General features: G+C 36.9%; 6 protein-coding genes and 1 long non-coding RNA gene across 14 annotated transcripts; 6 read left to right on the plus strand and 1 right to left on the minus strand.

The window, feature by feature from the left end:
• Window positions 1-6397: 6397 nt before the first annotated feature.
• On the plus strand, window positions 6398-31300 carry LOC123532373 (heat shock 70 kDa protein 12A-like). The gene is made up of 5 exons (XM_045313797.2): window positions 6398-6546; window positions 25932-26135; window positions 26608-26825; window positions 27076-27235; window positions 27795-31300. Exons 3-5 carry the CDS (start codon window positions 26805-26807, stop codon window positions 28559-28561), a joined length of 948 nt encoding a protein of 315 aa, XP_045169732.2. The 5' UTR covers window positions 6398-6546; window positions 25932-26135; window positions 26608-26804; the 3' UTR covers window positions 28562-31300.
• A 10187-nt stretch (window positions 31301-41487) lies between these two features.
• On the plus strand, window positions 41488-49919 carry LOC123532441 (calmodulin-4-like). 4 transcript variants are annotated; one of them, XM_045313874.2, is made up of 4 exons: window positions 41488-41638; window positions 46345-46502; window positions 48153-48241; window positions 48935-49919. In XM_045313874.2, the coding sequence occupies exons 2-4, from the start codon at window positions 46368-46370 to the stop codon at window positions 49131-49133; spliced, it is 423 nt and encodes a 140-aa protein (XP_045169809.2). In that variant the 5' UTR covers window positions 41488-41638; window positions 46345-46367; the 3' UTR covers window positions 49134-49919. The 4 variants fall into 4 exon arrangements, with proteins under 4 accessions (XP_045169809.2, XP_053374674.1, XP_045169806.2 ...); XM_053518699.1 differs by lacking the exon at window positions 41488-41638 and adding an exon at window positions 41756-41779; XM_045313871.2 differs by lacking the exon at window positions 41488-41638 and adding an exon at window positions 44764-44981.
• A 6321-nt stretch (window positions 49920-56240) lies between these two features.
• Window positions 56241-69978, plus strand: LOC123532873 (calmodulin-like protein 5). Its single transcript, XM_045314469.2, has 4 exons — window positions 56241-56401; window positions 61254-61403; window positions 66716-66804; window positions 69293-69978. Exons 2-4 carry the CDS (start codon window positions 61269-61271, stop codon window positions 69489-69491), a joined length of 423 nt encoding a protein of 140 aa, XP_045170404.2. The 5' UTR covers window positions 56241-56401; window positions 61254-61268; the 3' UTR covers window positions 69492-69978.
• Window positions 69979-77904: 7926 nt separating this feature from the next.
• On the plus strand, window positions 77905-82498 carry LOC123532464 (calcium-binding protein SPEC 2A-like). 2 transcript variants are annotated; one of them, XM_045313908.2, is made up of 4 exons: window positions 77905-78039; window positions 80625-80784; window positions 81106-81194; window positions 81664-82498. In XM_045313908.2, the coding sequence occupies exons 2-4, from the start codon at window positions 80650-80652 to the stop codon at window positions 81857-81859; spliced, it is 420 nt and encodes a 139-aa protein (XP_045169843.1). In that variant the 5' UTR covers window positions 77905-78039; window positions 80625-80649; the 3' UTR covers window positions 81860-82498. The 2 variants fall into 2 exon arrangements, with proteins under 2 accessions (XP_045169843.1, XP_045169844.1); XM_045313909.2 differs by having other exon boundaries at window positions 78028-78167.
• Window positions 82499-85537: 3039 nt separating this feature from the next.
• LOC123531567 (uncharacterized) lies at window positions 85538-92668 on the plus strand. Of its 2 annotated transcripts, none has more exons than XM_045312643.2 (4): window positions 85538-85689; window positions 89858-90012; window positions 90628-90710; window positions 92026-92668. In XM_045312643.2, exons 2-4 carry the CDS (start codon window positions 89878-89880, stop codon window positions 92225-92227), a joined length of 420 nt encoding a protein of 139 aa, XP_045168578.1. In that variant the 5' UTR covers window positions 85538-85689; window positions 89858-89877; the 3' UTR covers window positions 92228-92668. The 2 variants fall into 2 exon arrangements, with proteins under 2 accessions (XP_045168578.1, XP_045168580.1); XM_045312645.2 differs by lacking the exon at window positions 85538-85689 and adding an exon at window positions 85731-85856.
• A 24578-nt stretch (window positions 92669-117246) lies between these two features.
• Window positions 117247-132931, plus strand: LOC123531325 (acidic mammalian chitinase-like). Of its 2 annotated transcripts, XM_045312172.2 has the most exons (10): window positions 121622-121829; window positions 125423-125532; window positions 126510-126611; window positions 127078-127276; window positions 127720-127846; window positions 129155-129273; window positions 129595-129727; window positions 130130-130300; window positions 130941-131060; window positions 132022-132931. In XM_045312172.2, exons 2-10 carry the CDS (start codon window positions 125439-125441, stop codon window positions 132172-132174), a joined length of 1218 nt encoding a protein of 405 aa, XP_045168107.2. In that variant the 5' UTR covers window positions 121622-121829; window positions 125423-125438; the 3' UTR covers window positions 132175-132931. The 2 variants fall into 2 exon arrangements, 1 of the variants encoding a protein (XP_045168107.2); XR_008366294.1 differs by lacking the exons at window positions 121622-121829; window positions 126510-126611; window positions 127078-127276; ... (4 more) ...; window positions 130941-131060; window positions 132022-132931 and adding an exon at window positions 117247-119262 and having other exon boundaries at window positions 125423-125523.
• A 1350-nt stretch (window positions 132932-134281) lies between these two features.
• Window positions 134282-136867, minus strand: LOC123532406 (uncharacterized). Of its 2 annotated transcripts, none has more exons than XR_006682633.2 (3): window positions 136709-136862; window positions 136341-136476; window positions 134282-134648 (listed from the first exon to the last, which is right to left on the minus strand). It is a non-coding gene; the product is annotated as an uncharacterized LOC123532406 (long non-coding RNA). The 2 variants fall into 2 exon arrangements; XR_006682632.2 differs by having other exon boundaries at window positions 134283-134648; window positions 136713-136867.
• Between the last annotated feature and the right edge of the window lie 7312 nt (window positions 136868-144179).

The following is a 144179-nucleotide window of genomic DNA, read 5'->3' on the forward strand; positions in this document are numbered from 1 at the left end:
CCCGATTTTGTTATAGAAATGTTCTAGCTGATTTTTACCGTTAAAGAGCGTTTCTGTTATACAGCACCGACCAAAAGTTTCCGTTCAAGGGTTTGATAAAGTAGTACAAGGAAAACATTTATTTACAACAAAGCGCAATGCTTTTATTTTCAGTAAAATTATTCACATGCTCTATTAACTTGAAATGAAACAAAATCAAAAACAAACGTATACAAGAGATCAAAACACAAATAACAGTAAGATGTAAGTCATTCTTAAGATATTAGACAGGCAATGTTTAGTAGACTACAAATTATTCATTCCTTTAGACATTCTGAAGGTTGACGTTCAGCTTGTAAAACATTATGTGAGGCGCATACTGCGAAAACCGGGCTTATGGTCAATTTTAAACATGTTGGTATTTTATGACATTCTGAAAATATAATCTTATCTGAGATATATGATATACATTCCAATGCAAAATTCTGTAGATTTATGTTTTTGTCTTCAATTATAAAAACCTTTAAGGTTTCGATGGAGGCCTTGAGAAACAAAAATCAAACAACACCAAATCATAGAAAGAAAGAGTTGTTTGACATGAAAATTGAACAGCATGTAAAACATGTATATTACTTTACGAAACAAGTGTCAGTATACTGATATAAACATTGAATTCCGGAAAAGGGATGCCTAAAGGGGCTCCACTTCCGGACAGTTAAACGCCTTTAAAAACTCACCATTTTCAAAGAACAGTTACACATGTTCGTTTTGATGCATTTGCAATAGCGTGCGAGTGGTGAAATTTCGCATAACAAGGTGGAACACAGTTTTCAGCAATTGTTTATCATTATTTCTTTACATATGGCATTCATTTTCAAAGGGAGACAACTGTTCCTGATTATTTTAAGTACAAATGGCATTCATTTTCAAAGGGAAACAACTTTTTCCGATTATTTTAAGTAATATTTGAGAAAAAGTTGTCTCCCTTTGAAAATGAATGCCATTTGTAAAGAAAAAAAGATAAACAATTGCTGAAAACTATGTTCCACCTTGTTATGTGAAATTTCACCACTCGCACGCTATTGCAAATGCATCAAAACAAACATGTGTAACAGTTCTTTGAAAATGGTGAGTTTTTAAAGGTGTTTAACTGTCCGGAAATGGAGCCCCTTTAGGCAGCCCTTTTCCGGAATTCAATGTTTATATCAGTATACTGACACTTGTTTCGTAAAGTAATATACATGTTTTACATGCTGTTCAATTTTCATGTCAAACAACTCTTTCTTTCTATGATTTGGTGTTGTTTGATTTTTGTTTCTCAAGGCCTCCATCGAAACCTTAAGATGTTCAATTTTTAGGCTAACAGTTAAGAATAAGTATGGAAAGAAAATAACTCTGTGTTATATTTCTATCCATTTGATCAATTTATGTACACTGAAAATACAATCTTTCTCAATATGTTCATACAAGTTGCACAACGCAGAGCTGAATACTTCTGTTCTTTTTTTTTCGTTTTGAAATTGACTACGTTTATGAAGTTAAAGACGTCACTTTAATTAATGCTCAGTTTTGACGTAACGTCATTTATGTCAGAAACCCGGTTTTCGCAGATTTGGCAAAGTTGTCGAGCTGGCTACACACTTGCCACTGTGAAAGACATGCAACATTGATCCATATTTGGCTCGCAATAATATCCATCTCAGGATGAAACTTGCAGTACCCCGCCTGTCTATATGAAAAAGAAGTTTGTGACTTGCAGTTCATGATTAACGCCGACCAATTCAGCGCGTGACTAGTGACTTACAACTTGTGACTAGTGACTTACAACTTGTGACCAATGACTTACAGCTTGCGACTAGTGACTTACAGCTTGTGACCTACAACTTGTGACTTGTGACTTACAACTTGTGACTTACGACTTGTGACTAGTGACTTACAACTAATTAAAGTAATATACAGACACTGTGCGAGTGGATATGGTAAAACAAAATCTAAACATGTGACATGTAAGTATATAATTGAAGTCAAGAGTACAATAGATCCTAAGTCGCTCACCTGAAAAAATTAGAAAAACATAAAATAATTCTTTAAAATCCATGCTAGAGTTATGGGTCTTGGTCTGTGATGTACAATTATGACCCCGAAGACACGTATGAAGTTTCAAGTCAATACATTCAGTTGTTGTGCAGATCGAACTTGCACACAAAACCTTAACTAGGAATTTTCTAAGTTCCAGAAGGGGAATTATTCAGTAAAAATCCATGCTAGAGTTATGGGTCTTAGTCAGTGACCTACAATTATGACTCCGAAGACACATATGAAGTTTCAAGTCAATACCTTCAGTAGTTGTGGACACCGAACTTGCACGCAAAACCTTAACTAGGAATTTTCTAAGTTCCAGAAGGGAAATTATTCAGTAAAAATCAATGCTTGAGTTATGGGTCTTAGTCAGTGACCTACAATCATGACCTCGAAGACATGTGTGAAGTTTCAATTGTGGAGATCAAACTTGCACGCAAAACTTTATATTTATTTGAAGATTGAATACTGCTTAAGCCGGTGCTGGGGGGCGTGGGCAGTGTTGCATTTTCCATTACTGCTGATGAACAGACTCAATCAAACCGAGTCTGCAATTTCCACTGTTTGTCTTGTTCTCGGTGCTTCCGAGGGATCTACTTTCCAGATTTTATTTAACCTGGATATTTGCACGCAAAATCTGAACCAAGTGTTATGCCGATGCCAGGGTGAGTAGGATAGCTCCCCTTATCCTTCAAATATTCGAGCTAAAACTCTATGGCTCCGTGACCTAACTATGCAAGCATCCAACCAATTTGATAGAAGACCACCCAAGAATCATCCCTGAGAAATTTTCATAAAATCCATGAAACGGTGTATGAAAGATGTCATTTAGAGAAATTGTTAGCGACGAGGCACGAAAACGACGGACAACGGACAGAGAGCGACCACAATAACTTCCCTTAAACATGTTGTGCTCAAATGAGCTAAAACCATAAGTGTGTCTGAATTCAGTACTTCACAACAGAATGAGCCTGTGGCAGCACTGTCAAAGTTAAGCTGTTTTGATTTAGTCTTATAACAGTTAGTCTGTTCTGTAATTACATTGTCTTACAGAAACTGTAACTAATTCAAATTGGCAACCAGGACATTTTAATTTCTAATTTTATGAAAGTACGCTGCTAATCTTTAATGCTATGGACCGCATTGACATTTCGTACTGAAAACCTCCCTTGATAAGTCATTTGATATCATGTGGCACGTCTTGCTCTGTATCCAAATGAACTAAGCCTTGTGAAATTTCTTTCATCTTCATAAAGTCAGTTAAGAATTTCACTGAATCATCTCCCTCATTTGCAATGGCACTGTATGCAGCTTTCAGGTAACTGGTTCCAGACTGTTCTACTCTCTGTATACAGTTCAACATACGTACAGCATATAGTTAGCAAGTTTACACATACCTCAGGAACCTGAGAAGCTGTGGTTTCTGGTTGCATATCGTTCTTCATTAATATTGTAGAGTGCATGGTATTCATTTCTTTCTTTTTTGATAACAGACCTTTGCAATTTCATAGCTTCTGGAAATCAGGACAGTCTCAGGCTTGATATCCCTGTGTATAAAGATGGAGTTTCAGATTATGCAAATATGCAACTGCCTGGCATACTTGTTATGCAATAGAATGGTTCTGTGGTAATGCAAGTTTATGACTAACGATACGCCATCCAAAGTTTGACCTTGTTTCAGTTCTGTCAGGTAGTGAGCTTCTATTGCTTAACCCATCGGAAGAACTATGTTTGGGTGGCTACTACAATTTACAGCAGTGTCAACATGAGGAATACAACGCACCTTTCCATTTCGACTGTCTGCCGATAATTTATCTATAAAAGATTCAGACTTTAAATAATATTTTTCACCAGGGAATGTTACTTGCACGTGGAAGTACTGCAAAGGTCATACAGACATGTGAAGTATCAGAACATAGCATACTACAATGAGATTAAATGGGGAGTAAGCACCAGCATTATCTCATCTACTGACGAAGAACATAAATCTGCACATGCCAAAAATAATTACATATATGTGGAAATTAAGTTGACTTTAAATACCAGAAATAATTTTCATTAATTAGCCAACATTATACACATTGCATTTGATGGTATACCAAACATCTGTCAATGCATTTCTTACGAATTATGCCAAAATAGTTCCATGTAAACTCGAACATTAATCATTAACAATGCTCTTCCAATTTTGCAAAATGGACATGACTACTAACCTTTTAGAGATCTTTGTCATTGTTGCCAACGTCAGCCATCTTCTACGCACGTTCTCGAAATGCGCGCCAATATTACACCGAAGATACAAGTCATAACTCAGAAGTCACAAGTCATAAATTTTAAGTCAAAAGTTTTAAGTCATTAGTCGCAAGTCAAAACTGTCCTCCGGGGCATAGTATGATGAGCTGAATACACGTTGTTCTGAAGATTTTGTTATACTTTAAATAATTGAAAATAGTAGGATTTAAAAGTCCCGCTAATATACACATGACAGCTTCGTGTTGATAATGTATACCACGTTTTTAATAAGATGGAGGCTGTAGAAGTTCAGCACTCAAAAAAAGTGTGACGGTTGGAAGACGGACAAGAACCCACGGGAAAAAAAATCACCCAGGAATAAAGTAGTGAGTAGCGTGCCAGCTATTTTTGTTGTATTATTATTATTCCTATAAAGGCTGATGATCATAAAATGGGATGAAATTATCCAATTAAAGATATTTTTGACGGACATACTGTCGGACTGACTGACACTGCATGCCTTACGGACCTTTGAGCGTGAATCAATTAATTAATTTCGTGGAGGATATTTGGTTGTTTCACTGTGATCAAAATATATTTCACTGAGCAAACTACATGCAATATTTCACAAAAATGTAAAGTATATTTTGATATTACTTACTACTAAGCTGTAGGACTTTTGATGAAATACACAGCGGGTATCCACTTTCGACTTAGTGTTCCAAGTCACCATTTCGCACTTGTTCATTTATTAATCAATTTAATAGACAAAGCATTTAAAGCATTTTTAAGTTGTAATAAAACATTTGTTTTTGACCTCGACCTATGCTCAGTTTATAAGATATAGGCTGACAGTTGGCAGGTGCAAAGACGTAGGTGGAGCCTGACCGCAATTGGTGAAAAGGGCTGGTACTGATGTTGTTATGCGCACTACTCCAAGCTATACTTTCACATATCATCTTGTTTTGGATAGAGCAAAGATTGTGAAAATGCATTTTGGAAAATATGCTGAGATTATGACAAAACATGTTTTATAAAAGCTGTCTAAGTTAAATTAGTTTTAAAGTGCTAAACGATATTGGCTCACAATTGGCAGAGGAGGAAGAGTGGATGGAGTCCTGGGCCCAAGTCTGTTAAGTTACGGGGAAAGACTGGAACTTCACTTTACCATCAGCTTATCCGGTTTTCAATGTACAATGGTGTAAACCACTGCGCCTCGGTTCTAGCTCCAAAATTGTCCATAGCTGACAGTTTTCTATACCAGTCAGAAAATAAAAACAAGAAAACTGTTATTCACAGAACGAGCGGAAAACATGATAAAAACAAAATGTTCTGATTCCTGGATACGCACGTTTGTTTACAAATTAGGATGTTTATTGGCTTGGCGAGCTTAATCTAAGTCATTAAAATAAAATAAAAAGAACGTAGGTATAAATTTGAATATACTCTAGTACGTCTAACTTGTTGGACCTCAGGAGTTAAACATGTTATTGTGCATATCGTTGCCATGTTTCGGTTGCTTAATGCTAATGGAGCTATGATTAAAAAGGAACTTGAATAAATGCGTATCCTAATCAAAATTTTAATATATCACGATATTAAATTAATTTTATACAAACCTTTTCATTGATTTACTGATTTATTATATCATTCTCTATGACCATGGAAAACGTAATTCGGTTAACGACACTATATATTTCTTCATGAACATAAAACAAAGTAACTTAGTAGACAGGACTGTTAATTAGTTGACAGTTACCCCGTTTCATAGACCCAGTTTATTATAAAAAAAAATCAAATCAAATCAAATCATATGAGATCAAACTTACAAAATTTGAATTAAATTGCAACCAATTTTTTTTTAATTTTCCTTTGATGGATCTAAATCAATCTGAATAAATCAGCATATGATTGTATTATGTGTATTTACATTAGAAAGATGTCATGTAATATTCAATCTGTACAATGATTTGCATTCAGATGCATTTTAAAAGAAATGTGTGATGAAACAGCGAAACCGGACAAAAAGTCATAACTAATCTTATAATATCAGTGACAATATCTTTCAGGTTTTGTCGCGCAAACAGGAAATTTAAAGGCAATATCGTTTTACTTTACACCTGGGTTCGTGTTTATTAACAACGAAGTGAATTCGGAGATGGCCACACCAATGGCTCTTCCGCCGTTCACTGGTTCTATCGTAACAGCAGCTATTGACATTGGAACATTCTCGTCTGGATACGCGTTTGCTTTCAGGTATTTTTTTATTTTTATTTAAAGTTGCTTATAAAGTTTAGTTCTATTTTTGCATTTGTTCAAAATAATATTCGTTTAGCGCATGTACTTGGATAATCTACCGTCAATTGGGTCTTAATGCAAATGCATATTTATTATAATTTTTATTACATTGTCCATTTTATACAAAATGTGCAAGTGTAAAATTTGTGTAGTTTAAAACGTGTTCAACTTTAATTTCCGCATTCTCTTCCCCTAATGCACACAGACGCACGTGACTATGGCCGCTAAATATTTCTGCAAATGGAATATTTGTCCAGATATTGAAACTTAATTTAATTACTCCAGCAATAATCTGTGTTTTATTAGGAAGCATATTTGTTCTAACCTTCTCTGTGTTAATACAAACTCAGTTGTAAAGAAAATTTGCGCTATCAAACCAGCTGCTTTGACTGGGACGACCATGTGATGCAGTGCATCGATGCCTATCAGGATCCCCGGATTGGGCTACCTACCCCTTAACCTCTGGTACGCCGCTGCCCTTAATACAAAAACTAAAAACTGCATGAATTCTGTGAAACTACATACTTTTCTAGTTTCATGACCATGGATGTAAAAAATAATATCCCTTTTAAGTTTTTATTCACGGACGTTTCAAATTCTTTAACGTGTCGATGCTTCTAGTAAATAGTCAAGATACTTTACGAGAAAATTTTCATGCAAGGAATCAAAGACGCCGCATCGTTTTAATGTTATGCAAATTAATGATGCCTTTAGAGTATTTTTTCTAAAGATATATGAAATATACTGGGCGTCATTGAAAAGTTACCACTTAATATATACCTCTTTATTTTTTATACAATATCGACGTCACTTTTTCATGGCCTGTGCGCGGTCTATTACTCATAGATCCTGTCTGATCATGTTTCCTAACCCATTTTATGACTGTCAGGTGAGAACAGCCCATACGACGCGCTATTTCACGACATGAAAGTTCGGCGACAACCATGCCAACGGCCTGATGGCGTTGATCGTTCCTTCAACGTGGCATTCGTAGCAAAGATATTCTGCTTTTTAACGTATTCCTTTTAGTCTGTCGATTAACTTTCAAGTGCGATGAATGATTTGCGATAATTTTCGTACATGTCGACATTGCTCGAAAAAGTAATTTTGCACGTGCAGTCCGTGCCTCAAATGGAGTTCATCGAATTTGAAAAAATCTTTAACGAGTGACGTCTCTGCTGCGTTAAAAATGTAGTCGTGTTATGCTTTTAACACAGTCCAATGCGATTTTTTTAAATATAAGGGCCATTAGGATGGTAACTTTTCAGTGACGCTGAGTATACCTGTTTTTGCTCATGAAGTCCTGATATGCAGTACTTCAAAAATAATTATAGTTTAGCCAGCAGTCATGCTCACAGCAATCAGATTTTAAAGTGTCTAGATAAAAGTCGGATATGCCTGTCAGCTATATTCATTATACATTTAGTAAAAATGATATCAAGCAAATCATAGTGCGAAATGTAACTGATTTTCTCGATCGACGTGACGTTGCGCGAGTACAAAAAAAACGTTCTTTAATAGGTTTATATATACATAATTAACATTACAATATTTAAACTGCAAAATTGAAAAGGAATGACAATACAGCAACAAAAGCCATTGTACATTGTACAGTAGTATAGTATTGAACAGAGGGCAAAAACAATTTACATATATGCATTTGTGATTCTCGTGTTCACAAGCTTCCTTCTGACATCCCATTTTACATCATTTGTGCATCTTATGTTTGCGTGTTTCTTTCTGACATTCATGCATGCTTAATTGTTTCATTTTAATAACATGGTTACTTCTTCATTAGTCTATGACATTGTTTTTCTGCAATGTGTCATGCATCACTCGTAGTATGAGCTTGTGGTTAAACTAGACAGTCCTTCCCCATGTGTTTATGTTATCTATGTGCTGATGATGACAAAAGTGGCTACTGGACGGGTTGAATGTGCTTACAAATTATGTCCACATGTACTCGGGAGTTGAATTAATTGTCTCCAGCAAAGATCGGACGAGCGTAAAATATATTTCTGATAGCCTTAAACTAAGATGTAACTTTAAAGCAAAAATCCAGGAACCGCCCCTGGTTACCACATACAGATACAACATGTATATCAGTAGGAATAAGATTTAATCACTAGCTCATTTATCTAAATTTGACCTTGACATATTTTGGTAAATTATTCAAATTTAATTATTGTAAAATCTTTTAATTTTGTGCATAAAAAATCATGGTTTTGCTCAAAACGACTATTTTGTTGGGAAATTTAATTTCGTTGATTATTGTAAAGGTCATTTCACACATACACCGAACCGTTTTTTTTTACGTTTTGGAATCGGCTAGATTTTCACTGCTTGGATATTATTAATAAAAAGACGCCGAAGTAGACGACGGGGAATGAAATTGGTATTGTGATCCATAAAGGGAGAATACTGCCATCTCGTATAGGAATTGTACGATGATCCTGGAACATTTAGAGATGTTTTGCATTAGAAGAGGAAAAAATAGATAATAACGGTAAAACCGATGGATGTTCCCCAAAGTATGATTATTGCATATTAAAAGTACAAAAGAGGAATTCACCGACTTAGCACATACCTTGTTTCAGTAGCGAAGCTTTCAAAGAAATTTCTTGAAACTCCAGTAAACATTTGTTGAGTGAAACTTCCCATGAAGTTTCGCTAAATATCAGCATGGGGTTGGTGAGGAAATCTTCGGACAAGGATGGCGCTATAGTTTACTAATGTTGGAGAATCAAAAGGCAATAACTCTTTGTAAAATCATCCGACCGGTACATGAAGACAATACGCATTTCTCCCCTTAAAAGTGTAGCTTCCAATGAAGGTTCATTGAAATCCAGCCAGTGGTTGCTGACGAATACTCCGGATAAGAAATGGTAGTATATAGCATACTAATGTTGAATAATCAAAGGGCAATAACTCAGTGAAAAGATCATCCCACCAGAACATGAAGAAAAAGTGCGCATTTCCTCTTTGAAGTGAAGCGTCCTATGAAGATTCGCTGAATTCCAGCCAGTGGTTGCTGAGAAATGTCCCGAACAAGAATTGCAGGACAGACGGACAGACGAAGTGGTGGCTATATGCTTTCCCATTCGGGAAGCATAATAAACTAACTTGTGGAAAAAACATAACTTTTATACATTTTCGGCCCGACTTTGGTAATAGAGCTAGACTTTAAATTCGTGCATGTTTTCGGTTCAGTTTCGGTTTACCATTTGTATCTGTTTCGGCGTATATGTGAAATGGCCCATTTATAATAATGTATTCTAATTTCCGGTTCCGGTTCGAAGTATATGTGAAATGGTCCTCAAGAATGTTTATGATCTGAGTCTGAGTCTTTTTAAAAACATGACCAAATGTGTGCTTGTGCGTGTTTTGGGGTGGGCTGAAGAATTACCATTAAACGAGTAATTTCAGTCCGCTAAATTAAATACATAGCCCATTAATCATCAAGATACATCAGTTTCGAAAATCAGCAAATCGAGGCCATGTAAAATATATTTACATGTTAACGTACATGTTTATATACCTTATAATGCGATCTAAACTCACAAACCTGTTGCTGCTGTTTTTAACATTTTTCGTCTAAAACCATCTGACAAGAATAGCATTAAAATTGCTTGATGAAATTGTAGTAGGAAATATGTTTAGGCTGCGTAGAACCCATTAACGTAAAAATCAAAAGGTCACTTGGTCATTATCAGATGTTTCATCTTTATGATCCTTTTCCGTACAGCTGAATAAAATAACATTTAATACAATTTTTATCAGCAAACCAACAGAAATCATGTTTTAAAACTAAAAAGAAACCGAAAGCAAAACAAACAAAAAAGTTTTAAAAAGTGTGCCGCTGGGTTTGAACGTACGACTAAATGACTACCCGACCAACGCTGTAGTGTATCACCAGCAGCACCGAAAGTTTTTAGGTCCAATACTCTTATTCAACATAATTAACAATTAAAAGGGAGATTTTCATTTGGATAGTAAACGTAGCTGCCTGTCAAAAAGTCGACGAATGTTATAGCGTTTTAATATTACTTTTAGAAACTTGACTGAATGCAATAAATAACAAGCATACTGTTTGATTGCACAGGCCTTTTCGAACTTGATTACCGGACGCCTAGACAAATCAAACAGGTAAGGTCCGGTCACCGGACACATAGACAAAACGCAGTGTGGTATTTTTTTCCGTGACTTAGCGGAAGCTTCCGAGCACGAAGATAAAAGAGCCCTCTGGTATCATAATGAGAGATGTACGTTATGGTAACCTCATTATGCTTAGTGCTATGCTGCATTCTGCATAGTGACAAGTGAGATTGTGTGTGCTCGCATGTCTTAAACTTATGAATATCTGCAGACTACACAATATTTAAGGTGGTAGTGTTTCGAAAAAAAAGCTAATTTCACTCGGATTCAGATGATAAGAATATATGTTGTTTGTCCGATTACCAGACGTGTAGCATTAACACTCTCGGTTCAATTCGTGTGTTTCCGTATTTTAGTACAAGGGGGTTATCTCAACTTGAACAAGAATTTGAGAATATATCAATATATGTTGTCAAAATGCATCATAACCCACATCTAAATTAGCTAAATTTAAATGTAAGAATCAAAACTCCTTGCATTTAAACATTTAAGGAACCACTTATGTTCTTTTAATCAATAAGTATACACCATTGACGCTGCCTTTAGCACGCCAGTTGTTTAATTATTACGAGAACCCTAGTTCACGGTCGAAAAACTAGGATTAACGTTCGATAAAACAGGTTTTTCGAACGTAAAACCAGGTTTTTCGAATAATAACCTATATTTTCGAGCAAAAATACAGGATAACGCCGTGAACCATAGTTCACGCTCGTAAATGTAGGTTCACGATTGTAAACCCAAGTTCACGGTCGTAAACATAGGTTCACGTTGGTAAACTATGGTTTACGAGCGTGAACCGGGGTTTACGAGCGTAAACATAGGATAACGATCGTAAACATAGGATAACGACCGAAACTCATAGTTCAATCGAGAAACCTAGTTTATCAAACGTAAACCATGGTTTACGGTCGATATATTAGGATTATAGAATCAACAATAAATTTCGGGCGTGAACATGGGTTTTCGGCAATAAACCTATGTTTACGGACGTGAACCGAGGTTTACGACCGTGAACCATAGTTTACGGACGTGAACCTATATTTTCGAACGTGAACCTATGTTTACGAATGTGAACTTGGGTATACGAGCGTGAACTTAGGTTTACGCTCGATAAACCAGGTTTTTCGAACGTAAAACCAGGTTTTTCGAATACTAACCTATTTTTTCGAGCGAAAACATAGGATAACGTCGTAAACCATAGTTCACGCTCGTAAACGTAGGTTCACGTTCGTAAACCCAAGTTTACGGTCGTAAACATAGGATAACGACCGAAATTCATAGTTCAACCGAGAAACCTAGTTTATCGAACGTAAACCATGGTTTACGATTGATATACTAGGATTATCAAATCAACTATCAATTTCGGCCGTAAACCTATGTTTACGGTCGTGAACCTATGTTTACGAGCGTCAAGATAGGTTTACGAGCGTGAACCTAGGTTTACGGCCGTGACCGTAAACCATAGTTTACGGACATGAGCCTATATTTACGTGCGTGAACGTAGGTTTACGGGCGTGAACTTATGTTTACGAGCGTGAAACTAGATTTCTCGAACAAAACTATGATTTTCGGTCGTAAACCTAGGTTCACGTCCGTAAAATATTGTACACGCTCGTGAACCCATGTTCACGCCCGTAAACCTAGATTCACGCTCGTAAACTTAGGATAACGACCAAAATTTATTGTTCAATCGAGAAACCTAGTTTATCGAACGTAAATATGGGTTCAAGAACGTAAACTATGGTTTACGACCATTACCCTGTGTTTTCGCTCGTAAATATAGGTTAATATTTGATAATCCTAGTTTTTCGACCAAGAACGTAATTATTGGATAATTGGCTTGCTGTGAACCATAGTTTACGGACGTGAACCTATGTTTACGAGCGAGAACCTATGTTTACGACCGTGAACTTGGGTTTACGAGCGTGAACCATAGTTTACGAACGTGAAGCCAGGTTTTCGATTGAACTAAGAATTTCGGTCGTTATCCTATGTTCACGAGCGTGAATCCATATTTACGGTCGTAAATCCATGTTCACGGTCATAAACCCAAGTTTACGGTCGTTAACATAGGTTCACGTTCGTAAATCATGGTACACGCACGTGAACCCAGGTTTACGCTCGTAAATATAGGTTCACACTCGTAAACTTAGGATAACGACCGAAATTCATAGTTCAATCGAGAAAGCTAGTTTATCGAACGTAAACCTGGGTTCACGAGTGTAAACTAGGGTTTACGCCCGGTATATATACTGTGCATTGGATAAATATATTACGTTAGAACATCATTAACACCCTTTGTAAATAATTAAATTAGCTAAAAAGTATCTTAACACAGCTCAAGAAACACCTTTCGCAGTAATAAAAGTTATCATAAGAACTCCGTGACATCTTCAGAGTTATCACCTGAATTCCGTAACATTTGAAAAGTCGGGCATAAAATTGTTAGAAAGTGGTTTATGTTTGCAACTTTGCACTAAAATTATTCTATTGCTTGTGGTGAGGATGAAGAACGTGAATAAGAAGAATAATATGTAATATATCTGAATATGTATTCAGGAACTCCGTAACAGTTATCAGAAGAAAACATGACAGGTTATCAGAAGAACTCCATCCTTCGTGTGACACTTCCTCCCCCGTGTATATGCTGGGTGAAGTTATAAGTTTCGTTGAATGCATGGACCGAAATCAAATCTATAGTAAAACTGTTTACCGATAAACGTTATCGGGTCCGCGATCCGTGTATATTCAAGGGAGACTACTTTTGCCGAAACTACTGGTCAATGTATTGGAATGTTGGCCATGATTGAGTACGGACACGCAGTTGGAGTACGGATGAGTACGAACGTAGTGTCAAGTTTCCAAGCTGTTTATATAAATTCTTCGAGAAATTAGATAAAAACATACTGACTGATACTAACCAAAATCATAAATATGATACCTAAAAACAAAGAATCGCACAGGTAAACACGCGATTCTTTAACATTCACTGTTGTCTGCAAAATCTGAATTGACGCAGAGTTCTAAAAGGGGAGTAAACAAGGAAAGAAACGAGTACGAATAATGTTGGGGGCAGCGCATTTGGCGTTCGTTACTGATACTGTAAAACATTCTATGGTTTAGATTGCATCTTTAATGCTTCAAGAAGAGGTTTTTATGAAAGAAAAAAGACGCAGATACCAGATGTCAATCTGCGCAGAATTACATATACGTCCCTGGGAAAGCATTTCAAAAATAAAAATCGGGTATTAACAGCACGTGAACTGCCTTGTTTGCACACGATTTTTCTCCCGTTAATACATGGGCGGTTCCAGTGAAAAAAGTAGTTTTTATGCAAGAATCCTAGTTTTCCGACCGTGAACCGGGGTTCACGTAATTATTGGACAATTGGCTTGCCATAGCTACCAAGAAGGCACGATGCAAGTAACCACTAGTAAATAAGATGAATAATGAATGTAGTATGTCAAATTACAGCATCTCCGAAAGCAACACGAATATCTTAGAAAAATGAAGCAAGCACAGATCATTTCTCAGAATTAAGCATGTACGAATGTCAGAAAGAAACACGCAAACGTAAGATGGACAAATGCCATGTAACAATGCAAAATGAGATGTCAGAAGGCAGCATGTGAACATAAGAATCACAAGTGCATATATGTAAATCGCAAGATTGGATGTACGAAAACACAATGCAGTGTTTGCCCTAATTCTGTTCCACATAGTATAGGGGAAACTTCCCCTACGGGAAACAATCTATGATTTTTCCCTACTTCCCGAACAGGAATCTGGAGACAAAATACAAAAATTGGCTTCCCAAAACGGGAAGCTAAATCGCTATTTTTTTCGTTGTTACTTTCTGAAGACCCGGTGCATAAACATATACATGGTGTTATTAAACGAAAAACACATTGTGAGCCGGAGATATTTTTTCTAAATTTCTACTTTTCAATTTTTTTAAATGTCCTAATAAAATTTTTATTCAACTTTAAAATTTCTAAATTTCAAAGTTTGCCGAATTAGAAATTTAACTTCCTGATTGGAAAACTGAGATGATATAATTTACATTAAATTGCATGTTAAGGAGGTATTATACCTTGTTACCAGGGTAATTTGAAATTAGTTGAAACGTAGCAATTTATTGTATTTCGTGTAATTTAATGCTTTAGCTGCTACAACTTCAAGTTAGATTATCTCTGTCCCATCAAATACAATTTTTATCCAGGTTTAAAGTATATGACCCACGAAAGGTATTTTATATCAAAAGGAGAAGGAAAATGCGGACACTTTTCAATGTACAGACACACCAACCCAAGGCTTGCAAAAACAACGCAACTGCGCAATCCATCGAACTTCGAATTGTGAATCCAACCCAGCCCGGGTGTCACCGGGATGCGGTCAAATGCACAACCCTAGCCAATGTAAAGCGAGGCAATATAACACAACGGACCACAAGGCAAAGCAATGCAAGACACTTTGTACTCTGTAACAGGTATCACTCAAACAACGCAAAGTAACGCAAGACACTTTGTACTTTGTAACAGGTGTCACTCAAAGGCAAAGCAACACAAGACACTTTGCACTTTATAACAGGTATCACTCAAATGCAAACACACAACAATTTCAATTGAACGTCGAGCTACCATTCCACCCATTTCGGGTTTCACCGAGAATGAGCGAAACCGCAACACGAGTCAATGAAAGGCAAGGCAAGGCAAGGCAAAGTGACACCACTGAGAGCAACGCAACATACGCAACATACGCAACACACGCAACACTAGGAATTGCCAAGTACTAGGGCAAAACCTTTTACTATCCAGTTAACACAAACTGGTAAACATATGATACCCCAAAGTACGCAACTTGAATGCAAACATACAAACACCGTATCCGCTCACCTCACGGCCGACAGAATTTTACCGCCAACATATTATGAGCGACAATATCCCTCAAGCCAGTATTATAAATAAACACCTTTTACTTATAGTATTATGACAAGATGAAGAAAAACTAATATTAAGGTCTATCAAATGTCACAGTTAAAAAGCCAGTGTCCTACATAATAATTGTTACCACAAATAATAGTAGAATTTTCTTAGTGATATCCAACTGTGATCACAAAGTTTTTAAGTTCACATGAAATAATATTTACGACAGTCAATACTTCCTATAATTATTTTCCTGTCCTTGAATTTCATGTCAATACGACACATTTAACTTAAAAAGTGAAACTTATTCTAATAATTTTATTACTTTACTATTGTCTTCTTGTACATTTAGTTTATATATTTTAATACTAGAAATACGTATATTAATATCAATCAACTATCCCGTGCCTTTTTAAAGAAGTATAAAAACTTTCAAATTATACTGGAGAGTCTTATACAAATATAGTCACGCCCATGCTAAACCGTTTTCTTAAATAACAAAATTTATATACACTGCATCAAAATGTCACAGTTTTTTTCTTCATAACACGGTATGAACATCTCACATTTGGAAGTCCTTGGTCACGTAACAAGATGACATCTAGCCCCGTCATACATTTTGATGGCTGGATGTGTTATCTCCTGCAGTGTTATTGCTCTCCGGTATGTCACCCTCATCAATTTACTTTGGCACGGTTTAACCCTGCAATTGTAAGTAAAAAGACGGCAGCACCTAACAACTCAGTCGTCAAGACCGGGTGGACAATAACAATTAACTTGAACTAGAACATCAACGTTAGCTATTGTTAAATAGATGGACTTTATGCCAATTTCCTTTACAACTTTGAACCAGTTTCATAAAACATTCCACAGATGATGTAAGATCAACATAAATAGATCAGTAAAGTGTATATAAAAATACTGACAAAGTATTCTAGCAAGTTGTTAAAACTACAATACTAGCCCGAAATTAAAGATGCAAAACTCTATGTTTCGAAAGTTTCCTATAAATACAGGGTGTGGCGGGCGGGTAGTTTTGACGTTACCGACGGTGTAGCTAGCAAAATGTGAGAGAACTGCACGAGATTATTGGTATTTATATTATATCGACTGGGTACCAGTATCAATAGGAACCAGTTCAGATCAGCCAAGTGTAACAATATCGATGACATGTTTATCTACGAAAACAGACGACAATTTAATAAACTAGCAGACGGTAATTAACGAGCAACAATTTGAGAAAAAATAAATTAAATTATTTTAATTCTAAAATAATTTCCATTATGTTATTGACAAACATGGAATATTAGAGTAATATTATTAGCAGAATACCAAACACTTAACGTACCCTATTCATCTTAAGGTTTAAAGTAACCATGGCAACATAGATGTATAAAATATCTTATATCTTGTTTTTTATCGTAATTTCTTAGAAAAAAATTAAATAAAATTATCTTTCTCGTTTGATGTAGCTTCAAAACATTTTATTTCAAAAGTAAGTTATTTATTCGTGCTATTTGCATTTATTTAAACAAGTTTCAAAGCTTAAAACTATGAAAAAATCTTTGTGCTTGCTATTATTGCTCTTATAGGAAGTGTTGAGCTGAAGCTGTGTTCCTTAAATAGACCAGTGTCATCGCCTTTCAATTTAAAATTTAGATATATAGGTTACGGGATTCGTTTCAATGGTTATATTAATTTAATTCAAGAAATCCCTATTTTCTACAATTTTAGAGCATAGTTTAAGTATATAAGTACCAAATTATCAATGGAAACGGAAAAATAGGTATTACAAATCAAACTGCACAATTTTTATTTGAAAATGGCCGTAATAAGTTATCTTTCAACCACTTATATTCCCAAAAAACATCAGCGACCATCATCCATTTTCTTATATTCCGCATAACATTTCTATATAACTGCATAAAAGCCGCCAAATATTGATCATTATTCAGAGCGAAAGACTCATGAAAAATATTTCGGCAAATAACGTTTGTTTAAAAATAATTCAAATAAAAATGCTCAGAATTTCGTACTTTCAGATAAAAGCTATTAATTTTGCGCGGTAACTGACATGTAAAGCCACCATTTTGTTTTTTTAGGAGTCAATTTTTGAAAAATCTATATTTTAAACCAGTTAACGATGCATTGTAAACCCCATATTCATTTTAAAGTATTGTGGCCTTTCATTCAATGGTTTCGAATTACCTATTGTTGTAAGATTTGGATCTTACTAGTATTAATCATTATCAATTGGAATGTTGGGTGCGGCTTATGAAGTGTATATCTAACCATTGCCTTACTGAACAAGAGATTAATAACAGGGAGACAGACCTGTATGTAATATGTATTTTTGATGGTAGTCTACAATCATTTAGCTTTTTAGTTTCTTTTATTTTGCCATTATTATAGCAAGACCCGTATCAAATGAATAAATAACAATTCGCGTGGGTGAAGAACTCAGGTGTCAGTTTCACTGTGTGCGGGAAGCGTGATATTTAGAACAAACATTTTATAAATTAAGCAGCGAAATAAGTCAACGAACGTTGGAGTGTTTGATGTTACTTTCTTTATTAATATAAAAACTGGGTGACACTTGTTAGGAAGAGTCTCAACAAAATGGTTTTGGGTATATATGGGAAGCACAGTATATCGAAAACCACCAATAGTTTTTAACTGAATATGTTAAAAGGCTGAAGGACCAATATTTACAAAATTGGAGAAATCAATGTTGCAGTGTAATATTGCAGTAGTGCAATAGTGTAAAATTGTCTTACTATAAAGATTTTAAATTGCAACATGGAAAAGAAAACTACATACCTTGTGTTGATATTATTAAATATAGAAAGTGTTTAGCTGCATTTAGATTGTCATCTCATAGTCTTATGATAGAGCAAGGGAGATACTATAATATTTCAGCAGAAACCCGATTTTGATTTTACTGTGAAGGTATTGTAGAGGATGAGTTTCATTTTGTCTTAATATGTCCTTTGTATAATGATTTTCGTGAGAAATATATACCTGCGAATTATACTACAAACCCATCGTATACCGGATTTTTTAATCTTACAACAATTAAAAATTTAGCCACATTTACACATATTACTCTTATCTCTTATCTAGTCAGTATTAGAATCATCTGTGTCAAATACTTGCTTAATTTCATAGTTTCAGGTTTTATGTTTAATGGCAGACCTGCATTTATAAACGCACTTGAACATTTAAATCTTAATATAAGTTAAAATTAATATTAGTTGTAGAACTTTCTTCACAATCTACCTAAAATAAATTATGTATAAACTAAACTAATTATATATAAAGTATACTATAGAAAGAAAAACAAAACCCAGGTTCCGCTATGTGCATTGAACTTTGTTGAACCGTAATTTTCACACAAACGAATTCGTCACGTGTGAAAAATTCGTACGAATTCCTCACACACTGTGTGACAAGTACGTACGAATATGTCACAAGAAGGTATTGAGAAATTTTCGAGCCCCATTTTTTAACCACCTCTTAATACAAACGGAATTTTCACAAATATGTCATACATGTGTGAGTAATTCGTACGAATTGTTCACACATATGACAAATTCGTGTCTGAAAATTACGGTTAGTAGCAGAATAGCAGAAAAGCAGAATAACTCCAGCAGAATAGCAGAAAGACAAAATTAATTTCAAGGGCATATTTAGCGAGAGGGGGGGGGGGGTCAAGATCAAAAATGAGCATCTTGGCAAGAAAATGATTTTTCTGGGCGAGGGGAATTTTTGGGTGTGTGTGGGTAGGGAGGGGCGGGTCAAATTACGTACATACCTGTAAAAACCTACTACGTATACGCCACAATGGATAAAAGTGCCTCACACCTTTTTCAACTTCCCGAGACAGGAGAATATTAATTAAATGAACTCCTCAGTATCATGAAAATTGAACTGATATATTTTGACAAGTAGACGAGATATTATTTATTGGAGCGATTCACTTCAGTCAGTTTTGGCTCACTTTAGTCTGGTTCCCGTCGTACTATGTATATATGAATGCGCCCGCTGATATTCCTACGCGAAAGTAGACCGATCTCTGAAATCCCCATAGGGTGGCACGATGGTCTAGTAGTAACGCGCTTGTCGCATTTTCATTATCGTAGTTTTGTGATTTCGCGTTTTCATTATTGTATTATCGAATATCGCGTTTTTGAAAGTGACGCCTTCTCCCATCCACACCCCCACCCCCACCCCCATCCCCTCCAAATAAATAGTGCGTATGTCAGTATTTGTAACAGGTAGTGATTTGACATTTAAATAAATAAGCAGTAAAATTTAAAGATATTCATCCACGAATATTACCTGAACTTATAATCAAATAGAAGGATTTGGCCGTCATTACATTGGGTCTTTGGCCTTAGATCTAGTGTATTTTAAGATAACAAATGTACTTCAGTTGTAAATTTATTTATCCGGCGAAGTATAAAAACTCTGTTGTCTTTACGTTTCGGGTGATTCCTGTGACAGTGACCTTTGACATAGTCATAAACAAGTGAATGGAGTATTGCCATGTAATACAGTGTCCCTTACCGGCTAATATTATCAACCGAAAATTTACTGTTGTAAATGTCAGGTTCCATGGTCAGATTTTACCTTAGGGTTCTGCATGTTGTCACAATGAGGTGATAATTTGAGCCAAGTTTCCTGAAAAATCTTCAGTAGGCTAGGATATATGGAACGGAAACGAAATTCCAATATCTCTTTCATGGTTACCTTGACCTTGTATCAGTGTGCCAAAAACATGGAGCATGTCGTCTTAATGATTTGAGCTTTTGACCCAAGTTTGAAGTAAATCCTTCAACGGCATTTGAACTTGTGGAGAAGGCACGAAATTCTATTGCACTGTGACCTTGGCCTTGAGTCGACGTCCCTGAAACATGAGTGCCGCGTGTTGTTCTGATAAGGTGAAAATATAACAAGTAGAGTACTAAAAGCCTGTTATTTGCTCATAAGATATTAGTCAACACAAACGGTACCATCAATACTCTTTACATTTAAGAAAATGTCCTAAAGTGCACTATGATCTTGCCATTCGAGCTATATGTACAGTTTTTGAATACGACACATCATGATGTTATGGTGAATATTTATGCTTAAGTCATTTTAAAATCCCATTATGAATGATAAAGTCACAGGCCGTTCACAATACAAGTTACATAGTGAAAATCAACAAAGTTCAAAAGTGCACTCTGACCCTTTCCGTTGACTATGGAACTGAGTCTTACACGCTACACATTTTTATGTTAGACCTGCCGTCCACTAGGCCCCCAAAGGGTTCCCGAAGGCGGAATTCGCAAAATTGGTATGTTTCGGTATGTCTTCGTGATATTGCTTTCTTTACTGGAGAAGACCACACTTAGCCCAAATGTGTGAAGTCGCCAGCCCCTGGTGAGGCTCGAACCCGGGACCCTTTGATCCCAAGTCGTGCGCTCTACTATTGACCTATCATAACAAGATAGTAGTTTGGCATTATTTATATACCCCGACTCTCAGATCGATCGGCATCATTTCAGCATTCTATCGGCAATGATTCGGGAACTCTTCAGCATGTTCTGCAGTGTTACCGCAACCTTTCCGTATGATCGGGAAACATTCCGGAGCCAATTCTGCAGCTATCGGCATTCTTTCGCGCCGCATTCGGCTACTTAGCATAGGTTTCGGCGTTTTTACCACAACCGTTAGTATGCCACTCCTCGAATACATGCCGAACGAACCCGATGGCAAGGCTCCGCCCATTTTATATATTAATGATCCCGAAAGGTTCCCGAAACTAGCAAACTTTTATCAACCCTTTCGCAAGCAAAGCATCGGGCTGACAACCCTTTCGCAAAGCATCGGGCTGAAAGTAGACGGCAGGTCTTATTGTTAACATTTTTGCCAAGTCATTCTATAATCCTTCTATGCATGGCAAAGTAATGCCCCAGACACAACAACACCATCACTATCCTTATAAAGTGAAAAACAACAAAGTGCACTGTGCTCTTGACCTTTATGCTATGGAGCTTGGTCTTGCATGTTACACATTGTCATGATGTGGTCAACACTTGTGCCAAGTTGTTGGAAAACCGATCTATGAATCATAAGTAATTGACCGGACACGAAATGCGACGGACAGAAGTATCAGTGTCAAAGAATTATCAAGATATTGAGTGCTGAAGAATATGACATTTACCCCTGTGACCTTTTATCCAATGACCTAAATTTCTGCATGGGTCATCTTCTCATTATTATGTTCTGTCATCCTGTGAAAAATGATTAAGTATAGCAAACAACAATATGCCCCCCACCCCTCCCTGATCTGTCTGTCATAAACTGTTGTTAGGAATGTGTGAAAATTTCGTATGAACAATATTTATACAATTTTTTTCTACATTTTTGACTTGTGAAGAATACGTTTCTGCTTTGAAGAGGGGTATAGGTACAGAACTAAATTTTCACAAATGTTTGACATATTCGTACGTATTTGTCACACAACCTGTGAGGAATTCGTACGAATTTTTCCCACGTGTGACGAATTCGTTTGTGTGAAAATTACGGTTCAACAGAGCTTACTATAAGATAAGATAGATGAGATATTTACACACTGAGAGTATAGTATTTGTCAAACGAAATACGAACGGATATTGGTTGTGTCTACATGTGCATTTTTAACAGATACTAAATTAAATGAAAATAAACGATGGTTCTGTGCGGAATTTCTCGCAAAGAAGCAAATGTATCATGTTGCATTGCAACAGTTTATATGTAATAGAAATGACCGAACCAGAATAAATTTGTTACAATCGAAGAAAGATTACAAATACTGTGTTAGAAAACCGCAGAATGACTATACATGTAATATAAAACGATGTGCTGAAATTAATAAAATGCGAAGGCAGAAACCCAAAGATTTCTGGAAAATGTTCAAAAACAGTCGTAAATCTGGAATCGGTGACGTGCCAGTAGAACAATTTTATAACCATTTCAAGAATATTGCGTCTGAAAAGCGATCACGTGAAAACGATGAAACTGTGCAATTTTTCGTGTCCGGTCAATTACTTCATGATCTTGTAATGATAGCTCAGTGGTAGAGCGCACGACTTGGAATCTAAGGGTCCCGGGTTCGAGTCTCACCAGGGGCTGGCGACTTCACACATTGGGGCTAAGTACTGGTCTTTCATAGGAAAGAAAGCTCCTGTGTATCGGTGCTATACATCCGGCACGTTAAGGAACCAAGGGAGTCTATTCGAAGAAGAGCTAGGGCCTGGTGCCTGGATTCCCTTGAATCTTCTGCTATCCCTTGAGCAAACCCTGTGAGGTAAGTCATCTACCCATACCTCGAAAAGACCACTCGGGATGGCTAAAAAGATTACGAAGCCTTGCAGAAGGTTTTCCGAAGATGCCGAGTAAATGGCGACGGGTTCCCGAACATCCCGAATGACTGCCGATGGTTTGCCGAAGATCCCGAAGCCGTCCCGCATAAAACATTCAGCGTCCAAATTTAAAATTTGGATGCCGAAGTTTTTTCGATTCTGACTTAGTCCAGAAGTGCCAGAAGGGTTTCAAGAAGGACACAGAAGGGTTCCAGAACATCGCGAAGACATGCCGAAACATCCCGATTTTGCAAATTCCGCCTTCGGGAATCCTTCGGGGGCCTAGTGGGCTGCAGGTCTAACATTAAAACGTGCCACGTGTAAGACTCAGGTCCGTAGTCAACGGAAAAGGTCAGAGTGCACTTTAAAACTTTGTTGATTTTCATTATGTAAGTATAGTGATCGGCCTGTGACTTTGTCATTCATGATGGGATTTTAAAATGACTTAAATGTTCACCATAACATCACGATGTGTCGTATTCAAAAACTGTACATATACCGTGAATGTCAAGGTCACAGTGCACTTTCGGACATTTTCTTAAATGTAAAGTGTATTGATGGTACCGTTTGTGTTGACTCATACTTTCTGAGCAAATAACAGGCTTTTAGTCCCCTACTAATTATATGCTAACCTTATCAGAACAACACGCAGAACTCATGTTTCAGGAACGCCGACTCAAGGTCAAGGTCACAGTTAAAGGTCATAGGATTTCGTGCCTTCTCCAGAAGTCCCAAACCCGTTGAAACATTTTCTTCAAACTTGGGTCAAATGCTCAAATCATCAAGACGACATGCTCTATGTTCTAGGCACACTGATACAAGGTCAAGGTCACCATTGAAGGAAGCATTGGAATTTCGTTTCCGTTCCATAATTATGTCCTAGCCTACTGAAGATTTTTCAGGAAACTTGGCTCAAATTATCACCTCATTGTAACAACATGCAGAACCCTTAGCTAAAATCTGACCATGGAACCTGACATTAACAATAGCAAATTTTCGGATGATAATATTAGCCGATAAGAGACATTGTACTGCGTGGCAATACTCCATTCACTTGTTTATGACTATGTCAAAGGTCACTGTCACAGGAATCTCTCAATACGTAAAGAGTTTTTTTTGTAACAGAGTTTTCATACTTCGCCGGATGAATAGATGTACAAGTGAAGTACATTTGTTGTACACTGGATCTAAGGTCAAGGGCAAAAGGTAACGACGGTCAAATCCTTTTATTTGATTATAGGTCAAAGTTCAGCTAAGATTCGTGGATGAGTATCTTTAAATTTTACGACATGATTTTAGTGGTTTATTTATTAAAAAAAGATTTTTTGTAAATTCATTAGTTGGAGTCGCAGGTCCGCGGACCCAATATTTTGTATAGTATATTAAATTTTTCTTCGCGTTAAACAATACACGCTGTCCAGATTAGTGTGTTACCGTGGTGACGGTGACACGATCGGGGGTGTTAATTGGAGTTATACACACGTGTCCGTGATTGGACTTAATTACGCATGAACAAATCAGCATGTTTTTAATTGGCATGTCTTTAGTCAATGGAACGTTTAACTTATACCAAGCCGCAAAGGTCTAAGGTATTAACTTATAAAATTCAGAAAAATAATTATCATGCTTTTATTTAATGAAAGAGGTAAGTGTTAAGATTTATCACACCGCTAAGATGTAAGGAATTAATTACATAAATTGTTTTTACTCAAAAAATGACATTTCAAACAAAAAAAAGAAAGAAATGAATGTAACATGAATGATTATTGTTCAATACATTAAATACAAAAAAAAAACATACATGCATTCTTTGTATTGCGTTATACATTATTAATTCTGATAAGAGTTTATTAAACTTTATTTTGCTTATAGTCATGTAAATAGTAAGAAAATACTGGAGACTTGCGATTCAGTACCCTTAAATGCACCAGAACTCGCCATTTATGATCCAGTTTTAAAAAAATTTCAGGGGAAGGTCCCCCTTACCCCCTTACGGGAGGGGGATGCCCCCTCCCGTACCTACCTCCCCCTCCCGTACCTACCCCTCCCCCCCCCCACTCGCGGCCCCAATATCAAACACCTTCCGACGCCCCTGCATTATGTAAAAAGGTTATATTTAAGAAAAAAAGATCCAGTCTCTTACACAGTGTTCTTTATGCAGTACTTTTTTCATGTATTCATAATTTCATACCATATATTTAAAAAGTCTCTTTTTACCCCTCATCAAACTATGTCACAACATATGTGAGGCATCTTAACTGTATTCCAAACAGTCTAATCAAACATCTCTAGCCATGATTTTTGGAAGAGTCTGTACGCTTTTTAACAATGTTTCCCACGTTTCCTGGCAACAGTACTTTTTACAAGTAAACGTTTAAATAAAGTATGACATAAAAAAGACAGTTTATTTAAAAAGATAGATGATATGATTGAAAAAGCTGTTCTAACTGATTGCTGAATATTTAATATGATTTCATCTAAAGGTTTACACAGCCGAGTATTAGTTTTATAATCATTCGTTCTTGCAGTTGCTGAGGTTGCCTGGGCCGTTTTTGGAGAAAGTATTATTTGAGTGCACATATTTTTCTAAAATAATTTCCTTCGAGATCTTAACTGATTATATCTAAGAAATGTGATTTTGTTTCACAGTGTTCTGTTTTCAGTATTTCGTCGTATTATTCTTTCACATATTTAATATACGATATATGTGACATGCAGAAATGTAGATAGTGGTTATTAAAACAAAGACAAAGCACCAAAACTGGTCTGTTAGCTGGCAACAATAGTTTCCTACGAATTTAATGGAAAAAGGTAAGCTGCTGCTATAGTGAATGACTGATTCTGTGTTGAATGTTTATGCAATCATTTTTAGACATGAACCCCTTCAAATATACGCAAATATGGGGCAACTTTGTCAAGAACAAAAGCACCTACAGTCGTGTTGTTCGACGCCGATGGGAACTTTCATTCTTTTGGCTTTGAAGCTGAGGAACATTATAGCATATTAATGGACGACGAAGAGCAAGAGGGATGGTACTATTTCGAAAATTTCAAAATGGAATTATATAAAACCGAGGTAATGCTTTCTTCCCACCTAAGTAGATATATAACACCTGTTAGTTTGACTAAATGCTTAAAACAATATGCATTAAAATTCCTGATATGTCCCGTCCTCACGTTGTCCCAGTTTGTCAAGGACACCTTTCTAGTTTTTTTAAAAATACATTTTAAAAATCGGTTGTTTTACTACAAAAATTGAGAAATCGAAACACCACTTCGATATGAACAATAACAAGTTTATTATGACATGCAGTCCAACAAGCGGAGTTTTGATTAACAGAGCCTTATCAACAAGCGGAAATATCAATAGAGTTGTCCCCTGACATATTTAACAATAAAACTGTTCAATCTCAATTGAAAATAACAATAAAATCTCATGTAGCTTTTTGAAGAGTTTTTATTATCTTATATAAAAGTTACGTGACGTACTAGTCTATATTTAAATCTAAAGGTATTGTTTTCACCTGTAACACATTTATTTATGTCAGAACCTTTCTCGAGAGACACATCTTACAGATAACGAAGGCAAGCAGATGTCGGCTATGAAGATCTTTTCGGAGTCCATTAGATATATGAAACAAAAATTGATTAACGAGTACGATCTTCCCTGACAGCACTTCAAGACGACGATATCCTTTGGATTCTAACTGTACCAGCAATTTGGTCAGAGCCAGCGAAACAATTCATGAAGGAATCTGCAAACCAGGTATAACAAGCTGTTACCTTTATATGCTCTTACCAATTTAACAAGAGACATCTTTGGTATGTAATAAAAAATAAAGCGGAAATAATTTTGTGCCATATGATAACCATTGTCTTTGCATGACACTAAAATATCAAAGAATGCCCATGCAAGATGTCCAGACGAGTTTGTAAACACATATGCGTATCTGTTTAATACTTTGACAACCGTGATACTAAAGACAACTGTTACAGTTATTTTGTTTTATCTTCAGGCTGGTATAGACAACTGTCGACTGAGGTTGGTTTTGGAGCCAGAGGCGGCAAGCGTGTATTGCCAGGCGCACTGTACATTGAGAACCATACGAACTGGTGGAAAAGTTAAACTGGAACCTTTCCCAGTGAATCACACGTATATCGTAGCCGATCTGGGAGGTCAGTTGTCGTTTGGATATTACAACTGTTGTAATTTTCTTAGCAATGCGACTTAAATCACAGGTTATAATAAATCTTATTTTCTAAAAGATACTCGCCCACACGTTTAGGCGAAAATAATTACTCCCAAAAATCCATAAAAAGTGAGTACTCTGAAAGTGACTACTGGTACAAACTTATTGACATAAGATTTTTGCAAGATATTCTTATAAATACCCAAAAATATTGTGTAGAAGGTAGTAAACCGTTGAAACGCTTTTGAAATAAAGCAGAAAATTTACATTCTTCTTGCATTTTAACCAATACCTAACTTTTATTTTCATCCACTTACTCGTTTTTCTGTGTCATATATACATTCTGTGCCAAACTTGGTGAAAATGAACATGTTGAAAACTTTCACCCAAACTGTGGGCGAGAAGCTTTGATTGTTAGGAGACCGTTCGGCAATATATATATGTACATTTTATAACAAAATTTATCTTTCCACCGGTGTTTAGATTAGCATATTTGAAAGTAGGACCAATGTCCGTCAAGTGAAGTTTTCTGTCCTTTTTTGCAGGTGGGACGGCTGATATCGCAACACACTTGGTGTTAACTGGCGGGAATTTGCGTGAACTTTTCAGAGCAACAGGCGGTGCTCTCGGAGGAACGGAGGTCAATAAGAAGTTTATTTTATTTTTGGAGGAAGTGTTTGGAAGCGATATTATAAAACTCTTTAGAACAACATATAGAAGTCAGTATATGGATCTCTTACGAGATTTTGAGAGCAAAAAGAAAAGGGTTACAGTCAATACCGACAAACCCATGCGATTGAAATGGCCTACAGGATTAACCGACATAATCAAACAAGAACATCGTAAAACACCAGCAGAATACGTTAAAGAAAGAAACCATGAAAAATTGATAATATTCAAGAGAGATAAATTTCAAATCATATCTGGAGTGGCTGATTATTTCTTCAAACAGATTTCTGATGATATTGTAGCAAAGATAGTAGAAATCCTTCAGACACAGTCATATGCAATCGATTCGCTTTTGGTGGTTGGTGGCTTCGCTGACTCGCTTTATCTAAGGGAGAAGATAAAACAGGCCATTTTTAAGCAGTCACCAGGTATAGATATTGTCAAACCAGAAGAAGCTGACCTACACGTTCTTAAGGGGGCAGTTTTGACCACGATAAGACGGATGGCAATAAGTGAAAGGATATCTCCATTCGTGTATGGTCTACGGTCGTCCGAACCATTTGATGAAAAAGCACCCAGCCAGATGAAGAGAAACCCGTGCATCCGGCTCATATTGTTCCGATATTTTCAAGAAATGCATTGATAAAGGACAAATCCTTAAGCACGGAGAGCGAATAAGACAAAGATTTGAAGGTTCAAGACGGCAGCCGGAGAGTAAGCTGGAGGATTGTAGTATAGAGCTGTACAGTTCGCTAACCCAAACACGGCATACACTAACGAGGAAGGATGCGAACGGGTCGCCAAAATAGTTGTTGAGCATCCAGAAGGAGGTTGGCCAGATTATGTTGTATTCGACGTAGAAATAGACATTGGTGAAACTCAGTTCAAAATTTCTGTCATCAGTGGATCTACAGGAGAGATGTTGAATGCATCCGTTGACTTTCTTGGAAATTAAAATATTTGATATAAACGCCATGTCAGATATCCGAAGCATTTTACTGGTGTCCTTTGTTGTTCAATGTCACATTTGTCTCGCCAAATTTTGTATTGAAAAAAAAGACAACAATTCCTGCTGTGATATAAGTAATTTAGTGTTATGCAGTAAAAGACATTAGATTCTGAATATGAACAGTGGATGAAAATTGTGATGCAAATTTTAGGTAAATATTCAGTAAGCATGTTGAAACATTTGAGAACTACTGAAAGCGTGTTCTTGACCTGCCAAAATGTATATACATGTATAACGTTCGTTCATCAAAGTATTCATTGTTTAATTGTCACAATATGAAGTATTATTTGGCCTAAATGCATCACTACGCATAGGCAAAAGGACACACTGGCCTTCATAAAATGATATCAAAGAACGAAACTATTCTGTAAAAATAATTATGATGTGCATGATGTTTACTTCATGTTAAAAACAGTAAAACTACTGGAGAAAAAACCTAGTTTTCGTCAGTTGATGAGTTCAGATGTTGGGATTATTATAAAAATACAAATTGAGAAAAGCTCGCGGGAAGACAAAAGAATGGGATTAGAGGGACAGAAGGCTTCCAGAGGATAACCATATGGATATGACCAAGAGGAACAGGGTGTCGTGACTGTTCTGAATATGTAATGTTAATTTGGTGGAACATATGTTATAAGCTGTAAATTTAGCGTGTAAACTTATTTGTGAATGTGCGTTTTAAGGCATATGCAGAGAGAAGAATTTTCATGTCTTGATATTTGTTGATGTAATCAAGGAATAGTTTGTATTATTGCATTGAACTCACTGCCCCTCCCCCTTTTGTTCAGTAAATGGGACATGCACTAATAAGTAGTCATAGTCGATAAATATTCTAAAATACTTTTTTGTCTTTATAAACTCTATACAATTGAATTTGTATAATAAAAGTATTACCCCAGTACCCTTGAAACCGTAGCATTGTGGTATTGTTGTAGGTTAGCTTCGGTACGAAATTTCGCGAAAAGCTATTCACATAGTAATAATCAGAAGCTGTGCAAAATGGGTGTACAGGCATTTATGATGTTCTCAAGTGTTACATAGTTTGTTTTTCGTTTATTTGTTGTATGTCAAGCTGTTCATTTATACAGTTGCATTCAATGTATGACAGTACAGATGTACTTAGAAGTATAAGATGTTGATTGTCTGCTAGAACTGTATTAGTAAGCTACTAAACATTCCTAGTCAGTGTGAGTAAAATAAAATTTATCTCTTACGACTGCCGGGGTTTAAATAATCATAGTAAAAGAATTGATATTTTTCATATCCTGAAAAAAAAACAGAATGCTAAGTTTTATTGTTTACACGATTGTCATTTTACAGATGGTTTAGAAAAAGAAATTTACTCTCAATGGGATGGAGACTGATACTTTTCCCATGGTACTTCAAATTCTAGAGGTGTTTGCATTTTACTAAAGAATAATATTCCAACTGTTGTACACTCAGTACAGCGAGATACTACTGGTAACTAACTGTCTATAGTTAGATGTTAGTTATGATGGGAAACGATTTACTCTATGTAACATTTATGGTCTTAATGCTGATAAACCTAGTTTCAACTCTGATGTTTTAACTGGATAGACACAATAGGAAATGATTCTTACATTGTTTGTGGAGATTATAATCTATTGTATTAGATGTTGACAAGGATTATATGAATTACAGATCTGTTGATAATAACAGAAAAGCTAGAGAAAACCCTGTACAATTATAAGGGAACGAAACTTAATCGATACATTTAGAACTATAAATGGTGATGAAAGACGGTTTATTTGGAAGCGGATGAATCCTACTTGACCTTTTTCTAACATCGGAAAACTTTTTTTTTTCTTTTTTTTTTTTTTTGAGCTACAAAGAATATAGCTCGTTAATTCAAAACTTTACACACACATAAATATATAGATATATAGATAGTAGATAGTTATTAGATACATACTTCTGAATAGATCGGTGAACAGAGAAAAAAAATCATTTAAATATACATCAGTACGTAATTCAATATAATATGATTATAAACAAAAACTAAAAGAACATTCAAATATACATCAGTACGTAGTCAATATATTATGATTGTATGATGATTCGAATTTGGGCGTGTAAAGTATGATGTTTTGTTATGAGATAAGAGTCTAAAGGCGCCAGAGATTTAGAGTATGAGTTGGAAAGAGATAATTCAAGAAATAAAAGGTAAATAAAATGGTCCGAAGAAAGTAACAGTATCCTTCACTTAGATCTCCAAAATGTTGGAATGTCGCAATTTATAGCTGCAGCCGATCCCACTTTTTGTTATAGCTGGTTATTTTATTCTTTTTTAATGCTATGTGCTTTTCAATTTCTTTCATTGTTTTGAGATAATTAATAAACGATTCAATCCTTGGATTTTGATTTCCTAATTTGCATTTATATATAAAGTATTTTGCTAAGATTATGATGTAATTTATTATCTGTTAAGTTGGAGATTTTGTTAGAGAATGTGGCAACGTTAAATGTCGCAACGCCGCTAAATGTCGCAACCATCGTTAAATGTCGCAAGGTCGACGTTAAATGTCGCCACCACCGCTAAATGTCGCAAAATCGTCTGCCGCTAAATGTCGCACCTTTAACGTTAAATGTCGCAAAAATTTGCCCACCGTTACATGTCGCAACACCAACGCTAAATGTCGCAAAGCAAAATAAGGTAAGTTAAACAGTCTTTACAACTTAGAGATAAGACTAGGTAATGCATGCTTGATTTGGGAAGGACTGAATTGACCTTTCACTCTAATCTGCACGTTTGCTTTTCAGTGGTTCCGCATCATACATACGTTATATATTTCATATCTAAAGATTTGAGCACTAACGTGGTACTGGCCACAGTATACTAGATTCCTCTGTCCGTATTTGTGGGAAAGTTTTTTATATACAGGTATGAAATGTTGGCCTGTGGTGCATTTTTGTCTATTTTTAGGTACGTACTAGAGGGGCACTCACCTTATTTTAGCTGGTTAGGGTCTTTTCCCATTGACAATTTTGAAATACAGGTATTGAATGCTGGACTTAAATTGCATTTTTTGTTCAAAAGTTTGGTGTATGGGAGGGTTATCCCTGTCATTTTCGAGGGTTGCCTCTGGTGCATTTTTTTCTTAATTTTAAGGTACCTCTACAACGGCCACCCGGTCCCGACCCAAAGTCAAGGTCCCGTAGGGTCCTCCTATTAACTGCTGTAAGCATTTTAGGCCACCCCCGCCTCACACCTCACCCTGGGTTCCTCCCAAACAAAAGTTTTCCCGGGGTAGCCGCTATGCTGGCCCCCATACACCGTCACCATCTACAACGGCCACCCGGTCCCGTCCCGAAGTCAAGGTCCCGTAGGGTCCTCCTATTAACTGCTGTAAGCATTTTAGGCCACCCCCGCCTCACACCTCACCCTGGGTTCCTCCCAAACAAGAGTTTTCCCCGAGTGGCGGCCACCCATGCCGGGTTGTGCACGACACCCTCTTCAACGGCCAGTACTGGAGGGGTACTCCGCCCGTTTTAAGGGGTCAATGATTCTTCCCCCTGGGGAATTTTGAAATATAAGTATAAAATATTCGTCTCTGTGGCGTTTTGGGTCTACATTTTGAGAAAATATTATTTCCAAAAATGTTGGGTGCAACTTTGATGAGTATAAGTTACTAGTTAGCCAACAAGGGTAGGGTCTGGGGTGGGGGGAATCGGCTCGGGCAACAATCCATGCCTGTTATACAACTGGATGTTCAACTACGCGACACGAAGACTGTGTGTTGTACCAGCTGTGGAAAACGAAGATTTTCTATTAATCAGCCATGGGTTCTATATCTTTGTTTGGAGGTTTACATTTAAGTCATAAGGTAACTATCAAGCTTCAATGGTGGAGAAAGATCCTATGTGGCCCTCTGTACATTCTTTCAGGTAAAGCGGGAATTTTGATATTATTTTACTTTTAGTCTCTTAAAATTGTTTTGTTTAGTCTCATTCCCCTCATTATCCTGCTTTTCCGCCTACCCACACATAACCCCCTCTCTCTCCCCCCACCCCCCTCCCCTTCAAAAATGTAAATACTTATATTTTCTATTAATTGTCTTGGTGCTGTGTGTTTGTGTCTTAGATTTCTGTGTTGTTATTCACCCTGTTCCACACCCATACCCAAACCCCCAACAAACATACAACACTATTACCAAATCGTATTTAGTTAGAAGAAACCTCAGAATATTTCTGTTCTAAAACACTGGCCCTATTACAAAATAATTCACAAATATTTTTCTTGCGTGACTGTTCAAGCAAGGTGTCGAACTCAGGTGAGCGATCTAGGGCCAACAAAGCCCTCTTGTTGCTATACGTAACAGCACTTGTCATTAAGATAATTATTTCTATTACATAAACCTGTTAATTTTTCTTCCCTCAAAAAGTAAATATACACAAGGAATTGATAATCATAGTGTCAAATAGGAAGTGCGACATTTAGCGTTGGTGTTGCGACATATAACGGTGGGCAATTTTTTGCGACATTTAACGTTAAAGGTGCGACATTTAGCGGCAGACGATTTTGCGACATTTAGCGGTGGTTGCGACATTTAACGTCAACCTTGCGACATTTAACGGTGGTTGCGACATTTAGCGGTGTTGCGACATTTAACGTTGCCACAGAGAACCAAACGAAACATTTTGGAAGTTAAATGTATATTCTATACCTTTGTTATTTAAGAATTGTTTGATACATGACCAAAAGTCTTGTACGATTTGGCATTCCCAAAAGAGATGGTTCAAAGATTCTATCTCCATGTTACAAAAATCGCATAAGCTAGATTCGATTATTTTGCATTTGTGCATAAACTGATTAGTTGCTATAATCCTTTTAAAGGGAATTCCGATAGTTTTTTATGCGCATCTTTCTGCGCAGCCGACACTTTCTATGGAAAATTGAACTGAAGTCAACATTTGTTGAAACATGTTACAGACAGTCTTTAATATGAGAAATCTTGAATGAAATAACATTTTTGATAAGTTTTATCAGTAATCAAATGTTGATACTGGTTTATGTTGTATTGACAAGAATCATGCCTGACAGGTATCTTGCTATTTTTGTGGTTGTGTTTTCACATCGCATTTTAGTACAAAGACAATGTTGTTCATATAATGTAAGATAATTGACTTAGTACAATATCACCTTTCAGATTATTTAGTATTCAATTATAGAAAGAATTAGGAATTTTTAAAACTTTTTTGTAACTTCTAGCAGACATACATGTAATCAATTTGGCCAGGTTCGCGCCATTTTCCGTCCGAACAGGTGTTGTATTCTAGCGGTCTTAACATAAAAATTAGCCTGGTGACCCATACATTTTTAGCCATTTTTATGCTCACAATACAATTATCTATACACAAGAAAAACAGGAAAAAATTCTATGAAAGAGTTTTTTCAAAACTTAAAAAATATATTCTTCACTATGGGTAATTTTTCACTGAAAAAGGTTCACAAAAGTAAATATGAAACATTTTTTTTTCATTTGTACCCATTATTGTAAGGATAGAGTATTACAAATATGACTATGATATAAAGTAAGTATATAATAAAATCTGTAAAAAGAAAAAAACCTTATTGTGCTGTCTTGATGAATTTTTTGGTTGGTATTTATAAAAAAGCAGAACATTATGAAAATGTTGAAAAATCGCTAGCAGTTTCAGCAACAGTGGGTGTCTTCAAAACATTTTTTCACAAAAACAAGCCTGGTGACCTATTGTTTTTATTTGTTCATTGTTTTCAGCACAAATTTTCCTATCATATATGTGGATTTAAAAAATTTCTATGAAAGGAAAAAAACTATAGAAATTCTCTTTAAGATATTTATATTGGAAAACCCTTAATTTTGAGTCTATACAACTGGAAAAAGTCGCACTATATATCATTCTCAATCTAAATTTTCATAGACACTATTCCATTTAATTTCAGATTTGTTTATTGTCATTGTGTTTTGTTTTCTCTGATACTGTTTATATAGTAATTTATTTGTTTCTTAACTTTCTGAATAGTTGCAAATAATGTCTCTGCCTCATCATTTTGATTTTCATTTTTTAGCTTTTCCTTCCATTCATTTGGAATATTGTATAACTTTGTTGTTTCATATGAATACATCTATTATAACTGATAATATGTGTACATTTTGTAAAGAAGATGAAGAAACAATTATACATCTGTTCTGGTCTTGCACTTATATTCAAAATTTACTGCAAGAAGTGAAAAATGTTTTATTGAATAATGGTAACTGTTCAAATAAGAGGCAAAGACTTTATTACAGGAAATTGTGAAAAAAGAATTGAAAAACCTTATATTTTGTTCTTACAAATTAGGAAGTTCTCTTGTAAACGGAAAGAGCTTGTACCAACCTTTTATGGTTTAAAATGTAGCTTAAATTGTGCCTGGTAAGTATACAGAAGCACGAATATATCGTGAATTGTAACTTATTTTGAATAATTAATACAGCTTTACCATTTCTGCTTTTTTGGTACTTCTTTTGTATGTTTGCATTTAAAAATCTGATAGTTCATAAAGTATTTATTTAAGAGGGTTTTCCTTTAAAATAAGATTGAAAATAGACTTGCTGATATGTACATTACAAAGAAATGACATACACATACTTTTTTGTATTCTATTAGTAAATGTATTAAAACATCGATGTGTGTTTCATAAAATAAAGTACTACAAATTAATGTGTTCAAAGGTTTCAGTAGTATAATAATAGTATAATGCAATCTATGATATATTATATCCGGGTCATATACTTTGTAACATATATATTCTACTTTGTAATGTATGTATTTATGTATGTATGTATGTATGTATGTATGCATGCATACAATATTGTATATACATGTATGTTGCCTAGATTTCTTGGTATACATTAACATTTATGTATGGATGTATATTATGAATGTTTGTTAATTGTTTGTAAATTTAAGGAAGTTACCTGTGAACAAGAAATATCTTTAAAAATGATGGTCGGCGAATTGTAATAAGGAAAAGAGTTTATGAATTTTTCATCTAACATTCATCTTTCATCTAACAGTTTTCAAATTGCAAACCTAAACACCGCACTTTAACAATTTAAATGGTTCTCTTTTAATTTTTCGCAAAGGCTTCGTAGGGTTGCAATTTTGTTCGTTTATCCTTAGGCGGATAATTACAGCAGTAGTTCGATGAAGATTCATGAAGCGGTTCACAAAAAAAGGTCATTAAACGTGTTTATATTTTTAGCTAAATTGGTCCCTATCCACATTTGAAATAAAATAGCAGGAGACCTTACCATATTGTTACACATCGAGTTTGCTAAAAATCCATTATATTTTAGTGGTTAATGCGAAGAAAGTCATATCTGCTTTTAGCTATAGTGGTCCTTAATAGGGCCCAAGTTCGTATATAAATAAATTTGGAAGAGGACCTTATAATGATGCTCCAGACCAAGTATGACAAAGATCCACCAAGCTGTTCATGAGACGCTGTATAAAGGCATTTTTAGTTTTAGCTCTAGCAGCCCCTAAAAGGGGTCAAATGTCCCAGCTGAACAAAGTTGGCTGCGGGCCTAATAAAGATGCTACAAATCAAGTTTGATTAGAATACATGAGATTTTTTTTATTTATTATTTTTATTTATTTCTAAAATAGGCCAACTGATCCCGCTTTAACAAATGCATATTCGCTATTCATGAGTCTTTGGACTATGACGTCACACCTATAAAAAGTGAAGGTCAAGCAAAACATACAATTGTAATTATTTCAATATTTCTGTTTCATACGCAAAGTTTGACCGTAGTCATATCACATAGATAAACTGTATGCAGCGTACCTTCATTTCAGTGTAATGAGATTCAGTCATTATATAGCATATATATAATGAAACAGATTTCAACTGAGTTCAATATTTGCATACCATACTACAGAAAAATATTCATTTATAACAAATATATCAAGGCAAACAAGTACTCATTTTAATATGCAATCTGAATAAGTCACAAAAGCAAGAAACCTTTTCATATACAGACGACAATTGTAACAAGGAAAATCTTTTAAAAAGCACTTCTCTACATAAAAGACTCTTATCACACCCTTATTCATGTGATACGCAGACCGTATTCAGCTCTTTCTTTAATTTGATATATGTTGGTATTTGAACAGGTTTGTATCATATTTATTAAACTTACTTATCATTTTGAGATATATCAATATTCTTGCTAAATATACTGAGCCAAAGTTAGCTTTAAAACTGTGAACAGCGTCGTTTAGGATAAACGCTTTGTCTACATTTCTCTCAGCGTAGCACAATCAACAGAGTGAAAGAAATTGACACTCCCGTCCAATCAGGCAGAGTGTTGCATAAATCTTCCATTTTGATAAATTATCTATAATGCATTATCAAGTAGTTTGATTTGCAAACTGAAGTCACGTGGCATAGGTAACGAAAACGAATTTAGACGGCGTCGCCGAAAAAATATACTAAATGTGTACCTCCATTAAATACTTGCAACTACCCGTTCGGTTCTACTAATCAATATCTGGAACAACAGCAGGATTGCTGTGGCAACTTCTACAACATAACAGTAAGCAAAAGTGAGGCATTTAAACTGATTCCAAATACAGAATCACCCATTTACCAGAGCGCAGCGGCATGATAGTGGGATGATAGAACGCTGACATGATGATGACAGGATAGTAGACTGTTAGGATGGCGATGGAAAGATAGTAGAATAGTGGAAGAAAACTGGTAGGGTAGCGATTTTAGGATGGATATGATGATATTACTGCCGTTACACTATACTAATACCTACTATTTTTGTTATCGCCATCCTATCATCCTACTGTCCTTCCATTCTGACATCCTATCATCGCTGTTATATCTATACCCCCCTCCCCCCATCGAAGAAGGAGGGGTATATTGTTTTGCAGATGTCGGTCGGTTGGTCGGTCGGTCGGTTGGCCGGTGGGTATGTCGGTCGGTGGGTATGTACGTAGACCAATCGGTTTTCGGATGATAACTCAAGAAATCTTGGGTCTAGGACCATGAAAGTTGATAGGAAGATAGGTCATGACCAGCAGATGATCCCTGTTGATTTTGAGAGCAGTAAGTGAAAGGTCAAGGTCAAAGTGACCTGGAACAGTTAAACGGTTTTCGAATGATAACTCAAGAACGCTTGGACCGAGGGTCATGAAAGTTCATAGGGAGGTTGTTCATGACCAGCAGATGATCCCTATTGGTTACAACATACTTTATAGCTATTCTTCTTTATTCTATATAAAATAGACATACTTCCAATGGCTGCAGCACATATTAGGACCATTTTTATATGTCTGTAGCTTACATTTCCTTGAAGAATATTGTGAGAACTGAATAAAAATCAAAAGAAAACTGGGGTCTTGTTTGATGCAAGAACAACATTTTCAGTCAAACATAAACGCAAACTGCAAAATCAGCTGAAAATTTGACCCAAAATTGCAATGGTGGTGTATGATCTAAGTATCATTTGACCTAGAACAGTAGAACGTTTTTGCCAAATAACCAGACAATACTTTGGTCTAAGATCATATTTGATACGGAGGTCCCTTATGACTGGTAAATGACCCATTATTATCTATTTGAGGTCAGTACGTCAAACGTCCAGTGCACAGTGACCAAATAATTTCTGTTCCTTGTGCAGTTACTGAATGCATCAAGAGGGTGGGGTGCATTTCGTGTTCTACGAGCTCTTGTTTCGCACCATTCAACTATCAATATCAGCCATTTTGATAAAATGTTTAAACTCTCGTATTTAGCAATAAAGTTTCGGAATGATAGGATAGTAGAATGATAGTATGATAGTATAGCGATAGTAGGGTGGTAAGATAGCGATAGTAGGATATGATAGTAATGACGTCATAATATTATCCTACCATCTCCATCCTGTTATCCTAAAACCCTACCATTCTACTATCCTACCATCACACTTTGATCATTGCGTTGATACAATATGACTGCAACAGGATTCCGTACTCAAATGATATTTATAGACATGAAGCTCAAAATCAATTTCCTTCACTGTAGTTGTTTTCAGTTACTCGCCTTTTCATAAATTTAAAAGTAACGACATACCAAACGAGCAAACAGTATCTTTCTTTTTTATTGTTTAATGTCAATAACTAAAATGACGAGTACAAATTAGACTTTTAGATCAGAACTGTTTGACTTATCAGTGCACTATTGTCGTCCAAAAATATTTTTTTTCACATCACATTCTCTTTTTTCCCCATTTTTGTTTAGAAAAAGAAGAGAAGTTTGAGCAAGAAAACTGAGTGTTGTATAAAGTGGTTAGAAGAGTTCTGAAGTGTTTCCCAAGCTGTTTTCTTCTTTAGAACGCGACTGAATAAAACACAATCGGGGTGTTAAAAAGTGACGATTTAATACATGTCGATTTTTGAGTACTACTGGTAGTGTAGACATCATAAATATGACATTGTTTTGGCTTTGGCGGTGGCAAAGACAGTACAGACCAGACGGACACGTGGAAATAAGACAATTTAGACAAATAGTTTCAATTTTGTTTTTTACAAAGAAGATATGTATTTAATGATACAGACTGATTACAAACCAATTGATTTGCAAATTCAACGAATTCATATGTAAAGGAATGGAATTTTAATGTTGCTCTTAAAGCTCTGTCTTCCTAAGGACAATGCAAAGTTGTATGAGGTAGCTCTGATTCTTCAAGGTCTAGGAAAATCAAGGATTTTCAGTGGATCTAAGAGAATGTAGTTCTAAAGGGATTTTCAGTGGCTCTATTCCCAGGATTTCCAATGGCTTTAAGATTTCCAGTGGCAATCAGATTTCCAGTGGCTCTAAGATGTCCAGTGGCCCCAACAGGATTTTCAGTAGCTCTATGATTTCCAGTGGTTCTAATAGGATTTCCAAATTGCTCTAAGATTTCCAGTGGCTTAATGATTTCCAGTGGCTCTGACAGGATTTCCAGTGGCTCTAAAATTTCCAGTTGATCTGAAAGGATTTGCAGTGGCTCTAAGATTTCCAGTGGCTGTAACAGGATTTCCAGTGACTCTAAGAGAGCGTTCAATGGCTCTTACAGGATTTCCAGTGGCTTTAACAGGATTTCCAGTGGCTTTAACGGGATTTCCAGTTGCTCTAAGATCTCTATTGGCTATGACTGTTTTAGAGTTTGTCCTAAAAAATGTTGAAACAGTTACCTTGTGCTTGGTTGTATTTAACAAGCCTGGCTGAAACTTGGATACTTAAATCTTAACCTTTTGAAGAAGCTCAATTCATCTGCAAAACACTTGTTTATGAATATGATAAAGATTGAATCAATCGAATAATATCTTCGTAGTAAATTAATAAGTGATATGTCACATTATTAGCGATTTTTGTCTCAAATTCACAAATTCAGGAGAATGTATTCTGTTTGTCTTAGGTTTGACATTTTTCAATTGTGGTCTCTCTTACACCGTAACCTGTAAAACAGATGTGGCAACAGTTGTCGTTATATACGATCCAAGTTTTAAAAGATATTTCAAAAAAACATTCATAAAAGTTATTTGAAAAAAAGGCTGTAATAAATTTAACGTTTGTAAAAATAAGTTCTTGTTAATTTGAAGGACTTGGTAATGAATTTCACACCTTTTAGCACGTTTTTGTAACGTTGAAAGGTCAATGAGATTTGTCAACGTGATTAATACCGTTCTCCAAACAAAACAACCGACTTACTTTTCTAGATAATGGATTTTATTTTGTGTAACTTCGTTTAATGTTATGCCAGATACATGCAACCTATACTTCACTCTTCACTTTGCAACAACTAAGAATTCCAAGAGAACGTCATAGGATCCGAAACTTCCTCTCATTTTCACAGAATTATATTTCACCTAGATTCTTCGAAATTGGCAACCGGCTGTCTTACACACATGTTTGCTGCCCGCTGCTGTGAAGTGAAACGGACGTAAGATTAAGAATGGTGCATCTCTTTCTGTCAGTAAAATTATGTGTCTATTTTTAAAACTTTATATTGAAATATTTAGAGAACGTGCAGAATCGATTTCAAATTCTTTTTGATATATCTTCTTTTTTTGTACGGCCAATAACTTTAAAGATGTCGAAATTAAAAACTTATAAGAATTACCATCAGAGCAGAGTGTTTTAGTTATTGATTATTGATTAGATTAGAGGTCATGCTTCCTTGAGGAATCACCACAAAATCTTCAAATAAAGATATCGGTCAAGATATGATAATAAGAAAAAAATGTTCATAGAACATAATACTAGTACATATTTTAAAAAGAATTAAGTAACTAGCTTATCGGAAAGCTTTAATAACGGGAAGATGTTCTCTAACACCAGATTAGATATTTAACGACTGCAAGTATTTAACTTATTGAAGTATTCGGGTGAGCGATACAAGACCACCGTGGTAAGATAAATCGTTACCGTGTCCCACACTTACTGAAAAATTACAGTCACATAAATGTACTAAAATTAACGTCCAAAGCATAACGTATATTACTAATTGTGAATAAGACAATATCCCCAGGGTAAATATAATTAATTAATCCCGCCAAATTTATGTAAGTTAACGGTTACTGAAGTGAGTCATACCAAGATAGATAGTTAACAGCCCTTAATTAATAGATTTGTGTTTTAAACTCGAAGGAAAGAAGGAAATTAAATTTGCTGGCAGATCTTTCAAACAGGTGGGATTTTCATTTTTCTGCTTGAACAGACATTAAAATTCATTTAACGCACATTTTCGTCAAGGATGAATAATGAATACTATAAGATTGTGAAACAGTTTAAAAGGATACGATTATACTGAAAGGAAACTTATTTTATATGTAAATATTTCTACATCAAAGCATTCCCGGTGTTGCTTTCCGGATTAAACCGAACTTACCGGTTATTTTAAAAAAAAAAGTATTAAGATCTTTGGCATAACATTTTTAAGGCCGACTGGATGGATAGCACATTCTTTACCTGAACACTAGAATAACATTAAGTAATCGAAATATCGCCATGTTTTCTCATTTTCCCCCCAGCTTGCGATAAGTATTTGACTGTTTGTGTTTGGGACTTTTTTTCATTTGTAATGAAGGGCAGTTAACCTAACGAGTGTTCTTAGGTTTCTGCACCAGTACTTACCTGTTCTCCGCATGTAACTGTCAACTTCTCCACATGAAAAAGAGGTGAACGATGAAATAACTTATTGACTTCACATCAAATCGGCGCGAGAATATATGCTTCGACCAGGGTTAGAACTCGCGACCCAGTGTTTCGTAGATCTTCGCTCTTCCTCTTGAGTTAAGCGGGCAGGCTAATCTTAGGATAGTTTACTGAGATTTTTATGACGAATTAATTTGAGCGACAATATTCTTTAATCCTTTCGTGGTACTTATTATACATAACAACTTTTTAGAATAAAGTTAAATAAAGCCTTATAAATATGTACAATTAAACACGCATAAAATGAATCGAGCAGTTGTTTATTTATTACCATGTTATGTCAAGTAGATTGTGTTGCGGAAGCTTTAAAGTGCATTCACTCTTAAATAAAAAGAAGGAATGCATTATTGGCTGTTCTTTTAAAAAGTGATGATTAAGCAGCATCTCTTTCCTATGGACGTGTGTGGTGTGGCACTATTCAAGAAGACTTCTATGGACGTGTGTGGTGTGGCACTATTCAAGAAGACTCCTATGGACGTGTGTGGTGTGGCACTATTCAAGAAGACTTCTATGGACGTGTGTGGTGTGGCACTATTCAAGAAGACTCCTATGGACGTGTGTGGTGTGGCACTTTTCAAGAAGACTTCTATGGACGTGTGTGGTGTGGCACTATTCAAGAAGACTCCTATGGACGTGTGTGGTGTGGCACTATTCAAGAAGACTCCTATGGACGTGTGTGGTGTGGCACTATTCAAGAAGACTCCTATGGACGTCTGTGGTGTGGCACTATTCAAGAAGACTTCTATGGACGTGTGTGGTGTGGCACTATTCAAGAAGACTTCTATGGACGTGTGTTGTGTGGCACTATTCAAGAAGACTTCTATGGACGTGTGTGGTGTAGCACTATTCAAGAAGACTCCTATGGACGTGTGTGGTGTAGCACTATTCAAGAAGACTTCTATGGACGTGTGTGGTGTAGCACTATCCTATGGACGTGTGTGGTGTAGCACTATCCTATGGACGTGTGTGGTGTAGCACTATTCAAGAAGACGCCGTACTGAACTGGCTCCATTACCTTACACATGTTTTGCTGGTATAATGACTTTGTTGTAACATAATATTACTGAAGGAACAAGTACATACCCATCAGATGTCATATCTAACTATATCTTGAATAATTACATGGCGTGTCTAACATAACCCAACCTGCGCCCTCTAGATATAATTCCGTTGCATCTGAACTCCTCCAAAACGATAATATCACTATTTAGGTAATTGTATACAGATTGTGTGCTAAATAGTAAGCCACTGATCTCATATTCCGTACTAGCAATTTTAGTGCTAACATAATAGATAGCTCATTTTTGCAATTTTAATGAAACTTTCGTGAAAAGAGATGGTTACAAGAGGTCTCGTTTTTTGTGCCATTTCGCGAGCGGCACAACAAAACACGTTATGGCACCCCGCCGATTGTCGCCCGGCGCCGAACTTCTCTCCGCCAAACGTCGCCCGGTAAACATATCTCTCCGCTAGACGTCGTTTTGTGGCCTCGCCAAATGTCACCCCTCTAAACGTCGCCCAGTCGAATGTTCTCTTGCGCCTTCCTGAAAGACATGATGGTATTTTTTAAATTTGGAAATAAAAGGTAGTAAGATTTTAATATTTATGGAATATTAAATTATATTTGAAAGTACCTTATGAAGTGTTACCGAAGGATATTGCTCACTCTTACCCCCATGCCACACACAATCCGACAACACGACCATCAATTACAAGACTTTTTCATGAAATATAGATGACAATACGCATGCGTGACGGCATGCGTGCGTGCGTGCGTACGTGTGTCCTTCCGTTCGTCTGACCGTCCGCCCACGCGTCCGTTTAATTTATATCCAGATTATAAATTGTCGAACACTGGAAAACCACCATGTGTTTGTCAGTGAGATGGATTGTCGAGCGAGCAAACACCAGATACCTATCTGAAAGGTTTGTACCAAACTGGGGGTGAGGGAACTGGGCAAGCGTCATGGCAGAATATTATCCCCAGCAGTAACTTTATAACTTGTAGAGAAATCTTTTTTTACTTCCTCAATAATACAGCTAGTTCCATGCAAAATCCAGGCCATAAAGTCAGGCGGGACGGCGTTTTGCAGGGCGGCGTTCGGCGGGGCGCCATACTGACGTTTTGCAGGTCGGGTGAAGTTCTGCGGGGCGTCATTCGGCGTGGCGACATTTGGTGGGGCGCCATAACGACGTTTTGTGGGGCGACCTTTGACAGGGCGACATTCGGCGGGACGCCATAACAAAGTTTTGTCGTCAATTCACTGCGAAATAACGAAATGGCAGAAATCAGCCACGTGATTTCTGAACTCTGGTAGATCTCTGGTAGCATACGAAATAACCAAATGCGTGAACAAGGGCACAACAAATGTTGAAATTGCCAGAATTGCTATATTTCAGGTTCATTTACAATGAAGATCACTAACATAATGAATTATTGTATTTTTTCAGATGATACATAGCTGAGCAACCGTCACAAAACGAACACATAAAATAAATAATTGTAGTTAGAGCACTCCAGTTACACATCTTATATTTACTAATAAGTATTTTGTTAAATAACAATCGGTTTATCATTAGCTTCTTTAAAAGAGTGAACAATGACATATCGGTATAATATAATTCAAGGATTAAAACAGTAGGTGTACCACTAATTGTTAAAGGCAGACAACTAAACACGTACCCTAAGGGTAAATTTTTATTAATGAAGCAAATTGAACCGCAGTTGTTACTTTATAACTCTTTGTTCATAGATTAGCATTATACACTGATAGGAAAGAAGGAGATTAAACCTGTACAGGCCGATCTTTGAAACAGGTGAGATTGCATTTTTACACCACGACTGATTGTAAAATTTATTAAAACATTTCTTTTTCGCAAGGATGAATAATGAATACTTAGGTTGTTAACAAACCGTAAAAAGATATAGGATAGCATTGAAACGTGTCTTATTTTGTTCATAAAAGTTTACCTCAAAACATTCAGGATTATACTGAACACCGGTAAGAGTTTATCATTTATTTCAACTATTTACATTTTCAAGAGCGACAAGGCGCGTAGGTGTAAATATAAAATGTGTCATATGTTTACCTGAAGTCTTAGATAAAATTTAACTGTTTAATAATGTACATATCGCGCTGTATTCTTATTTTACCAAATTTTGATCGACATTGCCATGGTATTTGACTGACAGTGCCACTGGCACCATAGCAGATGGGAAGTACTGTACAACTTGTATCCTATCACCAGATATACTATGAGAAGCGTGAGCAGTGTACAAGGCATGATGGTATTTTCTTTCTGGTCTGCATGGTGCCAGTGGATAGTGATGTTTCGGTTATTTTTATATGACTTATTTATCTACAAGAAAGGAAGATTTCCCTAGTTTCTTTAGAGAGATTACACATCCATTCAATAAAAAATGAAAATGAAATTATTACATGGTACTTTCACTTTGAAAAAAAAACAGTGTATAATTTCCAATCTGCACACTTTCCTGTCATAAAAAATCATACAGTACGTATTTCAGATACCCTACATGTAACACAATAAACTATGTTTAAAAAGTGAGGATTTTTATGTAGTCACATTTATTTTGGAAATCCTGAATCAAGTGTTTGCAGGAGTTATCTTTCCTGTGGTTATTGCTAAAACACATATCAAGAAGCTTCAAAATTAAGGATTAAGCAGGTCTTTCCACATGTGCGCGTACTCTTGTTGAAATATCGTTGTGTACCTTATATGCAGTCAATAAAGATCAGAAGATAAGAGACAGTTGATAGGCCTTTTCATGTTATTGTTACTAGGACAGCTTCACTATATAACATTGACAAAAATACGGAAGAGTAATCAAGCTATATCAATAATATATTCTTTTTCTTTAAGTAATTGATTGAACCAATAAATATTTCTTCCAGTAACTTGTGTTATCTGCCAATTTGCACGGATACCTTTGCACTTGTTTGCCTAAGTTAATTAGTTACACATGTTCAAGACCTGAAACACACGTGTGGCGATGCTGTGTTTCTTTTAGAAGGAATAACAACGGACTGCTGTAAAAATGGGCGAATCGTTGAAGGGAAATAGTGTGTTCTTCTACAAAATGACCATATCATATTTAAAGCATCGAATCTGCAAAAATATCGCGACTGTGATATTGTTTGTATTTTTTATTTTTCAGATTTTAGTCCAGACTGCGAAGAAATGTCGTTGACGGCCGAACAGTGTGAAGATTTCTGGGCCAAGGCTGATGCGAATGGAGATGGCCAACTAACCATACAAGAACTAGCCCGCGCCGTCAGAAAGTACCATTCTGACATTTCTGACAAAGATTGTGCAGTGAGTTTCATAATTATTATGATAATTTTTTGTTGTCTTTAGGTCTTGCATAGAAGTATAAACAAATTTATTTTTATAGCTCTTTGAGTCTTGCAACGACGTCTCTCTCTCTGCACCAGTTTTTTAAGAATCACATGAAGATTAGCTGGCTATATAATTTTAAGGTATTAGGCCCATAATAGAGTACCTCCTTTTTGAAGAGTATTTAGTTCTTACCATAAACCTACATTGGCTGCAATTTTCAGTGGGGCGTAGGTTCAAGCCCCACTGAGTCCAATTTTTTTTCCTTATTTTCCTTTTTTTCTAGTAAGTTTTTACTTCTTTCAAGACTTGTTATTGATTTATTATACAAAAATGGGGAAAAATCATTTGATATGCGATTTCTTGCTATGCAAAGTGATTTTACCTCTGAAACAGAAGGGGTAGAGTTAGACATCTTTAAAAATAATGAGTTACATGCGGTAAAAGTTCTCCATTTTGTCTTCATTCTTTATATTACATATTGTGGAAGAAATGTAGGTAGGTTTTATTTCTGCCCCAAGGTTATTTTTGAATGAAGTGAGCAAAATTCAAAACAGAACCGCAGGATGCGACCTTAATTTTTCAATATTGGAGTTGGAATTCTGTCTAATTAAATCCGTTTACTCGAGGCACCCTAGAAAAAATGAGTTAAAAATCTTTACTAGAAAAAAAGTTTTATTTAAGTTTTATGATTGTTTACCGATAGTTTGATGATTCTTTCATAAACAATATTGGAATAATGAATTCTCTGCAAACGTTTTGGATAAAGGCCACCACTTTGAAATTTGTCTCTACTTGAGCTTTAGGAAATACCATAAATTACACAAAATTTATAAAAAACGGCACGGTAAAAGTTTTTAAAAATTTGCATATAAGTGCCAAGCAAGGTCAACTGTAAGAATATACCAAGCAAATGCCATTTTTTAAACATTACTTTTAGGGGCCTAATACCTTAAGATTAGTAGGCAAGTGTTGGAAAAAAGAATTTAAGTAAAACGTTAGCGAGCACTCTATTTACTAAACTGTTTCACAAGGTGTTCGTACACATGTATACAATGTGTATACACAAAGTCGGAATTTAGCAAACATGGCCACGTACGTCTGGCTGCCAACTATACCACAGTGAAACTGCTTGCAAGTCGCATTTAGCGCTAATCATACAGATTCCGCCATTCGCCATTTTACTGTTGACAAAAAGGCTGTCGCCATTTCACTATTGGCAGAAAAGAGATCGCCATTCTACTGTTGACAGAAAGCGTCATTTTTGTGACAGAAAGAAATCGACCCTTACTGACGACAAATAGGCTATACTCAAATAACACACATTCGGAGATATATCAATTGATCTGAGCAAAAAACCAGCTTAGTGCATTTGCAACAGCATGGATCCATGCTGTTCACTTTCAAAGCCTATTGCAATTAAAGAAACCGTTGGCAAACAACATGGATCTTTGACCAGACCGTGTGGATGCACAGGCTGGTCTGGATCCGTGCTGGTCGCAAATGCACCATGTTGGTTTTCTCATGGCGCGGCTCATTTATTTCTTACCTGTACATGCTGTATGCCGAATTTCTTTCAAAGTTTTCATCTCGCAATATCATTACTATTTATATTATTTGCCTTTGTAGAGTATGTTCTGTGGCCTTGACAAAGATGGCAATAAGAAAATCACCAAACAAGAATTTTTAGAAGAAATGAGGGAAAAGCCGAAACGCGGGTAAGAGTTTATGCATATATCTGCATTGAAAATTAGTATTAATACATTAAACACTTATCAAATTTTGCTAATTCGAACACCTGATGTACACCGGATCAGATTTGCTGTGAATCAAGCACATTTATCACAATTTATGCACCTGAAACTGGCGAAGTCAATTATTTTACATGAAATTTCTTTTATCGAATCGTCAGAAAGAGCTTTCGTCTGTCATAGGAAAAAAGGACATCATGTTCGAAAGTGATGCCATACACTCTTACTTTATTTATCACGATATTGAATGACCTACAAACTGGATTAGAAGTGAAGAGATGCACCGAGAAATAAAATTTGTACTTGAACGTGCAAGAAGAAATATATATCTGCAGGTACATTTCTCATTTGCCGGTGTAGGTATAAGATTATATTCAGGTATGTTTAGTACCTGCATTATAAGTAGCACCTGCAGGTACACTGTTATTTCTGCAGGTTTAACTCCGGAATGATCCTGCAGATATAAAGTTGTACTTGCAGGTACAGGTATATTTTTTGTACCTGTATGCACGTTTTATCCCTTCAGGTACAATGCAGACATGTACACAGATGTATATTTCTTACACATGTTTTAATGCGCATGTTGTACAATTTTTAGTATTTGTATTATTTGTTAACTGTTGACCCAAACTGTACACCATAATATTGTACATATTTCAGAGATAGGCTGTGCAGTTTGTTCAAGGAGTATGACGCTAACGGTGACGGAACACTGTCTCGGGATGAAGTCCGCAAACTTATCGTAGAATGCTTCAAAGGGAAGGATCCGGACGAGATCTTAGAAGAGTTTTTAAAATACACGGACACCAGTGGAGATGGACTCGTATCCTTGGAGGAATTCCGTGCTTTCTTTGGATAAACATTTTAACAAGATATATTGCTTAAAATGATAAAATCAATATCAAACCCACTATGGTTATTGCAATACATTTTGTTATATTAAGTTTTGAATTTACAACACGTGTACGAGTACGTACAGATATATCAGATATGTAGCAATATGTCTCTACGTGTATCCGATATAGCTGGTTGAGACAACTATATATTTACACACAATTTGTCCGTTGCACAAAGATATAGACTCGTTTGAAAGGCTTTCAGTAAAATTCCTTAAAGTAGATCAGTTTTTCTAGGAACTTGGAAAAGACAATTGTCACTTTTCAGTAACCTGTAGAACACATTTTGAGAGAGTATAAGTTATAGACTAGAAAAATTCCTAATACGAAGCGATTTTCAGAAAGGATGAAAACAGGCTCTAATGTCAGTCAAATGTCGTGTAATATGCAGGCTCTAATACTCAGACTGATCATTTAAAATTAGGAATATCAAAAAAAAAAATGTGTTTCGATACAAACGACTCTGGCAAACTTTTAATGATAAGCTATGTTATGGGCATTGTTCAATACAGGGCTCTCTATTGGCATTGGTCATGTTAAATAGGTCCTCTGCCTCCAAGCATTATTTCTGTTCTGAATCCTATAAACGTTTCCCTGTCTGTGCTGGCGTATGTATGTCAAACTTCAGTACATAAGTAACGCACATGACTATAGAAATGTAGGCCTACAGAAAATTGAAATGAAATGCCTAGAATATATTAGCTTATTGAATTTAATATTTTGTTATGAAAATAAATATTTTACTCAGATCAGTCTTGCTATCACTTGTTTACTCACATATTTACGTGGGTAATGTCCTGCTTCAAGGTAGTGGACCCGTGATGTCGCTCAGCAAGTTCCTTGTGATTACGTCAACAACGTTTCGCGCATATTTCCGTAAAAACTAGAGAATGCAGAACCACATAGTGAGAATACGTATTTTGCAGATTGTCATTTCGGACGAAAATTCATTTAACTTCAAAACAAATATGAGCCGCACCATGAGAAAATCAACGTAGTGGCTTTGCGACCAGCATGGATCCAGACCAGCCTGCGCGTCCACGCAGTCTGGTCAGGATTCATGCTGTTCGCTTTAAAATTCTATTGCAATTAGAGAAACTGTTAGCGAACAGCATGGATCCTGACCAGACTACGCGGATGCGCAGGCTGGTCTGGATCCATGCTGGTCGCAAAGCCACTATATTGGTTTTCTCATGGCACGGCTCATATGAGCTTTAGAAGCAACGCAGCGCTGTTTCTGTCCCGTCCCAATCATACATCGTAAATCAATGCAGTCCCATAAAACATTTTAAATGGGAATGGTGATTAAGGTGTCGGCCGAGGTTCAAGGCGGGGCTCTTGGGTTCGAGCCTACTGGGGTCACGACAACGTCTTCTCATATAACACCAGTTCTGGTTTTCTTAGGAAGCGGAATTTCATAACAATCCGGCTAAAAGTAATCCCAGCACATTGCGCCTCTGTAACTAGTTATCTTTGGGCGTAAATAAATGTTTGTTTCCGGTATCCCGACCTACCCTAAATTTTTGGCCCGACCCTAAATGTTTTTATGGCATTGGGGAATATTTTTTTCAACTTTTTAACAAAAAATTGCAAAACTGCACTTTTTATGCTTTAAACATGGCCAGTGATGTTAGAAATCAACTTACTGATGCTCTAAAGGCATAACTCCCTTATTTGTATTCATTTTTTGACACAAAAATAATTTCCGAAAAGTCTCCCTTAATAATAAAAAAATTTCTCCGACCTACCTACCCATTTTTTTTAGCTCACCTGTCACTTAGTTACAAGGTGAGCTTTTGTGATCACCCTTCGTCCGTCGTCCGTCCGTGCGTCAACAATTTATTGTCTGCACGATAGTGGTTTCATTTATGATTTTATTTTAACCAAACTTGCACACAACTTGTATCACCATAAGATCTCGGTTCCTTTCTTGAACTGGCCAGATCCAATTATTGGTTCCAGAGTTATGACCCCTGAAAGGGCCAGAATTAGCTATTTTGACATTGTCTGCAAAATAGCAGCTTCATTTATGATTTGAATTTAACCAAACTTGCACAAAACTTGTGTCACCATGTTACTATAAATAGCTTATTTAGTAACTTTTTATGCCCCCCCCCCCCCCCCCCACCCCTTCGAAGAAGGAGGGGTATATTGTTTTGCAGATGTCGGTCGGCCGGTCGGTCGGTCTGTAGACCAATTGGTTTCCGGATGATAACTCGAGAACGCTTGGGTCTAGGATTATGAAAGTTGATATGGAGGTTGTTCATGACCAGCAGATGACCTCTATTGAATTTGAAGTCAGCTGGTCAAAGGTCAAGGTCACAGTGACCTTGAACAGTTAAACGGTTTCCGGATGATAACTCAAGAACGCTTCGGCCTAGGATCATGAAAGTTGATAGGGTGGTTGATCATGACCAATAGATGACTCCTATTGATTTTGAGGCCATTAGATCAAAGGTCAAGGTCACAGTGTTCCAGAACAGTTAAACGGTTTCCGGATGCTAACTCAAGAATGCTTGCACCTAGGATTATTAAACTTGATAGGGGGGTTGGTCATGACCAGCAGATGACCCCTATTGATTTTGCGGTCAAAGGTCAAGGTCACAGCGATCCGGAACAGTTTTACAATTTCCGGATGATAACTCAAGAACTCTTGGGTCTGAGATCATGGAAGTTGATAGGGAGATTAGTCATGACCAGCAGATGACCCCTATTGTCAAAGTGATCCAGAACAGTTAAACCGTTTCCGGACGATAACTTGAGAATGCTTGGGCTTAGGATCACGAAACTTAATAGGGAGATTGATCGTGAACAGCAGATTATCCCTATTGATTTTGAGGTCAGTAGGTCAAAGGTCAAGGTCACATTGACCCAGAATAGTAGAACTTTTATGTACAGTGACCAAATAATTTGTGTTCCTTGTGCAATTTCTGAATGCATCAAGGGGGGGGGGGGGGGTGCATTTCGTGTTCTACGAGCTCTTGTTTATTATTGGCCATAGGGAAAAACCGAGACCATTTTTCTGTGGTACAACATGGATGGTATTTATAGGTGTATTTTGACATATCTGTACCTTTAAGAAAATTTCAACTATATTTTCTCATGATTCTTTTGATTGATCTTGATTATGATTTTTTGACCTTCCTGTCCTGAAGTGCAATGATAACAGGTGAGCGATATAGGGCCATTATGGCCCTCTTGTTTGAGCATGTTGCCGGAAACAACGATTTTTTTCAGGACGCTTATTTGTGGGTCTTTGTCAGTGACTCTGTCCATTATGGCATATATCAGCCCAGTGCCCTGTAATATAACGTTTAGTGTCCAAAATAAAATAATATGTTGAATAAAAGATAAAGTAATTTTGCTTTGCATGTAATGTTGTTGTTAAAAACGTGAAACTACTTTTACAATAGTCCATCAACTGGCTGAAAAAGAAAATACATTGGTTCGTTAGGATACTAGTATGTGCAAATACAATCGTACAATTCATGTAAGTATAGGAAAAGTTCATATTCGAATTATTTACATTTTTGGAGCCGATTGATCTTAAAAAAATCTGTAGAACTTATAACGAGTCAGTATTAGGTCGACCTTGCACAAAACGGAACAGAAAGGTCGGCTTACTGACAATAAAGATAAATATTGACATGGTTATTTTATACATTATGTGCACAGTCTGGGTTATCTCAAAATAAAATAGTTATCCTGTGGTGTTTTACTTAACGTTCTGATCCGCTATGCATGTAATGTTAATAATAACTGCAGGCGAGTAAGTAATTACAATACCCCCTCCACCCACCCACGCCCTTACACAGACACGCACACGCGCGCGCACACGCACACACACATACACACACGCACACAACAAACGAACAAACAAACAAAAAATAGATAAATAAAAACGCTCCCGCTTGTAAATGAATGAAATTTTGCAATTTTGATACGCAAGGTTATCACTGAACCATAAAGGACAATCAAGTATAGAACATAACTTGCTTATGTATGGTTTCTATTTTACAATTTATTTACTGTACTGTGATATCCTAAAGTAATGATTTCTGGACACTCCAAGGTCAAAGATGTAAAGGTCCTGTCCTCTTGTCTCACTGATGGTGGCGCTTTAAAATCCTGATTGGTAAGGGCGATAGTGCGATAAGGCGATGCGAAGGAACGGCGATATCCCTATCGTGTTATTGCATGTTCGCATCATACTATCGCGCTAGATCGTCCCTTTGACCTTAGGGCTATATGACGAAAGTGCAATATTGCGATTTTAATATCGCACTTTCATTCCGTGTCTTCGTGTTTTCTCACATCGTCCCTTCTACCTCATAGACCTATTACAAAAGTACGAGTGAGTCGAGGGACGGGGGGGGGGGGGGGGGTGGGGGGTGATATTGCGACAAAACCATGCGAAAACACGATACTAAAGTGTTCTTGACGTTGCGCCTTTGCACGTGTTCTCATCGTATTATTGGGCCATCCCATCGTAGATTCGCGCCTCTGCATCGTATAATTGTATTGAAATTATCAATCTACAGGGCGAATAAACGGCGAAACAACGGTGGTCCGTACGGTGCACGACATCTAGTAATGGTATTTAGGGCCCTTTAACACGTATATACCCACCCCATTTTCAAATGAATTCTTCTTTAGCTCTACCTCATTGCCTAGTAGTGCTGTATGCTTGAAAAAGTACAATTTACTCTGAACAATATATGCTGTCAATTCTTTCACTGTGAAAGCATTAAACTTCTTTTCATTATATTTACATCTATGGTCTAAGGTATTTCTCCAAGAATTCGTAGTTGCGAAAATGTTTAAAAACACGCTTATATAAGATAGAAGTTAACATGTTTTCGTTACCATAATTATATCTAGTATTTTTTGAAACACAATTATGACAAACTTTGAGAGAGAGAAAACAACCAATATATTTCAGCAGAAAACGTACAATCAGAGTATATAAAAAGCAAAAGTAATAATTTTTGATAGACTTAGTATACTCAAAGACCCAGTAGATAACTTTTAACAAACACCTAACTGTCAACAACTGGAAACATTTTGCCTGGTTTATTTGTAGCGGATGAAGATCCAAAGTCTCCACGTGCATTATTTCAGGCAGGAACGGGTACACCAACCTTTCGTAAACTGTAAAATACTTCTACACTACAAGCATGCAGTAAGGTGCGAGTTATTAGAGCCCCTAGCAACCTTGAAAAGAAAAAGGTAGTAACAGAAAAAAAAGCAATAAGTAATTAAACGTTCTACTTTAAAGGCGTTGAATAACAATGAGCGACTTCAGCTTACGGATTAGAATGATTCTCGCAATTTCTTACCCTGCCCTCCTAAAAGAAGAGCGGAATTCAATGGCAGGGTTGACTGGTTCTCATCCTCAAATGGTCCTGCGTAAAGAGCGGGACAGAAGCAGTTACTGTTAGGGCAAAGGCACTTTACAGGCGGGAGTGATTTATATTGGCGTGGCACCTACCCTACCCATGACTTTTTCAACTGACTTTGTGTAATGTTAAGTATACAGTAAAATGCACCAAACAGAACACACTAACATAGATTATCTGTCAAAGTTTGTTTAATGGTGTTGTCATACATAAAACTTCTGAATCTCTGAATGACAATCCGCTACCTGTAGTACGTTGACGTTATGACAAATCAACTAGACAGTATGAGGCTCGTCGCCGTCGTTTAAGTTACCGCGTGGCTTTAAAAGAATGTTCATTTTCAATGAAATATAAACCGTTTTGTGACAGAATATACTTTAAGTCAACATACTTACCACGCAAGTTTATATAACCGTTGACAAGTTCATCACAGTAATACGTTTATACCTTTGAAGATACTAGTTACCATCCTTGCATATACACTTTTTATAAAGAAACACAGCAACAACACTGAACTCAAATGCAAATAAATTTTAAATGTTTGAAAAAAAATCAGAACAATGAATCTTAAATAAGGTAGCTATTGGTAGTGTAAAGCCTGAGAAGAGAATCGGGCAAAGATAACACATTGCAAATATCATGACTGAGGACACAGGGCATGTTTAACACTAAGAATATTCAAGTGGTCATACTGTATTTAAAGCCTATCAGTTGTTAAGAAATTTTGCAGCAGTACGCAAAAGTTTCACTACTCTCTACACAGTTCAGTTCAAAATAAGTGTCCTACAGCCAGTCAGATATGCTGCATGCTGCTAGCTTTATACTACTCTACCAAATGCGCCAGCACAACAACATCCAAATATGTTCGTTAATTCTTTTTATGGACCAGTCCAGACAACATTATACAAAATACAATACCGAGTTCATAACCCAGCAATGTGTGAAAAAAGTGCGATTCACATTATGATAAAATTCCACATTAATATTGAAACGAGCCGCACCATGAGAAAACCAACATGGTGCATTTGCGACCAGTATGGATCCAGACCAGCCTGCGCATCAGCGGTCTGGTCAGGATCCATGCTGCTCGCTAAAAGTTTCTGTAATAGCATTACGGTTTGAAAGCGAACAGTATGGATCCTATCTAGACTGCTCGGATCTGGATCAATGCTGGTCGGAAATGCACTATGTTTTGTTTTCTCATGGTCCGGCTCAAATGTGAATAATGCGATTGAGTTAAGTTGCTGTGATTTTTGCTCTCTCCATTTTTTTAAAAAGGAAAATGTTTTTTGAGCGAAAATGAAAAAAAAAAAACACAACAACAGCTGCTACCTTTAGTGTTGCGTTGAATCAAGTTTACAAGTATACCCTTACATGGGGAGTTTCCAAAAGAATGTTAGCTATTCAAGATATTAAAGGATGGTTCATTGTACATATATGACACATTAACAAAATCAAGGAAGCCTCCAGGCCGCCAAGCCATCAGCTCGTACTAAAGAATGTTAGTAACTTTACTTGAAGTGTAAAACAATAAAAACTCAGACGAGCACATTATCAGTGACACTAAACGTATCTAACATTGTCAAATAAAGAACCATAATTGATGTTAAAACAATTTGAACACGCGTTTATTTGTAACATAGACAGCAAGCCTTAGGTTCAACTGATTAATGATTCCCGCCAAAATTGTGGACATTTTGAGTGAATCCGAATGAATCATTTGACAAAACGCACACCATCGTAATAGTTATATAGCTTTACATATACAAACTTGTGTCTTTCAAACGAAAGAGAACTGGTGAACTTCTGCTGACCGAAACTTCTACTAACAGGTTGGTGATTTTAAGCTTCTTAAATGTAGACTGATAGTTGATGGGTTATAACAAATTAAAGAACGGACAGGATTTATCGTATAATTAAATCTAAAATAACTTGCTCTTGGGTTAGCACTCTTTTTTTTCTAATTCTTTCCAGTCTCAACTTAGGATTACACACAAAAATATCGGTAAGATTTATATATACAGCTAATCATGTTTATTGCAGAAATGAATTATTTTCATTTTACTAATGAAATGTTTTTGTACTGTGTACATATTGTTAAGATAATTTATCAGACGATGTTTTTTGATATCATTTGCCGAAGTTTCATAAAAATATTGATTTAAGAAATAAATTACATTTATGTAAACAAAGGTGCAATCGGAGAGACAGTCGTATCTCTCGGCCTGTTTAATGCTTACACTATACTTAAGACTATCGTATAAGTTAATGACGAACAGGTTATAGGACACTAAATTTTGAGACTGCCAGTTTTGTTTAAATTTCATTGTGGATGTCAAGTTCCATTCCCGTCTATCAATGAATAAATCATTAAAAAAATGAATCTATAGTTATTTTTACAGACAAATACAATAGGGGATATAGTCTGGATATGGTTACGGATCGTGGGGTCGCGAGTTCGATCCTGGGGCGGGGCGTATGTTCTTCGTGACTATTTTGATAAACGACATTGTGTCTGAAATCATTAGTCCTCCACCTCTGATTCATGTGGGGAGGTTGGCAATTACTTGCGGAGAACAGGTTTGTACTGGTACAGAATCCAGGAACACAGGTTAGGTTAACCGTCCGCCGTTACATGACAGAAATACTGTTGAAAAACGGCGTTAAACCAAATAACAAAACAAACAAAGGTTCTTGTACTATGCGCGATTCGTCTATCATTAGGTTAAGTGCGGATCTTTCCAAAGTATCTTTCAAATTTCAGTTAGGTTCTGTCAGAACAGCGATTTTAAAACTGATATACATTAACAAAATTGCATTAATTAAATTTCATCTTAAATATTTCTTGATTTATCTCACTTTTTGCACTTGATTTTTCTGTCTTTTATCGTGTCACGAAGAACTTTCAGATTATTTCTCGGCTATTTCTATTGTCTCGATACTTCCACTTTTTAGACAAAGTGCATTATAATTTTCCTTCCACGGTCGCCTAAGTGTTTGGGATACCTCTTCCAACTCTTTCATCTATTCTTGGTTGTTGACGTGTAGCTCAGTAAAGATACATCAACGTTTCACAAATTTGGGAGTCATTAAATCTAGTTTTATTGACAACAGTACCTTTATATAAAACACATAGCCATTTTGACTAGTTTTATTAGATATTTAAATTGCTTTGACTTGTTTTGATTCATATCGGGTGATTTCAAGGGCAAAAATAAACATATAGATATTTTTGTGCCCACTTCACATTTGAAGTTCCCAAAGCTTAATGAACCCAACGGTCTATCAAAATGTCCTGAGCTTAGGTATTTGGCATGTATCATTGTATATTGGTCTTCGCCAAGTTTCAAATCATGTCATAGTGGCAAAATGATGTCGCCGTTGGATTTATTTGTTTTACATAGACTTATACAGGAGAAACATTAGGATTTTCTTGCATTTGAGCTTACATATTTGGTATGTAGCTTGGTGAAGTCGTCCTTAACCAATTTCGTTCAAACGTTGACCGGTGTTAAAGTTTGTCCCGACCGAGGGTCCTACGTTAATATAACAAACAAATTTAAATCAGTTTATCTAAAATTTCATGCCCATGATCTTCGATAGTTGGCACATAGCGTTTCGTAGAGGTTCTTTGTCAAAATTATTCAAATTATTCTTCTCGGGTTAAAATCGGCTCCGCCTAAGGGACACCTATTTTACATCGATTTATGTAAAAAGAACAGTAGCAGTCCGTTTTACATTGATTTCTGTAAAATGAAGAGAAACAACCTGTTTTCATTGATTTCTGTAAAAATAACAGTAACAAATTTGTTTGACATTGATTTGTGTCAAAAGAACTGTAACAACTTGTTTTACATTGATTAATCCATTTACATTGATTTCTGTAAAATGAAGAGAAACAACCTGTTTTCATTGATTTCTGTAAAAATAACAGTAACAAATTTGTTTGACATTGATTTGTGTCAAAAGAACTGTAACAAATTGTTTTACATGGATTAATCTATTTACATTGATTTCTGTAAAATGAAGAGAAGCAACCTGTTTTCATTGATTTCTGTAAAAATAACAGTAACAAATTTGTTTGACATTGATTTGTGTCAAAAGAACTGTAACAACTTGTTTTACATTGATTAATCTATTTACGTTGATTTCTGTAAAATGAAGAGAAACAACCTGTTTTCATTGATTTCTGTAAAAATAACAGTAACAAATTTGTTTTACATTGATTTGTGTCAAAAGAACTGTAACAACTTGTTTTACATTGATTAATCTATTTTCACTGATTTCTGTAAAAATATCAGCAACAATCTTGTTTTACACTAATTTGTGTAAAAATAACGGTAACAACAAGTTTACATTGATTTCTGTAACAATCTTGTTTTATGACGCTGAAAGGCCAGGATCTTGAATAGTTGGTGTGTAGCATCGTCTTGTGGTTCTCATCGTTCCAATTTTTCCCAATCGGTCAAAATTGACCCACCCTGTCTTTCATCTGTTAGTTATCATGTAGTCCTCTAAAAGAAGGTTCCTGTCAAGATTCACTGGCAAAAGCAGGCCGGCCTGGGAATCACTTGCTTTAGGAAAAAGTTTAAAATCTTACTCTAAACCCTTCAACGCTTGAGCTTAAGATATTTGGCTCGTAGCATTGTATAGTGCTCGTCTTCAAATCATGAATCTAGTGAAAGACTATCAGGTTTCCCAAGCTACTCAGTCCACCTAGTACTCCCTGACAGTTAGTGAAAAAAAAGTGCAAAATCCTAACACCTGATAGCCTTAAGTGTAAAACATGTACATACATAAGCTGTTGTGTAGGAAAAGAGAATTTTAATAGGGTTAAAACAGGATAAAAACAAGTATATATAGTAATTATGGTTGGAACATCAATGCAGCCAGTGCTGATTTGAATCTGAAGATTGTTTCAGCACTGACTACATGAGATTGTAAGACGTTCCACTCTACCACAGTTCTGGGGAAGAATGAGTACTTGTAGTAGTCAACTGCGGTAGAAGGTATTTGCAGAGCTAAGTGATAGTAATGTGTAGAGTGTCTAATGATCGGAGCGAGATATTGTTTAGGATCGACATCAACATGATTATGAACCATTTTATAAAAAAACCAACTACATTTCCTTCTGGATTGGAGGGAATTCCAACTTAAACTTGTTAGGATATTTGTGACTGTGCACGGAGTCATGCTATACTTATTTACTACAGTTCTCGCAGCTTGCCTGTGAATATTTTCTAATTTATCTATATTCTTCTGATGGCAAGGATCCCAAACACTGGAACTATACTCTAAAGTTGGTCTAACAATGGTGTTATGGGCAGCTGTTTTGATACTACTCTTAGCAAAATGTATAAATATTACGTTTTAAGAAACCTAATGTCTCACTTCCAATGAATTAAACACAATGTGCATTTCGACCGTACTTTGTAGTAATTTTAAAGTGTATTAAGAATAGTAACAGTACCCTGTGTTCGCCTCAATTTGATATGAAATACCAATGATGTTTCAGATGTCACAAACTTACATTTGCCTTTGCCTGCACATTTTCATTGGCACCAGCCTTTCTATACTTTCAATACTTTGATTTTCAGTGAGATATTGAGTACTCCCGCATGTTCATATATATAAAACTTTCATTAAACAAAGTCGTAAAAATATTTGTAATGATAAATTGATAATATCTATACAAACAGATTTGATGAACGGTGAAATACGGTGTTCTGTTAGGGTCGTTTAAATCGAATACTGATTCTGTGTTAATACGGTACGGAAACGTGGAAACAAGATGCGAAAGTGCGATATTGATTTTGCATCTTCGCCTTGTACCATAGTACTGTCGCACCTTCGCATTTTATCTTCGTTCTTCGCATCACATTATCGAACGAACGCCCTTTCCAATCAAGTCGTAATGCGAAACAACGATACCGTAATTAACTGTATCGTATTAATATGTATTTGTATGATTATTCAGTCCATCCGCACTGGTGCTTTAAATCTCATTGACGACGTCTTCAGAAAAAACTTTCGATGCAACATGTCAAGCCAATGCAAATGTATTTAGTGCCAAAATGTGTTGTTGTTGTTGTTGTTGTTTTTTCAATGAAGGTATTGCACATCAATTCCAACGAATCTTTTGAAGTCACAAACTTGGATTGACTACGATTTGTATGCTCCCCGAAAGGGGAAGCACATAATATCATGTCGCCGCTTCGTCCGTCCGTCTGTCTGTCTGTCCGTCCCACAATTCGTGTCCGGAGTATTCCTTAGCAACCACTGGCTTGAAGTCAGAGAAACGTCATAGTAAGATCCACCTCAAACTTGGCCCCAAGAGAAGATGCGCATATTTTCTACATGTAATTATAATGTTGTTCTTGTCCGTAGTATTTCTCAGAAATCAGTGACTGAAATTTTGCACAATGTTCTGTCTAAAAAATGATATGAATGGAAACTAGAGAAGAACGCGATTTTGGAAATATCGATCAGTTCCCGATATCTTCTGTCATTAAGCAGTCGGAGAACGAATGTCTCCAGTTAATCTTTCAGTCAAAGACCTCTCTTTTATGTAGGTGAAATCATTTTATTCAGGAATAAAACGATCGCAGCCAGAATTCGGAAAACATGTTTGAAATGCGAAAAGAAAGGAAAATATGTGGATTTTGATTTGTTTGATATTTTCAGACATCCGTTGAAAAAATGTCCTTGACACCTGAGCAGTGTGAACAGTTCTGGAACTGTACCGACGTGGACTGTAGCGGCGAGCTGACGATCCAAGAACTGAAAGCCGGCATTCACAAGTACAATCCCAATATTTCTGACCAGGACTGCGCTGTAAGTCATTTTAAGCGCATTTTCCACCTATTTCAGTTATTTATTGCGCAAAAGTAATTTTTCACTCCGACAAAATTTCAGTAATAATCTTACACCCTTTACACCCTTATTTAAGTTAGTTATTTATAGCTCATCAAACATTACACAACCCCACATAACCTACTCTTTAACAGCTCAGTAAAAAGCTCACAGCCCGGTCTTATTTGCTTATTTATAGCTCAATAAACCACCACACTTCGGCCTAGTTAGAGTTTAATAGTTAGTTCTTAACGGTAACGCAGTTATGTCTCTTTAGTCAATTATGTATAGCTGAGTCTCTTTGACAAGCACTGCGTAGTTATGTCTCTTTGGTCAATTATGTATAGCTGAGTCTCTTTGACAAGCGCTGCGTAGTTATGTCTCTTTAGTCAATTATGTATAGCTGAGTCTCTTTGACAAGCACTGCGCAGTTATGTCTTTTTAGTCAAGTATGTGTAGCTGAATCTCTTTGACAAGCACTGCGTAGTTATGTCTTTTTAGTCAACCATGTATGGCTGAATCTCGTAGACAAGGACTGCGCAGTTATGTGTCTTTAGTCAATTATGTGAGTCACGTTTACAAGGACTCCGCAGTTATGTCTCTTTAGTCTATTATGTGTAGCTGAGTCTCGTTGACAAGCACTGCGCAGTCAGGTCTCTTTAGTCAGTTATGTGTAGCTGAGTCTCTTTGACAAGCACTGCGTAGTTCATGTCTTTTTAGTCAAATATGTGTAGCTGAGTCTCTTTGACAAGCATTGCGCAGTTATGTCTTTTTAGTCAAATATGTGTAGCTGAGTCTCTTTGACAAGCACTGCGTAGTTATGTCTCTTTAGTGAATTCTGTGTAGCTGAGTCTCGTTGAAAGCACTGTGCCGTTATTTAATCAATTATGTGTAGCTGAGTCTCGTTGACACGCACTGTTCAGTTATGTCTCTTTAGTTACTTACGTGTAGCTGAGTCGCGTTGACAAGAACTGTGTTGTTATGTCTCTTTAGTCAAATATGTGTAGCCGAGTCTCGCTGATAAGGACTGTGCAGTTATGTTTCTTTAGTCAGTTATGTGTAGCTGAGTCCTGTTGACAAGCACTGCGCAGTTATGTCTCTTTAGTCAACCATGTATGGCTGAATCTCGTAGACAAGGACTCCGCAGTTATGTCTCTTTAGTCTATTACGTGTAGCTGAGTCTCGTTGACAAGCACTGCGCAGTCAGGTCTCTTTAGTCAGTTATGTGTAGCTGAGTCTCGTTGAAAGCACTGAACAGTTATGTCTCTTTAGTCAGATATGTGTAGCTGAGTTAGCTGATTCTCGTTAACAAACTGCGCAGTTATGTCTCTTTAGTCAATTTAGTGTAGCTGAGTCTCGGTGACGAGGAGTGCGCAGTTATGTCTCTTTAGTCAGTTGTGTGTAGCTGAGTCACGTTGACAAGCACTGCGCAGTTATGTCTCTTTAGTCAAATATTTGTTGCTGAGTCTCGTTGACAAGCACTGCGCAGTTATGTCTCTTTAGTCAAATATGTGTTGCTGAGTCTCGTTGACAAGCACTGCGCAGTTATGTCTCTTTAGTCAAATATGTGTTGCTGAGTCTCGTTGACAAGCACTGCGCAGTTATGTCTTTTTAGTCAAATATGTGTTGCTGAGTCTCGTTGACAAGCACTGCGCAGTTATGTCTCTTTAGTCAAGTCTCGTTGACAAGCACTGTGTAGTCAAATCTCTTTAGTAAGCTATATGTAGTTGAATATCGTTGACAAGGCCTGTGTAGTGAAATCTTTTGGCCTAGTGTAGTTACTTAGACTGTGCGGAAATGTTTTCATGAATTTAGTCTCTTTGACATAAACTGTGCCGTAATTTATTCCGAACTCAGTCTCTATAGTAATGCCTTTGTTGTTGTTCAATCACAGGTCAGTTTCTTTGACAAGGATTGTGCAGTTATTTCTTTTTATGTCTGCTCTTTAAAAGGATCGTGCCGTAATTTCTACGTAATTTGGTCTCTTTGACAAGGACTTTGACAGGGAAGGGCAATTATCTTTTGAGCAATTGCGCAGTATATCAAATAGTTTTTTAAATTGTCATTTGATTTGGTACATCGCACACGTAGCTGTACAGTCAATATTGCTTTAGGTAAAATACCGATCTGGTCGAACAGCCAAATAGATACTGGTATGTACCGCCGTTGTCACGGCGGTTAATTTCAGTACTCATGGATTCGCTTTTATTACTAATTTTCATCTCTGTAAGTAATCATATGTCAAATAACCGTTATGTCGGTTTTGAATAAAAGCATGCACGTCACAGTAAAAGAGGGTGTGGTTGCTTATACTACAACTTTTTTCGGGCCATGAACGTGCCTTCTGATTGTCTAGTAGTGTTTTCTTCTCCACAGATGTGCATTTAGGAACCGTTCTTAGTTGTCAACGGTATTGAAGAATTTGAAAAGATTTCTTCCGTTTGTGACATGTAGGCACGCCTTAAAAACACACTTTTTTTAATATTTAAAGGCAAACTCAGTGGAATGTGTGGGCTTTTTTTTTTGCATCAAAACCACTAAAATATAACAATCACATAATTAGGCCATACTTAATTTGGCATTAAATTTGCAAATTAAAAGGCAGAAAAGAACAATAGTATAAAGAAAATCTAATGTAGAAAATATTTGCTGGCGATGTTTCAAAAGATACGTTCATATAAGTTATGAGGCGTAAAATGTTTGCGCTGAAGCTTTTTTCAAAGTGCAATTTGTTTTTACGAACCAGACCTGGAGACAAGAAGAGACTGTGAAATGGCAGGCAGCAATTTGTCAATTTATTTTAATGGTGTAAACGTCTATTCATCCTAGAGAAATGTTGTATAAACCACCGCATGCTCCACATGATATGTAAATACTGCGTAAATATTTTATGAATAATTATCTTTTCAAAATGCAGCTTCTTACTTGACAGTGACAGTATCGTATTCATGAAATAAAATATCTCAAGTGTTTTCCCAACAGATGAAGTTTTGAAATAGATACGATCAAGCAAAAAAGTGCAAGTTCTATTTGAACAAACGCTTTAGGTTTGAAAACAACTTGAATAAAACCAAGAGCCGTCAGAGGACAGCAACGTTCGATTATTCAACCGCCTTGTCAGTTGAATGAATATAAAAGTTGAAAAAGGAGAATAATTTTGTAAAATTGCAAACCTGTACAATGTATATCAGTTCGCGACAATGGACAATTGTGTGTGAAGTTTCAATCCATTCCCATTCGTGAGTACTGAGATACCAGCTTACATACAAAAACTTAACAAAAATTTCTAAGTCGAAAAAGGTGCATAATTTTGCTAAAAAGCAAAATAGAGTTATGGAACTTGTGCAATGCAAGTAAGTTCATCACAGTAAATAACATGACAATGGACAATTCTGTGTGAAGTGTCAATCTATTTCCGTAAGTGGTTACTGAGATAACAGCTAACATACAAAAACATAACCAAATCGGGACGCCGACGCAGACACGGACACGGACGCCGACGCATGTGTGAGTCAAATAGCTCAACATATTCTTTGAATAGTCCAGCTAAAAATATGTCTTTTTTGTTATGAGTAACGGTATCTATAAACTACCTAGAGTGAGTACGATAGCTGCAATTATTCAGTAACGTGCACAAAAATGCTAACTGCGACACTACACGCCTTCAAAGCTAGCCTACGACACTATACGCCCCTAGAAATGACGCTGCTTTGCGACAATATATGCCCCTCAAAATCACACTAACCTGCGACACTATACGGCACTAAAAATGACGCTAACCTGCGACAAAATATGCCCCTAGAATGACGCTGGCCTCCAGCACTATATATGCCCCTCAAAATGACGCTAATCTGCGACACTATACGCCCCTCAAAATGACGCTATGCACCCGCCCCTCAACTTGAGTGATGCCGGCCAGCGACATTATACGGCTCTCAAAATGACGCTAACACGCGGCACTATACACCCCTAAAATGACGGTAGCCTTTGACACTATGTAAGAAAACGGCGTTACGCTAATTAGCTCCAACTTATGACGTCGCATATATACATCCCCCAAAATGACGCTGGCCAGTGACACTATACGCCCCTCAAAATGATGCTGGCCTGCGACACTATACGCCCCTTAAACTGACGCTGGCCTTCAACCTTTAACACCCATTAAATGATTCTGGCCTGCGACCCTCAAGATGATGCTAACCTGTGACTCTATATTTCCCTCAAAATTTAATAACCAGTGACACTATCCTCAAAATGACATCATGCTGGCAGTTTGCTAGTTTAATTTCTGAAAAGAAAAATGTTAGTAAAATAGTATTTTTGTCTTAAGCAAGCACACACACTACAAGCAAAAACATTTTATGTTATCGTTAAACACTTATCCAGCGGCTTACTTACATGGGAAGAAAAAATCCATTGCAGAGAAATGCAATGTAATAATGTCTAGAATGCATTACATAGTTTAGATTATGCTTCTTATATTAACAAATACACCCCCGACTACGCCTGAATATAAGCCAGAATATACATATAACCTGCCCTGAAAACTCAACTGTGGTGGGTGCCACAGTTTGAATTTCCGATGAATGACAAAAAAAGAATTGTTTCCAAAAAGAATAAAGCAATGATTCGACCTAATGTTTTTCTTTACCCATCGGGAAAGAACCATTATCATGCCTAAGACCGAGCATAAACTAAAACAAATGAGAATTTCCAGTGAGCTCAACGGAACAATTTCAAGTACAATGTACTTTCATTTGTATGAAATTTCTTTTTATGGTATACACAACAATGTCCTACCAAGATGCTTACAAAAACAATGCGTATGAAAAAAGGAGAGATAAAAATTGCTATTTACAGATCGTTTAAACTGAAGACAAAGTTTGAGAAGTAGAGGATTTGCTGTTATTTCTAAGTTCCAGTTCGATTTTTTTTCTTAAACGGTTTTTTCTCTGTGATTGTGTAGCTTTCAACTCATAAACAGTAAAATACAAATGTAGCTAACTTTTAACTTGCTATCGTTTTCTCTATCCGACTCGCGTAAGAATTCGTTTTGTTTCAATCAATTCACACATTTGTAGATCCCTTGTTTACACATATCTATACTATTATAGTATATCAATAGTATATATTGAGGATTTATCTAATAAGTACCAGTTTTAAATGAAATTTTAATTCTTACTGTGTATTACAGTAGTGACAAACTATGATGTGCCCTTCAAAAAGACCAATTCTTCAACAACAACAAAAAATGGATTCACTCTTTGAATTACATGTATTTCTTTTGTTTTCAGAAAATGTTTTGCGACATTGATAAAAGCGGGGACAAGAGAATCACTAAAGAAGAATTCTTAAAAGAAATGCAGGAGAAACCAAAACGCTCGTAAGAAACATTTTCTGAAACAGAATTATTTTCTTTACGTTCTAAAACGGGTTTAGAAATGAGTAGAAGTAATTGAAATACTTTAATCAATTTGAAAAATTACAGATTGTATTTGACCCAGACGCTCAAAGTTAGAAACATTAATGAATCTGATAGGCCCACATTTTACCTGGAAGGCAAATATCTCGTCTTAGTTAAGGTGCAACGCGTTTACATAAATATTTTGTTCACTTCAGCATGATTGCATCTCGTAATTCAAAACTTGACTTTATGAAAGCCGGTATCTCACTTTAATTTATTTATTTTTACATTAGATTTTTTTTTTAAATTTCAGATACTTTTTGTTGCATTTAAAGGTTGTATTTTATATAAATACGAAAATGCACAAAACGAATCTTTAGATGCTCGATTTAACTACTGCTACTATGTTTCTACCTGTAATATTTATCTTATTAAGATCTTGTCCCCCAAGGCCTATATTTAACGCTATTTGGCATATGACAAGATGGTTTTACGATATACAATTTTCATTGATTGTGACCGAAACTGCTTTTAGATATAAAATTTCTCTGATCAGTCGACCTAGTCATGTAAGCACTTCATAAATTTTGTTTGCAAAAATTTACTTGCGCATTGCAACAGTCTACCTATATTGTCTCTGTGCAAAGGCACAAGACCAGAAAGAAAAAGAAAAAATGTCTCATTTTTATTATGCCCCCCTTTGAAAAAGGAGGGGTATATTGTTTTGCAGATGTCGGTCGGTCTGTCGGTCGGTCGGTCGGAATGTAGACCTATCCGTTTCCGGATGATAACTCAAGAACGCTTGGGCCTAGGATCATGAAAGTTGATAGGGAGGTTGGTCATCACCAGTAGATGACCCCTATTGATTTGGAGGTCTGTATGTCAAAGGTCAAGGTCACAGTGACCCTGAATAGTAAAACGGTTTCCGGATGATAACTCAAGAACACATGGGCCTAGGATCATGAAAGTTGATAGGGAGGTTGGTCATGACCAGCAGATGCCCCCTATTGATTTTGAGGTCAGTATGTTAAAGGTCAAGGTCACAGTGACCCTGAACAGTAAAACAGTTTCCGGATGATAACTCAAGAACGCTTAGGCCTAGGATAACGAAAGTTAATAGGGAGGTTGGTCATGACCAGCAGGTGACCCCTATTGATTTTGAGGTCAGTATGTCAAAGGTCAAGGTCACAGTGACCAGGAACAGTAAAATGGTTTCCAGGCAATAACTCAAGAACGCTTGGGCCTAGTTTCAGGAAAATTGATAGTTAGGTTGGCCATGACCAGCAGATGAACCCTATTGATTTTGAGATCAGTATGTTAAAGGTCAAGGTCACAGTGACCCTGAACAGTAAAACAGTTTCCGGATGATAACTCAAGAACGCTTAGGCCTAGGATCACGAAAGTTGATAGGGAGGTTGGTAATGACCAGCAGGTGACCCCTAGTGATTTTGAGGTCATTAGGTCAAAGGTCAAGGTCACATTGGCCAGGAACAGTTAAATGGTTTCTGATCTTCTTGTCCAAAATCATAGGGCCTAGGGCTTTGATATTTGGTATGTAGCAGAATCTAGTGGTCCTTTACCAAGATTGTTCAGATTATTTCCCTGGGGTCAAATATGGCCCCACCCCTAGGGTCACATGGTTTATATAGCCTTATATAGGAAAAAAACTTTGAAAAACCTCTTGTCCAAACCACAGGGCCTAGGGCTTTGATATTTTGTATATGACATCATCTAGTGATCCTCTACTAAGATTATTCAAATTATTCCCCAAGGGTCAAATATGGCTCCGCCCTGTGGGTCACATGGTTTACATATACTTATTTACAGTGTTCATATAATTTCTGTTCCTTGTGCAATTACTAAATGCATCAAGGGGGGCATTTCGTGTTCGACGAGCTCTTGTTGCATATAGAGGGACTTGAAGACAAGGGTAGTCATATATAATACTGTCTAACCTAATGCCGAATAGGCGGTAAGCTGACTGTTGTTGTGCTTGGCGGGGTAGTGCGGGCTTAAAATATTTCCGTGATGACGAAAGACTTAAAACTTTAGTATACATGAAACAAACGTTTTTCTTTCACTTATCAGTTACTTAATCACTTTAATACTTAAAATAAATCCGATACTTGAGTAAAGTGTTATTCTATGTCATATTGTACAATCCGAAATGACGTAAACGGTTTTTCGTTGTTGTTGTTGTTGTTTTTTTCGAAAGTATACATGTTTGTGCAAAAATGACAACTACCTGACATAAAGAGATGGATGGAAGAGATGACTAAAAGATGAAATTGACTTTCTTAATATTAAAAACACGCTTGATTTCATGAATTCCTTTTTCTAACCCACTACAAATCTAAAGAGAAATGAATTACTAGTACGTACCAGAAGGCTCTCTGGTTCCTGACTAGATTGGCCAGCCGGGATTCTAATACCTAAACACTTCATTTCTTATTTCTGTCCCTTTCAGAGAGACATTGTGTCAGTTGTTCAATGACTACGACACCAGTGGGGATGGAAAACTTGCTCAAGACGAACTAGCCAAACTACTTGCTACATTTTTCAAAGAGAGAGACCCACAGGAAGTCATGAAAGAGTTCTTAAAATATGTTGACACAAGCGGTGATAATATGGTCTCCTATGAAGAATTTAGAAACTATTTTGGATAATTGTATTTTTTGGTGCGAGATTGCCACTGATATAAATAATTAACAAACAATGAAGTACAGTTTATATCTAGCACAAATATAAAACACAAATAGAATGACTGGCGCTTAGGATACAATAGAACCCACCTTACAGTTACGGATGGCAATATTTGATTATACTCCCATTAGATAGTGATCCACGCCTTCAAATTCACCATTACCACCATTCTTTTATTTTTGTCATGAAGTATTATTGTGTTTTTTTCAATGATACGGTACTATGCAGTGTAGTTATATATTTAATGAACGTGAAAAGAAGTCAGTTCTACGTTATTATATATCATAAACTGAATAATTCTGAAGAAAGTGTAAAAAAGGCAGACATATTTCCAACCTACCAGTTTATATTTCCTATGTGTTACTAGTACTATACGAAGGTTTTGTTATACATTGTTAATATTAAATATTATATAATTATCTAGATAGAAATAAATATTTAATAAACTTTTGATGGCCTTTTGAATATATAATAGGGTTACTAGTCCCCTACTGGTTGAAAACCAGTTTTGGGGACTACAGGAATGCACTTTTCCGTTCGTCCGTCAGTCCTGAATTTCATGTCCGGTCCATAATTCTGTCAACCATGAAGGGAATTTAATATTACTTGGCACAAATGTTCCCCATGATGAAAAGACGTGTCATGCGCCAAACCCGGACCCCTAGTTCAAAGGTGAAGCTCAAACTGGAAGTCAACAGGGCGTTTTAACTGTCCGGTCCATAACTCTGCCATCCATGAAGGGATTTTGATATACAGTAAACCTCGCTTATAACGAACAGCTTGGGACCTTTAAAAATTGTTCCTTATATCCGAGGTTCCTTATATCCGTATAGCGCTCTAGTTCCTTGTAACCGAGGTTGGTATTACGAACACACTTTGTAAAGCAAACACTATTTGACTGACATTTGAAAAGGGCTTTGTGTTCTCACTCCGGACCGACAATGAATCTTTACATGAGAAAATTGCGAGTCTCTCCATTTTTTATATTTATCTTGCACAAGGAAATTCTATACTTAAAATGACCAAATGATACCAGCAAAAGGAATTTATTTCGTATCGCATCCATTTTGAAAACAATGTGAGCCAATTATTGTTTAATTGATTCGGGAACGGCTATGAAAATCAACACAATCAAGTCCTGTGACTGTCCTGCAAACATTCTAACTTCAATCATCATTTAATCCAGTTATCGCGATTAGCGGCGAATTCAAAACTCTTAAGTACGCCGCGTGTCAATCTGACTTAAGTACTTCGTTTAATAATTTATATTCTTTTTGTCTGTTCGCTATAACTGAGAGATTTTCCATTGAATTTCGTACTTTGGGACAGGAAAAACCGAATTCCCTATAACGGAGGATTTTTACATTGAATAGAGAAGGAATTAGATCGGGGAATTGAATACTGTTCCTTATAATCGAGTGTTCCTTATATCCGAGTTCCTTATAAGTGCATGAGGTTTACTGTATTATTAGCGCAAATGTACCTCATAATAATACGATGTGTCATACACAACTTTCAGACCACTAGCTCAAAGGTCAAGGTCAGACTTTGCAGTCAAATGTTAACATGGCATGAACAGGGTCTGTTTCGTTGCCGGTCCATAACTCTGTCAATCATCAAGAGATTTTAATATCACTCGGCACAAATGTTTCCCATGATGAGACAACATGTTATGCGCAAATTCCTGGCTTAAAGGTTAAGGTCACAATTGGGGGTCAAAGGTCAACAGGGCTTTTTTCCTGTCCGGTCTATAACTCTGCCATCCATAAAGGGATTTTAATATTACATAACACACATGTACCCTATGAGTCATGTGCAAAACCCAGGACCCTAGCTCAAAAGTCAAGGTCACAGTTGGAGGTCAAAGGTCAATAAGGTTTTTTTCCTGTCCGGTCCAGAACTCTGTCATGCATCAAGGGATTACAGTATTACTTGGCATGAGTGTTCCCCATAGTGAGACGACGTGTCCTGCGCAACACCCAGAACCCTAGCTTAAAGGTCAAGGTCACACTTGGAGATCAAAGGTCAATAGGATTTTACACTTAGATCAAAGGTCAAATTCAAGGAACATTTCTTCTTCAAGTATGGAGGGATTTTGATGTAACTTAGCACAACTGTGTTACTGTTGTTACTATTATTAGATTGTATTTTAATTGTTTAATTACTGGCCGTAGGTGTATTTTGACCTATCTCTACCTGGTAAAGAGTTTCTTGTTGACCTATATAATATAGAATATTTCTTTGTTTTTAGGATTAATTTCCTTTTGTTGTTACTATAAATAACTTATATGATAACTTTTAATAATCGGCCGAAAAAAATCCATATGAAAGCATCTGTAGGTTTTTATATATGCATATTTGAATCCAAATGTTTTGTTAAAACATATTGTATATATAGTACAATGTTGTTTATACATCATTCACAGATATCAGTTCATTATGTTATGCTACAGTTGAGAAAAAAGGTGCCTTCCAGTAGCGGACTTTGTATTGCATGGCAATACTTCATCCACTTGTTATAATAGTAGTTTGATCTGGGATGCTGTATGGGAGTTCCATTTCCGTTTCCCGCAGCAAAAAAAATACATAAAGTGTTCTTGATAAGATGTTATATCTATCACGTGTGTGTACTTTTTGGTTTGCTCGAAAAGAACCAGGTGTAGTCTTTGCTACTGTAGCATCTTCAGTATCGATCACTGCCTTAAAAAGAATGCATTCTTCTTGAGGAACCACACTTTCAGGATGAAAACAGAAGCACAAGTAGCCGGAATTACATAACTACTAGCGGAATTACCTTGTTGAGTTCAATTATTCAACATTACTTTGTACAAGGTTAGCATGTTCAACATAACTGAGACAGAAAGATCTATGAAGTATATTATTCTATATCTATTTCATTTATCCAATCGTGAACGTTTATTTGTAACACGTGACCGTACACTATATTACTGTATTGGATGCACTTGCGTACACAAAATATTTTTTTCCGTATTGAACGGTCCCATGTTAAACATACGATAAAGCCCGAAAGGCGTGAAAATGTTCCAAATGTAAATCGGGTGAAGTAGGCGTTTGATTATGCGTCTTGAAATCAGGATTATTTGTCGTTTGTTTGTGGAAACACAAAAACGAAAAAATATCAGAAATACAATATTCAGTGAATCATTTTTAATTTAAACTAAGGTAAAATAGACATAGAATAAATAGATTATTTAACATTGTACTGTACAATACGATATATATTTGGACTCGTACCCAGCTGAGAAAAACCATATTGGACTCTCCTAGTACTTCGCATGAAATATTTGGCAGCATCGGCCTTCCATCAAATATGATTTTTATACAACTTTGTATTATACATTATTTATGATATTACATTATGATGACGCCGAAAGTTTACGCCAGAGTGCATTCTGCGCTCAACAATTGTCAACAATTTTTATTATGATTGATGTACATATAATGTGACAAATTATATTGTAATAAGACCTTTTATTTGCAAGGGCGTATCCGGATATGGTAATGTATATTAAATTTTGTGTTAAGACAGCCCTGTTGTGCACAGTAGTAGTTTTGATTACCGTAGTATGAAGTCAAACAGAAAACAACAACAAAGAACCTGAAATAATTGAATGCTGGAAGAGTTGTCATTGTGTTTACTTTTTGATAAAACGATTGTACGTTTTCGTTCAAACTGATTTATTTTAGCTCGATTGTGATGAAAGCTGCAGGCCTGTTTGAACCTTCTCGAGTCCACTTCCTGGAAAATCCAGTACTTGTGTCATATGATAAGGTATTGCACGGTGACCTCACCACTATGGGGCTCAAACCCACGCCCCCTAGGTTTAGTGGCCGACCCATTAACCACTAGTTCACGTTTTATAAAAAAAAATATAAAAGATAGAAATGCTAAGGATGAAATAATTAGGCACAGAAACCAGTTCCAAAGATAGGATTCTGCCTTCTTCTTTGAACTCTACGGTCACGTGAGGCTGTCGCTTTTCGGTTGCCGTAGAGAAATGAGCCGACTGGAGTCATAACTTCCATACCTTGAACTTGTCAACTTTCCATCGAAAGGCTGGCAGTCTATTTAGATGGTTCTTTTGTTCAAAGAGTAGTGTCACTGGTTCAGTACGGTAAGCATTCAGTTCTTTATAAGATCAAGAAAAAGTTTTCAAGATGTATATTTAAACATTGTAATGGGGTGCTGGTTTATGTGCTTTTCTTTTCAATCAAACTTTTGTATATACTGGCCTGACATTCCGATATCCAAGTTATGTCTGAAAACAATAGCAGACCGATATAAATCAAGAGCAGACTACATGGTATATCTTCATGTGCAAATCAAAATGTACCATGTAAATGGGGTATATGCTCTTCTGGAGTTTACATAAATGCTAATGGATAGATGTCAACTCGAAATGATTTCTTAGCGGTTTATCACTGTAAAATGAAATTCCAGAAGGCCTAACTAAACTAAAGGAACGAGCGCGGGAGCCATCTGGTCTAGTCGCGTAATGGCTGCCAGGTATTTGAACACTAATTTTTCACTTGGCATGGCAACAGAGGTCTAAATTGAAGCTAGTTTCTGTTTAAATTTCATTGTGGAAAATCTCTGAGTGGGCTGCAAGATGGTTGGTTAAATTTAACCCAAAGAAAACTGAATGTCTTATCTTTTCAAGAAAAATACACCAGTTCCCCCATCCACCAATCATAATGCAGAACCAAATCGTTCAAGAAGTTCAAAAGCACAAACACATAGGTGTACTATTTTCTAATGATCTTCGATGGAACCAACATATTGAATACATTAAATCCAAAGCTTACAATAGACTAAATATAATGAGGAAACTCAAATTCATTTTAGACCGGAAATCATTAGAAACAATGTATATTAGTTATATAAGACCAATACTTGAATATGCAGATGTCCTTTTTGATAACTGTACAACTGAAGAGTCCGATGAACTAGAAAAAATTCAATATGAAGCCGCCCGCATCGTGACCGGTACTACTAAATTATTTTCTATCCAGATATTGAAAGAAGTGGGCTGGGACACATTGAAAGATAGAAGAAGTAAACATAAACTAATTCTTTTTTATAAAATGAAACAAGGTCTTATGCCTGAATACTTGTCATCTTTAGTTCCCCCACTCGTAGAAGATAGGTCTAATTACAACCTCCGCAACGCGGACGACATACAAGTTCCACGTGCACGCACAACACTTTATCAAAACTCATTTCTTCCTTCAGTTGTACGTCTTTTCAATAAATTGCCACGGCCTACTCGGGAAGCTGAATCACTATCTAGTTTTAAACACCACCTCAACTCTAATATCGTATATGTTCCTAAATATTATTATTATGGGAGTCGAGAAATTCAGGTTTTACATACTAGGTTACGTACCAACTGTAGTTCACTTTCGCAAGATCTTTATTCAAAGAACATTATTGACTCTCCAAACTGTACTTGTGGCTACGCTGAAAGCGCTAATCAATTCTTCCTTCACTGTGAAAGGTACAATGACCTACGAATGAGTCTCCTGGAGACAGTTTCTAGTTATTGCCAGATATCTTTAAATGTTCTCCTTTGTGGTGGCCAGTCTCTCTCGTACGAAGACAATACCGCTATCTTCTCTACAGTACACAGATATACAGAGAAATCGAAACGCTTCCTTGGATAATTCACCATTGTACAAAACTAATAACCCTGTCGCCTATCTTACTCTTCGTGTCCAATTACTCTCAGATTTCTTTTTACTTATCTAGAATCTATATTATATTTTGATTTTTATTTATATACTTTTGTTTTGTTTTCGCTAGTTTGATATGTTTCTTTTCCGATAACTTAGATCAACTCAAATACAATAATATAAGAGAGCATTTCCTTTTTATAAGTTCGATTACGCCAGGATTTTGTGTAAATTGATTATATATATGGAGAGGACTTCAATAAGCCTACTGGCTTCCAGTCCAATCCAGAATTTATGTATGTAAAAATCATTGAAATGTACATACTGGGAAAATAAATATGTTTAAACCAAATTTCATTGTGGATGTATTTTTGACATCTTAGTAGGAAAAATGGGAGAGCAGGTTGTATTTGGTGAAGTGAAGCTCAATTTTAGTATGAGTAGTACTTCCAGGTCACAGCAGTGTGATTTTGATGTCAGTTTACAGTAAGCGAATGTGACCAGAGAAATCTCTCTTATAAGATGCATCACCCCTACTTTTCTCTTCATTTTTTATCAGTTTTATCATAACTCTTTAAAATGAGGTAAGGATTTGTTCTCTGAAATGGGTCTAGCTATGTTTGGTAGCCCTTTAAAAAAGGTCAGTTTTATATAGAATATATAGGGAAAACTATTTACCCAATTGTGACCTATAAGAAAATGTGGGCAAAAATTGAGATTTGTCCAGATATTGATATAAATGAACTAGTTTGGTCAGATTTTGGTAAAAACTGAGCATTTCATTGAAATTTTGCTGCAAAAATTGATAAAAACCAAAAAAAATCACATTTTCACTGTTTTGGGTGTATTTTTTTTTTTAAATGCATATTTATACTCTAAATTTTGCCCATCTATACCTTTCAGAGCGGACATTTAGTATATTTCAAAGTGTTAGTGTGTAATTTGCTTGCAAATTATAGTGAAAATTTATGAAATAGGATAAAAACCAGCTCTGGCTAAAAGAACTGGTTAAAAATTATGTCGCGATATCAATTTTGAAGGAAAACTGGCACAGGGACCCGCGTTACTGAAAATGTCATACAACCGGGAAAACTGATTTAATCAAGCTGAAACTTGGTATTTTTCATACAGATATGTTACTGGTACTATACAAATGAAATTGAGACTATTACAGAAAAACAGTTTTTCTTATAGGCCTAACTAAACTAAAGGAATCAGCGTGGGAGCCATCTGGTCTAGTCGCGTAATGGCTGCCAGGTATTTGAACACTAATTTTTCACTTGGCATGGCAACAGAGGTCTAAATTGAAGCTAGTTGTTTCTGCTTAAATTTCATTGTGGATGTATTTTTGACATTTTGGTAGGAAAAATGGGAGAGCAGGTTGTATTTGGTGAAGAGAAGCTCAATTTTAGTATGAGTAGTACTTCCAGGTCACAGCAGTGTGATTTTGATGTCAGTTTACAGTAAGCAAATGTGACCAGAGAAATCTCTCTTAGAAGATATATGACCCCTACTTTCTCTTCATTTTATATCATTTTTATCATAACTCTTTAAAATGAGGTAAGGATTTGTTCTCTGAAATGGGTCTAGCTATGTTTGGTAGCCCTTTAAAAAAGGTCAGTTTTATATAGAATATATAGGGAAAACTATTTACCCAATTGTGACCAGAACAACATATGAAAGTGGGCGTAGACACACAATTCCTGCCCAGCGGAACAACATGGATGGAGAAAAAAACTGGATATTTTCATATGCTATAAAAAGAGCGTAAAATTCCAAGAAATATTGCAGACTAGGAGCACTTGAACGTGTGACATAAATGATAGAAAATAAGTATACAGGTTGCTGCTTTAAACACCAAGGTATAGCGTGTAAATATTTATGCATAATATTATTCATATTTGAAGACCCACAAAAGCTGGTGAAATATTCCCTCCACCCCACCCACATCATAAACTTCATGAAAATCATTTTGCTGATACCGGTGTAATAAAGGACAAATGGACAATTTAAGCTTTCCTGAACAACTTCGTTTCTAGTTCATTCACAGTATAGTTTAAAAAAAAAACGAAGACAAAAAACTATGTTACACTAAAGAAACAACGTGTTGTTTTTAACTTTACTAAATACATCAAGTACTGTACATGCATATAATATTAAGGCATTACACACAGTACAGTGTCCATCGAGATTTTAGTTTTGCGTGCTTGGTTGGTAAATAAAACATTGTTTTGAGCTCAGATGCGTAGTAATCTAATCATGAAGGCCGGTGGCCTGAGTGATCAATTACGACTCTTCTGAACGAAAAACGGGTTTTATTTGCAAAGCACGCAAAACTAAAATACATCAGGATGAGATACTAATCTTGAATCACTTTTTATGCGGAATAGCCAAACATTGGCCGTTTTGGGAAACGTGTTTTAATCCAAAAGACAATACACGGTAAAATCCTTTGTTTATATAAAAGTAAATCTTAAAAGTGATAGAATCTTAAATCAAGCACTGGTATTTCTCATTACCATCATGGAAAGACAAAAGAAGACAGTATTCTCTTTGGTAGGTCTTTAAGCTCAAGATGTATTAGGGTCAGGGTTTAATGCTTTTCGCCAAAGGCAAGTTTATGTATTCCCACAAAAATAAACACCAACTACAGCCTTGTAAGATAAAATAACAATTGAATAGCCTACAGGTAGATAGGTTAACCATATAAAAGTATTCAATTACCTTGGGAAAAATCGTTACTTTATGTATGTAGATGAAAACTTTCTTATTGGTATCAACCGATTTCTTCACTTGGTTGAACATTTGAAAGTCCAGGTATCTAAAAACACTTTATAAGTCGAAGTTAACGTAAATTTTTTCATCCAAAGGTATCGTTAAGCAAATTTAACCAGCTGTGACTGACATAACTTGAAACGGACAAAAGGATTTAAGACAGAAGTACAGTGAGTTTGATTTATATTTTTTTTTCTGTCAAATTGTTGAAATTAATTTAAGAATATTTACCAACAAGATTTTTTTTCTGTCTTTTATTGAAATTAAAACTATTTAACTGCAAAATTGAAATCATTTTTTGCTGTGGTTTGCAAAACGTATAGTTTGTTCGCGTATATACAGTAAAAATTAGAAAATGTTTTATAGGATATGTGCCTTGCAATTGCTAGACCGGTTTTCTTAAAAAAAATCAAATAAGTATATACATGTATCATTAAATCCAACTCGGCTGCTGCAACTTTTTTTCTGGTTTTACAAATTTCTGGTTGTAAATCACATTACTGTCGCAAGAATCAAATGACATAAAATTCAACGAACACACTTTTAAGACTGAGTGAACATACCGTGCCTGTCGCGACCGCAAAATTTTAACAGCAAAATAGTACGTGCCTTCCTGCCTGCCTGCCTGTCTGTCTGTCTGTAAACACTGACAAAACAGTAAAAAATACTGGTCCCGTAATCACATTGGGTAGAAAGATTCTGAGGGCGGTCAGTGTGCTTTTGCTTATCAACCGGACAAGCAACTTCACAAACATTAGCGAAGGACCACTGTCACGCAATAAACAAAATTGTACAAAGAAAAAGCATTCGAAAATGAAACGTGGGATGGACACGGGGGTAGGGAGCTAGCATACTTTTCTACCATGTAATTTGGAATGGGTCAAATTATTTGCATAGGGAAAACAGCAACAAAAATCATAGTAAATTATTGTAAATATTGTACAAAAATAAAAATTAAATTTAAATCGTCAAGGTCAAATATTGGAACATACCTGTGACAAGGATTGTGGTTGATTGTTGTCGAAATTGGAAAAACACAACGAATAATAATTTATAGCTCTAGATTTATTTTGGTGTACTGCGGCTACAGTCTAATATCTCTTTCTTCGGTTCAATTGAAGGATATTGAAAATGTCGTAATCGTTTTGTTAATGTCTTAAGACTTTTGCTCTAATGTTTAGTCAGTCATCCGTGGCCTAGTTTGAATTGCATAATGAAAGTGTTTCATACGCGCGACCGATGACAACTAGGCCAGACTAATTGTAAGAGTTTCTCCCCTTGCTTCTAAAGCGAAAATGGAAGAATAGAATTATAGTATAAGTATGGAAGGCCGGTGCGCCATTACCATATGCTAAATAACAAATAATTAATACAAAATGCCAATTACTTAATGCTAGCTGCCAAATATTTAATGCCAAATACCACATAGCAAATGCTATATGTCATATGCCTAATGGTAAATGTCGAATAGTTACTGATAATTATTGCTAATCGTCAAACTCTTTAACTTCATTATTTAATTATCTATATCTCTTAAACTAATGAACGTAACATTTAATTATAACAAAACATATAATGTTCTACTAGTCTGATTTGAAGCAATGATATATCCTACCAGTCAGGGGAAAATCGAAACTGTTCACTCTAAAAAAACGTTTTTAACAGAAACAGAGTTGTGTGGCAAATGGCCATTTCAAAGATGCGTTCATTCACTGATATATTCAACTTTTATTTGAATAAGCACTTTACAATAAGCATTTGGCAGGTATTGTTCCGAATTTCACTGTTAATACTTAGGATGCTATACAAGATTGATTCTGCCTGTGCGACCAATGTAGATCATGGTCAGCCAGCACACCCGTGCATTCTGGTCAAGATCTATTCAGTCAGTATCGTTTTGGTAAGCACCCCTTTTGACAGTTATTGGTACCGTCCAAATTGAAAGATGGACACTTAGCATTTATCATTTGACAATTAGCGTTTGACAGTTAATAATTGACATTAAACATTTGGCAAACAGCATGCATCACCGGCCTTCAGTACATACGTTTTTCAAAGAGAGATTACGAACGTTACAACAGTTTAGTCGCAGAATTTGGCAGTCAGCGTTTCTTGCTTGTTGTGTTTATAACGGGCAAACCCGTAAAGGTCACCAACACTAAATGTAAAAGTTGAAACATATATATATGAAACAGTTTATAGGTAAATCAGAGAAGAAAACCATGGATTTTCATCGCAAGTTATAGATTATCTCATTTTTTCTTCAAAGTTTTATACTTTTTCAGTTTAGTAGGGCAGGTGTTCCATGCTTTGCAAGCATCCTTGACCCGCCCAACCGGATCCCCGACTGCTCCGCTTTTCAACTTTAGAATAAATGTAAAATGTATTTCAAAAACAACCTAAAAAAACTGTTTGTACTCTTATATTTATACAGAGAATTGATTAATATAGTGCACAAGGATTTTTTTCTGAGAAGGTGACAACAAATTAACAGGGGTTTGAAGTTGACAAGAGAAGCTTCCATGTCGTACACATGTCTTTCAAAAGGTCCTATCGGTTTGCGGGGCCGGAGTCATGCCATATTCACCTTTTCGACTGTAATTCTATAAATGTTGTTTTATCAACAGGTCTGATTACCACTGCTTCATAAAGATGTCACTTACCATGCAGCAGATTGAGGATTTCTGGCGTGTTGCCGACACTGATAACAGCGGCGATCTGACCATACAAGAGCTAGCGGTTGCCATCAGAAAGTATAGCCGTGATGTTTCTGACGCCGAAATAGCTGTAAGTCTTGTATTGATATTCATTTTAATTAAGTATGTGCAGCTTTTGCTCGACTGTGATTAAAGCTTGATGCTGATCTTAATAATTCTCGAGTCTGCCTCCAGTGACGAAATTTACACAAAGTCGGTGATACCATTTACGCTACTGTGACCTCATATTTGGGGAGGTAGAGTGGGTAGCTCAGATTCCGAACCTCAATGTTGGTTAGGGTCCGAAAGGGCAATTTTGATTATAGCATTACATTACGTTATAACATGTTCTTACCGCCTTTAACTTGTTATACAATTCAGACAATTGTTTTGTTTTCCGTTTTTAAATTAGGGCATGTTTTGTGCCGTCGACAAAGATGAAAGCAAACGGATGTCAAAAAGAGAATTTATAGCGGAAATGAACGAACGACAAAAACGAGCGTAAGTTAATTTGATAAAAGTAAATAGTCTGTTTTCAGACCATAAGAGATTCATCAACATCCTCACCACAGTCTTCAGTAATCGCATCCCTCTAAAGGAGTGCACTGGTCAATTTTCAAAAAGTACTTAACCTGTACTAAGGGAGATAATACCTGGAGTCAGTAGCCAGAAAAAAAGTTTAAATACAAAATCTAAATGGCATTTTGAGTAGACTGTTAAAAAATTTGTTAAACTACGAAATCCTTTAATGTTTTTCAAATAAAGGATTCATTTTTTCTTCAAAATTTGAAATCCATGAATACCCTAGAAAAGAGAGCCGTTTTAGCTAAAAATACAGAGTTTCATACTAACGATATTAAATGCGTACAGTTTCAGAAGTACTTCGTTCATTAATTTACAGATATTTTCTAGAGTTAATGATTGAAACATAATAGACTTTTGAACTTTTCTCTGACGGATATTTTTTCAGAGTCGCAATGGAAAAACTATTTAAGCAGTATGACAAAGACGGCAGTAAGACCTTAAGCAGAGGTGAACTTATCGAAATGATTAGGAGTTGTTTCCCAGAGGATCAAGCGAATTATGTCGTCGGAAAATTCCTCTGTTATTGTGACAATGGAGACGGGATCATAACATTCGGCGAATTCAAAAAATTTTTCGGATAGAAATTTAGATGGATATTCGGATAAATTTGATTTGGACAGTTATTAAGAAATGCTTGCTATCCTGGTGGAGAATAGGGAACAGTGAGCATACAACGGCTTTCAATATTATGTGTATATATGCAAATGCTTTTAGAAGACATAGATAATTTGTTCTGTAAATATACAATACAGACTACAGTTGCGTGTAAATAAACGAAAACACATCCAGACTTCATCTTAGGCAATTTCATGTCAAGTTTGATGAGATCATTTCACATGATGGGAAAGTAGTTGCTGAATATCTAACCTAACGTGCAAGCTTTCATATCATTGGCTTAAGAAACATATTTTGGAATTGTGTAGTAGGAAGTGATGTCCGTCGGTATTGGCATTTTCCGTGAGTGATCGGATAGAATATTTTTACGATCTGATGAAAAAAAATCAATTATAGGAAAGTAAAAAAAAATTCTTTTCGGACTTAATGCATTTTTTGAATGTGCATATTTTTATGTTGTCTTCTTTTCATCATAATATATAATAACCCAGTTTTATTGTTTGTTTTATAGGATAGTTTAATACATGTTTTAGGTGCTTAACTTGTATCACACAAAAATGCAATTTATAATATATTTCTTTGAAAATAAATGTCATGCTTGCAAATGTTTGGTTTTCCATTATTGTGCGTACGCAGTATTGCTATCAAGGATTACGCTGCACAAAATATATTTGTCACAAAGATTACTAGTAAACACTAAACAGGAAGTGACATCTTTAAACGCTCCTTTGTGATGAGGTATCTTATTTCTTCAACAGAACTTTGTATTCGGCAGAGATGGCTGGAGACAACTACGAAAATAATTAATTTACGTAAAATGTTTAGGCCTATGCGGAAAGAAAAGTCGCCATTATTCCTACGGACGATCCCTAGTCATATGAGCTGTGTATACATGACAACAAAATATTTAAAGGTCCATTACTAAGGGAAAGTGAGTTGGCAATTTTTTTCACAGCCAGTGCATAGACTTCTGCAAGACACTAAATAATGAAGATTGGCAGGTCAAAATTTACAGAAGGTCTTTGGAACTCAAAGAAATGTATGTGTATTATGTTGAAATTTCAATGAATCGACAGAATGACCCCCCAGGTCTTTTTAACTTTCTTCATACTTCATAGAAAAATAATTGTACATATACTGCGATTTATTTCGAATTTCTACATACCAACTTTCATTTTCCAATAAAATGAAATAGTTTCTGTGCTTTTTAAAAGAAATTAAAATGTTCACTTTCCTTAGTATTGGACCTTTAAACAGGATTTGATTAAATGTCTGTCAACTGTCACTAACATTAACTCAGAAACGTGTTGCACTATAGGTCTGAGATGAATTCTCAATAAGGAAATGCCCAACTAACAAATATTTCTGAGATATGAATTGATCATAATGTAGACAGGAATCCTGGCATAGAAAATGGATCGTCATGAAATCCGCGACATTTAAGACACAAAATGGCACTTTGCTTAGTTTTTTAGATAAAAGTAACCTTTAAAGCGGAAATATCGTTTTGGTGTTGTCCTTTTGTCAGTTCGTCATTTTCGCTTTCTTTCTTCTGTTCGGAGCCATATAAAGTACTGGATGGAACGAACTAAATGGAGGTTTTTGTAAATTACCAAACAAATCCGTCCCTGATACTGAAAAGAGTGGCTATTTCTTTCTAACAATAGGGGAATATATCGAAAAACCGACCAAAAGCAGGTAACATGCTTCTTGTGTATATGACATTTGCTAAGACACCAACCGGGACGGAACAATGTTTCGAGTGTGATGCTTCTTGTGGAAAGATCTTGAAATGCAAATTTGAAGACGCTTAAATTTAGCCAGACATTTGCTAGAAACGGGAATATTGTCCTGTATTGACAGACATTCCCCAAACTGCAATCATGATAACGCATTAATTAACGACTGTGACTAAATGCAGACTTGGAGCGCCTGTATAAATTACAGACTCCGGTATATACCGGATTAACTAAATTTAAACGAAAAATATCTTAAATGTATATATTTTGTAACCATGGTGATACTAACACTAACCTTTAGTCAGTATATTATGCATATTATATACTAAATGCGCGCGGACATGCAAAAATATGCATATTTTTGCCGTGCGCTACAATTGATAATCATTTTCGGGCAAGCGCAGAAGACCGCTCCAACTCTGCAATGAGTTACATCGTTAATTAACCGGACAGGTTAAACCCTGTCCGGCCGTCCCACCGTTCATTCACCAACCGACTCACATATCTACTGACTGATACCGACTCGCCAATTAATTCTTCCCTCCATCCTTCCATTCATCAATCCATTTATCTGTCTGTCTGTCTGTCTGTCTGTCTGACTGTCTGTCTGTCTGTTTGTGCAGAATGTTCATATTACGTTCATTCTAGTTTTAATGGTTCGTTTATATGCATTGCTACTTCCATATTTAAAACTTGCATATTTAAACGCGTGATAACTGAATACAAGAGTGCATAAGCTTCTTTCAGGACATAAAATTTATGCAAAATTCGTAAAGTAATTGCAAAGAATGTTCACACATGTCTTTAAACGGTGCATGGGGGTTGTACCTAATTACCTCAGCTTAATTTATAACAGCATAACAAAACCCAACATCGTCAACTTTAGAGGATGTACGGCAATGAACAAAGCGGTCTTTTAACTCGCGACCTCAAGACAGAGTTGATGGTATTCTGCCGACCATCCAATGACTATCTAACTTTACGTTACATATCTTATGATGAACTAAGATGTTTCTCCAACCCGGACATTTTAAAAAAACGTCTTTATATATATAGATATCATTTTCTGTCGTTCTTGTTTGCTTTTGTGTAAAGTATTAAATTTACAGTATGTAAACATAATAAAGAATACAGAGATGCGTGTGGGTGTATAAAGATAAGTGACTGTATTATATAAAATCACCTTAAACAGAAGTTTATATTGAAATTTATTTGAACATGTGAGTGCATGTACGTTGTACATGAAAACAATCGATCACCAAGGTGAATTCATTAATCAATGAAACATGCTAATAAATGGTTAAAGTCACGATCTAGGTCGGTAAAAATAAATACATTCGGGTTAATGTGGCCATTAAAGATTTGATTTCAGTTGCGTTCAACTTTATATTTTTAAACGAGATATGCATATTTCCTCTCAAAACTAGGGCATTTATGCCACACAACAGAAATTAGATGTACGAGTGTTAGGTTTTTAAGACACATCGAAGAAATGCTTGCAGTTACAGTTTTCCGCTACTGCCATCATTGTTTCGCCCCTCAGTCCTGTAGATTTATAGGGCGACGGTGCGATATAACGAAGGTTTTTTTTTTGTTAAAATATATTGTGTACAAAGTATGGACGCATCAAGTTTGGTTAATGCAGAACAAGATAAGGCATACCAGAATTTATTGCGAATAATTGCTTTCCACTGGGTGTTTGTTGTTTGGTCATACAGTTTACTCCATTCTATACGGCCAACCCACGTGACTTTTCGGCAAATGGTCTAGTGGTCCCCGTATCTTCAAATGGTACATCAGTAATACAGTAAGAAATCATCCCCGTTGCTTTTTATTCGACAACATTGCGTCTCTCCAGCATTTTCTCCATATCAATAGAAAATTCATAAATTATGTAAATCTAGAAGCATGAACAAAAATCAGTGCACGCCCACTCATACATCACGTTTCAAGTCTAGCTGTTTGTAAACCGCATTTGCTAAAGTGCAGTGAACGTGTCTGCATTCATTACCTTATCTGGGAGTTGCACGTCAGGAGTTTGTTTTAGTTTGTTTTAAGTATGTGTTTTAAATAATTTTACATAATTAGCTTGGAATTAAATAAGTATTCTTAGATGCTAGTGTTAAAAACGTGTTTAATGGAAATAAATCATTACTAGTAGCCGTTGTATTTCTGTCTTGGAAAGAAACGAAAATCGTGTGTCGAGCATTTTCGTCGTGAACAGGTGGAAATTAGTTATTTATTATTTGATAGGATTTTTTATGTGAGTTAGATTTTCTATCGATTAATTTGCAGTGATACATTGTATTTCTTTTAAATTTGGTTTCTTATTGTTTGTAGAAATCATTTCTCTTTACTTTAGAAACTCGAACAATCAAAACTGTGATTTCACCAGTGAAAGTGAATGTGTATCAAAATCAGGACCCTGATTAGCTTGTTCTATTTCCAATTATATGAGGTCAGCTTCATGAAATGTTGGGAGAGTTTATTTTCGTGTGTGTCTCAAATATGATATGATAAACAAGACAATGTCATGATTCGTCAGTTTTATTCCTTAAAGCGATTTTCTTTCTTTTCACTTAAATAACTCACGGGGTGAATTAGTTCATGTTCATTGCCATCGAGATTGACGTATTATGATATCTCGTAAAAATCATGATTATGGCAGTAAGTTTGCACCACTGTATCTTTCACATTAGCCACGTTTAATTGAGAAAGAAGAACATTTGCATAAATACTTGGAGAGAATTACTATAAGTTCTAGCAGCTTTCAATTCAATCAACTTGTCTTAACATATACGTATGGGTGCTACATGTCATGTATAGCTTGATAAATAAATATGTTTAAAACCAAATACTTGGGTTTATTTTCAAGATACAGATACATGATTTATCTATACTAATAAAATTACTCAACCAATTAAAAGAATCAGAAAGAAATTGTTTTATCGAATTCAATCTGTCTATGATAGTCAGTATATTACGGCTATATGTGAAGTCGCGAAAACATGTGACGAATTGTCCGATCACTTACCTGAACATGAACCTTATAGGAATAAGGTTAGTAATTCGGTCGAAAATGTGCTTCCGTGGTGCAGTCGAAAGAAGTCCATAATAAATAGATCCTAATTTTCCCATTTTCTGCGCAAATTCGTGTAGAACGAGTGCTTTAATCACACTTTTTCGCTACTAGAATACATTCTGCATGAAATGAGACGGTTTTCATGTTCATACAACCCACATGGCAAGTTTTGCAGATCGAAACCGGAAGTAGGTGTTTATTGCGCGGAGGAGAGCAAATATGTGCCATTTTTAGGGTAGCAGACCACAACTGACTGGCATTTCACTAGGAACTATTCAACCCCCTATTTTCTTTTCATTTTTGCGTTAATTTGTGATAAAACCTTCATGAAAAATTGATGTAGGAAAAAGTGATGTTCTCTAAAGATACGTAAAGACGACATGAAGTTGTCGTTTTTTATATGAAACAAAGAAGGATTTGAATTACTGACCTTTAACCTATAACTATCTTACACTGCCCATTGTAAAAATGAATCATATTTGAAAACGTGAAGTGAAACGTGACATTTTGTAGCAATTTTTGTGTGTTTTCCTGATCTAGTATATGTTGAAATGACAACTGCGCTCTGAAGTCGTCAAATTTACTCGGACTGAGTAATCGGTCTATTTAAATTAAGCATGCCAGTAAATTATAAGAAACATCGATTCCACAATAAATTACTGCATTATTTTTAGTGTTTTGCTCGTTTTACACTTTGTACAACAGAATTAAAATAATGAAAAATGTAACCCGGCTAAAATTCAGCCCAATTTATAAGTGGTGGCAGTGTCTGGAAAGTACGGTGTTCCGTTTGGACAATCGTGACTTTTTATTTAAAACTAAACCGCGATGCACGATGGTACGATGACGAAAACGCGATGGCGCGATGGCACGATGATGAAACAACGATGGTACGATGGTGAAAACGCGATGGCACGATGGTGAAATCACGATGATGCGATGGTACGATGGTGAAATATCGATGTAATATCGCGTTTTCATCATCGTACCATCGCGTTTTCATCATCGCACCATCGTGCCATGGCGTTTTCATCATCGTACCATCGTGCCATCGCGTTTTCATCATCGTACCATCGCATTTTCACCATCGTGCCATCGCGTTATCACCATCGTGCCATCGCGTTATCACCATCGTACCATCGCGTTTTCACCATCGTGCCATCGCGTTATCACCATCGTACCATCGCGTTTTCATCATCGTGCCATCGCGTTATCACCATCGTACCATCGCGGTTTCACCATCGTACCATCGCGTTTTCACCATCGTACCATCGTGCCATCGCGTTTTCATCATCGTACCATCGCGTTTTCACCATCGTGCCATCGCGTTATCACCATCGTACCATCGCGTTTTCATCATCGTGCCATCGCGTTTTCACCATCGTACCATCGCCTTTTCACCATCGTGCCATCGCGTTATCACCATCGTACCATCGCGTTTTTACCATCGTACCATCGCGTTTTCACCATCGTATCATCGTGCCATCGCGTTTTCATCATCGTACCATCGCGTTTTCACCATCGTGCCATCGCGTTATCACCATCGTACCATCGCGTTTTCACCATCGTACCATCGCGTTTTCACCATCGTACCATCGCCTTTTCACCATCGTGCCATCGCGTTATCACCATCGTACCATCGCGTTTTTACCATCGTACCATCGCGTTTTCACCATCGTACCATCGCTTTCCGGTTAGAAAGGCGTAGTTCCGTGCACTTGAATTTTTCTCAACAATAGATGAATGTATCTCAATGTATTTTGTGAGAAGAAATTTACCATTTAGATTCTGCTGTTTTGCAAAATGTTTTTCAAAATGTTCAGTGCTCAACTCATTAAAACTGTGTAAAATCTTCAAGGTCAAGGCCACGTCCTTTGTATTTATGTATGCATGAAAGTAAAAAAAAAAGCTGGATGTAATAGTTATTCTTGTTAGGTCGTAGAAGGAACATAGTGCAATGTGAAAATGAGATTTATTACTGACACATATACTGTACCACTGCGCATGACCACCGGAAGGCGATGGTACGATGGTGATAATGCGATGGTACGATGGTGATAACGCGATGGTACGATGGTGAAAACGCGATGGTACGATGGTGATAACGCGATGGCACGATGGTGAAAACGCGATGGTACGATGGTAATAATGCGATGGTACGATGATGAAAACGCGATGGCACGATGGTGAAAACGCGATGGTACGATGATGAAAACGCGATGGTACAATGATACGATGGTGAAAACGCGATGGTACGATGATGAAAACGCGATATTACATCGATATTTCACCATCGTACCATCGCATCATCGTGCCATCGCGTTTTCACCATCGTACCATCGTTGTTTCATCATCGTGCCATCGCACCATCGCGTTTTCGTCATCGTACCATCGTACATCGCGGTTTAGGATTCAATAAAAAGTCACGATTGTCCAAACGGAACACCGTAGGAAAGTAACTGTGTTGGATTTGTGGGAAAGAAAGTAAATTTGAATAAGATGTAGATAGATAATTTAATCCTTGCTAACGTGCTAGGTTCGAAATGATATATTTCAGCGATTTACCCTTGACTAAAAACATTGTTTATCGTTTAAATGTGCACGTTTATATCATATATTAGTATATAATTCCTTAGTCTGTGTTCAGACCGTATGTTTTGTTCATAGGAGATAACTCCTGAGGCTATTCAAATTTTGTATAATTATGTCCCTTTTCTTCTCGAAACATAATAGGTAATCAGAGCCAAGACTGATGAAGTCAGACTATATAAAAGATTTTTTTTTCTAAAACAAAAGAATCTCTAGTCGGTAGCCAGAGTAATAATTCCTGCGCAAATGAACTCTAAAGAATGATTTTATTCAGCGACAAATCACTGTTTGGACTATATTATTTCTTAAACAATGCACAAGCTATGAACAGGCAATTGATGTAAGGACTGTTGTAATGAATCATAATATTGCAAGCTTCACCTTGTTGACATCCAGAAATACCACTTCTGTCAACAAAGAAAGATACTGGATCAGTGTAATCACTTGGCGAAAACCTTTCAATTCAAACCATGATTTTAGGGAATTTTTCTACTTCTTAAAGTGTTTAATCCATATCTCGGAATATATTCTAGGCTATAGATTTTATTTCACAGGTAAGTTCTCTCGCTGAAAGATGAAATTGACTAGAGAACAAATTGAAGAGTTCTGGAGAAATGCAGACAAGAATCAAGACGGCAAACTAACGGTACAGGAAATTCAACTAGCGATCAAGAGATACGATCAACATATGACGGATAGCGCAATTGCGGTATGTTTTAATGTTATTGTTTTATTTCTGTTTCATTTAACCGCTTTGTTTCAAGAAACTAAGTGGTCAATATTCATGATATGAATTTAAATAATGGGTTATGATACAGGAACCTGTAGAGATGCAGTTTTCTATTAATACTCAGTTGAAATGATATGAACGCTATAAAGACTAACTTCACTTTTATCTTTCACGCCTTCTTGGGTTTGTGAGATGAGTTTAAATAGAGATTATACGATTTTAAAACTTGTTTAAATAAAAAAAAAGGAATACACAAAGCATGAATTGTTCTTTGCGTAGGCAGGGTTTACACCGAAATACTCTAAAATACTATAAAAGGACTATGAAGGCCTTGTAACCTGACCTTGATCTTTCCCAAGATAACCTAGTATCTAATTTGGTCTGGATTTAATTGAGACACATGTTCTGACCATGTTTAATGTAAATCACGTAGATCAATAACCAAACTTTAAAAAGATTTGGCCTATTGGCTTAATCTTTTTTACCCAAGTGACCAAATTTTAACAAATTTATTCTAGATTCTAAACAAAAACAAGCAGTCTGACCAAGTCTTGCAGTAAGATTTAATGTTAGATGTATTTCCACTTCTTACAGGGCATATTCTGTGATATTGACACTGACAATGATGATAAAATCACCAAAAGGGAATTTGTTGATCAAATGTCGAAGTCACGAGCGTGAGTAAATTTTAGATGATTTTTGGTGAAATAATCGCTTTGCAGACCAATAAGTTACCAGGACATCCATACTGGATATATGTGGCGGACAATATATGTATAGAACTTCATTATTTTCGCTAAATACTCCAACTCACACTTTAAGGTCCTGGCAAAATATTTCAATGATAGACCGAAGCTAACTATGAAACAGTGTAGTAATTGAAGAGTTGTAAAGATCTAGACATAACACGCCAGAGGTATTCAACTGAGTCCGTCCGTCAGCCCGTCTGTGCGTCAGGAATGTTTTTCCGCATTTTTACCATGTGAATACTAGATGTAAAGACAATGCTTGGTGAATAGGTGCATTGAGCTATTGAAATTACATTTTTTGTTTAAGTGTGTAAAGGGAATTGCAGACATTACAGAGATTTACTTCTGTACTGATTGAAAAAAAATTAGTAGAGTTACGGCCCTTGTATTCAGGTTCATTTTTTTGTTCCTCTTATAGTTTGTCACCAAGCAGAGAGGTCTTGAGTTAAATTTTTGATATGGAAATACGTAATGGATTATGGCTTGCACTTAGGTTTAACAGCAGAGATATTCTACGTTATGGGTGCTTACGCGATTTTAAAGTGGCAAATTCGTTAATATTTAGTTTGTGCAAGGATGATAATGTAGACAGTGGATTGTATGGGTTTATTTTATGCTCTTCAGTTTTTATTTTTCACTGGTACGGAACTACACTTGAATGCGAAAGAATATGAATTATAAATACTAGAAAATTCCTTGCAAAATATACTTTAGTAAAGATATAGATGTATAGAAATACTAATAGGATCATAAATATATACATTCTATCATAATACAATGTAAAAGAACTATTTACAGTTTTTCTACAAAGATACATTGTCACTCGTAGCTGCGCCGCTCGTGAAAATATCGCATTATAGTGTTCACTCGGTGAAATAAATTCGATCTTACACTAAAACAAACAAATATCCTCCATATTTTTTTCTTTTTTTTTTTTTTTTTTTTTGCTTACGAATTCCAGCCAGTCTGATATAACCCGTATTCAAAAGACTTTGCCACGTACACGGGATGCGGGACATCATATACCGATGTATTTTGTTTTAGTACAATTCTTACAAACTCATGGAATTCCGGTTGTAAAATTGTAAAAAATTTCTTGTGTGTGTGTGTGCGTGCGTGCGTGCGTGTGTGCGTGTATGTGTGCGGTGCTGGTAATAAAAGATTAGCAGTAATATGAAACAACTGTATTTTAGCATGAACTTTTCGCGCAGTTTAATAAAATCGTTTTCTGTTGCTGTTTAAGGGATGATCTTGCCCAGTTATGGAGGAAGTACGACACGGACAGAAGTGGAGAACTTTCAAGAGGCGAGGCTATCGAGCTGATTAAGGCCTACTTTCCTGCCGACAAGTGCAACTCGGTTATTGGAAAATTCCTGCAGTTTAGTGATCGGGACGGCAACGGTGTGATTACAAAAGAAGAATATGACAATTTCTTTTGTCAGTAACATAAAATTAATGATATTTTTAATACATGGCCTCAAAGCGGTTTTCTTACTTGAATACTGTTTTTTTTTAGGAAAATTTACGGTTATGTAGATATATGCATATATATTTAGACGCTTTGTAAACCGGTACCTGTTTTTTATACGCCAAGATATTGATACTTTTGAAATGAAACAGCCATTTGACAGCGCAATTACCAGTCTATATATGATGAAATGGAGAAAAATTATAAACTACAAATTGAAACATGTTGGGAGATATATTTTTATTGAAATATTCTTGTGATATTCCACTACGTCTTTTATGAAAAAAAATGGTTCTGGATGCTGAATGCAAAATACATAATGTCACCAATGGAAATGTGTATCTGTTTAATGCGTTACTTTAAACTGCGTCTTGCATATATTTAGATAGATATAATATATTTTTTATAAAAGCTTAAACATGTTTTTGTTTTCCCTTAATAGTAATACACAGTACGAAATGGAACAGTGTGGAAGCATGTACGAGTTTTACTGGGTGTGCGAGCACGCTTGGCTGCAGATATCTATCCTGATATTTGAGCTATTATGAAAACTGATGTCGTATTATCAGCATTCCAAGCTGTTTCCCAAAGCCCACACCACCTACCCCGTAGTTTCAGCGCTTTTAGCACTTTGATTGTTATTGGCTGACTCGGCTACAGATGACCTGATTAACCTCGGCCGAGAATGTCAGCGGGTTACTGGATTGGTTTAAACATATTTATTCATCTATATTGTATCGCATAGCAAATGACAATAATTATTATACAGTTTTACACAAAGTATAGACAAGTGGATTGAATTGAAAGCTTAAGCTTATAGAAAGTCTCTCCACTGCATACTTAATATTGGTACAAGATGGCGATCTCAAAAGATAATTGGACATAATAAGACTGTATGATGAGATTATTTTTCTTATGTATAACTTAAGATTTAAAGTTTTGGAAATGAAGACTAAAGAATTGGAGAAGTAATAATTACTGGATTGAATTCTTGACCAAAAAATAGTTTAGAATTGACTAGCCATCAGCTTAAGTATGTCAAAGTCTGTGAGGCCTGCTGGAGCACTTTTTTTAACAGTGTTTTTCTTATTTTTGTACTTAACTGCACGCATGAATATTTCGTTAAATTGAATTAAGAAACCGTTACAAATAACGAAATAAAAATATGAGCCGCATCATGAGAAAACCAGCATAGTGCGTTTGCGACCAGCATGGATCCGGACCAGCTTGTGCGGTCGCTTTCAAAGCCTATTGCAATTAGAGAAACCGTTAGAGAACAGCATGATCCGCGCAGTCTGGTTTGGGTCCATGCTGGTCGCAAACACACTATGTTGGATTTCTCGTGATGCAGCTCATATGATGAGTATGTTACATAAGGGGCCCTATAAAATTTTGGTGAGGCATTTTGCTAAAAATAAATTGTATATACCAGTACTATCCGGTTTACACTTAATATATACAGGTATTACATGCTTTCAAACGTTTTGCAATGAATTTATTCATACGGAACATAAATGCCCAGCCATGAGGATTTACGAACCGCTGACTTTGTGAAAATTGTAAACAGCAAACTTAATAAAATATGAGACGGCCACGTCTTAAAACTGAAAAAAAAAATGAATTAAACACACATGTTTTGTAGGCAGCCATGCTTGTCTTGACTACATCTACGGTTTTGGTGAGATATTAAGATAAAACACTTACGGTTTCGCAGCCGAAATATACACAAAATCTCAGATGTACTGCTTGAATTAAATATGTTCCTTAAAATGTGTTTTAAATGTCTTATCTCAATGTACATATACAGATTAAAGCAAATAACTCGCCATTTGATTTGCATTTTTTTTGCCAATATCCCGAAGCGTACTGCTGAGAATGTCAATATTTCGAACATAGTATTCTACTCATCCGATTACAACAAAGTAGTCTGAAAGACAGCTAAATCCCCCGCCGCTGGTATGGATAGTGAAAGGGTAAACCTTTGACCTTGAGCTGTGACCTTGACCTTGAACTGACATGGCTGACCCATGAATTCTGCATATCGTCTTGATGAGGTGATCATTTGACCCAAGTTTCATGAAAATCTTTCATGGGGTTTATGACATACAGAGCTCAAACCTTTGACCTTGAGTTGTGACCTTGACCTTGAGTTGACATGGCTGACTCATAAGTTCTGTACATCGTCTTGGATAGGTGATCATTTGACCCAAGTTTGATGTAAATCCTTCAAGGGGTTTAGGAGATACAGAGTGAACACAAAATGGAAGGCTCAAACCTTTGACCCTAAGTTGTGACCTTGACCTTGAGCAGATATGGCTGACTCATCAGTTCTGCACATTGTCTTGATGAGGTGATTATTTGACCCAAGTTTTATAAAATTCCTTTAAGGGGTTTAGGAGATATAGAATAGACAAGAAATGGAAGGCAAAACCTTTTCCCTTGAGTTGTGACCTTGACCTTGAGCCTGCATGACTGACTCATAAGTTCTGCACATCGTCTTGGATAGGTGATCATTTGACCCAGGTTTCATATGAATCCTTCAAGGGGATAAGGAGATACAGAGCGGACACGAAATAGAAGGCTCAAACCTTTGACTTTGAATTGTGACCTTGACCTTGAGCCGACATGGCTGACTCATGGGTTCTGCACATTGTCTTGATGAGATAATTATTTGACCCAAGTTTCATGATTATCCTTCGAGGGGTTTAGGAGATACAGAGCGGACACGAAATGGAAGGCTCAAATCTTTGACCTTGAGTTGTGACCTTGACCTTGAACCGACATGGCTAACTCATGAGTTCTACACATCGTCTTGATGAGGTGATCATTTCACCCAAGTTTTATGAAAATCTTTCAAGGGGTTTAGGAGATATAGAGCGGACACAAAATGTTACGGAAGGACGGAAGGATGGAAGGATGGAAGGACGGACGGACGGACGGAGACCATTCCTATAATCCCCCACCACTTGTGGCGGGAGATTAAAAATGCGCCAAGTGTTTTAATAAAACGAATGATTTTCATTTATCAGAATACATATGTTTAACTTTTGGTTTTTACCAAATAACGGATGAAACATTTGTTTGTGACACCACTTCCATCTCTCATAGATTTTCGCCCGTTTGTAAATTCCAGACATTTTTATGATTTTAGTCAACTTTTGTGATTTTTCAAATGACATAGTCTGTCCGTTTTTAGTAAATTTTACTCTGACTTGTTGCGTTTTAACTATTTCGTTGTTTTCATAGACTGAGGCCCGAGTAGCTTTTAAATGAGAAGTGAAAAACGAAAAACACCTACATTTTCCCAGGGTTATACAATATATTAAAGTCCTTGTACCCGTCAGTCAAGCGTTGTTGCAATTTTCTTTAAACAGTTGTCAACATCAATGTTTCGATCAGTATAATCTTAACGTGTAAAGTTTGTGAAGATGTTAGAAGACGTGATTTGAATAGAACATATATCATGTTTGGCGAACAACGACAAGATACATCATTAAATCTACGACTCAGTTAACAGTATAGATTTACATGATTTATGCAGTCTGTTTAACTGATTCACACAGGTTAGAAACGAGTTAAACCAGACTTAAACTAAATGCATTCGTATGAACATGTAACGTGATTTCAAGCCAGTCAATTGTAATATCTGTCAACAGTAGGCTACAGTTCGAATATAACAAGTTTGGTCATTACGTCATACTGTAAAATCATTTAATTTCGTGTTGTCAAAACGGCAATTTCGTGGGGATTTCAACTTTTGAACATAAAATAAATGGGAATTTTACTTGTTCGTTGGGATGAAATTACGCGAATCGACTAAACCATGAAATCCACGAAAATTAGTCCCCTACGAATATTACTGATTTCACAGTATTCATCAGCCGAGCAGAGCTCTACATCATTCAAGGCTAGACATTGGTCCTAGCTAGAAATTGGTCAAGACTAGACATTGGTCTAAGCTTAACATTAGTCAAGACTACATATTGGTCCAAGCAAGACATTTACCAAGGCTAGACATTGGTCAAGACTAGACCTTGGTTCAAGCTAGACATTGGTCCAGGTTGGACACTTCTCCAAGCTAGACACTGGTCCTAGCTGGACATTGGTCAAAGATAGACATTGGTCCAAGCTAGTCATTTATCATGGCTAGACATGGATCAAGGCTAGACATTGGTCCAAGCTAGATAATTATGAAGGCTAGACATCGGTCAAGGCTAGACATTGGTCCAAGCTAAACATTGGTCCAGGCTGGACATTGATCCAAGCTAGTCACTGGTCCTACTAGTAGCTAGATATTGGTCAAAGATAGACATTGGTCCAAGCTAGACATTTATCATTGCTAGACATTGATCGAGGCTAGACATTGGTCCAAGCTATACAATTATGAAGGCTAGACATCGGTCAAGGCTAGACATTGGTCCAAGCTAAACATTGGTCCAAGGTAGACATTGGTCCAAGATAGACATCACTGGTCCAAGCTAGATATTGGCCCAAGCTAGACATCTTTCAAGGCTAGACATTGGTCCTAGCTAGAAATTGGTCAAGACTAGACATTGATTTAAGCTTGACATTGGTCAAGACTAGATATTGGTCCAAGCAAGACATTTATTAAGGCTAAATATTGGTCACGACTATTGGTACAAGCTAGACACTGACCAAGACTAGACATTGGTTCAAGCTAGGCACTGGCCAAGACTAGACGTTGGTACAATCTAGACTCTGACCAAGACTAGACATTGGTCCAAGGTAGACACTGGCCAAGACTAGATATTGGTCCAAGCAAGACATTTATTAAAGCTAAATATTGGTCACGACTAGACATTGGTCCAACCTATACATGGGTCCAGGCTGGCCATTGGTCAAAGGTAGACATTGGTCTTAGTTAGATATTGGTCAAGGATAGACATTGGTCCAAGCTAGACAGTTATCAAGGCTAGATATTGATCCACGCTAGACACTGACCAAGACTAGACATTGGTCAAGGCTAGACACTGGCCAAGACTAGACATTGGTTCAAGCTAGACACTGCCCAAGACTAGACATTGGTACAAGCTAGACACTGGCAAAGACTAGACATTGGTCCAAGCTAGGTACTGACCAACACTAGACATTGGTTCAAGCTAGAAACTGGCCAATACTAGACATTGATCCAAGGTAGACACTGGTCAACACTAGACATTGGTTCAAACTATACACTGGCCAAGCAAGACATTAGTCCAAGTTACACACTGGACAACACTAGACATTGGTCCAAGCTAGACATAGGTCCACGCTGGACAACTATGAAGACACTGGCCAAGACTAGACAATGGTCCAAGCTAGAAACTGGCCAAAGCTAGACATTGGTCCAAGCTAGACACTGGTCAACACTAGACATTGGTTCAGGCTAGACACTGGCCTAGACTAGACATTGGCACAAGCTAGACACTAGCCAAGACTAGACATTGGTGCAAGCTAGACACTGTCCAAGACTAGACATTGGTCAAGGCTAGACACTGGACAATACTAGACATTGTTACAAGCTAGACACTGACAAAGACAAGACATTGGTCCAAACTAGACACTGGCCAAGACTAGACATTGGTACAAGCTGGACAATGGCCAAGACTAGACATTGGACAAGGTTAGACACTGGCCAAGACTAGACATTGGTACAAGCAAGACACTGGCCAAGTCTAGACATTGGTACAAGCTAGACACTGACCAAGACTAGACATTGGCACAAGCTACACACTTGCCCAGACTAGACATTGGTACAAGCTAGACATGGGTCCAGGCTGGCCAATGTTCCAAGGTAGACATTAGTCTTAGTTAGATATTGGTCAAAGATAGACATTGGTCCAAGCCAGACAATTATCAAGGCTATATATTGGTCCACGCTAGACACTGACCAAGACTAGACATTGGTCAAGGCTAGACACTGGCCAAGACTAGACCTTGGTTCAAGCCAGACACTGCCCAAGAATAGACATTGGTACAAGCTAGACACTGGCAAAGACTAGATATTGGCCAAAGCTAGATACTGACTAAGACTAGACATTGGTACAAGCTAGACATTGGCCAAGACTAGACATTGGTCCAAGCTAGGCGCTGACCAACACTAGACATTGGTTCAAGCTAGAAACTGGCCAAGACTAGACACTGATCCAAGGTAGACATTGGTCAACGCTTGATACTAGCCAAGTCTAGACATTGGTTCAAACTATACACAGGCCAAGCTAGACATTAGTCCAAGTTAGACACTGGACAACACTAGACATTGGTCCAAGCTAGCCATAGGTCCACGCTAGACAACTATGAAGACACTGGCCAAGACTAGACATTGGTCCAAGCTAGAAACTGGCCAAAGCTAGACATTGGTCCAAGCTAGACACTGGTCAACACTAGACATTGGTTCAGGCTAGACACTGTCCTAGACTAGACATTGGTATAAATTAGACAGAGGCCAAGACTAGACATTGCTCCAAGCTAGACATTGGTGCAGGCTAGACACTGTCCAAGACTAGACATTGGTCAAGGCTAGACACTGGCCAAGACTAGACATTGGTCCAAGCTAGAAACTGGCCAAAGCTAGACATTGGTCCAAGCTAGACACTGGTCAACACTAGACATTGGTTCAGGCTAGACACTGTCCTAGACTAGACATTGGTATAAACTAGACAGAGGCCAAGACTAGACATTGCTCCAAGCTAGACATTGGTGCAGGCTAGACACTGTCCAAGACTAGACATAGGTCAAGGCTAGACACTGGCCAAGACTAGACATTGGTACAAGCTAGACACTGACCAAGACAAGACATTGGTCCAAACTAGACACTGGCCAAGACTAGACATTAGTACAAGCTACAAACTTGCCAAGACTAGACATTGGTACAAGCTGGACAATGGCAAAGACTAGACATTGGTCAAGGCTAGACACTGGCCAAGACTAGATATTGGTACAAGCTAGACACTGGCCAAGTCTAGACATTGGTACAAGCTAGACACTGACCAAGACTATACATTAGTACAAGCTACAAACTTGCCAAGACTAGACATTGGTACAAGCTAGACACTGACCAAGACTACATATTGGTCTAAGCTATACACTGGCCAAGACTAGACATTGGTACAACCTGGACAAGGGCCAAGACTAGACATTGGTACAAACTAGACACTGACCAAGACTAGACATTGGTACAAACTGGACACTGACCAAGACTAGACATAGGTACAAGCTACACACTGGCCAAGACTAGACATTGGTACAACCTGGACAATGGCCAAGACTAGACATTGGTACAAGCTAGACACTGACCAAGACTAGACATTGGTACAAACTAGACACTTGCCAAGACTAGACATTGGTACAACCTGGACAATGGCCAAGACTAGACATTGGTACAAACTAGACACTGGCCAAGACTAGACATTGATACAACCTGGACAATGGCCAAGACTAGACATTGGTCCAAACTAGACACTGGCCAAGACTAGAAGTTGGTCCAAGCTAGACACTGGCCAAGTCTAGACATTGGTACAAGCTAGACACTGACCAAGACTAGACATTGGCACACGCTACACACTTGCCAAAACTAGACATTGGTACAACCTAGACACTGACCAAGACTAGACATTGGTACAACCTGGACACTGGTCAGGACTAGACATTGGTACAAACTTGACACTGGCCAAGACTAGACGTTGGTACAACCTGGACAACGGCCAAGACTAGACATTGGTCCAAACTAGACACTGGCCAAAACTAGACATTGGTACATGCTAGACACTGGCCAAGTCCAGACATTGGTACAAGCTACACACTGGCCAAGACTAGCCATTGGTACAACCTGAACAATGGCAAAGACTAGACATTAGTCCAAGTTAGACACTGACCAAGACTAGACATTGGTACAAACTAGACACTTGCCAAGACTAGATATTGGTACAAGCTAGAAATTGACCAAGACTAGACATTGGTACAAGCTACACACTTGCCAAGACTAGATATTGGTACAAGCTAGATACTGGCCAAATCTAGACATTGGTACAAGCTACACACTGGCCAAGACTAGCCATTGGTACAACCTGGACAATGGCCAAGACTAGACATTTGTCCAAACTAGACACTGGCCAAGACTAGACATTGGTCCAAGCTAGGCACTGGCCAAGAATAAACATTGGTCCAAGCTAGACATGGGTCCAGGCTGGCCATTGGTCCAAGGTAGACATTGGTCTTAGTTAGATATTGGTCAAGGATAGACATTGGTCCAAGCTAGACACTTATCAAGGCTAGATATTGGTCAAGGCTAGACACTGGCCAAGACTAGACCTTGGTTCAAGCTAGACACTGCCCAAGACTAGACATTGGTACAAGCTAGATATTGGAAGACTAGATATTGGTCAAAGCTAGACACTGACCAAGACAAGACTAGATATTGGTACAAGATAGACACTGGCCAAGACTAGACATTGGTCCAAGCTAAGCACTGACCAACACTAGACATTGGTTCAAGCTAGAAACTGGCTAAGACTAGACATTGATCCAAGGTAGACATTGGTCAACGCTAGACACTAGCCAAGACTAGACATTGGTTCAAACTATACACTGGCCAAGCTAGATATTAGTCCAAGTTAGACACTGGATAACACTAGACATTGGTCCAAGCTAGCCATAGGTCCACGGTAGACAACTATGAAGACACCGACCAAGACTAGACATTGGTCCATGCTAGACACTGGCCAAGACTATACATTGGTCGAGGCTAGACACTGGTCAACACTAAGCATTGGTTCCGGCTAGACACTGTCCTAGACTAGACATTGGTACAAACTAGACACTGGCCAAAACCAGACATTGATCCAAGCTAGACACTGGCCAAGACTAGACATTAGCACAAGCTACAAACTTGCCAAGACTAGACATTGGTACAAGCTAGACACTGACCAAGACTAGACATTGATCCAAGCTATACACTGGCCAGGACTAGACATTGGTACAACCTGGAAAATGGCAAAGACTAGACATTGGTACAAACTAGACACTGACCAAGATTAGACAGTGGTACAAACTATACAGTGGCCAAGACTAGACATTGGTACAAGCTAGACACTGACCAAGAGTAGACATTGGTACAAACTAGACACTGGCCAAGACTAGACATTGGTACAACCTGGACAATGGCCAAGACTAGACATTGGTACAAATTAGACACTGGCCAAGACTAGACATTGGTACAAGCTAGACACTGGCCAAGACTAGACACTGGTACAAGCTAGACAATTGCCAAGTCTAGACATTGGTACAAGCTAGACACTGACCAAGACTAGACATTGGTACAAGCTACACACTTGCCAAGACTAGATATTGGTAGAAGCTAGACACTGGCCAAGTCTAGACATTGGTACAAACTAAGCACTGGCCAAGACTAGACATTGGTCCAAGCTAGACACTGGCCAAGACTAGACATTGGTACAGCTTGGACACTGGCAAAGACTAAACATTGGTCAAAGCTACACACTTGCCAAGACTAGACATTGGTACAAGCTAGACACTGACCAAGACTAGACATAAGTACAAGCTACACACTTGCCAAGACTAGACATTAGTACAAGCTAGACACTGACCAAGACTAGACATTGATCCAAGCTATACACTGGCCAGGACTAGACATTGGTACAACCCGGAAAATGGCCAAGACTAGACATTGGTACAAACTAGACAGTGACCAAGACTAGACAGTGGTACAAACTAGACATTGGTCCAAATTGGACACTGGCCAAGACTAGACATTGGTACAAGCTACACACTGGCCAAAACTACACATTGTCACAACCTGGACAATGGCCAAGACTAGACATTGGTACAAGCTAAACACTGACCAAGAGTAGACATTGGTACAAACAAGACACTTGCCAAGACTAGACATTGGTACAACTTGGACAATGGCCAAGACTAGACATTGGTAGAAACTAGACACTGGCCAAGACTAGACATTGGTACAAGCTAGATACTGGCCAGGACTAGACACTGGTACAAGCTAGACACTGGCCAAGTCTAGACATTGGTACAAGCTAGACACTGACCAAGACTAGACATTGGTACAAGCTACACACTTGCCAAGACTAGATATTGGTAGAAGCTAGACACTGGCCAAGTCTAGACATTGGTACAAGCTAGGCACTGGCCAAGACTAGACATTGGTCCCAGCTAGACACTGGTCAAGACTAGACATTGGTACAACTTGGACACTGGCAAAGACTAGACATTGGTCAAAGCTACACACTTGCCAAGACTAGACATTGGTACAAACTAGACACTGGCCAAGACTAGACATTGGTACAACCTAGACAATGGCCAAGTCTAGACATTGGTCCAAACTAGACACTGGCCAAGACTAGAAGTTGGTACAAGCTAGACACTGGCCAAGTCTAGACATTGGTACACGCTAGACACTGACCAAGATTAGACATTGGTACAAGCTACACACTTGCCAAGACTAGACATTGGTACAAACTAGACACTGACCAAGACTAGACATTGGTCCAAGCTATACACTGGCCAAGACTAGGCATTGGTACAACCTGGACACTGGTCAGGACTAGACATTGGTACAAACTAGACACTGGCCAAGACTAGATATTGGTGCAAGCTAGACACTGTCCAAGACTAGACATTGGTCAAGGTTAAACACTGGCCAAGACTAGACATTGGTACAAGCTAGACACTGACCAAGACAAGACATTGGTCCAAACTAGACACTGGCCAAGACTAGACATTGGTACAAGCTGAACAATGGCCAAGACTAGACATTGGTCAAGGCTAGACACTGTCCAAGACTAGACATTGGTACAAGCTACACACTGGCCAAGTCTAGACATTGGTACAAGTTACACACTGGCCAAGACTAGCCATTGATACAACCTGGACAATGGCCAAGACTAGACATTTGTCCAAACTAGACACTGGCCCAGACTAGACATTGGTACAAGCTACACACTGGCCAAGTCTAGACATTGGTCCAAACTAGTCACTGGCCAAGACTAGACATTGGTACAAGCTAGACACTGGCCAAGTCTAGACATTGGTACAAGCTAGACACTGGCCAAGTCTAGACATTGGTACAAGCTAGGCACTGGCCAAGACTACACATTGGTCCAAGCTAGACACTGGCCAAGACTAGACATTGGTACAACTTGGACATTGGCAAAGACTAGACATTGGTCAAAGCTACACACTTGCCAAGACTAGACATTGGTATAAACTAGACACTGGCCAAGACTAGGCATCGGTACAACCTTGACAATGGCCAAGACTAGACATTGGTCCAACTAGACACTGGCCAAGACTAGAAGTTGGTACAAGCTAGACACTGGCCAAGTCCAGACATTGGTACAAGCTAGAAACTGACCAAGATTAGACATTCGTACAAGCTACACACTTGCCAAGACTAGACATTGGTACAAACTAGACACTGACCAAGACTAGACATTGGTCCAAGCTATACACTGGCCAAGACTAGGCATTGGTACAAGATGGACACTGGTCAGGACTAGACATTGGTACAAACTAGACACTGGCCAAGACTAGACATTGGTGCAAGCTAGACACTGTCCAAGACTAGACATTGGTCAAGGTTAAACACTGGCCAAGACTAGACATTGGTACAAGCTAGACACTGACCAACACAAGACATTGGTCCAAACTAGATACTGGCCAAGACTAGACATTGATACAAGCTGGACAATGGCCAAGACTAGACATTGGTCAAGGCTAGACACTGGCCAAGACTAGACATTGGTACAAGCTACAAACTGGCCAAGTCTATACATTGGTACAAGCTACATACTGGCCAAGACTAGCCATTGATACAACCTGGACAATGGCCAAGACTAGACATTTGTCCAAACTAGACACTGGCCCAGACTAGACATTGGTACAAGCTACACACTGGCCAAGTCAGACATTGGTCCAAACTAGTCACTGGCCAAGACTAGACATTGGTACAAGCTAGACACTGGCCAAGTCTAGACATTGGTACAAGCTACACACTGGCCAAGACTAGCCATTGGTACAACCTGGACAATGGCCAAGACTAGACATTTGTCCAAACTAGGCACTGGCAAAGACTAGACATTGGTCCAAGCTAGGCACTGGCCAAGACTAGACATTGGTCCAAGCTAGGCATGGGTCCAGGCTGGCCATTGGTCCAAGGTAGACATTGGTCTTAGTTAGATATTGGTGAAGGATAGACATTGGTCCAAGCTAGACAATTATCAAGGCTAGATATTGGTCCACGCTAGATACTGACCAAGACTAGACATTGGTCAAGGTTAGACACTGGCCAAGACTAGACATTGGTTCAAGCTAGAAACTGCCCAAGACTAGACAGTGGTACAAGCTAGACATTGGCAAAGACTAGATATTGGTCGAAGCTAGACACTGACCCAGACAAGACTAGACATTGGTACAAGATAGACACTGGCCAAGACTAGACATTGGTCCAAGCTTGGCACTGACCAACACTAGACATTGGTTCAAGCTAAAAACTGGCCGAGACTAGACATTGATCCAAGGTAGACATTGGTCAACGCTAGACACTAGCCAAGACTAGACATTAGTTCAAACTATACACTGGCCAAGCTAGATATTAGTCCAAGTTAGACACTGGATAACACTAGACATTGGTCCAAGCTAGCCATAGGTCCACGCTAGACAACTATGAAGACACTGGCCAAGACTAGACATTGGTCCAAGCTAGACACTGGTCAACACTAGACATTGGTTCAGGCTAGACACTGTCCTAGACTAGACATTGGTACAAACAAGACACTGGCCATGACTAGACATTGATCCAAGCTAGACACTGGCCAAGACTAGACATTGGTGCAAGCTAGACACTGTCCAAGACTAGACATTGGTCAAGGCTAGACACTGGCCAAGACTAGACATTGGTCCAAGGTAGACACTGACCAAGACAAGACATTGGTCCAAACTAAACACTGGCCAAGACTAGACATTGGTACAAGCTGGATAATGGCCAAGACTAGACATTGGTCAAGGCTAGACACTGGCCAAGACTAGACATTGGTACAAGCTAGACACTGGCCAAGTCTAGACATTGGTACAAGCTAGACACTGACCAAGACTAGACATTAGTACAAGCTACACACTTGCCAAGACTAGACATTAGTAGAAGCTAGACACCGACCAAGACTAGACATTGATCCAAGCTATACACTGGCCAGGACTAGACATTGGTACAACCTGGAAAATGGCCAAGACGAGACATTGGGACAAACTAGACACTGACCAAGACAAGACAGTGGTACAAGCTAGACACTGGCCAAATCTAGACATTGGAACAAGCTACACACTGGCCAAGACTAGCCATTGGTACAACCTGGACAATGGCCAAGACTAGACATTTGTCCAAACTAGACACTGGCAAAGACTAGACATTGGTCCAAGCTAGGCACTGGCCAAGACTAGACATTGGTCCAAGCTAGGCATGGGTCCAGGCTGGCCATTGGTCCAAAGTAGACATTGGTCTTAGTTAGATATTGGTGAAGGATAGACATTGGTCCAAGCTAGACAATTATCAAGGCTAGATATTGGTCCACGCTAGATACTGACCAAGACTAGACATTGGTCAAGGCTAGACACTGGCCAAGACTAGACATTGGTTCAAGCTAGAAACTGCCCAAGACTAGACAGTGGTACAAGCTAGACATTGGCAAAGACTAGATATTGGTCGAAGCTAGACACTGACCAAGACAAGACTAGACATTGGTACAAGATAGACGCTGGCCAAGACTAGACATTGGTCCAAGCTTGGCACTGACCAACACTAGACATTGGTTCAAGCTGGAAACTGGCCGAGACTAGACATTGATCCAAGGTAGACATTGGTCAACGCTAGACACTAGCCAAGACTAGACATTGGTTCAAACTATACACTGGCCAAGCTAGATATTAGTCCAAGTTAGACACTGGATAACACTAGACATTGGTCCAAGCTAACCATAGGTCCACGCTAGACAACTATGAAGACACTGGCCAAGACTAGACATTGGTCCATGCTAGACACTGGCCAAGACTAGACATTGGTCCAAGCTAGACACTGGTCAACACTAGACATTGGTTCAGGCTAGACACTGTCCTAGACTAGACATTGGTACAAACTAGACACTGGCCAAGACTAGACATTGATCCAAGCTAGACACTGGCCAAGACTAGACATTGGTCAAGGCTAGACACTGGCCAAGACTAGACATTGGTCCAAGCTAGACACTGACCAAGACAAGACATTGGTCCAAACTAGACACTGGCCAAGACTAGACATTGGTACAGGCTGGATAATGGCCAAGACTAAAGATTGGTCAAGGCTAGACACTGGCCAAGACTAGACATTGGTACAAGCTAGACACTGGCCAAGTCTAGACATTGGTACAAGCTAGACACTGACCAAGACTAGACATTAGTACAAGCTACACACTTGCCAAGACTAGACATTAGTACAAGCTAGACACTGACCAAGACTAGACATTGATCCAAGCTATATACTGGCCAGGACTAGACATTAGTACAACCTGGAAAATGGCCAAGACTAGACATTGGTACAAACTAGACACTGGCCAAGACAAGACAGTGGTACAAACTAGACATTGGTCCAAACTGGACACTGGCCAAGACTAGACATTGGTACAAGCTGCACACTGGCCAAGACTAGACATTGGTACAACCTGGACAATGGCCAAGACTAGACATTGGTACAAGCTAGACACTTGCCAAGACTAGACATTGGTACAACCTGGACAATGGCCAAGACTAGACATTGGTACAAACTAGACACTGACCAAGACTAGACATTGGTACAAGCTAGACACTGGCCAAGACTAAACTCCGGTACAAGCTAGACACTGGCCAAGTCTAGACATTGGTACAAGCTAGACACTGACCAAGACTAGACACTGGTACAAGCTACACACTTGCCGAGACTAGATATTGGTACAAGCTAGACACTGGCCAAGTCTAGACATTGGTACAAGCTAGGCACTGGTCAAGACTAGACTCTGGTACAAGGTAGATACTTGCCAAGTCTAGACATTGGAACAAGCTAGACACTGGCCAAGACTAGACATTGGTACAACCTGGACACTGGCAAAGACTAGACATTGGTCAAAGCTACACACTTGCCAAGACTAAACATTTGTACAAACTAGACACTGGCCAAGACTAGACATTGGTACAACCTGGACAATGGCCAAGACTAGACATTGGTCCAAACTAGACACTGGCCAAAACTAGAAGTCGGTACAAGCTAGACACTGGCCAAGTCTAGACATTGGTACACGCTAGACACTGACCAAGACTAGACATTGGTACAAGCTACACACTTGCCAAGACTAGACATTGGTTCAAACTAGACACTGGCCAAGACTAGACATTGGTCCAAGCTATACACTGGCCAAGACTAGACATTGGTACAACCTGGACACAGGTCAGGACTAGACATTGGTACAAACTAGACACTGGCCAAGACTAGACATTTGTACAACCTGGACAATGGCCAAGACTAGACATTGGTCCGAACTAGACACTGGCCAAGACTAGACATTGGTACAAGCTAGACACTGGCCAAGTCTAGACATTGGTACAAGCTACACACTGGCCAAGACTAGGCATTGGTACAACCTGGACAATGGCCAAGACTAGACATTGGTCCAAACTAGACACTGGCCAAGACTAGACATTGGTACAAGCTACACACTGGCCAAGTCTGGACATTGGTACAAGCTACACACTGGCCAAGACTAGCCATTGATACAACCTGGACAATGGCCAAGACTAGACATGGGTCCAAACTAGACACTGGCCCAGACTAGACATTGGTACAAGCTACACACTGGGCAAGTCTAGACATTGGTACAAGCTACACACTGGCCAAGACTAGGCATTGGTACAAGCTACACACTTGCCAAGACTAGACATTGGTACAAGCTAGGCATGGGTCCAGGCTGGCCAATGGTCCAAGGTAGACATTGGTCAAGGATAGACATTGGTCCAAGCTAGACAATTATCAAGGCTAGATATTGGTCCACGCTAGACACTGACCAAGACTAGCCATTAGTACAACCTGGACAATGGCCAAGACTAGACATTTGTCCAAACTAGACACTGGCCAGGACTAGACATTGGTACAAGCTACACACTGGCCAAGACTAGACATTGGTACAAGCTACACACTGGCCAAGACTAGCCATTAGTACAACCTGGACAATGGCCAAGACTAGACATTTGTCCAAACTAGACACTGGCCAAGACTAGACATTGGTACAAGCTACACACTGGCCAAGACTAGACATTGGTACAACCTGGACAATGGCCAAGACTAGACATTGGTACAAACTAGACACTGGCCAAGACTAGACATGGGTACAAGCTAGACACTGGCCAAGTCTAGACATTGGTACAAGCTACACACTGGCCAAGACTAGCCATTAGTACAACCTGGACAATGGCCAAGACTAGACATAGGTACAAACTAGACACTGGCCAAGTCTAGACATTGGTACATGCTACACACTGGCCAAGTCTAGACATTGGTACAAGCTACACACTGGCCAAGACTAGCCATTAGTACAACCTGGACAATGGCCAAGACTAGACATTTGTCTAAACTAGACACTGGCCAACACTAAGGTAGACATTGGTTAAGGCTGGACATTGGTTAAGGCTAAACACTGGCCAAAACTAGACATTGGTCCAAGCTAGACACTGGTACAAGCTAAACACTGGCCAAGACTAGAGAATGGTCCAAGCTAGACATTGGTTAAGGCTAGACACTGGCCAACACTAGACATTGGTTCAAACTATTCACTGACCAAGGTAGAGATTGGTCCAAGCTAGACACTGACCAAGACTAGACATTGATCCAAGCTAGCCATTGGTCAAGGCTAGACATTGGCCTAAGCTAGACAATTGGGCAGGGCTAGACAATGTCCCAACCTAGAGATTTATCAAGGCTATACATTGGTCCATGCCTAGACATTGGTCAAGACTAAATATTGGTCCAAGCTAGACATTTATTAAGGCTAGACATTGGTCCAAGCTAGACATTGGTCAAGACTAGATAATCACCAGGGCTAGAAATTGGTTCAGACAAGTCATAGGCCTAGGCTAAACATTGGTCAAGACTAGAATAGGTCAAGGCTAGACGTTTGTCCAAGTTAGACATTGGTCGAGGCTTTTATTTGTCAAGGCTAGATATTGGTCAAGGCTAGACATTGGTCCAGGCCAGACATTTTGCAAGGCTGGATTTTGGTCCCGGATAGACACTGGTCAAAGCTAGATTTTGGGCAAGGCTAGACATTTGTCCCGACTACACCTTAGTCAAGGCTATATATAGAACGAACAAATAAGATATCGTCCAAATAACATGGGACTATCCATATCAGATAGTCCCAATTATATTGCTGTTACATCGTTTTGAACATTTGAAATATTCACCAGTAGGTGGGTCATACCTTATAATACTATAGACAGACGCATTGCAATATATATCACATATTTGAATACTTATTACAGTGAAAAATTACAACACCGTAGCCAAATATAAAATCGTTGCCAAATTTTGTCTTACTGCTAATGAACCCCTACTGTTACTTTAACAAAATAACTTTAACAAAATAACCAGTACATAGATATGATAACCTAAACACAGGTAAACTGCATTTTACCTGCAGATGTGTCGTGAATATTTTAACGCTGCACTTGGTATCTTGCCAATATCTTTAAATGCAATAAAAAAGTTTAAAAATTTAAGAATAACAGGATGTATACAGACATTGACTTTTTACAAAAATATGCCGTCAGCTACCTTACATATTTTTTCTACATATACGTACGACGTTGTCTTATTTTTGTTACAAAAGTTTTCTCCAAATTGTAAACAAAGGTCATTTATGTGTATTTATGTGACTTTAAAATGGAGCAAGATCGTAAAATGATAAGATTGACCGATGTTACTGAACTTTCGCTATGTTATTTAAGTATGTCAAATGTAAAAACTATACTTTAAAGATATACACAAAATACTTAAATTTATGCATTTGGGAAGCATTTATATGAATAAAGTGATAATCTAGGGATGAATCCATTAGAAAAAAAACTAAATGAAATATTGAACGTCGGCATCTTGTGTTTCAGTCTAACCTTGACATGACAAGACATGTCGTCAGAAATTTTGATGATAAAGATACAATTCACTAAGATTTGGACTCCGAAATTAATTCACAACACCTGAAATAATCGATTTTATAACATGAAATTCATTCATTCTTTTTGTTAAATCAATATTTTAAAAGACTTTTAAAAAGAACTTGTAGCAACACTAGATTGTTGTAGTTCTCATGGTAAGACCTAAGCACTCGTTATTTGCTTCTCACAAGTTTTGGGCCTTTTGACAATGTTAATATTGGCCTTCATGCTAAGAGATGGAAGTTAAATTTATCTTAAAAGCATTTTTTGCTTTTACTCCTCAATATACATAAAAACAGCAATAAATACGTTTAATAAAGTATTATATATAGACAGTCGCCTTTTCACTCCATAAAAGACAAGAGAGACTAACCAGGCTGAACGCTTATATATGATATCATGATGGTATTAAAATAATCGTTTCAAATTTGCAAGCATATCAAATATTTATCTCATTTGCATATCGCAAATATACTTTAAGCAGTGACATTTCAAAACAGTCTCACCAGAGCGTATAATTTACATATTTTTAGCTTGAGTCATACGCTACTCACCGTGGTGTTAATGGAAAAAGATTATTTTGCTATTTAAAATTTCCGCATCAAGCTGATAATCTTCAAAGATTTTGTTCAATGTAAAAAGCGTACCATTACAGTAAAACAGCATTGTCCCCGAAAAATAGAAGATATAAATTGCTAGCTTTAGCACAGTATTGATAGATACGGAGATTTTTTTTTACCTGCTCAGAGAACATTTCATATCAAGCCGATATTGGATCGATATGTTTAATATCCATTGCGCCAATATCAATTTTACAAAGTTGATGTATAATCGAATGATATTTTTGACAATTATCGATTACTAGCAAACCGATTTCAGAATTTCGTACCAGTATCATTAACAGATACTGATTTACCGATATTGGACCGATATGTTTTTAATATTCGTTGGAGCGATATCGGTGTATAATCGAACGCTATTTTTGACAATTATCGATTACTAGCAAACCGATTTCATAATGTCTTACCAGTATCATTAACAGAGACCGATTTACCGATATTGGACCGATATGTTTTTAATATTCGTTGGACCGGTATCATTTTACAAAGAGGTGTATAATCGAACGCTATTTTTGACAATTATCGATTACTAGCAAACCGATTTCAAGATGTCGTACCAGTATCATCAGCAGACACCGATTTACCGATATTGGTCCGATAATCAAACGTATTGGATCGGATAAGACTGCAAAATCCAAAAATAAGGGTTGTAATGGTCATACATGCAGTAGCTACAGCTGTAGGTAACGTGACCGAATGTCACATCACGTTATATCACGACCATACGACGTCACTTTACACGGTGTGTATAAAGTCAAATTGAAATATATAAAGTATCCTCGTAATTAAACGACTTTTGTGACTGGATTTTGTTTAAAAAAGAGGATAATATATATATATTAAGAAAATGAGAACACTTTAGTGGAAGATATTGAATCAAGTGTTCAAACCAACATGAAGTGTTAATTTGATATGCATGTACAAAATAATTTTGTCTTCGTGTGCAGTGATGAAATTTGCACATTTTGTATTAATTTATACTCTTTGTAAGGCAAGTGATCGATAAGCTAGGTTCAAGATGTCTGAAGGTTACATACAAACTGATGTAAAATGTTGCAGTCTAAATATACAAATTAATTGGTCCTGAATAAATTTCGCATAAGCCGTTGAATTTTATCTTGTAAACAGTTAAGAATTAATATAAATGCAAATTTACAGTTGAACTTGATATAATTCCTCTGGCTAGAAAGCACCTGATTGGTCATGGATGAGAAAATGTTAATTCATTACTTGGTTTCTGAAAAAAAATTAAATTCTCGATAAAATTCAGATACAGTCAAACATATCTGTAAATATCCTTGTCACATGAACTAAGTGGTCTTTGTTGACAGGCGGCATGTCCTTAATATGCAGGTTTTACAACACTGGCCCTATTCGAAAGTTGTCTTTATATGCCGGTTTTATACAGCTGTTCCCTACAAGGAAGTGACCGGTGACCACTATAAGGAAGTGGTCTTTATATGCAGGTTTTATACCGGTGACCTTTACAAGGAAGTGACCGGTGACCCCTACAAGGAAGTGGTCTTTATATGCATTTTTTACAGGTGACGTATGTAAGGAAGTTGTCTTTATATGCAGGTTTTATACAGATGACGTCTGTAAGGAAGTGGTCTTTCCACGCAGGTTTTATACCAGTGACCCCTACAAGGAAGTGGCCTTTTATGCAGGTTTATGCCTCTGACCCCTACAAGGAAGTGGCCTTTAATGCAGGTTTTATGCCAGTGTGACCCCTATAAGGAAGTGGTCTTTATATGCAGGTTTTATACGAGTGACAATACAAGGAAGTGGTCTTTTATGCAGGTTTTATAGCAGTGATCCCTACAAAGAAGTGGCCTTTATATGAAGGTTCTATACTAGTGACACCTTTACGGAAGTGGTTTTTATATTCAGGTTTTATACTGGTGACCCCTACAAGGAAATGGTCTTTATATATGCATGTTTTATACCGGTGACCCCTACAAGGAAGTGGTCTTTATATGCAGGTTTTATACCAGTGGCCCTGACAAAGAAGTGGGTATTATATGTAGGTTTTATAGCAGTGACCCCTACAAGGAAGTGGCCTTTTATGCAGGTTTTATGCCAGTGACCCCTACAAGGAAGTGGTCTTTATATGCAGGTTTTATATCAGTGACCCCTAAAAGGAAGTGGCTATTATATGTAGGTTTTATAGCAGTGACCCCTACAAGGAAGTGGCTATTATATGCAGATTTTTTAGCAGTGATCCCTACAAAGAAGTGGCCTGTTTTTAGCAGTTGATTCTATTACAAGGCGGTCTTTATATGCAGGTTTTATAGCAATGACTCCTAGCACATGTTTGACTTAATTCTAGTTCAGCACTATATCTGTGTGTATAGAATATTTCACATAAGTATAATAATTTTACTAATACATGTAGTTTTCTTGTAATTCAACGCGGTCTTCGTTCTTCTGCAATAAAAGTTTCGTGCAAATGAGAAAAGTTTTTAATTTCTTACCATCGCACGATGTTAGAATAACAAGACATTGAAGAAGCAATGACTGGATACTAAGGCGGTAGGGTGACGAAGAGAGGACAGTAGGATAGCGATAGAAGGATGTGACAGGATGGCAGTCGTTTGATAACAGAAATGTAGAATGACGAAATGACGGTAGTAGGATAGACAGCGATGGTACGCTGATGTGATGGCGACGGCTGAGTAGTAGATAGGCAAGGTGACGGAGAAAGGAGGGAAGGGTAGAGGTAGAAAGATGACAGAGATGGTAGTGCTAGGAAGGCGATGGTTACATAGCATGAAGGGAGGATGGCGAATGGGGGATAGTAGGATAGCAGCAGAAGAGGATGATAAGATGAAATCTTACAATCCTTTTAAAGCACCTTGGCTGATTGGCGATTACAGGAAATGCCAAACAAACATGATTCCAGAGAAAAGGCAGTGAATGAAAAACATTGTACAACCCACTGATCATGAATAACCTTACCTTTCCGATTTTGTATGCATGGATGATAATTTATACATTCACCTTTATACAAGTGATTGATAAACTAACTTGAAGATGTTTGAAGGTTACCAATAAAACTTCAATCGAAATGATGTATAAATAGTCACAAACTACGTGGCAATATGTAGCCATGCGTTTACCTCTTATAAATTTGTTAACCTTGTAGTAAACATAAAATGCAAATTGAATTCAATACCTGGAGGAATACGATACGTTAATGTAACAATTTATGAACGCCAAAACAAGCTATTTTTGTTTATAACTTAAAAGCTACAAAACCTTTAAAGACATTCTGCATGAATGAAAATTATTCACGGCGAGAAATTGTATATTTTAGATGAGAACATTTGCAATTACTAGGAAAAGTATAAAACTTAAGTACCTAAAAACGGGACTTATCGGGTCATGCTGAAAAAAAAACTGTAACCCATGCTAGCATCTCTACAATACAACACTAGCCGGACAGAAGCACAGACACTTGGGGGTCAGCACCCCTCCCCCTCCCAATCCGCCCCTGCAAACCTTCAGCCAATCTATTTTCGTCTTTTAAAACAAACTACATGTCTCGATCATACAACTTCTGTTACCATTTCAACATGTTTAAAAAACTCCCATATTCTATCAATGCTCAGAGAGGGGTGCTGACCCTCAAGTGTCTGTGGACAGAAGAGAATGTTTTACAAGATATTATATAAGTATTTACAGATATAAAACATATGTCAACAAACAGCTTAGTGTATGTTGGAGTAAACTGGAGTTATATTTAGGCTCCAGCCTGCTTAAGGTTACTAAGGGTAGTGCTTTTTTCATCCTAGTTCTGGACATAATAATGATTTCGAATTTGAAGCTGGAACTCAGTGTGATATTTAAAATTAAAATATATTTAACTTTCTTTATTATGTTAAAGTATTTGAATCTTTTTACACAACCCCGGCGCGGATTCTTATAGAACTGTTAAAAACTATTGAACTCATTTTATAGAAGTTGTCTCCCTTTATAAAGGCTATGCAAACAGAGTTATAAGAATTCATGAGAAAGAGGTGAACAATTTTGCCCAACCTGCTGGCTTCTTTGTAGGTGTCAGCAACAAAAATCCGTTTTTAAAGTTATAGAAATAATTTTGTCTTGTTATCAGCTACTGCAAAAAATTGACTTCTTTTGTGAAAATGGTGTATTCGTAGTATTGTTAACCTAATTTTTCTTCAATAAAACTGAAAATGTACCTGTGTCTACCTGTGTCGTAGATTCTCCTGTTTCTGTCGCTCCCCGTTATTGTTTAATTCCTGGACCCTATATTTGGTATAAAATTGATTCGACATTTTTATTAGAAATAAAGAATCAAGAGTTATTTGAAATGTATAACTTGTCGAATGTAACTGGTTGTGTATTTTTTTTTCCAGTTGTGATGTTGACCTTACTGATCTTAAGCAGACAGTCCGTTACTGGTTAAACAGGCCTACGTGTTCACGTGCAATGGACAGTTTTTAGACTCAATGTCACGTTAAATAATTTTTTCTCTCTTAAAAATCCATAAAATGTAGGCACTGTGAAAATGACCAGTGGTACAAACTTATTATTGACATGTGTTTTTCGTTATATCCCTATAAATTACCAGAACTATTGTTCAGGATGGGGTAAGCCGTTCAAATGCTTTTGAAATAATGCTTGAAAATCGCCTTTACCAATATTTAACACTTATTTTCACTCGTTTATCATATACGAGCGGAATTCAGAAAAGTTTGACACTGTCCATATAAAATATATATATAAAAAACCTGAATACTTTTAACACCAGACCCTGATAATATTCACCCTTAACAGAAAAGCACATTTCCATCCGGAAAGTCACAGAGTAGTCTGCCCCTGGTGTAGCGTACAGAGACTGATAAACTACGTTACAAGGGCGCTTCTGGAATTGTAGTGAAGCCCAGACAGCATTTTTATTCAGCAAAGGAAAGAGAAGTAATCACAGGGATTTAGGACGGGCGGATATGGAGGGTGTGACAATTGCTTGACCTGCTGGTCCTGTAAATACTGCTGTACTATATTGCTCTTGTGTAAAGATGCATTGTCATGAATAAGGCAGAGGTTACATAAACCAGTTTGCGGACGACGTTTAACGTAATGTTTTCTAACTGAATTTAGAATATTGTCGCTGAAAACCTTTTCAGTAACAAATATTCTAGGTGCACTGGGTATTTGCACAACAGCGCCTTTGGAATAGAAGAAAGTTGTATAAAGAACCCGTTTGTAACTTTGAGTTCTTTTAGCGATATGCTACCTCTCATCACTCTCTGCACTAAAACCGCCCGTCTACATTCAGAATAAGACATATACTTCCATAATCTTGGTGGTAGTACACAAGTGTTTAAAGTTTCAAACCTTTTCTCAAAACGTTTTGTCAAAATATGGACTGGTACGAAAAACTTAACTAAGGTGTGACGCCGGCGCTGAGGCAGACGCCGACGCCGTGGTGAGTAGGATAACTCTCCTTATTCTTCGAATAGTCGAACTAAAAACTAGAGGCGAGACCAAACAAGTCCACAAAATGTAATACAAGAACATATCAAAAGTACAACTTTGTTGTCATATGAACAAGATTATGACCAAAAAGATTGCCAAAACAAACAAACAAACAAAAGTAACAAAATCATGACAGGTTTGTTTAGTGTACATACATTTTATTTGGCAACATGGCGATGAATGTTTAATGATTAGGAAGGAATTGTGTGTGCGTGCGCGGGTGCGTGTGTGTGTGTGTGTTCTTTAATGTCTTTGTAAAGCACTTTGAACGCACATATTTTATATGAAAAGAGTGCTATATAAATGTGGTATAATAATAATAATAATAATATTTGCCAGAAAATTTGTTCTAATGAGTTTAATAGACAAAATACAGCATTCCAAAGCATTTCAAGGGTCAGTATCCATATCCATGTTTATTATTAGTAACAGATATATCAACAATGTCTACTGAAATAATATCTATACAATACACATAATACATTTATTTTTCTTCAGATAGCACACATTTAATAAAACCGGTTTGTCAGTTATGTAATGGAAAAATAATAGTCATTCTATTCAAATCAATATGCTGCCAAATGTAACGCCTCCTGTATTGTACAGATCAATAATAACGGAGAAGACAAAACAATTATATTTGAAGGTTTAATGAATCGAGAGGTTATTTTCTGTACAGCTGTACAGTGCGAACTTATTTCCATTATGACGTACAATGTATTTATATCTATTTCTGTAATACCAACGACTATAATCAGATAATAATGGATGAGTTAAAGGAATATCTGAAAGGAAAATACTTCGTTGATTATGATGATCCTGAGGTCAGTGATATGTATGAGGCGGTAAAAGGTTGCCTTAGTGACTTTCAGAACAAATTCAATGAATTGAAACAGTGTGGGCTGAAAATAAACGAAATAATGCCTGTTGGAAGTATGTCAGAGAAAACAGGTATCTGGTTAGACAAATATAACCACCAGAAGTGGAGAGGTGACAATGAAATACTTAACGGATCTAGTATGGTATTACCGGAAGAGTATAGTTGTATAGAATTTGACTTTCTTGCGCTGTTAGAACCCTTGACTGCTGATATGGAAACCGTGCCAACGTGTCCTGGACATGCAAAAATAAGAAGTGATTTGTTTAAAGACGAGCTGACAATAAACCAACTAAGAGAGACCGATGAGTCAGATGGTGATTCAGACTCGGGTGATCCAAATGATCCATGGGAATATGAAAACATTTTTCAAACACCGTACAAAATCATTACACGAGAGTTTTATCAATCAATTCATCTAGTAGGTAAATCAGATTATTTCCGAAGGGAAATGGAAACTGGTTCATGCATTTTAGAGTTCGTGGAATCTTTTGATGCTCCTGTTTTATTTATATGGATCAGCAAAGTAGGGAAGATCAAAGTGATCGCCGGCAAAATGGACTTTTTACCAGCATTTAAGACGACTCATTCACAGCTCGATACATACATAGTTGCTAAAAGGTGCTGCGATCCCATAATTCAGTGCAGTAATTCTCCTTCTTGTTACAGCGACTGTTCACAGCAATGCTGGAGGGTGTCTCAGAGTAGAGAAGAGACTGGACATATTCGCCAAACTGCTGTCCATCATAGAGACTTATACCGAATAATCAAAGTATTCTGTGACAAAGTTTCAAAGCATCATTATCTAAGTAGTAAGATAATCGAACCTGACTGTTCGCATTGCTTCAAAGTCCCGACCTCTTATCACATCAAAACAGCGTTAATGCATCACATCAGAGCCTGTGGCGAACGCACAGCCAATATGACTAAGTGTTTCGGTAAGACACTCCTTTTACTGAAAGAGTATACAGACAAGGGACTAATACTTAACTGGAAAGGTACCTTCTATCTTGGAATTGATGCATACGAACCGTATTTCTGTTCCATTATGTGGCTTGTTTTCGGTCAGTTTGATCTCGAATCTTCTAGAAGCCCATGTGATACAGCGGAGTGTCTGGATATCTTTGAATTACCAGCAAACATTAGAAATATGGCTGCAGACCTTTTGTGTGCAGCTACAGGAAAACTGCATTTGAAATGTTTTGAGAGAATTCTTGAGAATATTTTGATATATCCAATTTGGGATTATGCCATGTTTGCCCTTCCACTGAGTCCAGATCTAACTACACAGGGCCGCTGTGATATACTACTTGAAACACGAGCAAAGGTCTATGACTGCACAGGCTCAGAACAAGAAACAAAGACTCTTGAATCTGAAGAGGACGTTGAACCAGTGGTGCAAAGAAGTCATAGCGAAAGCGATTTTAGTCACCTTGCTGATTACCTTGACGACAAGAATTTTGAGAAAAACTGGGAGGATATTTTTCTTCGTCTGAAAGAAAATATGTTCATTTTTGGATCCTTTGCTCAACATGTCAAAAATCAGCAACGAGAATTTCACGTACACGAGGTCCCAGTTAACTCGCCCTGGGATAGTGAGGAAAAGGGATTTATCATTTCCGCAATAAAAGAGGAAAATCACTTCTGGTTTAACAGAATGCAGGAAGGCTTTGAATGGTTTAGTAGTGCGTTTGATTCAAATATGGAACTGAAATAATAACAAGAAAAGATTGGTAAGAACATCGGTTGCAAGTTACAGGGGAGAAATTAGATGTAAATATCTACCAAAATTTTACTATTGAAAAATTTATCAACTTAATGAAAAGTGAAAATTCAAGAACAATTGTACGCATTTGTAAATATTCAAAATATGCATTTAAAAATGCACATACATATTGATTATATGTTGTAATGTGTTGTTTTGTCAAAGATTGGTATATCACATATTTGTGCATGCTATGTTTTAATTACATTTTGTTCTGTTTATTGCCAAAACCATGTGAAGGTGATTGCAATAAATTATTTTTCATTTAGTGTTATGCTACTCGGGGAAAAATAACTGTGTTAAACTCATACAGATGAAAAGGCTCACGTCCTCAGATTTGTTAAAACGGAATAGGTTATTCGAACTCCAAATTGTATAATAGAACAAATCCTGAGGTATAAAACCCGTAACTTCAGGACGCTAATTCATAAAGCTCCTTAGAGAAAAATCCCAGCGTTTCTAAGATTTCTTTATTTTTAAGTGAATATATGAGTGATTGTAATAATATTGCCAAAAAAAAAATATTTTTATGACCCCTGCTAAAATATTCAGCTCTCATTTGATCATAGCCCACTCCTAAATGCCGTAAAGATGTAATGAGTGTTGTAAAAGGCCTCTGCCATTATCCTTCCCAGACAACCATGCAATGTGTGAATTTAAGTTGTTTTGTTGATTGAAATTTAATTCTTTTCATTTATCACGTTAATCTGTTGTTTCATGATGCTAAAGTACATGGTTAATATTGCGAAGTACTTTAAAAACCAATGTATTTGATTTTTTGACTGGGAAAGTTTAATCAGGAAAATATTGTCATTAATTGTTTACCACAGAGTCTTTTTTTTAACTTTGCAGCAATGTCAAGGAGGAATTTTAAGGTACGAATGTACATAAAATAGCAAAATCACATTAAAAGGAAGGAAGGCAGATAATTTCGTTTTAAAGTGTATTTCGTCTTTAATTGAATGTCATTTCTAATTGATCTTTCGCTATCAGTTTTCTCTAGAACATAATTATTGCTCGTGCCTCAGCGTGACATACATCGCAGTAAGAAAGCCTATCGTTTTTATTTTAAGGCCAGTTTTACAGCATTTCGTTGGGAATGAAAAAAATAATCTTCTACCTGACAGAACACTCATTGTTTTTGTTATTATCTTATCTTTATTTGACATTGGCATTGTTCTTTGAGGTTATTACTTTGACATGTGCACCCGTTAATCAGTAAATCAAGGACGACGACTCGGGTATTATATTAAATAAACAAAAATGAGACTGACATTTAGTTTATACTTATTTATTTTACTCGATTGTGATGAAAGCTCAAATCTTATTGGAACCACTCTCGAGTCCACTTCCTGGGAAAACCAGTACCAGTGTCATATGACTTGGGCATGACCCCAGTGGGGCTCGAACACACGAACCCCGGGTTGAGTGGCCGACCCCAGCGCTCCCATTCGACTGACATTTTTAAAAGAGGCAGTCGCTCTATTCCTGGCTGTTCGTTTGCTCATATCGTTATAAAGGGAGAGGTTGATTGGTAGTAAACCGTTCTCGTCTATCAGATGGTCGTCATATGCCAGAACGAACAGTAACGATTTTACAGCATAGTTTGTGTAAACAGCCTTAATGTGAAATTCGTGGAAACGTCAACGTTTTTGAATTATGTGTTGAAGGGTTGTGATAAACATGTAAATTGCGTCTGTTATATGAAACCAAGCTAATGAAAGTCTGAACATTCATTGGGATGCCCTTGTAAAAATGTCTAATTAGTAGATAGTGCGGCATATCTGTTTATTTGAGAAAAAAATATGAGCGGATAATTTACGTTTTGCCGCGGAATACGCATACATGTGTCTAAAGGTGTTTTCAGGGTGGCCAACCCACGTGATATTTCGGTATCGTACACTCGGTGAAATCGCTCGATTGAGGTAACATTTTTGTTTATGATTTCGTTATTGCTTGATATTGATAGGAAAACTAGCGCTTTCCTCGAAAAAAAATCTGCTAGACATTCGCGATACTTTTTCTCAAACACATCGTCCAAGCTTTTGTGTATTTTTTCATGAACTAAAATGTGTAGGTAACGAGCACACTAGAATTTGAGCGAAGTGTTTGAAGAAAGTATTCAGGGAAGGTACTGCAGATGGCTTGTGCCGAGGAAAGCACTAGTTTTCGTGTCTTCGACGGTTTTATCTTCTTAAAATTCGTCAAGTGATAAAAAAGATATAAGTAAATGTTACCTTAATCGAGTTATCTTTCCCGTGTGTACGATATCGAAAAGTCACGTGGGTAGGCCATCCTGTGTTTTAACAGAGCGCGAGTCCGATAATCGCTCTTTCAAACTTAACTCATGTTTACTTCCGTGTTAAAACACTCTGTGAAAACAGCAACAAGAAGAATATAAATGCATAATACAAATTTCATTTCAAGTTGGCATATGAACATAAAAACAGGATTATTTCGCCACTGTGAATCTGTGTCTGAATTTTGTAACATTCCACATCAAGGTAAACCAAACGATCAATGACATGCCAATAAAAAAAGCGTCTACATGACCGCAATAGGAAGTAATAAAAAGGTAAATATTTTGATTACATTTTTCTATGTAGCAACAATTATTTTGAACATAAATTATTTTTTAAGAAGTCTGTGTTTGGTAAATAATTATTCGGTGTATTTTATCGTAGTATTTAAATTTCTTTAAATATGACAGTCACATGATTTTATTTTATGAATATGAGGGCCGTTTAAAAAGTGTCGCTATCTTCCGATGATGTCAGCGTATACATTTGGGGCGTCGAACCACAAAAATATTAATAGACTAAATTGTAAAATGATAATTAAAAACATAGAAAATAGCTTTGTTAAAAGTAAAAATATAAAAGCAGCTTTCAGGCAATTTAGGGTGAGGGAGATAATTCCAGTGATATACTGTTCGGGGGAAGAAAATACTTTTAAGTTATCTGTAGTTATTGTGAATACCTTGTAACTAAGGGAATGGAAGTGAGGTGTTGGGCGAGTGAGGAGAACTAAGTAGCCTTGTTTGGAGATGACAACTAGTCCGTGACGGATTTAATACATTTATAAGGGAAAGTATATTTTCAATATGTCGGAGATCTAGTCGACGAAGGTTGAGGGACTGTAGCATGTCTGTAGCACTGGGGGTTTGACGATAGTCTGCCTTAATCCAGCGTGCTACCTGTCTCTGGAAAGCTATCTGGTATATAGGCATACAGGCACTAAATAGAAAAATGGCGCGAAAAAAAATGGTAGTCGCATAATGGCGGATACAAATAGTCCTCAGTTTTTTTGCTCTGTAGAGCTATTTTCCTTATTTTCTTTGCAATTTTTTTTGCTAAAATCACATCACAGATCTATGCTTGACATGTAGGTAGCATTTTCATAATGAAATAACAACATTACAAAATTTTTCATGGAAACGTAGATCATACACCACCAGTATAATTTGGGGTCTCATTTTTTAGCTGATTTTGCAGTTTGTGTGTTTGACTGAAATTATTTTTCTTGCATCAAACATGACCCCCACTTTTCTTTTGATTTTTAGTTAGTACTGACAATATTCTTCAAGAAAATGTAGGTTACAGACATTTAAAATGGGTCCTGATGTGTGCTGCGGTCATTGGAATTAGGTCAGTTTTATATAGAATAAAGAACAACTATTTAGTGTGTTATAACCTATAAGATGACATTGGTAAAAATTGAAATCTGGCCAGATGATGGTGAAAATGGGCTACTTTGATTAGAATTTGATAGAAAATGACAAATTTATTGCAATTTCGTTGAAAATGAGGATAAAACCCAAAAATATCACATTTTCACTGTCTTGAGTGTATTTTTTTCAAAAACTGCATATTTATAGCCTACTGATTGCTATTTTCTGGCCATCAGAGGTATAAGTGAACATATTTAACAGTTTAAATGTGTAATTTGCATGCACATCAGAGCAGAAACTGTCAAAACAGGGCAAAACAAGGCTGCATTTAGGGTAACTGCTTCAAAATTATGTCGCGACAGCTATTTTTGACAAAATCTGATGCTCTGTCTTCTGGTACTGAAAATGCCGTAAAACCTTGGAAACTGTTGATATCAAGCTAAAACCTTGTATTTTTTCATGCATTTGGGTTTCTTGTACATTTCAAATGAAACTGGCACAGTGTCAAAGAAAAAAGTTTTCCTTATAAGGGTTTGGGTATAGGGTGACCACGCTTCAGAGCTATATTCCAGCTGGGGTCTAACAAGTGTCTGGTAAGCAATAGACTTAAGGGGTCCAGATTTGACCTACGCAGAAAACCTTACGTTTGATTTGCTTTCTTTTCTGACCTGTTTATGTGGGCGCCCTATGACGGATTATCTGATATATCCACGTCAAGGTATTTGACAGAGGTGACTGATTCTAGCAGGACTACATGGAGGTATTACTGGGTGGGATTTGGATGTTTCCTTCTTTGACGCGGATGGTTTGACATTTGGAGGGGTTGAATTCCATATCTTAATCCAACTCCAACTTTTCTAACATGATTTTCACGTCATTTTGGAGAATAACTGATTTATCTGCATATGGCATAGTGAGGTATATTGTGGTATCATATTGCGGACTTTCGGAGTTGATATTTTGTGGGAGGTCATTGGTATAGGCTAAAATGAGCAGGGGCCCGAGGACGGACCTCTTTGGAACACCAGATGGGAACTGGAATGGCATCTGAACTGGTGCCATTCAGAACAATTGATTGGATTCGTTAACAAGAAAACTTTTAATCTACTATAGAGTTTGACCTCTGACTCCATAATTGTGTATTTTCAGTAAGACTTTCTCGTGGCTGACTTTATCGAAAGCCTTACATACACGTACGACAGTCCTGTAAATTTATGCAATACTTGAAATATTTTTATTAGCTTGTCTGATTTTTGAAAAAAAATCGACGAGGTTTGATCGTCGGCATCGGCGTCGGCGATGGTTAAAATTTTTGTTTAGGTCCGCCTTTTCTCAGAAACTATAAAAACTACAGCTTTGAAACTTTGCACACTTGTTTATCATCATTAGTTGACTATATATACGTAGGGCAAGAACCCTTAACTCTGATAAGCATTTTGTCAGAATTATGGCCCATTTTGTAGTTAAAAAAATTTTTTTTCGTTAAAATTTTTGTTTAGGTCGATTTTTCCCCAAAAAAACTATGAGCTACAGCTTTTAAAGTTTGCACATTAGATGAGTACGAAGACGAAGAACCATAACTCTAACCTGCATTTTGTCGGAATTATTTTCCTTTTTGTACTTAGAAAATTTGAACTTCTTGGTTAAAATTTTTGTTTAGGTCTGCTTTACTTACTTTGCTTGAATACTATAAGAACACTTGCTTTGAAACCTTGCAGGCTTGGTTATCGTCATTAGATGAGTACGTAGGCCAAGAGCCATAAGTCTGATTTACATTGTGTCTGAATTATGGCCCTTTATGTACTAGTAAATTTGATTTTTTATTTATGTCAATTCTATAAGAGATATAGCTTTGAGACTTTGTACATTTGTTTATTATTTGTTATATTTGGTTAGTAAGTAGGTCAAGACTCATAACTCTCTATTGCATTTTGTTGAAATTATGAGTTTTTTAACTTAGAAAATCATGATCATATGCAGTATTTCTTGGTTATTTTATGTTTTAGTTCATTTTTTTAACACTTACTATAGCTTTAAAATTTCATACAGTTTGGTAATCAGTTAAGATGAGTAAGAAGACCAAGAACGATAACTCTTTTCTTGAATATTGTCCAGCACTTACAGACGAACGATGACATACGCGATGCTCTTGTTAAATGTTTTATTCGCAATGCTTTGCTCCGTCGACAGAAATCGTAATTGTAAGTGTGATGTATTAAATTCGATATAAACTATAGTAATTATTTAAGGTGTGCAGTAAATACGTCACTGTAGTTATAGTTACACTTTGGGGATATCATATGGATGTAAGCGTCTGTATTCACTTGAGGCTGCTTCCTTTATGTTGTAAAAATGTTCTAAAAACGAACCAGAAACTTTACCAAACTCTTCAACGAAAGTTATTGCCGGTGAATGAACGGGTAATATCTGCATCTGTTAACCCCCACCCCACGTTTACAAGACTAGTCATGTCAACAGAATACGGTTTGTTCTTTCAGCATCTGGACTTCGACCATGGCGTTAGGGATGGAATGGATGTTGATCCTGGGAGCTCTGGGTGTTGGTCAGTTATACATGTCCTATCTGTACCTGTTCAATAGCAAACAAGGTGATGTTTTTGCACTTTATATTGAACGTATTTTTATGATATCTCTGAATAAACATTTGATTTTTATGAACTCTAAATTATTGTTATAATGTTTTATGTGTCTTAATTAAACAGATTAGTACTATACCACGTGAAACTGTAAAACTAATTTTGAACATTAACATAAAAGCTCCAGATCTAACAACTGGAAAAAAAAACCCGCAAAACAAACTTTAAACAAATTGACTGGTTCCTCGCATATTTGAGTCTTGTTCATGGAAAACGGCATGAAAATAATGGTTTTGAGTCTAAATCGTCCGAACTGCTGTATTTAAGAAGAACTTGTAAGCTGTGCCAAACGTTTATTATTCTTAGCTGAACATATCTCCGCCAATGTAAAGTAAGGTATAGGCCATTTTACAGTACATCTGACAACATTTCGTGTCTGTGTTACGGACAATGCTAAAGCTGTATTGAGAATAGTCAGTTGTTTATTTGAATGTGTACTTGAACTCTGGACTTGTTGTCTTATTCCAATTGTAAGCTTACATGTATCTCTTGAAAATTCGCTGTCTTTGCATAGAAACAGGAAGTATCTCATTATGACCGCAAGGAGAAAAATCTACTTTAACAATGAACAGAAATCTAGTACATGTATATTACTAATCATAATCAAAACGTAGATTTCATATATAGCATTGTTTTCAACGTAATAGCTCAAACAAGATTAATTGTACTATTCACAACAGATTGTTCATACTCTTACTGGCACCTTTTCTGCTTTATTTGTAAATTTGATCTAAATAAGCATATCACCCAGTTTTTCATGTTTTCAACTCGAATTTTGCAGCGTTACTTAATCGCATTTTTTTGTTCTGACCTGAAAGTTAGTATTTGACAGAGTAATTCATTATTCCATGACTCAGATTTTTTTAATCATTTATTGTTTGAAAATAAAGATTTTAGATTTGTTATAAATATTTGATGTATATTTCCAGATTTAGAGGTAAAGTCGACTGTTCCACTGCTGTGTTATTTTGGACTTGATTCTGGTTGGCCGGACAATGGTACCCTTCATCCTGCATTGAACGCTACCCTCTGTAAGTCTGCACGGTCGTCTGTAATTCTTCCGTGACTTTTAACTTTTATCCTGCTGGCGGCAAGTGATTATGCCTTTGCGGCCAGTACAGACCAAGATCAGCCAGCACATCTGTGCAGTCTGATCATGGTCTGCACTGTTTGCTATTCAGTCAGTAAATTTTCAGTGAACACCCCTTCGAATAATAAATGGTACTGCCCAAATTGAATGATGGACCAGTCCATTTTAGAAATTTAGCAGATTAAAGGTTAATAATACATTCACCGTATAGCCGAAAAATAGACGTTAGTATTAGCAATACTAAATATCACTGACGCGCGTTGTTTTGAATAACTTAGAATAAATAAACAGTATATCATATTCAAGAATTGTTGTTATTTCTTTCTTTTAGATGTAAATAATTCATATTTAGTAAAGAAGTCGACAAAATATAACAAATTTAGAACGCGTTTTTCTCTTTAAAACAGGTACACATTTAATAATGATAAGTTCTTCAACAAAAGACTGCGAGATATCGCCTGGAAGTCCTGACGACCCTAAAAAATATTTCAGCAAGATTCCTTTACTAAGGCAGCAAAATCCACACTTGATAATAATGTTGTCAAACGGTGGTGGAGGAAATGTTGGAATGACAGAAGTTTTAGGGTCAATGGTTAATACGACAAAGTAAGTTTAATGAACTTAATTCCTTAGTACCTAGTACACAATTCAGACTCTCGGAGTCTCGGAGCCTCGGGGACACTTGGAGATACTCGGAAAGTCCCGGAGACACTTTGAGACACTCGGAGATTCTCGGAGACACTCAGAGCCTCGGAGACACTTGGAGACACTCGGGCTCCAGAAAGTTATACAGTTCTTTGCAATCCACGTGCGAATTACTTAAATAAGGAACACAAAGTTTTCTTGAGCATAAATCAGCATTTGCAGGTTGTTGGTATTTCTATCTGAAAAGAATGGAATAAAACACGCAAATCCAGGCTCTCCGTAGTCAAGTGTCTTACAACGGAAACTTATCAACTAAGTACAATTTAGATATTTATTGACTTCTATGTACATGCATTTTATTATTTCAAGTTGAGATTTGTAACAGTATGATGTATCAATTTCAGGTATGTAAATAGCGTAATACCTTTCCTGAAGAAGTTTGACTTTGACGGTATTGATATGGACTGGGAATTCCCTGGCTGGAACGGTCTACCTAAAGGACAAAGAGCCAATTTCACTAACATGTTACAGGTATTGATTTTGCACGCCATTAGGGCCTCCGTGGTCGAATGGTTAAGGTCGCTGACTTCAAATCACTTGCCCCTGATCGGCATGGGTTCGAGCCTCACTCAGGGCGTTGAATGCTTCATGAATGTGAGGAAGCCATGCAGCTGGTTTACGGAAGGTCGGTGGTTCTACCAGAGTGCCACTCGTGATGAAATACTGCACGGAGGGGCACCTAGGGTCCTCCTCCACCATCAAAGCTGGAAAGTCGCCATATGACATATAATTGTGTCGGTGCGACGTTAAACCCAACAAAATAAATAAATAAATGTGCACGCCATTGTTTTGTCCAGGAACAGGATAATGACTTTGGCAAGCGTTGCCTTGAACGCTCTTTGACAAAAAAGACACTGTGTCGCAATGATAACAAGAATGGGACAAGTATAACTAGGTGTCAAGATTATTCATTCCACGTTCATGGCAGTTCTGATAGTTTATATTATGTTTATATTATTCTATTCAATATTCACATGAGAATTGTTTTACTTGGTGATTTTATACATAATACGCCTTTATCATTATACATAGCATAAGACAGAAGTCATAATTGCATGTTTGACTGTAATTCAAAAGCCGAAGAAAAAGCATATGAGAAGAAAAACTTCAACCATACGTTTAGCAAGTACGCCTGCCTAGCTTAGTAGGTTGTGGGCAGATGTACGGATTGCGGAGTCGTGAGTTTGATCCCCGGGCGAAGCGTATGTTCTCCATGACGCTTGATAAAAGGCATTTGTGTCACTCGTCCCCGCCTCTTGTGAATTGAGTGAAGTTGGCAGTTACTTGCGTAAAACGGCTTAGTACTGATACAGAATCGAGGAATACTGTCCGCCGCTATTATGTAACTGAAATACTGTTGAAAAAGCGTTGCAAAACTATAAAAAAAAACAAGGTTAGCCTCCGGTTTTCGTTTTACAGGTAAGCCTCCAGGGTACATTGTGCCTAAGGTTCGTTTTACATACTACCATGTCTTTTAATTCTCCATGTTCTTTGAGTACCAGTTTCTTTTAACAGCGATATCATGTTGTTTTACAAAATTTGTTTTAAGGTACCTATGTTCTTAAGGTAACCAGTTCCGTAAAAATTGTGTACTATTGTTTCATACAAAGCCTTAATTAATGCTTGAAGTTACATTAGGTAACCGGGTAAACTTTTCAGAAAATTATTTTTAGACCTTGTTCTAGAAGTGACTTTCCGTAAATATTGTACATCTAGTATCATACAATTGTCATATATATACGCTTGTAAGTTGTAGCAAGGTACGGGTAACTTTTTCAGAATATGCGAGAAAAATTTGACTTGGAGGAGAAAATGAGTGGCAGAAAGTACCTTCTGTCGGCGGCGGTGGCGGCAGGACGGGCTGTGATGGAAATATATGATGTTCCGGCACTCAACCGGTAGGAAATATAGTTGCCTTACAGCACTCATTCTCCTTTAGATAACAGCGTATATAATAACATTTCATGAATTTGAAAAAAACGCAATCACGTTCGTTATAGTTGTGGTTATTTTTTTTCAATGGGATTTTGCATTTTATCATGAATAAGACAGTCAAGCGAAACTCCTATATTTAACATATATGTCTATAATTTAAAACCTGTTGTGGTTGCATTTAACGCGTTTCAATGAATATGAAAGGAAAAGCCATAATGATATTTTATAGCTGTCATTAAAAGATTTAATACTTTCTGTAATAAACGACCATTTACTTTATTTAGATCACTAGATTTTATCAACCTAATGTGCTATGATTACCATGCATACGCGTTCTACGATCCGGTGACTGGTTACAATAGTCCATTATATCCAACCGACTGGCAGAAAAAAATTGTGATACGGTCTGGGAACGTGGTAAGTCAGGGTGATGATAAATACTTATATGTATCGGCTGTACATTCACATGGGTGGCCTGTAGGACTGTGCAAGCATTTTCTCAGATGAACAGTATTGACCTGGTATAATGTTTAATCTTTCGAGTGTTGGGTTTTTACTTAGATATAGAAAGATAACATACATGCATAGTTGGTTTATATCGGTTTATTTACAATTATTTCTAGCACTGCTATGCATGACTATCAAAAAACTAACTAACTCATTGAGTCTTTAACTAGAAGTTAGATATATTGTTTTAACAAGATTGCGTTTTATCTTCTTTGAATGGGACCTGTTGATTCAGAAAATGCAAAAAATATTGAAATGTCAACATAATCTGAAACTGTTTACGAAGTAAACATTTTATTGGTGACTATACAGGGTTGGTCTTCATACGAGTGGAATAAACGCGGCATGATAAAATCAAAGATAATGGTTGGAATACCTACATACACTCACACCTGGACGCTAGAAAAGCCTGATACTTACCACGGTCATGATGCCCCAGCCACAGGACCTGGAAAAGGGTGTGATGAATGCACTTATCCTTGGGTTGACTTTATTTCTTACATTCTTAAGATTTAATATTTTGTGAAACATGAAACTGTGTCTTTTCGCACGCTACATTATATAATTTTGATAACGATGCAAAAATGCCTGTTCACTTGACATTTAGTGTTTATTGTCTCGTACACGACACCTCAAACATTTAAAAGATTTAAATGTAAATCAAAACTATTAACTTTATATAATTATTTTTACATTAATTAGGAAAATAACATTGAACTCTTGTCTAGTGGTCGTAAGGTCGCATTTTTGTGGGGTAGAAATCTGCAACAATTCGAACATGTTTCCTTGGCTCGTAGCTTGAAGGTCAAAGCAAAGTTGCTTTGAATTGTGACCGATGTTGTGCTTAGTCAAGGAAATTTTGAGAAGTTATGGAGCAAGCTTACACAACTTAACGAGTTCAGAGTTGAAGGCAAATATTGCATAAAAAGTCATCTTATGGTGTCGTTGATTTACGTTTCATGCTACCGGGTATGCAGAATGCAGACTTTAACTTGGGTTCAACATGCTAAACATCATCAGTATGGTAATCTGAAATAACGTGTCATTTTAAAACTTGGAGTGTTACACAAAAAAAACACAAAAATATACCATTTGCCTGTTTCATCTAAACTGTTATTTTTAGATTTGTGACTTTCTGAAGTCTGGGGCTACAGAGGTGTTTGACGAAGATGCTGCTGTACCCTATGCGTATAAAGGTGATCAGTGGGTCAGCTATGACAATGAGAGGAGTCTTAAAATGAAGGTATTCTTTTATTAAAGAGTATGCAGCTCGATTTTAGAATTTTCCTCAATGAATATTTCAGAGTAAGGTGTAGTTGCTAGCATAACGGCGATGTTCACGTCCATATCTAATCGGCTTTATCATACTTTTACGTAAACTTATTTACAGCTTGTTAGATCTAGTTTAGCATGACAAAGTATAGAGAGAATTTATCTAGAACACACCAAAGTCGGCGTCTATCACCGCGTCAGGATTTGTAGTTTTAATTGTACTACAATTTCACAGATGTATTTGAAACAACTCAGTTGACTTCCTGTACGCTTTCTACTTAAAGTATTTGTTCCACATCATTACCCACAGATTGGAAATGTGTTAATACCCCAGTTTCCTTACCTGTCTCTATTGTATAAACTTTGAACATTACTCGAATTACTTGCGTGTTTCATGTGTTCACAGAGCACAAGCAAATAAATCTGTAAGTCATTTTGTAGCATGGAACACAAGTAAAACAGTAGCAGTCTCTGTTTATTTGAGTATATATCCACTAAAAAACGATGTTAACCAGATTGTTTTAGGACCAGTTACTATGTATGTTAATTGTGAAACATCAAGTTAATATCAGTCAGAAATCAAGTTTCTCTGATGGTCTTTGTTTGAACTGAAGTTCTTCTTCTTCGTACACAACTACACTTTCAAACCAGAAGCCTCGAAGTAACTTGTGGTTTGCCGCAGATCCTCAATGCCTCCATACAGGTGTCTGGTGGATTGAGGTATCTATCGGCCAAGTCGCAGCTCGAAGTTCTATTTAAATCAGGTATTAAATGCGCTTCCATATGTTTGAAGTGTATTTTTCCCATACCGTTTATCATATAGTTCTACATTTATTTACTGTAAGATTAACATAATCGCAAATAAATACAAGTGCTGCTACAATTTAGAAATATAACTACTTGTTTGAAATATGTAAATATTGTCGTTTCAGTCTGAATGGATACTAAAGAATGGATTTGGTGGTATAATGGTGTTTTTCTTGAATGCTGATGACCTGTCAGGCCAGTCTTGCTCTCAAGGGAAGTTTCCACTCATTACAACCATAAAGGACACTATCCAGAACTATACAAGGACAGTCACATAATGTCTGCTCTTACGCAGTTGTCAAGGGGAGATAATAGCAGCTGGACGATGTAAAATTCCCGAAACTAGTTTATGTACGTGAGAGCTATCACGTCCGAGAAGAATACCTAGTCTTTGCTTCAATTTTTTTTCGCATTTGCTTAAAGTACAATCTAGTCTAATGTAAAGGATTGATCATATCTAGAAATATATTTTATCCTGAATAAAGAAGAAATATGTTTCCCCAATTAACTTACAGAAATTACGACACACTGTACAAGATATTCCTTTTTAGGGCGAATACATGTAATGTTTGTAACTTTCTTTATCAAAATGCTCATTTTTGTGGGAAAAAACGTTTTTGGCTCTGGGCACTGACATTTTCTACTGTTTATGTCGTATTTTATCTGCCATAACATTTTCTTTACTGTCAAAAAAAAAGAGAACAAAATATCCTTTGCACCAAATTAAATCTTTCATTGTAGTACCAAACGTAAATATTATTCATCGCTCATCATTCTGATCCAGAGAATGATTCATTCGTTGTTATTTTGTTTCAAAGATGAGCGGTATTGTCATCCACACATAATGCCATATTGAGATGGTTTTGTGGTCCAAACTTAGCACCGGCCGCTTGAAATTCTTTATATCTTGTGCAATGTAATATTTTATATTTTGCCTTTGTTAATACTCATTAGTTTGTGTGACGGATAATAATCTGGTTGATATGTTTATTGTTGTAATGTGGTTAATTGCAAATAAATTAATCAAAGTCGAAAGGCTTTTGTAGTTCTGTGTTTAGTTTTAAAAGATGATTTTGAAAGTCCAGCAGAAAACATAGCAACTGATAAATATATACTTCAGATAACGGATGTAAAACTTGCCTGACCCATTATTCTTCCCCTTCAGTTTCACCGCTTTTAGTCCCATGTTGGTTTCTTGTATTTCACGAATGGATGGCGGGCAGATGACCTTGTTCCTTTCTAACATTTATATAGAAATACAGTCAAAACTGTATTGAGCAGCCAGTCAATACAGTTTGTCTGCTTAATACAGGTGACTTCAAATGTAATTCTTTTAAGCAAAAATATACCCAGTCTTATATCTGTTTTATTACACCAAGATCATAGAAAAACGTAGAAATGTGTAGAAAGTTGTTTTAAATCAAACCTAGCCATAGGCTTTATGACTACAAAAAGGGGAAGAAAATGTTTCACCCTTCGCCAGTTTCTGAACAAGCCTTACAGCAAGGGTTGTAACGCTGCTTAAATAAGTCAAAATTGCGGAAATTGACAGAGTCCACTTAGTGATTGTCATATTTTTCTTTGATCTCATCTTTCTTATGCAGAATCTGACGTACAGCAGCTTAAAATCAGGACAGAATTCGATAACGAGCCATTTCCTCCCGCTAAATGTTACTAGCAGTCTTGAGGGTTGCCGGTGGCGACTATAAATAAGTTTACAAACAAAAAAGCAGCCATTTTGGACCAGTATCTCTGGAGAAATGGCCCTTGATTTATTCTGACAGAGTCCGCAAATAACTTGGCCAAATAACTTGACTGCTTTTTCTTTGAATTCAATCATATTACACTGTGAAAAGGTACTTCACTGCCTAAAGTGTACGTCAAATTAGATAAGCAAGCAACTCTGGCTATTTTTCTAGACTTCAGGCTTTTTTAATTAGTCAAAAATACACAATTACTTGTGTTTTTTTAAGTATCCAAAATACAATACTTGTAACTCAATACAATCTAGGCCAACTTTGATAAACAATCGATTATGACCAGAATCTATAGAGTTACAGCCCTTGCATTGGTAAAAAAAAATCCAAAATTGACAGTTATTTAATATACTTTTTCAGGCCTTAATCTCAGCCATACATTTAATGAATATTGAACTATTTAGGTAAAGTTAGATAACTAGTTGGTTTCAACCAGTATATCCAGAGTTACGGCTCTTCAAAGCTAGATTTTCTTGGAATCAAATCAATCTTTTACAGGATGGGTATATCGGTAAAACATCTAGGTAAAATTATAACCAGCCTGTAAAGCCAGTATCTCGACCTACATTACAGTAAAGATTTTTTTTCAACCGCTCATTCTTTCGAGTGATTTTAGTTCAGGATTAAAAAGAAACGCAACTATTTTAAGTTTTGACTATTTCTATTAAAAGTTGAACATATACTGAATAACCTGACGAGTTACTCTTCTCCACTTTTTCAGTTCATACGCAATTCTGTTTTGAATACTGGCAAAAGTTTCGTTTGGATGTTTCACAATCTTACAACAACAAAAAAAAAAACTACAGAAAAAACGAACTCTTAAAAGCTATCAAACATGTCGTCAAAGGCATCATTATTAGCCAAGTATGCTCCCGCCAATAGATTATTCATTGGCATAAATCTTGGGCGTGGCACGAAAGGTCTTCTCTGTGGCCATTGCGGGGTTTGCTTCTGTTGTTGCTGGGCTCGCATCCGCGCCATCATCAATTCACGCACTGGAACAAGAAAACAGTTATGTTGTATATATTATTACATACGTATTTTCAATTTCCGTTTTCTTTTTATAGAACCTGAGATGTCAATATTTTCCATACACTATAAAACAAAACATATATTCGGTCAGTTTATCCGTTATGGAGAGTAATACGTTTACGCTTGACCACGAAACGGGCAATGCAAATGTAGGGATAACGCATGTTTTTTCCGTGTTATAACATCTACAGAATCCCAAGGGATTGCTTGGTGTCCGAGCCCTGAGGGATTTTAAAGATGTTACAACACAAAAAGGACATGCGTTAACGCTATTCTAGCATAAAGCGCTTTCAAAAAACTAATAAACAAGTAAATTATCCCACAACTTCATTAAATTTTCATGAAAACGCGCGGGAACGTCGGCGTTTTTTTTAACTACCCCCCAAAACAACAACAAAAACAACATTTTAATGCTAGAATATGTTTTTCCAAAAGTACAGTAAGTTCTTCCCGTTTCATATGTTAACACTGTCCGCCAACATAACTACAGTTTCGATAGCCCTCTGGCTAAATTGTTTTTCTTGTTCAAAAATTTAAGAAAAATATAAATTATTAATGACAGAACATGAAATTTAGGCTGATAAAATAGAATGTTGTTCGTCTTAATAATGTAATTCAGGCCGTTTTCCTTCTTTTTTTCATGTAAACATCATCATTAACATAAAAACAGTGTATCAAATTATTACTGGCACGTGGTCAAAACGCCTTCACGTAACTATCCATCTTGTAAGGCCAACACGAATGCAAGGCAATATTTCACAAATATTTATTCACAGAAAAAGTATGCATGTCATTTCCGTTTCATTTATATATATATGTATGCATTTTTGTAGTATCTTTATTAATAGATAGCTTTTCTTTTACATATCTTTACTATTAAGTTTCTATTTATCAATTTATCCAAATTCGGTTAATAGATCGCATTTTATATAACACTTTCAAGTAAAACATAAATAAAAAAAACAACAGAAAAGCTTTCTTAAGACTCAAAAAAACGTATGCCCCACTGGAGATAATAAAATTATACCGTGATTTAAAGTTTTTAAAAATGAAAAAAACTAAGTTACTTCAGTGTTACACGTTTAGAAACAAACTATTTTCGCTAAGTTCCGAACCCACATCCACAAAAATGGGAAGCTGAGCAATCTGCGTACATTACCGTTCTGGTAAGAAAGTTGGAACGATGTACAACAGTCTATATTCCGCATATTTTATTTCAGGTCTATAGCAATGTCATTGTTTGAGCATACTATTCGATTTTATATTATTTATGGAAACGGACCTCCTGATAAATAACACGCCAATCTTACCCCTACCCCCGAATCAAGAATCAAACAGCGACTTTGCTTCAAGAAGAATTAAACTTTTTAATTTAAACGTACACATTTTATGTAGGGAATTGCTGCAGTTAAAAAAATGATAAGGGAAGCCACTTCGTGGCCAAGCCCATTTTTGTCAAAAATGAAAACAGTATTTCGAAGGGGGCGTAACATGGTCAATTAAAAAAAACTTGTGAAATCTTTGGGCTACAGAATAAGTAACTGATCATGAACGGATCGACATGCGCGAAAAATCTGGTATTTTCAGAAAATAAATATTTTAAGTTTAACGTTCCATTTTCATGTATTTACAAAAATATGTAAATATTTACTTACAATAATTCATGTTGTTAACCCTGTTAGTCTGGTCCTTTGAAGGGGCGCCGACCTGTGCATTCACGTGGTACAAAACAACCAATAACAACGCTACAGCAAGGAGCAGTTTCATGGTGATACTTGTACAGTATTTCCTCTGTAAAACAATTTGCTTTTTTCAATATCGCATACAAATTGCAATATGGTTAAAAGCCAGGTGTCAATGTCGAAGCGTAATGAAATTAATAAGATAGCTTTGGTACCTTGCTCTCGCGTGACAATTGGTGTTCAATAAATTAGTTGAAACGAATAGTATTCATTTACATGTTTAAATACATATCCGTAAAATGCATTTGTAGATGATATGAAAAGCTAAAATTAAATCATACAAACTTTATCCGCAAAATCTCTGTGCCCGCTTTGTTACTGAGGTAGTCCACAAATGGCCAACTGCCTGAACGCCTTAATTACGTATTAAAGCCATTGGGGTTATTTTATGTTTCAATTAAACATGAATGATGCGTCACGGCATGATACGCCTGTCCGTGCAAACAGTTCATCATTAACTTAATGAAAACATTTCATTCTGGTGACCCTGTATTATCTTTACATTTATATGCTCAAAGTATTAATCAAAACTAAGTATGCATTTCATCTTCTAGATACTTCATTTCTGCGGGCATGTGTCTGTTCCAGAAAAACAATGATTGAAGAGTTAAGCGCTTATATTCAAAGTGTGTCTTTGAGGTACAATTAGGTATAATGTATAAATGATTGGTTGTCAGTCGCTGTCATTTTTACCAGTGGAGTTTTATTGAATATTTGGTGGCATCAAAGCGACAAAGCCCTAGACTGCTGCCATTTACTATAGTCTGTCCCACCTAATTTTGACCTCCGATAATTTATTTATACTGTATGTAAATTGTCAAAAATAGCATCGTTAATACCAGAAGGTTAATATCTCTAGGCACCTTTTTAATTTTTCTTGATAAAATGTAAATTGAGGTTAAAAATCAAGATTTTATGTTTTTCCCATAGACTTGCGTTATAAAATGACGTGACGTCCATTCCAAGATGGCAGCGTCCATACAAACGTCAGTTAGGGTTTGCTCACAGTTCGCGACGTCTGATATATTTATTATTGAATAAAAGACATGGAAAATTAAAACAAACTTTGCCCAAAACTTGAAGGATTTTCTCGTACGGAAGGCCCTGAATTAACATTTTAATTCAAATAAAGCAGTTATTTCCGTTTCAGGTTTTCAGCTTTTTTTCTGAAAATGTGTTTATATTTACATGTTAGCATTGACGTAAAATAAATAAAAGTCAAGTCAAGTCGAGTGCGTATCATTGTTTCAGCCATAGATATCATAATAAAGTGGGGACAGCAGAAATGCGCGCAACCCATTTAACTCATTTTCATTATGGGTTACTGTTGATTACAATCGTATTAAAGGTTCGGATGGTAACAGTCTGTTAAAAGGTTGTTTTAGCATGTGTGTGTACTGACTGGTGCTTTCTGTTACCTATATACATGTAATAACATAATATCTATTTTATCAATTCCATCCTCGCGTCATTATTTCTCATGCTCGGCCGTTGTAGAGTGACGGCATGTTAAACATGTCTGTGCTATTGATAGGCATGGTAGATCTATAGACGAAATAAAAATATGACCTTTTGAAGGGGTATTTTGTTCTTCAGCTAGATAAAAGAAGCATGTTCAAGCGCGACAGTTACTTTCATTTTATATATGAAAGACCCGTGCTTTTTTCTCGCCAAAAAGTACGTATATGAAACATTTACTGCTATTACAAACGGTGACAGTACACAGCTATATTGAAAATTCCACCTGAATTAGCTCACCTGAACACTACGATCGCTGGATGTCTGCCGTCCTTTCGTCCGTCGTCGACAGATTGCTTAAACACCTCCTTTCCAGGAACCGCATGATACAGTTTCACAAAATTCTTAGATTCGTTCAAATGGTCCAGACTGACTAAACAGCATGGCCGCCAGAGCAAAGAAAACATATTAAAAACTTTGAAATATTCTTGTCCGAAGCTGCAAGACTCGGAGCGTACATACCTCTGGCGGTCCTCTACAAATGTTGTTTAAATCTCTAGGGTCAAAATTGTTCATCTGTTTGACATAAACTAGTATGAGTCAATCTTCTTGCATAAAACCTCAAGGCATTGAGCTTAGCTATTTGGCATGAAGCTTTGTGTATTTGTTCTCTACCAAAGTTGTTGAAATCATGCCACTGTGGGCAAGACTAGTCCCGCCGTAGTGTTCTCTTGTTTTACATACACTTATATAGAAAAATCTTCTCTTAAACTTTGAGCTTAGATGACTGGCGTGTAGCTTTTATCAGTGTACCTTTACCAAGTTTGTTCAAATCGTGTCTCTGATTTCAACATTTTTCCCGCCCGTGTGCTTTTTTGTTTATTCAAAAAAAAAATGTTCTTGTCTAGAAGTTCATTTTTTTAGCTTAGATATTTGGCATGGATTATTGCGTGGTGGCCCTCTGAGAAGTTTGTTCAAATCACGTCTCGGACGCAAAAATTGGCCCAGCCTAGGGATTACTTATGCATAAAAGAAAAAGCTTATTTATCTTTAACGTCAAGTCATTGAGGTTACACATTTGGCATGTATCTTTGTATAGTGGTCCGTTACCTAGTTCGTTCAAATTATGCATCTGGAGTCATAACTGGCCTTGCCCGCACTTTTTGTTAGCTCACATGTCACAAAGTGACAGTGTGAGCTTTTGTGATCGCGCAGCGTCCGTCGTCCGTCGTCCGTGCGTCCGTCCGTGCGTAAACTTTTGCTTGTGACCTCTCTAGAGGTCACATTTTTCATGGGATCTTTATAAAAGTTGGTCAGAATGTTCATCTTAATGATATCTAGGTCAAGTTCGAAACTGGGTCACGTGCGGTCAAAAACTAGGTCAGTAGGTCTAAAAATAGAAAAACCTTGTGACCTCTCTAGAGGCCATATTTTTCAAAAGATCTTCATGAAAATTGGTCAGAATGTTCATCTTGATGATATCTAGTCAAGTTCGAAACTGGGTCACGTGCCTTCAAAAACTAGTCAGTAGGTCAAATAATAGAAAAACCTTGTGACCTCTCTAGAGGCCATTATTTTTCATGGATCTGTATGAAATGTTGATGGTCAATAATGTCGTCCATTCTTGATGATATCTAATCAAGTGGTCGAAAATGGCGCGCGATCCATTAAACTAGTTCATTAGGTTAGTTGATACAATGAAAAGTCTGTGGTACATCTGTTAAAGTTGTTTAGCATCTTGTAGATGGATGCTTCTGTACTATAATGTAATCAAATTCTACCTTTATGAATTATCTCGCGTCATTTTTAAAGCTGGGTTACGTGCCATGAAACTAGGTGCTATGATAGGTAATTATAACGAAAAAAACTATGACCTTTTGAAGCGTATTTTTTTTCAGGAACTAAAGAAGATGTTGGCGAAGTATTTCATTTATTATGAACTAGTGCTATTTCGCAAAATGGATATGAACTTTGGTTAAAACGTGACGTCAAGTATTTGAAAATATGAATAACCTGTACTCGATCGCTGGATGTCGCCATCTTTTCACAGTCGTTCAATTGCAAAATTTTCAGGACATTGTTTCACATTTGATTCTAGTTCAAGGTTTAAAACTGGGCCAGGCTAAAAAACATATATAAAAACTTTGAAATATCCTTGTAAACTCAACTCGGAGGCCATACTTTCATGGGATCTATGTATGTTTAAATTTGGGTCAATTGTTCATCTTTGATAATATCATGAGTCAATCTTTTGAAAACTGGTCAGTTTGCGATTCATGAAACTTGGTATTTGTCTAAATACCAAAGTTGTGACCATCTCATAGTGGCCCAGACTTGTTGATTTGTACTCCTTCATGAAAAATTGTCTAAATGGGTTGTATCGTTGCATGTTATCAGGTACTAAAGTTTGTTAAATCGTGTCCGATGTCCATCCGCCGTAACTATTTGTAGTAGTCAAATAAAAAAAGCCTTTCCTGTCTAGAGTTCATTTTTTTATGGACTTAGATATTGGCATGATTTATTCGTGATGGTCCTTGGCAGTTGTTCAAATGTCTCTGAGCAAAAATTGGCAGCCTAGGTTCATATATAAAGAAAAAATTATTAACGTCAGTCATCAGTTCAAATTGGGTACTGTAAGTGGTGACTAGTGATAGCATTCAGGACATAATGGTTCCTCTTTGTTTTATATAAGAACAATGACTTAAAAATAACTTGTGTACAGTAAAGCCTCAAGTCCTGGAGCATACGGATATTTGGTATGTATCACCGTCTTGTGGTCATCTATCAGCTTCTTCAAATTGTGTCTCTGGGGTCAAAATTTACCCCTCACATCAGGATCACTCGTTTTATATAGACCTTTTACTAAAACCTTTAACATTTTCTTGTCTAAAACAGCAAGACCTAGAGCTTAGACATTGGAATGTAGCATTATGTAAGGGTCTTCTGCCAAGTTTGTTGAAATCATGTAGCTGTTTGAGTCAGGCGTGAGGTATCCACCATCAGACTGGCATTGAGAACGGAGGGCTGGAGAGATTCGAAGAAAGAGTTAAAGTTCAAGTGCAGAAAGACAACAGGGTCCATTGAGGAGAAGGCTGTGATTGGGTGCTAGTAGCCGAACACATTTTTGGAAAGCCACGGCTAGTAATATGGACACATACAACTTCTAAAATAATCGCCAGAGGACAGTTTTGAAGGAGACTGTGTTTGATAAAAACCCATGAAGTATTCAGCAGATATGGAGCAAATGATTGTATATCTTATCGCGTAATATGACAGTGACCATGACCTTTGTCTAAATTTTCTCAAAATCAAGATGTTTCAGTGGTTAATGGCTTTCTTGAACTCCCAGACACTGTGACCTTGACAATCGAACCAGTGACCTCGAAAATATAGGGTCATTCACTGTTCATGAGAAAAATGCCTGTCAAGTTTGAAGATCATATATGAAAGATATTAAGGGAAAATATTTTGTGTACTAACAGTCACTGTGACCTTACCTTTCAATCACGCCCTACAATCATAGTAGACATTCATTTCCTATGACCAATGTGCTATTAATTTTGAATCTATCAAAGTCTTCAATGAGAAAAAAACTAACAGATCACGGACAAACGGGAATGCTTATACTATATTAATGGGGTTATTGAGGCCAACTTTGCCAGCCAATGACAGTGTAACACATATGGACCCTTGGGCTAAATTCAATCTAATATAATGAATGAGTCCAAATGGTCATTGTGGTTATAGTGTAGCCTAGTGTTACACGGTCACGGCTCATTTTTGTAAGTATTTGTCGCACGTGTCTGCAAATTTGAGGACGTGGCATACGTGTGACCGTAAAGCTTGTTATCGGCACTTTTATCAAACCAAAGATCACATTTAAGCTAATGCTTTTCAGTCATGTTAGCGTGTTTACTATTGCATGGGAACCAAATAAATTGTCAAGATATCCGTCAATGGTGAGCAATGCATTCTTGTTTTTCTTTCATGTGAAAGCTATATTAATTCATAGATTTTCAAGGGAAGCATTAAATGATGTAGGTAAAAACATATCTGTCTGATATAAGATTAAAGATATGTCTGTAAAACATGTATGCCTCCCATGATGGCATGTCCCATTTTCAGTCCCCAGATCACTATAACCTTGCCCTTTGACCTACTAGCCCCCAGCATATTATGGGTAATCTACAAATCATAAACAATCATCCTATGAAGTTTGTGGACTGTAGGTCAAATCATTCTTTAATTCTCTGAAAATATTTTCAGTCTCGAGGTTACCGTGACCAAAGCTTTTGACATACTGACCCCCAGCACAATAGAGGTCACCTACTGACCACAGGCATATTCCGACGATTTAAGATATGTAGCATAAACCTTTTGTCATCAAATGACAACAGGCAATCATCCTACGAAGTTTGAGAACTGTAGGCCAAGGCGTTCTTTAGTAACTTAGTAGAAACCGTTCTCAGTCTCAAGGTCACTTTGACCTACTGACCCCCAAAACAATAAAAGTCATTAACTGATCTTAGGAAATTAGGCTATGAAGTTTGACGTCTGTAGGCGAAAGCCTCCTCGAGTTATCTATCAGAAACCGATTTGCAGCTCAAATTCACCCTTAAATTGACCTTTGACCTATTGACCTCCAAAAGTAATAGTCATTTGCCAGTCACAACGTACCTGCTTACCAAATTTGAGGTTTCAGTGCCAAATTGGACTTAAGTTACCTGTAGAAAACAATGGGACAGTCAGCAACATAAGAACAAATAACAACAAACAGATGTTTTACATTATAGAATATTTATTAATACAGAGAAAGCATGTTATTACATAGATCAAACACTGCAGTCCAATCTAAATTGTTAAGTTACAAATACATGTATAACAAGCAACATGGACGGTATCCTGGTTACTCAAAAAAAAGTAACATATAAAATCACATTTTAATGCTTTAAATAAGGAAAACTACAAAAAAAAACTACATGCATGTCTACTAATCTTGTTATTATGTGAGCCAATACTTTACAATATCACTACAGCCTTTGAAGTACCGCAGAAAAGATCATTTTCAAGTCTCAACTTGACTTTTACACTACTCCTCTAACCAAAATCACCATGAATAGATTGAAAACTTCTAAAAATAATTCTTATGAAACGATATTTAGCATGCTTAAGACAATTAAAATTTAGCAGTAATGGAACGTCTTTTATGAGGACATAGACAAGTTTGAGTGATTCCATCATTTATCAGTTTCGCGCAATATTTGGTGACGAGGTGATGGAGGTGACCGCAAACACTGGTTTTCTTACTCATTTATTCATGTACTTTATACTAGTCTTGTAGAACAATTACTTATAATTAAATATGGTTAAAAAGCAGTCCCCCACACCCCCTGGATTCATTAACAAAATACACGAATACAATCAAAAGCATATATAAGTCATACATAATTTGCAAAATATACATACATTTTCTGAACGCCCATTAAAGGCACGTTACAGTTATTCATCAGCAACAGAAAATATATTATCCACCTTTCAAGTGTTTAAAAACCCGTGCATTATAATTATGTTCCCCTTAAGTAGAAGTTAATGTCTCACATTTATCACAGTGATGTATCTCTACCCTATGCATACTATGGCACAGTAATAATTACAAATATATTAATTAACTTGAATAATGATGATACAATAATTACAAAGATTAAGATAACCATTTTTTCACCTGAGCACAAAATGAATAATTGTTTCTTTATGTTGTTGTTGTTATCTACCTGTTTGCTGAGGTAACTAGATAAAGAATGTGTCAAAAAGATAAAGATATTTGTTTGTTTAAGTGTAAAATCAAAGTATTTTTCAGCGAATCATCTCTGAAAATGGAAAAGGTGAAACAACAAAAAAGGTCCAGGATCCCTGCAGACTGATGAAGAAATAAATAAAAGGGAAAACTTGGCTCAGTAGACAACAATCCCCCCATCCCCACTAAAAACTTTTATGAGCCGGAAATCAATTAAAATGACATTTCATAGTTGTATTGATATTTCTTACTGAAAAATACGAAATACTATAAACTAGTTAAGTTATATATTATCATTTGCAGTTAGTCAAAAATTTTAGGGAAATTGGTCATTTAGTAGCAAAAATAATGGAAAAGAAATGGTTATCATTTCTATAATCAGTTCTGGTTTGTAAATCACTTTCAATTACAAAAAAGAAACGTAACCAATTCTGAAGATTTATTATCAGTCTTACATAAAATATCAAAAAGACCAAATACACTTACTGTCTGTTCTGGTA

Source organism: Mercenaria mercenaria, chromosome 11 (assembly GCF_021730395.1).
Source record: "Mercenaria mercenaria strain notata chromosome 11, MADL_Memer_1, whole genome shotgun sequence".
Lineage (NCBI taxonomy): Eukaryota > Metazoa > Mollusca > Bivalvia > Venerida > Veneridae > Mercenaria > Mercenaria mercenaria.

Bases quoted from the DNA above. Each gene is read 5' to 3' on its own strand.
- LOC123532464 (XM_045313908.2), top strand. From the start codon at position 80,650: ATGTCACTTACCATGCAGCAGATTGAGGATTTCTGGCGTGTTGCCGAC. The intron at 80,785-81,105 runs GTAAGTCTTGTA...TTTTTAAATTAG, and splicing joins TTTCTGACGCCGAAATAGCT to GGCATGTTTTGTGCCGTCGA. The intron at 81,195-81,663 runs GTAAGTTAATTT...ATATTTTTTCAG, and splicing joins AACGAACGACAAAAACGAGC to AGTCGCAATGGAAAAACTAT.
- LOC123532873 (XM_045314469.2), top strand. From the start codon at position 61,269: ATGTCCTTGACACCTGAGCAGTGTGAACAGTTCTGGAACTGTACCGAC. The intron at 61,404-66,715 runs GTAAGTCATTTT...TTTTGTTTTCAG, and splicing joins TTTCTGACCAGGACTGCGCT to AAAATGTTTTGCGACATTGA. The intron at 66,805-69,292 runs GTAAGAAACATT...TGTCCCTTTCAG, and splicing joins CAGGAGAAACCAAAACGCTC to AGAGACATTGTGTCAGTTGT.
- LOC123532441 (XM_045313874.2), top strand. From the start codon at position 46,368: ATGTCGTTGACGGCCGAACAGTGTGAAGATTTCTGGGCCAAGGCTGAT. The intron at 46,503-48,152 runs GTGAGTTTCATA...TTGCCTTTGTAG, and splicing joins TTTCTGACAAAGATTGTGCA to AGTATGTTCTGTGGCCTTGA. The intron at 48,242-48,934 runs GTAAGAGTTTAT...TACATATTTCAG, and splicing joins AGGGAAAAGCCGAAACGCGG to AGATAGGCTGTGCAGTTTGT.
- LOC123532373 (XM_045313797.2), top strand. From the start codon at position 26,805: ATGAAGGAATCTGCAAACCAG. The intron at 26,826-27,075 runs GTATAACAAGCT...TTTTATCTTCAG, and splicing joins TGAAGGAATCTGCAAACCAG to GCTGGTATAGACAACTGTCG. The intron at 27,236-27,794 runs GTCAGTTGTCGT...CCTTTTTTGCAG, and splicing joins TATCGTAGCCGATCTGGGAG to GTGGGACGGCTGATATCGCA.
- LOC123531325 (XM_045312172.2), top strand. From the start codon at position 125,439: ATGGCGTTAGGGATGGAATGGATGTTGATCCTGGGAGCTCTGGGTGTT. The intron at 125,533-126,509 runs GTGATGTTTTTG...GTATATTTCCAG, and splicing joins CCTGTTCAATAGCAAACAAG to ATTTAGAGGTAAAGTCGACT. The intron at 129,274-129,594 runs GTAGGAAATATA...TACTTTATTTAG, and splicing joins GATGTTCCGGCACTCAACCG to ATCACTAGATTTTATCAACC.
- LOC123531567 (XM_045312643.2), top strand. From the start codon at position 89,878: ATGAAATTGACTAGAGAACAAATTGAAGAGTTCTGGAGAAATGCAGAC. The intron at 90,013-90,627 runs GTATGTTTTAAT...CACTTCTTACAG, and splicing joins TGACGGATAGCGCAATTGCG to GGCATATTCTGTGATATTGA. The intron at 90,711-92,025 runs GTGAGTAAATTT...TTGCTGTTTAAG, and splicing joins CAAATGTCGAAGTCACGAGC to GGATGATCTTGCCCAGTTAT.